The sequence below is a fragment of the Eleutherodactylus coqui genome, chromosome 4 (assembly GCF_035609145.1).
Source record: "Eleutherodactylus coqui strain aEleCoq1 chromosome 4, aEleCoq1.hap1, whole genome shotgun sequence".
Lineage (NCBI taxonomy): Eukaryota > Metazoa > Chordata > Amphibia > Anura > Eleutherodactylidae > Eleutherodactylus > Eleutherodactylus coqui.
In genome coordinates, this window is record NC_089840.1 from 120928101 (window position 1) to 121072279 (window position 144179).

General features: G+C 43.0%; 1 protein-coding gene across 1 annotated transcript; it reads left to right on the plus strand.

The window, feature by feature from the left end:
- Positions 1-11570: 11570 nt before the first annotated feature.
- On the plus strand, positions 11571-109426 carry WNT2B (Wnt family member 2B). Its single transcript, XM_066600041.1, has 5 exons — positions 11571-12395; positions 74421-74641; positions 96312-96589; positions 97426-97690; positions 108319-109426. The coding sequence occupies exons 1-5, from the start codon at positions 12211-12213 to the stop codon at positions 108546-108548; spliced, it is 1179 nt and encodes a 392-aa protein (XP_066456138.1). The 5' UTR covers positions 11571-12210; the 3' UTR covers positions 108549-109426.
- The last annotated feature ends 34753 nt before the right edge of the window (positions 109427-144179 follow it).

Here is a 144179-nt window from a genome sequence, read left to right on the forward strand (position 1 = left end):
AACAGGCAAATGTTTTACAGGATTCTTTGGCGTTGAAAAAAAAAAAGAACTTGGTGAAGAAGTCTAATCGTGTACAGTCACAAGAGAAAGAACGGTTTTTAAGAGGTTCTGACACTGAGAAGGTTGCTTTCAGAACAGACTAATATGTACTTTGCTGTTCCACATCCATCCAAAGTTGGGAGAAGGAGCCAATCTCACAATTGTATTTGGTGACCATGTGCGTATTCAAGTCCAAAACATGTCATACTTGATAACATGCAACAGTAAAAAGTGTTTAGTTACGCAAGCTGGAGCTAAACATTTTCCTGGATACAGGTTAAATGAATTCATTAATCCCACTGCTTCTAAAAAATAAACATTATCTAAAACAATGTTCTGCACTTTCTGTTTTTTTCGACGTCGTGTTTTTCTTGGCAGGACTCTTCTACAAGAAATAGAAGAAGACAGTTAAAAAGGTAAAAAAAAAATCTGTGCTTGTGATACATGCTATAAAAGACGGAATTCCAGCATTATCCACTATTCTTTTTAATGTTAAGAGAATATACAAGTTACGAGGATTTATTTAGGGTTTTATATGATCCCATGTGGGGTATCATAGCTCAGTCAGGATTATCTGCCATTCAATTTATTGGCAGTTAACATCCATATCCTAAATATCACCGAGTTAATAGTCTGGCCCCTAGCTTCTTCATGTAGCTTGGTGCTGTTAGCGTACTAATTAGGCTTCGGACAGTGTTAGGGCATATCCACACTAATGATTTTATGTAGTATGTTTTTTCATAAAAACAACTAATAATAATGGATTAGATCCAATACCAGCCGCAATCTAGAAGTAAAGAACTAGAAATTAGAGATGAGTGAGCATACTCAATAAGGCAAACTACTCGAGTGAGTAGTCCCTTATTCGAGTACCTGCCCGCTCGTCTCTAAAGATTTGGGTGCCGGCAGGGGACGGGGAGCGGTGGGGGAGAGCGGGGAGAAACGGAGGGGAGATCTCTCTCTCACTCTCTTCCCCCCGCTCCCCCCTGCTCACTCCCGCAACTCACCTGTCAGCCACGCCGGCAGCCGAATCTTTAGAGACGAGCGGGGAGATACTCGAATAAGGCACTACTCGCTCGAGTAGTTTGCCTTATCGAGTATGCTCGCTCATCTCTACTAGAAATGCTTATGGACCAATAATGTAGACTACGATATGACATTAATGGTATTTTATAAGTTAGTTTTATCTTATGGTGTGGAAGCTGCAGTCTCCACACATAGATACATTTGAGGCATTTTGTCCATGGACAGGATAGAGATAGGCCGGGCTTACACCAATGTGTTGGATTCCACATGTGGATTTCCCAAATGGAAGACCTGCGATCATTCGTGGAAAGTAATTGCGAATGATCACGGAAAATTGCGGATGTAAGAGTTTTTCCACATGGATGTACGCTATGCACAACGTATTATCCACATAGAAAAATGATCTCTCTCTCCCCTTCGGACAACATTCCGGCTTTTCCTGTGAAGTTGCGAGTGTTTCCTCCATACATACGCAATCTTAATTGCGTATAGGCGTTGAAACACTCGCATCCTTTGACTTCAATGGGGGCCGTTCATGCTGAATCCACACTAAAATAGAGCATGCTGTGATTCTTCCACTTACAGAATACGCAATGTGTACCCGCAAGTGGGAATGAAAAATCAAAAATGCATGCCTGTCAATGCCCGTGTTTTACCGCGGATTTTCGCAGATTCCGCAATTAAAATCCATTCGCGTGACACAAGTTAGTGCGGAACAGCTTACACACACACAATGGCAAAAAGGGTGGAGGGGCTGTAGAGGATTGTCAAATGTGTCTAAAAGCCTATGCATTTCCCAACTTCAGTCCTCAAGGCACCCCAACAGGTCATGTTTTCAGGATTTCCTCAGTATTGCACTGGTGATATAATTATTGTCAGTGCCTCAGACATTACCACAGGTGTTCTTACTATAGGAAATCCTGAAAACATGGCCTGTTGGGGGTCCCTGAGAACTGGAGTTGGGAAACTCTGTCCTACGCTTTTAAATGGGAAGAGTTGATTCGAAAGTACAGTACAACAATTTTCTCTTTATTGGTCCATTCTATATACAAATGTGCCGTATGAGTTGTGGACCTGATTCATATTCTGCTATAGTTATCGCTTTTTATCCTGATGGAGGATAGAATGTTTCCTTACTGCATATCTAATGTGCATTATGTATCTTTCCACATCCGAAAGATGAAGTTGAGATCATGATGGGAATTAGGTTTGAACAGTCACTGAAAAGCACCAGACATTCTACTAACAGCCTCCAGCTTGCAAAAATATACAGTAAAATACAATTACCGACGTCTTTTCTCGCTTTCAGTGCAAATGTTTGGAACTCTATGCATATAATTATTTCTTTTTGAGACTAAATTACTAGAACGAACTGTTGATAGAAGTGAAAAGACGTCAAGCCCTCCATACATCTTAATCAAACTAGCGGACACTGCAATCTCTTCTTCACAATCAAATTCGAATTATTGGCCAAGGAATTGAGAGTACTGCAGTATATTTTTTTATTACCCCTTTTCTATTCAGGGCATTTAGGTTAGTTTTTATTGTAAGCTGTTGCTCTTGTTACCATTTTGGGTATCTGTGGGATAATGAAGATTAACCCTTTCCAATCCAATTTGTATCCTGGTTTTCCTAGAGGGTTTACTCTTTTTCTGCCATTATATAATGGCGCTATCTGTTGGCTAAAGCCAGTACTGCATGAGGTGACACGTTAGATAGGCTGGCAATATACAGTAAGAGAACCCCGACGGACGTCTTCCAACATTGGAGCTGTACAGCCTTAAATCATAATGTCTTCACACGTCAGACAGTGGATTGGAAAGGGTTAAATATTATAGTAATTTTATTGGAAACATACTAACACGTTTCTGTAGATTCAGTTATTCTAAAGCATTTTTCTTATCATGTATAATTAAGAAAGTCAAATATTTCACTAAAGATTTCCAAGGGTTTATCCTGGCTTTAAAAATTGATGGATTATCCTCAAAATTCAATATCTAATTTTAATTGCAGATCTGACAATAAAGATTTGTAGATCTGGCCTCAGAAAGACCAAGTTGGCCGTGTTAGCAGGATAGGAGTACGTAATTTATGGGAAGTGTCAATATTTTCATTGATTGTCCAATAGTAAAATGGTTGATAATAGCTGGTTTAGATGCATCTGAGTGTGTTTGTATTCTGATTTTTTCTTCTTTGTGTTATGCCATTATCACTGCTGCATTTAGCTCCTTATAATATGTTGCATAGAGCATTGAAACAAATAGAAGAAAAAAACATTTTTTTCATCTCCCTGTTGCAAAAGTCATCCAACTTACAATACTGTAGATCGATAGAATTTGCTTTCCGTAGAGCTCAATGAAAGCTGATATTATTGAAACCCATGCTGCTCATATTTTGGCATTGATACCTGCTTCCATCATTTTTGGCTGTTGCCTCAATGATTTGAACATTGCTACTCAGAGGTCTGAGGGAAACCCCCAAGTTCCAGACATACTGACATGTCTTCTCCCTTCTTCATAGCTGTTGTCTGGAGAAAATGGGTCATCATAAAGCACTAAGCCAAAAGGCATTGAAGTAGATTTACTGATTGAATAAAAAGCAAAGAACAAAAGTAGTAAGTTTACACAAATCTATAATTAAAGCACAATATTTATATTTATTTGCTTAGATGTGTATATATCTTACTTGCCAATTTTCGCCTTTCCATGAGCCACACCCCTTTTTTTACATGTCACAATCTGTAAGTATTCGGGGCTCCGGCCCAAGAATCAGCTGTTTTCCTCATACAGAGCACCAGTATAAGAAACTGGATGATCACTGCGGTAGGCAACCGGCATACTTACAATCACCGATTGTGGGCAGGGGCGTAGATTAAAGCTCATGGGTGTGGATGCAGAAGTTCAGTTGACATCCTTCCCCCAGAAAGCAGGACACAGGGGAGCAAGAGTAAGGATGCACACAGAGCCAGTCAGACACTATGTTGTGTGTGACAGTCCAGGTAATTAAAAAAGTAATAACTGCTGGGAAGAACTTCAATGAAAGTAATATTTAACAGATGCAGGTAGAGTCCATTCTGCAGAGATTGTCAGGACTATATATAGTCGCACTCCTCGCCTGGTGGTAGAAACAACATAGTGCTGGGCAGAGGGGAGCACCGCTTTCAGGGAGGCAGAGGTTTTGCAGTATGTAGGAAACTTGCCAACTGTTCTAGAAGTCTGGGAGGTTTCCCCTTTTCCTTGGAATCTCTTGTAAGTTCCAGGGGAGATCGGATAGATAGATAGATAGATAGATAGACATCCCGAGCAGTCATAGCAACCTGCCTTATATCATGTAGGTTCCCCTCATGTGACCAAAGCAGCTCTGACCTCTTGAAGCATGGACTTCAAAAAACCTCAGAACGTGCCCTGTGGTGTCTGGCATTAAGGCATTAGCAGCAGATGCTATAAATTATGATGTTATGGTCTCTTCTTTCAGCATACCCCACAGCAGCTTGTTTTGACTGGACTATCATAGTCAGCATTCATTTTTTCAGAGAATTATGGTATATTAAGTGGGATTAGACCACAGATCTAGCTTTTGCTCCCTAAGTGCATGACTGAGCTTGGCCTTCCAAGACTCTGCCACTGGGTCACTTCCTTGGGCCAATTTAGATAGGCCCTAACTACCTGCCATTTTGAAGATTCTCTGACCCTGACTGTTCAGTGGATAGAGATATTATATTAGAATTAGCCTGCCTTCTATATACTTTCTGTACATGTATATCCAGGTGCTGACTGCAAACAAATCATACATTCCATGCTGCTGCAGTTACGCATTTTATTAAAGTTCTTGTCCCCATTGGACAAAAACTTTAATTTCTAACTAATTTTGTTAGAAGGGAACTGTAAGTTGAACATAGGGCTTCTGGTAACTGGGACCCACCCCGTGACCAAATGCAGTCTACAGGGGAACATGGCAACAAGTGTTTAGTTCCTCTGCAGCAATTCCTGTTGGGGGGAGGATGTATTAGTTTGTGTGTGTCTCTCTCAGCTTTCCTTCACCTGTCAAGGGACTGTGGAAGGTGATGGTAATGGTGAGTCCCACAAAATATGATACTCTACCTTTTCGTGATGTAGCTAGACTTAGCCCCCTGCCCTAGGTATTGGAGTGGAAGACCTGGGCCTTGGGAGAATGGGTGTAGGCTCCAATAACATCTCCAGAGTCTGTCCACGACCATGGATACATGGGGGAGGACAATAGCCCCTAGCCCGGACATCTATTTCCTGCAAGGTAGCACCAGACATACCACTGGTGGACACAGGTTCAATGCTGAAACTGAACTTTTAATGAAACCAAAAGTAGCACGTCTTATCTATGGAAAGTCCAGGGCACAGCATATAAACAAACAGTTATAAGCAGACAGGGTTTTAGATAACTTCTCTGTATCTGAACCATTATACTAGAGTCTCTAGCTGCAATTCACCCTGTAAGCCAAGGGAGCGTGTGGCAATTCAGTTTTACCTCGTGTGCAGCAGAGGGAGAGAAATGGACATTGCCGGCGTCAAAATTGGAAACACGAGTGTTTGGAAGGCCATGGGCCAAATGCTAGTTGCTAGTATTCTGCTTGTAGAATGTCACGCTGGTGGGCAATACATTAGTGCTTAGGCTCTGGTGACTCGTAGATTACCCGGAGCTGCTGCAGCAGAGCCAGGTACCCTTGAGAAGAAAAGGCTGCACATGTCTGTCCTAGATGGCGCACTAACTCGCTCTGAGGTAGATGCATGTCTTGTTTCCTGTTGGCGCTTGTATCTCAAATATTCCTCCTTAAAGTGATCAACACCTTTAATAAACAAAGCACAACTATATAATGTAAAGACATCATAGAAACATACATGGGGTGAATATTTGAGGAGGAAACATTAGAGACACACAACCCCCCCTACACCTACTGACCACCAAATCATGCTGAGATATACAGAAAGATACTTATCCATCATACAATATTATCAGGGAGGCATCTGATTGTTTCTCAATGTATTCTTCAGCAGGCAGGACAACGACCACAAACATGCAGCCAATGTCATTAAGAACTATCTTCAGTGGGATTACATGAAGAGACAGAAGGATTTGAGCAAGCTACATCCCCAGAGGATCTGTGCTTAGTTCTACAAGATGTTTGTAACAACCTCCCTGCTGAATGCCTTCAAAAACTGTGTGCAAGTGTATCAAGAAGAATTGATGCTGTTTTAAATGCAAACGGTGGTAACTAGAGATGAGCAAGCACACTCGTTTAAAGGGGTTGTCCCGCGCCGAAACGGGTTTTTTTTTTTTTCAACCCCCCCCCCGTTCGGCGCGAGACAACCCCGATGCAGGGAGGTAAAGAAAGCTCACCGGAGCGCTTACCTGAATCCCCGCGCTCCGGTGACTTCTCTACTCACCGCTGAAGATGGCCTCTTCCTCCGTGGACCGCAGCTCTTCTGTGCGGTCCATTGCCGATTCCAGCCTCCTGATTGGCTGGAATCGGCACGTGACGGGGCGGAGCTACACGGAGCTACACGGAGCCCCATAGAAGACTGCAGAAGACCCGGACTGCGCAAGCGCGGCTAATTTGGCCATCGGAGGGCGAAAATTAGTCGGCACCATGGAGACGAGGACGCCAGCAACGGAACAGGTAAGTATAAAACTTTTTATAACTTCTGCATGGCTCATAATTAATGCACAATGTACATTACAAAGTGCATTATTATGGCCATGCAGAAGTGTACAGACCCACTTGCTGCCTTGGGACAACCCCTTTAAAGCTGATGCTCGAGCAAGCATCGTTCTTTTCGAGTAACTGATTACTCGTCCGAGTACCATGCGTGGGGGGCAGCTGGGGGGAGGGTGAGAGAGATCTCTCTCCCCCCCCCGGCTCCTCCCCGCTCCCCACCGCCCCCCGCATGGTGCTCCGACGAGTAATCAGTTAATCAGTTACTCGAAAAGACCGATGCTCGCTTGAGCATCAGCCTTAAACAAGCGTGACTTCTATTTTTTAAAGCATTGTTACTTTGCAGCAGTTTTTCCACACCTGCTTAAACAGTTTGCACAGTACTGTATATGTTCTGTTATCATATCTATGCCATAAGGTTGGTTCCTGTACCATAGCTTTTTAGAAAGCTTGGTTCTGGTACTGAATATATGTAGTGAGGTCAGTTCTGTTATCATATATATGTAGTAAACTTGGTCTTGTTACTTTATCTATCTAGTACGTTCAGCTCTGATACCATATCTACATAGTAAGCTGTGTTACTATACCTATGTAGAAAGTTGAGTCCTGTTACTATATTAATGTAGTAAGCACAGTTATGTTATCATATCTGTGTAGTAAGCTTGGTCCTGTCCCTGTATCTATGTACTAAGCTTGGATATGGTGTTGTATACAGACGCCTCAGTCCTGTTAACATATCAATGAAATAAGATCAGTTATGATACCATATCTATGTAATAAACTCGGTTATGTTACCTGATCTAGTGTATGTAGTAATCTTGGTGCTGGTGCCATATCTATGCAGTAAACTTGATTTTGAAACTGTCTGCAAATATTAAGCTTGACTCTCGTATTCTAATTAGGCAGTAAGCTTTGTTCTGGTGCTATACCTATGTAGTAAGCTCAGTCCTGTTACCGTAGCTATGTAGTTATTTAGGTTCTGGTACCATATCTATGTAGCCAGCTAGGTTCTGGTATCATATCTATGTAGTAAGCTCAGTTCTGGTACCATACCTATGTATTGAGCTTGCTTCTGGTATTATATCCATGTAGTAATTTTGGCTCTGCTACTGAGCTTGGCTTTGTTCTGGTACTATATCAATGTAGCTCCGTTCTAGCACCATATCTATGTAGCAGGCTCAGTTCTGGTACAATACCTATGTAATAAGCTTAGTTCTCTAATTGCATCAAAGTAGTAAGTTTGGCTCTGTTACTGAATGTGTTCTGTAAGGTCAGTCCTGTTACCACATCTATGGCATGTAGTAATCTTGATTCTGGTACCATGTCTATGTAGTAATCTCTGTTTTGTTACTGTATCTATTTAGTAAGTTCAGTTCTCATACTATGCAGTAAACTTCGTTCTCTCATTACATTGATATATACTAGAGATGAGCGAACCTACTCGTTTCGAGTAATTACTCGATCGAGCACCGCGATTTTCGAGTACTTCAGTACTCGGGTGAAAGGATTCGGGGGGCGCTGGGGGGTGGGGGGAGGCATGGCGGTGCGGGGGGTAGCAGCGGGGAATAGGGGGGAGCCCTCTCTCTCTCCCTCACCCCCCCCCACTCCCCGCTGCAACCCCCACTCACCCACGGCACCCCCCGAATCTTTTCGCCCAAGTACGTATGTGTATTTATGATAGCCATACAGGGCAAAAATATGCTGATGTGGAGGTCATAACTATCTAATCACACTGCATTAAGCCAAATCACTAAACCACGCCGCCTTTTACCTATTGTGAACTTTGTGGAGGAACCTTGAAACATCTACTCCATTTCCCTGCAGCGCCACCACAGGAGAAATAAAGCATTACATGATACCCATTGAAATTTCTTGGCTGTTCCTGTTAGGCAGGGACAGAATAGACTCCCTTGAGAATGTGATTAATTGAAGGAGATCCTGAATGAGAAACTCTGGTAAAAGGGTTGTATCTTGAAGACAATGCCTAATAATATGCACTATTAGGACAGCCCTGTATAAGTCTGAAGAGAAAGCTGTTCTATTAGAGTGGCTACCGTTCTGGCAAACTCAAGTCATTCTTGTATTACATGGAAGGCCATTGAATGTCTGCCATATAATACTACATGCGTGACTGGCCTTAGCAAAATCAGCGATGGATGTATTCTGTAAGGGGTTGCAGATGATGAGTCTTGCAATTCGGTATGTGACTATTGGTGTACGAAACCAGACAAACCGTTTAAAGCAAACCTAAACCAGAAATACATTGTAAAAAAATGTAAAAAGACAAAAGAGGGTTAATAAAATTTAAGAGGCATTAAACCCCTAGGGCATCTTCAGGGTTCTATGGCCAGATTAAATGATACCAAAACCATAGATACAAGAAATACAAGACACATGGATTGCAGAACATTTCTTCAAAAGTACCCCTGAGAATCAATGAATCTCACTATAAGCCAACAGTAACAGCAATTTGCAAATCAAATAGCAGTTTACAAATTACTTCCAGTAAAACCACAGTTGAATTTGTTTTAATAAAATGACATATCTGTAAAAAAAAATTTTGCATTTGGAATTTAAGTGAATACATATGCAATATAGCAACAGGCGATACTGTACAGTGTAATAACAGCATTACTTATATGTTTTCAGCAGGTTTAGAAGATTTCATGTTTTCTATATATAAGTAGGTATGGGTACTGACTGCAGCAGTGGTCTCCAACCTGCGGCCCTCCAGCTGTTTTGAAACTGCAATTCTCGAAATTACATGCTCAGAGTTGGAGTTTTGCAACAGCTGTTGTGGAGAGTCTCTTGCTGGAGACCACTTGGAACCACTTGACAGGGGTTTCCAGAATATACTCTAATGCGTTAGTGGTCACATTCTATAATCACATGATCACTTCATCTATGGCCTTGGGACGCTACACATTTACGGATGCAGTAAAGTAAACAAATATCCCCCATGCAGCTATTTAAAGTACTATATGGATGCTAAATGTATAAAATATACCAGTATTTGTTTACAAAAAGTACAAGAGATCTGAATAGTATATATTTGCACTTCCAAACTGCACTATATACTAGAGAAAGAGAGAAAATATAATCTAACTAAACTAGTAACATACAAATAGTTGCAGCGTTCATGTATTTTATTGAGAACATCGCGTAAGCATCCACAATGCAGGAGGAAAAAGTAAGTGATCTCTCAAATTTAATAACCTAAAGATCTCCTTTAGCAGCAATCAGCCCCATCAAACAATTTTTGTAGCTATAAATAAGATTTACACAACATTAAAGAGAAATTTTGAACTTTTCGTCCCTGCAAATGTCTTTCCGTTCATCAATATTTCTGGGATGCCTTGAATGCACAACCCTCTTCAGGTCATGCCAGAGCATCTTGATATGGTTATCACAACCTTTCTGTGGTTGATTTACTTCGACTTTTGGGTCATTGGATTGTTGCATTACCCAATGTACTGTCTGCCTGAGGTTATGGGCTGCTGATCTTACATTATGATGTAAAATGTTTTGACATACCTTAGAATTCATTGTTCCCTAAGTAATCATAAGGCGTCCAGGCCCTGACACAACAAAGCAGCCCCAAACCATGATTTCAGTCCACCATGCTTCGCAGTTGGGATGAGGTCTTTGTGTTGATGTGTAGTGTTCTTTTTCTCCAAACATTGTGCATTTGTGCTAAAAAGGTCCCCTTTTCTATAATTTGCTCAAAGAATATCTTCTCAGAAGCATTGGGGAACATCCAGATGGTCTCAGGCCAAATACAGGAAGGGCAACAATATTTTTTATGGACAGTAGCAGATTCTTTCGTGGTGTCCTTCCATGAACACCATTCTTGTTCAATGCTTTGTTAATAGTAGACACCTGAGCAGAAGCTTTTCTGCAGTCTTCTGTAAGTCTTTGGCTGTAATTAGGTTCTTTCTCACCACTTTTAGGATTGCCTGTTGTGCTGTTGGAGTGATCTTAACAGGATGCTCACTCTAAAGAAAAGTAGCAATTTTCTCGGTTTGTCGATAATTTGTTGAAACTGTTGATTAATACACACCCAGATTTTTAGCAATGATTTTGAAACTTGTTCAGCTCCCTGCTTCTTTATAACACATCTACCAAGATCTTATGGAACTTATTTGCATTGAGACAACCAATCCTTGTTAAGAACAACAGACTTGTTAGTAACCAAGCTTTTTATGTCTTTATTTAATAGGGAAAGCACCTGTGAAACCCATACTTCCAATCTCCTTAATTAAAAGATCATTTGTCAATCAGCTTCGGAAGAAATGATTAACACAGAGATTAATTTACTTTTCTCTGTGCACTTTGGAAGTTTAATCAATGCGATCACTAAAAGACATGAACGGTACAACTGTTTGTTATCAGTTTAGTTATATTGTGCCTGTCTATAATTGTGATGTAGATAACAGTAATTATACATTATGCAAAACTCTGGCTTAATCTAGTTTATTCTACAAAACACAGTTTTCTATCATTATAGTTCCTCATCGTAGTCAGTGAGGGTTTACAAATCTAAATCTATTACATAAGAGCAACCTTAGCTATTTTCATTGAGCCAGCTGTCTTCGGAGGAAACAGCACTTTTTGCAGTGATGATGTAGTGTGAATCTGAGAGCACTAAGACCATGTAGACAGTGTCAGCTTCAACCTTGTGCACTGTCTATAACTGAATTCATGTGTCTTCCTCCTACTATCTGTGTGTCTATATCACAGCAGCAGGTGGTGGTATACTGCTGCTGCTACACCCCTTTGCATAGGTAGCTCAGTCTACCCTCACCCAGTGCAGAGGCACTTTCACACTAAGGGGGAGTTTCAGCAAACTCTTGGATCTGCTACCTCTCAAGTGAATCCAGGAATTCATCAAACTTCTCCCTATCCAATGAGACACAGAGCAAGGGAGCAAGTCAGATCATCCCTGCCTGTCCTCTTCATCACACAAGGAAGACCTCACCACCAGCAACATCCAGAACCTATGGGTTTCCCTCCTCCATCTCCAGGGACACAGAGCAGCCAAGTTTTCTTAAGAATTTCTTCAGCATCCACTTCTATATATCTATTTTTTTAACTAGTTGGGGAAACTATGACATTTTTGCAGCACCAATTTCCAATTTATTTTGTGTTTCCATAATACAGAATTACATTTATAGCTTGGGAAAAAAAACTGGCAAAGAAGAGTCAGAACTATATCCTCATTCCTTCTTCAAGAACAATTTCACCATGAGTAGTTTAATAAGATGTCAATTATTTTCACAGAATGAAATATACCGATTTATGGAGGAACTGATATTTGTTAAGATACTAGATTTGCTTCCTTTGACCTCGGATTAAAAACAAGTTATTCTATGCAGTGAAGTACTTACCTGCATGATAGCCTGGATTTCCAGTTGTTCTTCTCTCCTGCCTACGAAGCACTTTTTGGAGATAGTGTGAAGATGCTGGGACTGTCTTATCTGGGAGAGCCATTTAGAAGTCACCCTAGAATGTCGTCAACTCCAGGATTAAGGCATTGCCACAGGACAGTGGCTTCAACAGATAATGTACAAACGAACTGCAGGATGTATGTTGCCTACCTATTAATATTGCTTATTCTGACCCCAAGAGTTGATTCTTCCTGGTGGTAAGTAGCCCTATCCATTAACACCCTGCCACATGGACCTGTCATTTGCTTAATGCATTTAAACAGTTAAAAGGCAAGCAAGAAACTGAGATCCATTCTCTTCTGCTGCTATTCCAAAAACCTTGAGGGGATGAGATTTAAAAGATTACAGTCAATGCTTTTTGTTAACGTATTTTGGGGGGAAAAAACTTTCTTTTTTTTCCATTTGTTGTGATTACTATTAAGCTTTATACCTGCAATCCATCTCTTTTGCGCTAATCCAGCACATGACAACATAGTCTTTGTAGTTTTGGAATGATCCACATCTTTGTATTATCACAGGACTCTTACACTAAGTACAAATACTATAGTGTGCAGAACACTGCTTTCTGTCATTGCCTCCAGCAGATAACTATGTACAGATCCCAGTAATGTGGATATGGGGATATTTAGTGGTGTGAAAGCTTTACAAGTATATTTTGGCTGGAACAATGATGCGGTGTAGATATTTGGTAAGGCAGCTGTTTGTTTTAAAGTTGATCTACCGGCATTCTCCAACAAAGTGTGACTTGTAATAAGCTATTCAAGTCATGCTGTAAAGGAGTTAAACTGATACACTGCAATTTGTATATTGAACTGACTGATCTGCGGGCAAGATAAAAGCTAGACAATAAGGTTGACCCTTCAGGGCTTAACAAATTCCTTAGGTCCAGACATTAAAATATTCATGCTACATTCTGAACATAGCTGATTCCCATAGACCTTTCTGTCACCGTCAGCCTATGTGAAAAGAAGTTGCACAGCAAATATTTTGGTGCAGAAATTAATCTTTTTTACACTTACTAAGATAGATAGATAGATATAAGATAGATAGAGAGAGATATGATAGATATGAGATAGATAGAAATAAGATATATAGAGAGAAATAAGATAGATAGAGAGATATATGATAGATATGAGATAGATAGATAGATAGATAGATAGATAGATAGATAGATAGATAGATAGATAGATAGATAGATAGATAGATAGATAGATAGATAGATAGGATAGATGATAGAAAGAAGATATATAGAGAGAAATAAGATAGATAGAAATAAGATAGAGAGATAAATATGAGATAGATAGATAGATAGATAGATAGATAGATAGATAGATAGATAGATATGAGATAGATAGATAGATAGATATGCGAGAGAGATAGATATAGATATGAGATAGATAGATAGAAAGATAGATATAGATAGATATGAGATAGATAGATAGATAGAAGGAAGATAGATAGATAGATAGATATGAGATAGATAGATAGATAGATATGAGATAGATAATATTAGAGATTCAGACTATTGAAGTTTACTTCCTTTCACATTTTTTACTTTGCTTGATTTCTTTATTTTATGTTATTGTTATCTAGCAAAAAAAATAGCAAAGTCATTTGCCTTTCTTCCTGAAATTCAGGAAATATTTACAAACTCAGCAGTCACAATGAGACTGAACATGAACTGAGTCAGAGCTGGTCATATGTAGGCAGCCACATGTTATATATTCAATCCACTTCTTTACTGCAGATCAGTAATCACACAAGTCAACTATCAGTCGTGAACGTAAAATCATAACTATTGTAAAAAGCCATATATAAGTCAAAGGTCAATGAACAAAAGACAACATTAAACACACAGGTCTAGTCATTCTTACAAGAAATGTCATTATCTTAGACTCTAATGGATGTTCCACTAAAGAGAGATAAAGCCATTTATGAAAAATAACCAGTATACTCGTAATACATTTATAGAATAAACACTGTAAAGGTAATATTCCTGTATATTCACATGTGTTATGTTAACATGAAGTATAGTAAAATCACTCGGTGTACAGTCCCTCTTTTTATTAGACCGTGGAATAATCCACATATTTAATCGTAGTGGTCATAAAACATAATACCAAAATACTGCTTCAGACTGTTAGCCAAGAGCTTATACAAATCCCAGCCTGCCCTGTGCTACACAATCCAAGGTATTAATATTTAGCTCCAATTGTGTATATATAGCTAATAATACTATGTATTAATTGTTAGGTGTGTCCCTAATGTCATACTTACATCACACAGATCGATCAAAGTTGGCACCTTTTTACAATTACTGTTACTATTTCTCTTCAGTTTTGTACTTTTTTATGTGTGTGTTGCCAAAAACACTGATAACTAGTTTATGATTTTTGCTTTTCAAAGACACTACACATACATACCTCTATACCTTATGTAATTTGAGTAAACTAGTCCTAATCATGCTGTGTATTTACTAGGGCATAGGACATACCATATTCTCTTCATATGTGTATGATAGTGTATAAAATAATGAAGGCATTCCCTCATTGAGTTTTAGTACCCCGTAGACACCCTCTCCGAATCTTTTTTTAATTTGAACTGCACTTGACCTATTTATAAAGTGACAGTAATAAAGTTGCCTATCAGTAAATTGTGTCAAACTTGGAATAGTATTGTAGTATTTGCAAAGACATATCCTACAGTACTTTGTGACCACCTATCCGAGCAGCTAGCTCGTTTGTCACATTCCCACATGAAAAAAGTAAATGCATGTCCTAAGTTCAATAAACCTTATGCAGTTAGGGCAAGTATAGTAATCATTAGTTAAAGTATGAAGCCTGGAACAGGGGTTTGGCCCATGTTATAGATGTGGTCAGACATGCATTATTCACCATAAGTAATACTATCCAAGACTGAACAATGTTCTCATAAATTATCCAGGGACTTGAGTGTGATCAGATTATTGACATTGTCCTAGATTGGCCTTCATAAACTCCACACTAAGTCACTATAATGTAGATGTACAGAGGTTTTAGGTCATATATTACTTTTAATAAGGTCAGTCTTCACCATGTGCTACTGACTTTGAAAGCTCATAATGTGTATTGCTTTTGTGCTGCTATTAAGCAGTATTGTCTAAGACAAAGCATCGGCATTTCAGAAAAACAGTTTTTAAACAGCTCACTGAAAAATAGAACTTTCACAGTTATCTACCGAGCTTTAATGTGAACGCAACATGGTGACTGGGACTCCTTCTATCCCAATTTGTACTGATGTGTTTTATTGATCTACTTGAAGCGTCAGCACAAAAAGGAGGCAAATTATGAAATGTACTTATGGAGTCCTTTCTAAAAAATATATTTAATTCCCATTTTAAAGTATATTATAAGACATATTATGCATATGCTCTTTAAAGATCTACACCATATAATAATTGACTTAGGCCACCATTGTTTCCAAGTTTTTTTAACCAAGTACAACTTTTCCCGGAGCCTTTTTTGACAGTTGGCACCCTTCATATCTCAAGGAACAAATCAATTAATCCCTCAGCTTCTTAAAGTGGAAATCCCACCAAAAGGGATCTTCTGACAAGTCATTGAGACACGTGAGAAGACCGCAAAGGGTTCATGAGTTCAGATCGCTCCCTGCTTTGGACATGATGAGCAGCTAAATTTATTTAGCGCTGCTTAAGGTATGTCCATACTGCAAGTCTCTAATGCAACATTCTGAGCAAAATAATCAATGGTACTTTGGACAACCGATTTATAGTAAACGTAATCTCTGAGATCCTTGAGTTCCCATGGATTTCAAGCATTCTATATAGCACAAAAACGTATTTGCTTTAGAAATTTTTGATATTTTCAGACTTCACAGATGTGATTTTCTGGCATGTACTTATGATATGTCAGAGGATCATTTTTGGATGGTTTTCCCCTTTAAGTAATTCTAAGAATACAGAACACCTATTGATTTCGACTGTTATTTTATCCCTTCATCATTCATGTTAGACAAATGCAGCCAATAACGACATTGCTTGAATTGTAGTCATTCTATAAACACAGGGAACTCCAAATCTAATCAATAAACTTGATTTTCTGGTCTAAACTGTAGTATTGAATGCCAGTATCAAGACTATAGGAAACCATGCATCACCTTAGCGGAGTAAGACATTATGACTCGTGACCATCTACACCTCCTTTTTATAATGCAATAGTATTTGGGCTCTCACATAGTACTACAGAGGTCATAGATTCATAAAAATATTTTAAGTGAGCCAACAAAAAATGAATTAAAAACAGCAGATAAACTTAATTTACGAGTGGCAATATATTAATTTATAACAGAAGCAAAAACAATAACACAGTGTAATCAGATTAGATATTATTGTAAAACATTGGGATTAATCCATCTCAAAATTCATTCCAGATACATTTTTGATCTAGACTTTTTCAAACCACTTAGCTAGTATCAAAACACTAAAACTGGATATAATTTGTATGCAGATATAATTTCCTAAAATGTTGTTGATGAACTGATTTATTTCAATGTATCTAATAAAAATCTGATTAATACCACAGCTTGACACTGGTAATGGCATGACTTGGCTGTAGTATAGGGCAAAAGTGTTTTGAGATACCACAGCTAGCTTTAGTGGTATGTCACACAAGGTGCAAGAGCTGTCCATGCCGCTTGCATTGTACGTGAGGCATGTGACTACAATGAATCTTAATAATAAAGGGGTAGTACCAAAACCAACGTTTATCACCTATCCACACTTCTACTCGGCTATCTCAGGCAGCCGAATTGAAGATAAATGGAATGGCTCCATGCATTACTCCAATTGATTTCCTTCTCACAGCAGGAAATGCAGTGAGTCTGCAACGGGGAGGAGAGAGGGACCTGGAACTCCCATTATCAGGTCTAGAGGGGGTTTCAATGGTGACCCTCACTGATCAGACTTTTATCGATTATCCTGTGCATAGGTGATAAAAGTTGAGTTTGGTACAACCCCTTTAATTGTATAGCAGTTTTAATTAGACATTGTACAGTACTGTTTTTATACTATTTTATACAAAGGCATTACTAGCATTGGGCTTCTAGGGCATTTGCCCCAGAATTTTTGCCTATATGAACTGCATTGGCATCCTCAGCCCAATAGTTACCTAACTCACTGCTCACCTTCATAAGCCTTGGACCATTTTAGGCCTGTAGCCTATGAAAGGGAGGATCAAAAGCCATGTGGCATGAGGATATCACCATTACTGCCTGTGCTGAGCTGCAGGCAGCACAGGGTATTGGCCTGAAGAGGCCTGCGGCCTCAACTGCACTGTTGAAGGTGGCATGAAATGGGGTTAGGTAATTATTGACTTCCTTTTGTTCTATCCCTGTGTGGTACACAACACTTACATTTGAAAAGCATTATTACTGAAGAGGGCACTCTGGGGGCACTCTTATTAATAGGAGCACTGCGGGTGGCATTATTACTATGAGGACATTATTACTAATGGAGGTAGCATAGAGTAGAATTATTACTATGGGGGCACTAGGAGGCAGAACTATTACTTTTAAGGGTAGTATGATGAGGCATTATTACGAATGGGCACTATTTGGGAGAATTATTACTTTTGGTGACACTTTTGGGGGTACTATTATTATGGGAGGTCACACTGGCACCAAAACATTTGGAGGGAACCTTGAGGGAACACTATTACTCCAGATGTATTTCTGGTTGGTAAAGTTACTTTTGGGGGCATTGTAGAGGAAAACTATTACTGTTAAGGGCACTATGCTGGACAAAATCACACAAAAAGGCCACACTTAAGGTACTTTTACATGGGCCAACTCTTGGCTGGAAATCACTCAAACAAGCGATTTTGACTGATAGTCGTTCCGTGTAAAAGCGAGACCTGACAGGGTACTGAGCGAGAAATCATTCTTTGGCACTAGTCATTTCATTTCAGTTCACTGAAATGAAGCGACTAATGAGCAATGTCTCACTTAGTGTAAACAGGCGATCCTTTATCTCTGAAAGACTGATGGTTCACTGTGAATGGAGGCGAGTGGTTGAAAGAGATCATGCTTTGCCTTAATTCACTGAAAGACTATTGTTCCTAAATGAATGTCATGTAAAGTATCCTTATCCATGCAAACACTTATTCCCAGCATGCAAAGCTAGAGTGTTATACGGGGAAGAGGCACAGGTACAAAATATTGCTAAATATTCACCCAAACACCTACCATATTCAAAAAGAGGGTGGATGGTTAGTATTACAATTGCAGACAGATAAGGCTTCAATATGGTACTCATCACACAGTAAGGGTGGGTTCACATCTGTGTTTGGGGCTCTGCTTTCCTGCCCCATTTGGTGAGCAGGAAAGGGGAATCCCCATGGCCAAACGACTCTGTCTTATGATGGAACCGAACAGCGCCGGATGGACCCCATTAACCATAATGGGATCCGTTCACTTTCTGCCCAACTGCCCAGCTTTTAGCGGGAAGAAAAAGTGCTGAATATGCAATGGTACCTCCGACCAGAGGTTCCAATGCAGATATGAAAACGGCCTAACAAGTAATGCACCATGTAGGTTCACAGCCTATTATTTACGCTCATTATATTAGATTAATTGTCCCATATTTTCCAAGTGGACTACACAAGAAACTGACACCCCAGGCTCCCCTGACATCTCAAGCAGAGACTGCCTGCTGCAAAAATAATAAAAAGGAGTTATTGTTATTTTGGCCAAAATAGGCAGCCTTACAAGCCACATTCAAGCTCCTCATCATCTTGTGAATCCCAAGACTATAATTATAAACATATCACAGAAAATGAGCTCACTAAAGAATGATCCCTACACCTCTCCTTTACTTATAAGACATCACTGAGAGAGATAAAATACTGAAACATAACTTTAAGGGTGCCTACACACTGGCGAAAAAATCGCGGCATTTTTGCGCGATGCGAGAGTGAATGGAAATGTAGGATTATGAAACCAATGATTTTCAATGGTAGCAATGGGAGGCCTCTGCCGTGGCTGTCACAGCTGCGGCAGGAGAATCCCTTCATTGCCAGTGGGGGAATCCCTTCATCGCCGGCAGGGAAATTGCTTCATCGCCATGGGGAAATCCCTTCATCACTGGCATGGATGAAGGGATTCACCATACTGATGCAAGGCTGTTTTCCCATGAAAATGCCTCGCGTTTCCTTGGGGCTTTCAAATGGTGGAAAGTGGGATATTGGGCCATAAATCATGGCCCAATATCGCCCTCGACAGTTTGAAGGAGTCCTTATTTAGATAAAATTAAGAACTTAGAGCTGATGACAAAACTTATTGAAATACAAAAAATATCAAAAGAACCAGCAATTAAACAATGAAATGACCCCAGTTGATAGTTAACAAAAGGCTGTCATCACATAAGAGTACTCAAAGAAAAAGAGAGAGGAAAAGATGGATAATGTGTATGTGACAATCTTCATTCAGGATCCCCTTCTATAGACACAATACAAAAACCCTTAAATCCTCATCTCAAACTGCACAGGACATATAGAGAGTGTATTAGCTGATTTTTCATACAGAAAAATCCTTGCCTAATCCGGCTACTATACTAAAGACTGTTGAGCTGTCATGCCCGAAAAATCCTGCTCATAAACTATCCCTATGCATTTTGGCAGCCCTGTCCCTAGCTACCTCATCAGGGGCATCAGGATTAAATATAAGAAACAAAGAGGAAAAAGAAAATAATAAAAATACCCAGTGTTGATTGTAGACTGGGGCCCGGATTCAAGCAACTCAAAGTCACGTGGACGCCAGGTTAAATAGCTCAAAGCCCTACCTATTACTCATGACTCGACCTCCCTGTTCAGACTGGATTGAATCATACTCGCCAATGGAACAGCCAAGATCACACACCCTGAGAAGGGCACAAGCACTCGCCCGCCAGTGAAGTTAGGCCAAGACGTTCACACACATCTGCCCTGGGTGCATCTCCTGGCTTCGGGTTTCTTGTTTCCGGGACCCAGTCTACCATCAAGGCTGGATGTTTCTATTATTTTCTTTATCCTCTTTATCTCTTATATTTAATACTGATGCCCCTGATGAGGTAGCTAGGGACAGGGCTGCTGAAACTCATAGGATGAGTTTTTGAGTAGGATTTGTCTAGCATGATAGCTCAACAGCCTTTAGTATAGCAGCTGGATTAGGCAAGGATTTTTCTGTACGGGAAGTGAGCTAATACGCTCTCTATCTGTCCTGTGCAGTTTGAGATGAGGATTTAAGGTTTTTCTCTTTGTGTCTATGGAAGGGGAACAAGATTTATTTTATGAGGGATCCTGATTGTAGCTAGTCACATACACATTATCTATCTTTTCTTCTCTCTTTTTCTTTGAGCACCCTTATGTGATGACAACCTTTTAGTGTCTATGAACCAGGGTCATTCCATTCTATAATTGCTGGTTCTTTTGATATTTTTTGTATTTCAATGAGCATTGTCATGAGCTCTCAGATTTTAATGTTATCTAAATAAAAGTTATCCTTTATTATTGTATCTCTCTTACTGACACCATCACAGAAAATGGTATCAGAACTCTTTAAGAATAAAAAACTAATTTATCATGTGTGGGGCAGTCCACATCTTTGTCTATTCACTTCTATAGAAGTGACAGAAAAACCTGTTTCTGGGGCTTACATAGAAATGGAGACAGTTGTGCACATAAATGGTCACCTTCACATTCATTCTCCAACTAGATGCGACAGCTACCTCAAGAATCAGGCTGGGAAACCCCTCTTCTGGCGATAAGTGCAGTCTCAAATTTGGGACATCCATCTATGAGACAGTTATGTGGACATGCCATAAATGTCTAAGATGGGTATACCCCTTTAAGACCTTGACAACCAGTCTTTACTTTAAGACTCGGTTACTATTGGTCTGTAGAAAACAAGCGGCATGGGGGCTTGGATGGGACAGCTTAATACCAACAGTATATTTAATGACTTTTTGTTAAAGAGTAGGTGAGTTCACATTAGTGTTTAACCTCCGTTCAGGGCTTCCGTTTGTCTGTTACATTTTTAGAGGAGAGAAACAGAAGTAAAACTGAAATAAATGTTTCAGTTGCTTCCCCCATTGATTTAAATGGGGTTTCAAAAACACTGAATGCTTTCAGTTTGCTTCAGTGAGCTCCGACCATAGCCTATTTTGAATGCTAGATTGTATGTTATCTATATACATATATGTCACATTTTATAATAATCCTTCCTGTGATAATGATATGAATACAAAACCGATTTCTCTACAGAACAGGATGTCTCAGCCTATTATGAAACTTTATGGCCAGAGTGAAAACTGCAATATTAGGGATTTTAAAAATTTGATATGGAAAATTTAAAAAAAAAATGTTTTTTTTTTAAATAATGTGTTTAACATTACTTTATTTAAATAATGGGTCACTTTCTGATAACACAATACCTTTAACATCATACTCACAGGACTCACAATGAAGAGATATTTAGCTGTCCATATCCCTACAGAAATGTCATATTGGGGACTAAAATCAATAACATCTGATCAGTGGGGGTCTACTTGCCCAAACCCCCTGTCGATCATCTCATTGAATGGGTCATGGCGCTTGTCCGAGTGCTGCAGCACTCAGAGTATGAATAGGATCATACTCGCATGTAAACATTGAAGTGCCCGCAGCACTCGGATGAGCACAGTGGTCCCTTCAATCAGCTAATCGGCAGAGGCTCCAGACATCGGGGCCCCATAAATCAGGTACTGATGGCCTATCCTGAGGATACGCCTCAATTTTTAAAAGCTGGATAACCCTTAAACTCATGTACCTATCTTTCTTAATCTGTATAGTCAGGGGCCGACTCTTGGACACTTTATGGATCAGCTCTTTCCATGCGGTTTTGCTTTGCACTGCTTCTCTCAGTTCCATCATTTACATGTTGGTGTCGGCTTCGATAGTATTAAGCCAGCACATTCTTTGGTGGCCAGGTCTTCTTTTACTGCTGAGCACATGAAGCCCGATGTTTCTAATGAATTAGCTCACATTTTGTGGGCGAAGTATGAGAGTATCTGTTTCTTAATTTTGCCATCCAATGAAAGCTTTGGTTTGATTCGGTCTAGGACTGTTTTGTTCAGGATCTTTGTGGTCCAAGCAATTTGTGGGAGTTTCATCCAGCACCAAAGTTCATGGCATTAATCTTCCTATAGACCATTTTCGTCAGTGTCCAACTTCCACAGTTGTAAGTTGTGATTGGGAAGATGATTGTGTTGACTATCTGGCATTTCATTGCAATGCTTATGTCTTCATTTTTACCGATCTTATCAATACTTTGCATGATTTGTCATTAGATTTTGGATCCTGATTCTCCATTGTGGTCGATTTTCAATACAAGGAACATGAAGTCTTGAACTGCTTTGATTTCAGCCAGTAACTGCCTGTTGTCATGATCTTAGCTTTCTTGACATCCAAGTATAGGCCTCCTTTTTCACTTCCTTCTTTAAATTTAATTATTCAAGATTAGTGATGAGCGAGTATACTCGCTAAGGCACTTTACTCGAGCGAGTAGTGCCTTAGCTGAGTATCTCCCCGCTCGCCTCTAAAGATTTGGAGGCCGGGGGAGAGCGGAGAGGAACGGAGGGGAGATCTCTCTCTCCCTCTCTCCCCGCCGCAACTCACCTGTCACCCGCGGCGGCCCTCGAATCTTTAGAGACAAGCGGGGAGATACTCGGCTAAGGCACTACTCGCTCGAGTAAAGTGCCTTAGCGAGTATACTCACTCATCTCTATTCAAGATCTTTCTGACTTTCTGTTAGTAAGGTTGTTTCATCTGCATATCTGAAATTGTTGATATTTCTTCTACCGACCTTGACTCTGATGTTGGATTCTCGTTTCTACATACACATTGAACAATGTAGAGGATAAGATGCAGCTTTGGGGTACGCCTTTCCCAATTCTGTGTCACCATTGGAGGTCCTTACCATAGCCTCTTAAGGCCCATTTAGAGGCAATGATAATCGCTCAAAATTTGTTAAAAGTGTCAAAAGTGAGAGATTATTGTTATGTTTAAACGCGCGCTCATCGTGCACTTTTCGTTAGTAATTCATTCCTCATTGTCTTGCAGTCCACTTTAAATCAATCGTTTGGCAGTTCGCTTTTCGTTTGGTTTAAATGAAATTCATTCAGTTGTTTAGCAATTTGAGGGAAGTGGTTCATCGTTTGGTGGGGCCTACAATTTACATACCTAAAGGCAGAGCGATTGGCTGTCGAGAGTACAAAGCTTTGATTTTTACATGTTGGCTTCCTCCTGTGAACTCAAGCTAATCCCACCCACGTTTTACACAGCCAATGCAAAGACGCTCATTTTTTAACCTTCACTGATGCACACGCCTTTCAAACAAACTCTTGAGAGATGATGTCCATCTAATCATTTCATCTTGTTGGTTATTGAATTTGTTGCAGCTTTTAACATCTTCTATTTCCCCTTTCTTTCAGCCATGACCACTGTGAGGAACATGTACCAATACTGTTACTTCACAATCTTAAATCATTTTTGTAACACTCACTTTTATTATTGTTAGGTGTATCTTATTCCAATGATATCCTGGAACTGTCATTAGGGGTCCATGAAAATGCTATTATTGGTCCATTAATGTAGCACACTTTCCAAGCAATAGTCTTTCTTGTATGATTATGCTATTCTATAGGCTGTAATTCATTGATATACATTGCCCAAAAGTATATGTGATATATTAGTAATTGTACGTCAGATGCCGTAACTAAGTCAAACATATTCCAAACTATTTCTTACTCATAAGCCAACAAAAATAAGTATCCTATTCGCCATCAACTGAAAAACTCACACCTTTTGAGTGCCAAAATGCCATAAAAACTAATTCCACTAATCCTCTAATCTGGAGTGAACAGGACTGAATAATAGGAAGATAAAAATTACATTTCTAATGAAAGTTTACATGTTTTTGTTCCATTAGATCATACTTAGCTGAATAAAATGTTTGGCGCTGGGTATGTTCTTAATGAATGTTCATTGCCTAGCAAGAGCATAAGGTAGATTTACAGTTACCCAACATGGTGTTGAAACAATATATCCCTTTGTCGTCTCTATTCAAGTTCAGTGAAAGCTGGGTATGTACATGGAACATCTGTATATAATAGCTTGAGACTTTCCTTGCATCCTGTAGGTGCTCACCTATCACTGAATTCAAATAGAGCTGACGGAAGAATACAGTTTTAACACTGTGCATGCGCAGTACGAGTGCCACAGTGTTGGGGAACTGGAAAGTAGTGTCAACAATGTGCATACTTTGTAACAAGGCATCATTTTAAAGGGTTCAAATGGCAAAAATATTTAAAGTGACCCTCCAATCTCAGGACAAAATTCTATCCCAGGACAGGAGAGGCATGAGAGTATACTACCTGCAGTTGTTCTTCTCTCCCTCTCTCCTAATTTGCCGGCTCCAGGTACTGTTTTTAGCCATCCAAGATGGCTGCAGCAGTTTTTTAACTTGGTATCAATGCACTGTGGGGTTAGGTAGCCTGAAGGTTGTGTCGGATAGCCAAAAAGAGGTCGTAGAACAGGACAATCAGAAGGACGATGCAGAAGAACAAGTGCAGGTGATATCTCCCGCTCTGGTCCTGGGACGGAATTTTGTCTTAAGACCGGATGGTCACTTTAATATAACATTTTCTGCATAAATAAATATAAATTCTATGGTGGCACATCCCCTTTCAAAATCTTTCTCTATATAATTATTATAAAGGAGAGTCCCCTAACTACTAAGGCTTCGGTCACACGGCGTTTTTTCCCGCAATTTGTGCACGCGCATGCGATCTGCGTAGATATAGACCCAATGCTTTGCAATGGGATCGGTCACATGTCCGCTTTTTATGGAGATGTGCGATAAATTATAGGACACAACAATTCGCAGAACGCGCCTATCTGCGTTCTGCGATTCTTTGTGTTCTATATACGCGCTCAATGGGGCCGGCGGCAGCATCGCCGACCCCATTGAGAACATATACTAAAGATCCTTTTCCTCTGCCACAGCTGTAACAGTTGTGGCAGAGAAGAAAGATGTTCGCCTATTGAATTCTATGGAGCCGGCAATATAGCCGGCTCCATTGAAAGCAATGGGCTGCCGGCGAGCGCTGGATGAATTTTCGGGAAGGGCTTAAAAATCTAAGCCCTTCCCTGAAAACCATCCTAAAATGTGTAAAAAAAAAAAAATATATATACTCACCTTTTTCCTGCAGCCAGAGTTCAGCCGCGTCAGTCCAGCAGTTCTCCTGAACTCCTCTGTGTAATATTCAGCAGGAGGGGATTTAAAATTCCCGCCTGCTGAATGGGCTGCCTCTGATTGGTCACAGCCCTCACCAATCAGAGGCAGCTCTCACTCACCCACTCATGAATTCATGAATGGGTGAGTGAGTGCTGCCTCTGATTGGCTGAGCGCAGGGACCAATTAGAGGCAGCTCTCAGCTATTGAATGACCTATTTTTGATTGAAACGTTGCTGTTTTTTTTTCGGTTATGGGAGAATATGGTAAATTGAATTACTACTTTTTGCACCGATTGATGCTGACATGTTGCCTTATTTTAAGAAGGATTGTCATGATAAAACAACCCTTAATAGATTGCAGTCAAAGACTTTACTGAAAGGACCTCGTTCAAAGAAATGTTAAATGTGGCAGCCCAGTGACACGCTGGTTAGCACTGTTGCTTTTCAGCACTAGAGTCTTGGGTTCAAGGACAACATCTTCATGGAGCTTGTATGTTCTCCCCATTGGTGCCAGTCTACACTTCAAAAACATACAGCACTAATAGGTGAACATAGATTGTGAGCTCCTTATGAGGAAAGGGTGCGAAGTAAGTGATAACAATCTGTGTTCAGTGCTGGGGAATATATATGGATTATACATATATGAGAGTGAAATAAATAAATGCATTAACATTAGAATTTACAACCAATTTCTAATAAAATTAGCTCTTTAATGTGGGTCTGGGAGGATAAAGTTTAACCTTGAGGAGAGCATCTAATTGGTGTAGGGAATCTTATATAGGCTATGTAATGCCACATCTAAGGACTGTTGAAAGGTTGAACACTGATTTAGGCCGCCTGCAGACAGCCGGGTTGGATCCTCCTGTGAGAATTCTCGCAATGGGATGCGGTCCTGTGCCCCTCAGAGGCCTGCGGCTTACCCGCTCCCGACGTCTCCTCTCTGCGCTGTGTGCCGGCTGCTGGCCAGCCGGTGCATGCGCAGAGAGGAGACGGCCCGTCACCACTGACATTTCTGTGCGGGCCTCTGCGAGACCTGCACAGAAATAGAACATGCCACGATTTGTTTTCCGCGCATGATTTTGCGCAGACAAATTGTGGCCGTCTGCCTAGGATTACGTTTTCTAATGCAATCCTATGGAAGCGGCCACAGGCAGAAATTTTGTGGGAAATCCTGCTGCGGAATTTCCGCCCGTGTCCAGGGGGCTTTATAGGGATGTCAACTTCCAATAGGTGAGGCTGTGGAGGTACTTTTTCCATCTACTATTTGAATACCTTTTTTCCCAGGAAGCATTGCATGGCTTATATAAAACTTCATACGCCAACTTGGCACTCCCCCCAAGGAAAACCTTTATCCTCGTGCAGACCTACATTAAAGGCCTCTCAGCTAGACAACCTCTACCCTGCTCTGCACTGAAGAGGGGGGACCCTATTCCCAAATAGAGCTGGTTCACATCAGTGTTAGGGGATTCTGTTTTCCTGCTTCCTGAATGCGCAGAAGACCTGTGCGGCGCGAGCACGCCGGAGCGGCCCCTTCAGCGGGACAGAAGAGACAGACTGCGCAAGCACGTCTAATCGAGGCAGAAAAAGGCTTCGGACGGCGCCATGGAGACGGGGACGCCAACACCGGGGGGGGGTAAGTATATAACTTCTGTATGGCCAATATTTAATGCACGATGTATATTACAAAGTGCATTTATATGGCCATACAGAAGGGTTTAACCCCACTTGCTTTCGCGGGACAACCCCTTTAACTTTGGTGTACTACTATAGAAAAGGGGTGAATAGTCAGCTCTTATAAAACCTAGTTTGTCCATTCAAACAATGGTGCAAGCACATAAATTCACATTATACACGTACACAGCACTTTTGCACGAACATTGTATAAGCACACAACACACACAGCTCTGCTACATGCACACATAGCTCTGCAGCATACACAGCTCTGCTATATGCATACACACAGCAGTTCTGCGCACACATGCGCACAGCACACACAGCTCTGCAATATACACACATAGCTCTGCAGCATACACAGCCCTGCTACATGCACACACATGGTACTGTTGCACACACATTGTACATTCACACAGCACACACAGTTCTGCTACATACACACATAGCTCTGCAGCATACACAGCTCTGCGACATACACATATACACATACAGCTCTGCTACATGCACACACACAGAACTGTTGCATACACAAACACACACATCTGCAGTTGGCATGTTAAACACAAATTTTAGTAACACTAAATCCCCACCTACAAGTGTAGTAATACATGACTCCCTCTAGCTGCTCCAAGTCACATAGTTATGACATCATCTAATAATAATAATCTTTATTTCTATAGCGCCAACTTATTCTGCAGTGCTTTTGAGGTTCATAGGGAACAAAAACGATATGAAATTTACAGGAATTATAAGAGTTACATGTGGTATCCAATTACTTGAAGGCAAAGGGGTAGGGGTGATACAGAAGGTACAGGGACATGAGGTAGAGCAATGGGGAATATAGCAATGCGATGATAACATGTGATATACAGTTTTTAGGACACAAACAAGGTGGGGGTAGTACAGGAGGTGCGGGGCATGAAGTGTACATATTAGGCAGGGGCGCATTGTGGGGGTGGGGGACGAGATCAGGAGGTTTGGTATGCTACTTTGAATAGGTGCATTTTTAAGGCGCGTCTGAAGTTCCGTGCATCGGGGAATGTCTGGATGTTTTGGGGTAGAGCATTCCAGAGGATCGGTGCTGCTCTGAAGAAAACCTTGAGTAGAGCATGTGAGGTTCATATTAGAGGGGTGTTTAGTGTGAGTGTGTAAGCAGATTGGATTGTGCGGGCTGGGTGATGTATAGACAGGAGGGAGGCGATGTATGATGGTGCGGCACCATGAAGAGCACTGTGGGTGAGTTTGAATTGAGTTCTTGAGTGGATGGGCAGCCAGTGCAGTGATTGACATAGCGCAGAGGAATCTGAAAAGTGTCTGGATAGGAAGATGAGTTTAGCTGCCGCATTTAGTATGGATTGGAGAGGGGAGAGTCTGGTGTGGAGAAGGCCAATGAGTAGGGCGTTGCAGTAGTTGAGTTGAGAATGGATGAGGACGACAACAAGTGTCTTTAGCATGTCCGTGGTGAGGAATGATTGGATTTTAGCAATATTCCTGAGGTGCAGGTGGCATGTTTGGGCCAGAGACTGGATATGGGGGATAAAGGAGAGGTCAGAGTCCAGTGTGACCCCAAGGCAGCAAGCGTGCTGTGTGGAGTTATGATGGTGCCAGATACTGATATAGATATGTTGAGGGAAGGTCGTTTGGTTGAGGGGGGGAACAAAAAGGTCAGTTTTTGAGAGGTCAAGTTTGAGAAAAAGGCAGGACATTTTGTTAGAGACAGGACACATCTGCAATTTTGCTGCTCCTGCAAGACCTTCAATCTTTACTATTGTGTCTTCATGTGTGCACAGGGAACCACCTGCACCCCAGGGAGATATGTGAGTGATCTCTGGGGTTAATCTGCTGCAGGAAGAGGAAGGACTATGCAGTCGCGGTATGTATAACTGCAGAGTACTCCGAATGATCAGTGCACTGCCGGATCATTAAGGCAGCGGTCAGGGGTCTCTGGATCTATCAGACCCCCCCTACCTCTGGATGATAAGGTGCTGACGCTTTTCAGCAAGATTTTTTTCTCATTGAATACTGTGTCTTATAGTCAGAAAAATACGGTAATTCCAGTCATGGTGCCAAGTCTCAATAATGCTATTACATCATTGCTGTAATAGGTGAATAATAATCTGCACCTGCCAAATGTTATGGAAGCCACACTCTGGGCGCCTCAAAGAACAAATGTGTCACCTGATCCTCTAGTTAGGGAACACTTGTATGCAGCATCTGCTTGAACTGGCAGATATTTTATAATAAAACATTCTGGATAATTGGACAGGTGCAAAAACTGATTAAGCAAAATTATTACAGATCTTTTAGTATAAATGCTTGATTAAAGTAACAGTTTCAGGACAAAAATTTCTCCCGGGACTGGAGAGGGGGTTGGGGGGTATATCACCTGCAGTCGTTATTTGCTGTCGTCCCTCCAATCTACTGGTTCAGAGTTCTGTTCTCAAACATTCAAGATGGTCGTCATAGTCTTTAGACTACCTAATCACACATAGTGCACTAAAAGTGTTAGACTATTAATGTACAATACCTAATCTAATGAGTCAGAGCTACTCATATGATCAGCACTGGCCAATTAGAGAGCAGTGTGCATCTTGGAGGGCTGAAAACTGACGGATCAGAGGGGTAGCAAAGAAGAACAACTGCACGTGATATACCCCCTCCCTCTCCAATCCCAGGACAGAACTTTATCCCGAAACTAGATGGTCGCTTTGAAGTATCTCAGCGGATCAAAATGGATAATTGTAGACTTTTTTGTGCTTGTGATCCACATCCTTAAAGGGGTTGTCCCGCGCCGAAACGGGTATTTTTTTTTTTTCAATCCCCCCCCCCCCCCCCCCCCCGTTCGGCGCGAGACAACCCCCGATGCAGGGGTTAAAAAAGAACACCGCACAGCGCTTACCTGAATCCCCGCGCTCCGGTGACTTCTTACTTACCTGCTGAAGATGGCCGCCGGGATCTTCTCCCTCGGTGGACCGCAGGGCTTCTGTGCGGTCCATTGCCGATTCCAGCCTCCTGATTGGCTGGAATCGGCACGTGACGGGGCAGAGCTACACGGAGCCGGCATCCTGCACGAGCGGCCCCATTGAGAAAAGAAGAAGACCCGGACTGCGCAAGCGCGTCTAATTTGACCATTAGACGCCGAAAATTAGACGGGCTCCATGGAAACGAGGACGCTAGCAACGGAGCAGGTAAGTGAAAAACTTCTTATAACTTCTGTATGGCTCATAATTAATGCACAATGTACATTACAAAGTGCATTAATATGGCCATACAGAAGTGTATAGACCCACTTGCTGCCGCGGGACAACCCCTTTAATGTTAGAATATACACTCCTTGTCAGCACCAAACCCCTCCCCTAGAAGTGGTCGAATGAAAAGAAACTTTCTCTGTGTGATTATAACATTGATATGAGTAAGTGATTACAATATCAGAGCAAAAGGATAAATTGTTGCAGAAACGTGAACCCTCGAAGGGACGCTGTAGTACACTGTTGTACATGCTCTAGTTTTGATACAAGATGTTATACTAGGGGCATGGAGGCTCTAGTACCCTATTGTACCCGCTCTAGCTTGGATACAAGATGAGATACAGGGGGCATGGAGGCTCTAGTACCCTGTTGTACTAGCTCTAGCTTGTATACAAGATGTGATATAGGCAGACTTGGAGGATCTAGTACCCTGTTTTACCGCCTCTAGCTTGGATACAAGATGTGATACAGGTGTGTATGGAGGTTCTAGTACTGTGTTGTGCCACCTCTAGCTTGAGTACAAGATGTGATATGGATGGGCATGGAGGCTCTACTACCCTGTTCTACCGCTTCTAGCTTGGATACAAAATGTGATATGGGCAGGCATGGAGGCTCCAGTATCCTGTAGTTCCGCCTCTAGCTTGGAAGCAAGATATGATAAAGGCAGGCATGGAGGTTCTAGTGCCCTGTTGGGCCACATCTAGCTTGGATGCAAGATGTGATACGGGCAGGCATGGAGGCTCTAGTACCCTGTTGTACCGCCTTTAGTTTGGATACAAGATGTGATACAGGCAGGCATGGAGTTTCTAGTGCCCTGTTGGGCCACATCTAGCTTGGATGCAAGATGTGATACAGGCAGACATGAAGGGATACGAATTCCATATGGTATTCGGCGGCATATTGGTCCACATTTGCTGTAACTGAGTCTCTAGATCGTGCAAACTCATAGGCTGTTGAAGTTGGCATCCCAGATGGTCCCATATATGTTGTATTGGCGATCAATCTGGTGACCAAGCAGGCCACAGAAGTGTGTCAATATTGTACACACATTCCTGTGATACCCTTGCTGTGTGCGACTGAGCATTATCCTGCTGGAAAGTGCCTCTTACAAGCCCTGCCATGAGAAGCAACACGTGGCTGCACATATGTCCTGAACATATTGCTGAGCTGTCATTGTCCCATTAATCGCTACTAGGAGTGACCAATTGTCATATGCGATGGTGCTCCATCCCATCACACCAGCAGTTCGGGCAGTGTGCCGCTGCAATGCAAATGCAGGATCGAGACGCGCACCACCAGGTCTCTAAACACGAACACGGTCATCATCAGTGCCCAAAGTAAACCTTGATTTGTTGCTAAAGACAAACTGTTTCCACTCTGTAGCAGTCCAGTTTCATTGTTCACAAAACCAATGTAAGGTCGTTGTGGACCAAATGTCCTGCAGCCAAGCTCCTTGAAAAGGATCCAACAGACACAGAGGCCTGTAACAATGGTGTCACCTGTCTCTGGATGGTGGACAATGAAAGAGTTGTAGCTGCTTGTAGGATGATCAAACAATCCTCTCTACTGGTGGTCTGTTGACGGTGCACAACATAACGCCTCCATTGGTCCCAACACCTCCTAACAGTCTGGTCAGAACGGCCCAGGTGGTGGGCTATTCGTCAATGCAAACATCCAGCTTCTCACATTCCAAGAATGCTCCCCCTCTCAAACGCTCTTAACTGGGAAAAATCACTTTGATTGTGTCATAGAGGCGTTTAGTGTTCGACATGTTCTACACAAACGGAAAAAGAGGTCACTACACACATGTAGCCTCTGAGAGCCTTTTTATAGTCCAAGGGTGTAATCCCTTTTAGAGTCTCTGGTGACAAGACCGTTCATCTAATCTTGCCACAACTCTCATAATTTACATATCTGCCTGAGATGGAACTACATACTGAGTTTTGCAGCAAAACGACAACTCCTTCAAGAAGCTCGTTTTTTTTTTTTTTTACAAACAGTGTATTTTCTGTTGATTTGGCTCACGATCATTTGTCTGTTACAGATACTTGGCCCCTTCCAATAGTCAAAACTTTCGTGCTGATCTGGAACCTGTGTTACATGCCGTATATCTATCTATGTATATTTTCTAGCCAGGTGGCCTCAACATGGAAGAGCTGATCTTCACATCAATTAATAATAATTTAAGTACAGCTTTGTTTCCTCCTGTGTCCTTTTAAAGTCAAAATACTCAATTTAGTAACTTGAAGAATCTTCTTTGGTGACTCAATAGTGGATGATATATAGAAAATTCTGCTATGGAATTCAAATAGGGAAACTATCATTAGATAATGAGTCACTGGGAAGAATTCATCAGGCAAACAAGACTTCCAGACTCTGTATACATCCTCATTTTTCATATACTTTAGTTTCCTATCTAATTGGCCCATATGTCTCTCCTCCCCCGCTTTGCTCCAGGATGTCTCTTTCACACTACTTTTGTGTAATGCTATCACATGCCTGTCTCTAGTGCTGCATAAGGAATTGCTTTACAGGTCAATATCTTTAAGAAATGAAGTAAAATGTTTTTGTGAAAATGTCTTTAACAGTTTGAGTCCTTGAAGGACCAACCTATACATAATTCCATATGTTTGTTCAACCTAATAGAGATCTAGATTTTGTCTAGGCAGAATAACAGCTAACCAAATTTGTTAAGAGGAAGAACGAAGGACTAAGTACGTTTAGAGATCTATAGATCCAGTCAGCATTACTTGATTAACGGAGCAATAGCTAAGTCTAAGAAAAATAAATATTGACTGCTAGAGTATGTGGCTGCGGCCATCGTCTTATCTCTCCTCGTGGCCACGGCACACATATACTTCCCTTTCACAGATGCCTAGCTCCAGTGTCTGCTATAGTGCTGAATGTGGCCCAGAGGGCACATTTGACCATTTTCTTAAACATATTTTCCCCCTACCTATCAGTTGTTACCCCTACATATCAGGCATTCTCCGCCTATGGGAGATGCCTGAGCATTTTGGTCATTTTGGTCTCATGGAAGGTGCTATGATGTTTGTTCTGACTCTCCTAACATTGGCTATCCCTGTGTTACCATCTCTGCTCCTGAGCTCGGCTTGTTATACTGACTACACTACTGGCTTCGAGTCTGATTTACTGTGCTGAACCTGTTCTCCAGGACCCAACCCTGGCTTGTTCCTTGTGCTGTAGTGTGACCAGGCTCAAACTGACTATTCTCCTATTCTCACCCTCAGGTATCATGCCAAGGCCTAAAGTAGCATTATTTCCTGAGTAATGGCTTGGGGACTCTGTATTGAAGCCCACATCCCTACAAATGGGGCTAAAGGGAGAGGACTGGGGTACCTCAGGTGTCACCTAAGGATATGGCCAAAAGCCAAAGCAGTCTGTGGTTCTATGTATGCTGATCCTGACATCGACAAGCAGGAACAAACTTCAGTTAATGTTTTTTCAAGTCAATAAGGACCACTTTATATGCCCAACGATCATTAGTACAATTGTTCAGGCATATACAGTTCCATGTAATAGCACCTTTTTGTTTATACACAGCAATGTGCTCCTGACAACAGATAGTTTTTGATGTTCCATAAAAGCAGTGATTGGTGGCACTTTAACATGGCAGATGACTGGATGGATGAAGGTTCATTCGAGAACATCTGCCCATATAAAGGCCCTTAGGGAGGAATGGTGATTTTCTTTTTGAAATAGTGCAGCATGTTCAAGCTGACAGACTACTCCCTTTAGGCTTGCCAACCTGAATTTTTTTTATTTTTCTGGATAACTGTCCAAAAATTACAGTCAACACTTTCTACGGACACATCAGAAAATCATACTGTTGTTACAGTGCTATTCCGTCCTGTAAGATGCTGGATGGTCAGACGGAAACCAAACGGACTTCGCTATAGTTGATTATGTCATTTGGTACCATTCAGTTCTGTCATAAGAGTGGCAGTGAGTGCCATTTTACTGTTCTCATAACGGAGAAGCAAACAAACGGAACCCCTTCATGCAGATGTGAATGAGCACTAAGTTAGTCCTTTTTTAAAGTCCCTTTACACAGGACAATTGTCAGGCACATAAGCATCGGACAGCCGTCAAGCAACTAATGCTCCTGTGCTTTTACACAGCAGCGATAGCCATTCTGTGAGATCTCTTCTACCCGCTTACCTCCATTCATAGTAAACAAGCAGTTGCTCAAAGATTGAGCAACTCCTGTTTAGATGGTTCAACAGTCGCTTGGTTTTTAGGTGAGCTTAAAACCAAGCAATTCTGACAGTTGAGCGAATTGTGGTTTATTGCCCTGTTGGCGTCAGCTTCTACATGGGATAATTACCACCCAAATTTGCTGTTTCCAGCAAAAATTTGAGTAATAATCACGCTGAGTACAGTTACCATTAGGTATTAGGAAGAGCTAAAGTTTGTTTACTCGCCCTTAATGGTACAGTCTGTGAAAAAAGGTGCTATAATGAAAATTAATTCCACTAGTACTTCACCATTATTTTGTGCGTGCATTCTGCAAGCGCAAAAAAAGCAGCATGCTGCATTTTTGTGCACATTTGTGCACAAAAAAGGGTTCTCATGGGAGTCTATAGGGGGGTGGGGCGCAAATGCGCGCAATAAGCAAGCAGAAGCGCAATTCTACAGGAAAAAAACACATCTGGAACTCACTAGGCTAAATAGCCATTTAAAATGGGGCATGGTTGTGTCCCGCGTGCAAAAAACATGCCATGTGCGGTGAAAATTACAATAAAATATGCAAACACATGTGTAAAAGAGACTCATTTACAGCGCAAATATATTGTGCTGAAGAGTGCACAATTGCGCATACACACATGTGCAGCCACCGCTAGGCTTTCAGTTCTCTGTACCAGTGAATGAGAAAGACTGAATAATTCATGTTCAAACTAAACGATTAGCGAATGAGCCAACAATGATTTTCATACCTGCATGAAATGAATGATGAACTTGAAGCTCCTGGGCCCCAATGCAAAACCTTTAACAGGGCCCCCAACTATAATGCTTTATTTATAGTACTGAGCTGTCTATATGGAGAGAGGCCTTATGGGCCCCCTAAGGCTCCTGGGCCCGGGTGCAACCGCATCCCCCGCATACCCTATAGTTACACCCCTAATGAATGATAAGGAAACAAATTATTGTTCACCGTTCAATTGTTGGCCAAGTTTACACTGAACAATTATTGTTCAAGTTCGAACAATCCAGACTTTTTATTTTTGAACAATAACATATAAAATGTAGAATTTAATATGCTAACAATAGTAAAATACAGAAAGCTATTAACTAGAGATGAGCGAACGTACTCGTCCGAACTTGATGCTCGTTCAAGTATTAGCATGTTCGAGATGCTCGTTACTAGAGGCGAGCACCACGCGATGTTCGAGTTACTTTCACTTTCATCTCTGAGACGTTAGCGCGCTTTTCTGGCCAATAGAAAGACAGGGAAGGCATTACAACTTCCCCCTGCGACGTTCAAGCCCTATACCACCTTCCTGCAGTGAGTGGCTGGCGAGATCGGGTGTCACCCGAGTATATAAATCGGCCCCTCCCGCGGCTCGCCACAGATGCGTTCTGACATAGCTCAGGGAAAGTGCTGCTGGTGCCGGAGCTGCTATAGGGAGAGCGATAGGAGTTATTTTAGGCTTCAAGAACCCCAACGGTCCTTCTTAGGGCCACATCTGACCGTGTGCAGTACTGTTGAGGCTGCTTTTTGCAGTGTTGCACCTTTTTTTTTTTTTTTGTATATCGGCCGTGCAGAGCATTGCGTCCTCAGTCTGCAGTAATTTTATATAGTATAGGGCCAGTAGTGCTGAGGCAGGGACAGTGAAAAACGTGAAAGACATATACTGTCTATATAGGCAGTGGGCTTTTCCAAAAAAATTTGGGACAAAAAAATATATTTGGGCTGCCTGTGACCGTCCTGACTGTACTGCGTCTCTGCTGGGGGTAGTAGTCCTAATTAATGCGCAGCCAGCAAAGTGTTACAGGGGGCTTGCGCAAAATTCTTTCCTGGCTCTGCGTTGCCCGTTACATCATTGCTGTCATCCTGTCCAGAGGGAAACAGTCTGCAGTAATTTTACATAGTATAGGGCCAGTAGTGCTGAGGCAGGGACAGTGAAAAACGTGAAAGACATATACTGTCTATATAGGCAGTGGGCTTTTCCAAAAAAATTTGGGACAAAAAAATATATTTGGGCTGCCTGTGACCATCCTGACTGTACTGCGTCTCTGCTGGGGGTAGTAGTCCTAATTAATACGCAGCCAGCTAAGTGTTACAGCGGGCTTGCGCAAAATTATTTCCTGGCTCTGCTGTGCGTTCCGTAAGCGAAGTCAGCCTCCAACCACAGGCCAATAAGCGGCACATTTAATTACAGCGTTCTGTTTCTGCACTACTGGTAATACACCATGCTGAGAGGTAGGGGCAGGCCTAGAGGACGTGGACGCGGGTGAGGACGCGGAGGCCCAAGTCAGGGTGTGGGCACAGGCCGAGCTCCTGATCCAGGTGTATCGCAGCCGACTGCAGCGGGATTAGGAGAAAGGTACGTTTCTGGCGTCCCCACATTCATCTCACAATTAATGGGTCCATGCGGTAGACCTTTATTAGAAAATGAGCAGCGTGAGCAGGTCCTGTCGTGGATGGCAGAAAGTGCATCCAGCAATCTATCGAACACCCAGAGTTCTGCGCCGTCCACTGCTGCAACTCTGAATCCTCTGGCTGCTGCTCCTCCTTCCTCCCAGCCTCCTCACTCCATTACAATTACACATTCTGAGGAACAGGCAGACTCCCAGGAACTGTTCTCGGGCCCCTGCCCAGAATGGGCAGCAATGGTTCCTCTCCCACCGGAGGAGTTTGTCGTGACCGATGCCCAACCTTTGGAAAGTTCCCGGGGTCCGGGGGATGAGGCTGGGGACTTCCGGCAACTGTCTCAAGAGCTTTCAGTGGGTGATCCACCAACTGTTTCCCAAAGCGCCCCCTCGCGCCATGCCACCCTGCAGAGGCCGAGGTGCTCAAAGATCTGGCAGTTTTTCACTGAGAGTGCAGACGACCGACGAACAGTGGTGTGCAACCTTTCTCGTGCCAAGATCAGCCGGGGAGCCACCACCACCAGCCTCACCACCACCAACATGCGCAGACATATGATGGCCAAGCACCCCACAAGGTGGGACGAAGGCCGTTCACTGCCTCTGGTTTGCACCACTGCCTCTCCCCCTGTGCCCCAACCTGCCACTGAGATCCAACCCCCCTCTCAGGACACAGGCACTACCGTCTCCTGGCCTGCACCCACACCCTTACCTGCGCTGTCCTCGGCCCCATTCAGCAATGTCTCTCAGCGCACCGTCCAGCCGTCGCTAGCGCAAGTGTTTGAGCGCAAGCGCAAGTACGCCGCCACGCACCCACACGCTGAAGCGTTAAACGTGCACATAGCCAAATTGATCAGCCTGTAGATGCTGCCATATAGACTTGTGGAAACGGAGGCTTTCAAAAGCATGATGGCGGCGGCGGCCCCGCGCTACTCGGTTCCCAGTCGCCACTACTTTTCCCGATGTGCCGTCCCAGCCCTGCACGACCACGTCTCCCGCAACATTGTACGCGCCCTCACCAACGCGGTTACTGCCAAGGTCCACTTAACAACGGACACGTGGACAAGCACAGGCGGGCAGGGCCACTATAACTCCCTGACGGCACATTGGGTGAATTTAGTGGAGGCTGGGACAGAGTCAGAGCCTGGGACCGCTCACGTCCTACCCACCCCCAGAATTGCGGGCCCCAGCTCGGTGGTGGTATCTGCGGCGGTGTATGCTTCCTCCACTAAATCACCCTCCTCCTCCTCCTACGCAACCTCTGTCTCGCTATCAAGATGTGTCAGCAGCAGCACGTCGCCAGCAGTCGGTGTCGCGCGGCATGGCAGCACAGCGGTGGGCCAGCGTCAGCAGGCCGTGCTGAAACTACTCAGCTTAGGAGAGAAGAGGCACACGGCCCACGAACTGCTGCAGGGTCTGACAGAGTAGACCGACCGCTGGCTTGCATCGCTAAGCCTCCAACCGGGCATGGTCGTGTGTGACAACGGCCGTAACCTGGTGGCGGCTCTGCAGCTCGGCAGCCTCACGCACGTGCCATGCCTGGACCACGTCTTTAATTTGGTGGTTCAGCGCTTTCTGAAAAGCTACCCACGCTTGTCAGACCTGCTCGGAAAGGTGCGCCAGCTCTGCGCACATTTCCGCAAGTCCCACACGGACGCTGCCACCCTGCGCACCCTGCAACATCAGTTTAATCTGCCAGTGCACCAACTGTTGTGCGACGTGCCCACACGGTGGAACTCTACGCTCCACATGTTGGCCAGGCTCTATGAGCAGCGTAGAGCTATAGTGGAATACCAACTCCAACATGGGCGGCGCAGTGGGAGTCAGCCTCCTCAATTCTTTACAGAAGAGTGGGCCTGGTTGGCAGACATCTGCCAGGTCCTTGGAAACTTTGAAGAGTCTACCCAGATGGTGAGCGGCGATGCTGCAAACATTAGCGTCACCATTCCTCTGCTATGCTTCTTGAGAAGTTCCCTGCAAAGCATAAAGGCAGACACTTTGCGCTCGGAAACGGAGGCGGGGGAAGACAGTATGTCGCTGGATAGTCAGAGCACCCTCCTGTCTATATCTCAGCGCGGTGAGGAGGAGGAGGAAGAGGTGGAGGAGCATGATAAGGAGGGGGAAGAGACAGCTTGGCCCACTGCAGAGGGTACCCATGCTGCTTGCCTGTCATCCTTTCAGCGTGTATGGCCTGAGGAGGACGAGGAGCAGGAGGAGGATCCTGAAAGTGATCTTCCTAGTGAGGACAGCCATGTGTTGCGTACAGGTACCCTGGCACACATGGCTGACTTCATGTTAGGATGCCTTTCTCATGACCCTCGCATTACACGCATTCTGGCCACTACGGATTACTGGGTGTACACACTGCTCGACCCACGGCATAAGGAGAACCTTTCCACTCTCATACCCAAAGAGGAAAGGGGTTCGAGAGTGATGCTATACCACAGGACCCTGGCAGACAAGCTGATGGTAAAATTCCCATCCGACAGCGCTAGTGGCAGAAGGCGCAGTTCCGAGGGCCAGGTAGCAGGGGAGGTGCGGAGAGCAGGCAGCATGTACAGCATAGGCAGGGGAACACTCTCTAAGGCCTTTGACAGCTTTCTGGCTCCCCAGCAAGACTGTGTCACCGCTCCCCAGTCAAGGCTGAGTCGGCGGGAGCACTGTAAAAGGATGGTGAGGGAGTACATAGCCGATCGCACGACAGTCCTCCATGACGCCTCTGCCCCCTACAACTACTGGGTGTCGAAGCTGGACACATGGCCTGAACTCGCGCTCTATGCCCTGGAGGTGCTTGCTTGTCCTGCAGCTAGCGTCTTGTCAGAGAGGGTGTTTAGTGCGGCTGGGGGAATCATCACGGATAAGCGTACCCGCCTGTCAACCGACAGTGCCGACAGGCTTACACTCATAAAGATGAACAAAGCCTGGATTTCCCCAGACTTTTCTTCTCTACCAGCGGACAGCACCGATACCTAAACAATACATAGGCTGCACCCACGGATGGAAGCATCGTTCTCTATCACCATCAAAAATGGGGACCTTTTAGCTTCATCAATCTTTGTATTATATTCATCCTCCTCCTCCTGCTCCTCCTCCCAAAACCTCATGTAATCACGCCGAACTGGCAATTTTTCTTAGGCCCACAAGGCTCAGTCATATCATTTTTGTAAACAATTTTTATACGTTTCAATGCTCATTAAAGCGTTGAAACTTGCACCTGAACCAATTTTTATTTTAACTGGGCTGCCTCCAGGCCTAGTTACAAATTAAGCCACATTAACCAAAGCGATTAATGGGTTTCACCTGCCCTCTTGGTTGGGCATGGGCAATTTTTCTGACGTACATTAGTACTGTTGGTACACCAATTTTTTGGGGCCCTCGCCTACAGTGTAATCCAATTAATTTTTTGCCCACCTGCATTAAAGCTGACTTTACATCAGCTGTGCTGGGCACTGCAATGGGATATATTTATGTACCGCCGGTGAGTTCCAGGGAGCCACCCATGCTGTGGGTCCACAGGGAGTTGTAACTGCATGTGTCTACTTCTAAAGAACCCAGTCTGACTGGGGCATGCAGTGTGGGCCGAAGCCCACCTGCATTTAACATGACATTACCTCAGCTGTGATGGGCAATGCAATGGGATATATTTATGTACCGCCGGTGGCTTCCTGGCAACCACCCATGCTGTCGGTCCACACGGAGTTGTAACTGCATGTGTCCACTTCTAAAGAACCCCAGTCTGACTGGGGCATGCAGTGTGGGCCGAAGCCCACCTGCATTTAACATGAAATTACCTAACCTGTGATGGGCAATGCAATGGGATATATTTATGTACTGCCGGTGGCTTCCTGGCACCCACCCATGCTGTCGCTCCACACGGAGTTGTAACTGCATGTGTCCACTTCTAAAGAACCCCAGTCTGACTGGGGCATGCAGTGTGGGCCGAAGCCCACCTGCATTTAACATGACATTACCTCAGCTGTGATGGGCACTGCAATGGGATACATTTATGTACAGCCGGTGGGTTCCAGGGAGCCACCCATGCTGTGGGTGCACACGGAATTCCCATTGCGGAGTTGTACGTGCCTGTGACTATTTATAAAAAAACGCGGTCTGACTGGGGCATGCAGACACCTTGACAGAATGAATAGTGTGTGGCACATAGGTTCCCCATTGCTATGCCCACGTCTGCAGCTCCAGATGGAGGTGGCACAGGATTGGATTTCTCATTGCTTCTGTACAGCATTGTGGGCTATCGCCCCACCACTTTTAAAGAGGGTCGCTGCCTAGCCGTGCCAACCCTCTGCAGTGTGTGCCTGCGGTTCCTCCTCATGGCAGACGCACTTATAAGCAGACATGAGGGCATGTGTGGCATGAGGGCAGCTGAAGGCTGCGCAGGGACACTTTGGTGTGCGCTGTGGACACTGGGTCGTGCGGGGGGGGGGGGGGGGTTGGGCAGCATGTAACCCAGGAGAAGTGGCAGCGGAGTGTCATGCAGGCAGTGATTGTGCTTTGTTGGAGGTAGTGTGGTGCTTAGCTAAGGTATGCATTGCTAATGAGGGCTTTTCAGAAGTAAAAATTGTTGGGAGGGTGTGGGCCCACTCTTGCCGCTATTGTGGCTTAATATTGGGACCTTGGAACTTGAGATGCAGCCCAACATGTAGCCTCTCGCCTGCCCTATCCGTTTCTGTGTCGTTCCCATCACTTTCTTGAATTGCCCAGATTTTCACAAATGGAAACCTTAGCGAGCATCGGCAATATACTAAAATGCTCGAGTCGCCTATTGACTACAATGGGGTTCGTTGTTCGAAACGAACCCTCGAGCATCGCGAAAATTTCGTCCCGAGTAACGAGCACCCGAGCATTTTGGTGCTCGCTCATCTCTACTATTAACATCTCAGATGTGGCATGCCGAATTATAGCCCAACTCTTTGTTTCACATTCACACTGTCTTCTGGACCAGATCCCCCCAAAAAACGGACAGAGAATACACAGGAATTGGGTGGTATGAGGGAGTTTTTCACTAACTACAGATAAAGCTGCTACGTTGATCTATTTGTATAGCAGTAATAACAGCTTAGATAACAATTCAACTAAAATTAAACAATGAAATAGACTAAATAAATGATAGCGTAGTTTGCTGTGGTGTCGAAAATGAAAGTCGGAATCATCTTTGTCAACCTCCTGTACTTGAGCTGATAATTGGCATTGGACATTGTTATGCATTAAGAAACATTTTGTGACTCTATATGTGGAAGGATCATATTGTAAAAGTATAATTTAAAGAGTAACCCAGGAGCAACAACACAAAATCTTTCCGACCTAACAGCTAAGTATGTCATTACGCAATGTTTGAGATATAAGAACACTGTTGTTACATTCATGCAAGACACAAGTATGGCACCCTTCATGGATGCCATCTACATGTCAAACCCACACATAATAAATGTCCACAATAGACAAATATTGTATCACCAAAACATGAGGAAGACAAGATAAGGCAAATAACGGTAAACAGAAATACAGGGATGAGAATGCTCTACCTAACCAACTGTGGTGTGGCAGACCCTGTCTAGAAGCAGGGTGATCACCTCATTAAGGGCAGCCACATGTCAAGAACCTAGTCTGTCTTTAGATGGAGGATAGGGAAGATGTTAAATGTAGGTGGATAGAGCAATGTATATAACACAATATTTGGTAGAAGTGAATAAGCCCCGCACAGTATAAATAGTCACAGATACTTAGCTGACAAGAGTCCACTGCTTCACTAAACAGCTCAGGTAGGACAGTAACTGCTGCCCATGTAGTGGCGGGCGAAGAGTAAGTATACTTCCATTATGGCTGATTGGCCGGCTAGGGGAAACACCTCTCTGTTGGTCAATCAATCCATACACTACATGAGATGTTGTAGCAAGTTTCAGAAGAAGGGTAAATTATATATTAAGCTCATTGAAGGACTTCTGAGGCTGCATGCACTGGATACGGGATAACATGCATCAAGCGTGATGTGTGATATCACCTCAATCCTGTTCCTTTGCCGGTGCACCAAAAAGTGTATACTGTATGTATGTGTAAAAGCTTTGTCGAAAAACCCATTGGATAAATAGTCCTGGTCCATCTACAACTCTATGGCTACATCTTTATATTATAGAGAGGTTTAAGGCCCCCTGTCCACGGGCGTTGCAGTGTCCCACGGTGGATCTCCACCGCGGGAGCCTCCGCCCTGGAGCTGGAGCTGGCAGCTGCGAATTGCCGGCTGCGAGCGGAGAATCGCAATGATTCTCTGCTCGTGGACACAGGGCCGGCGCTTTCCATAGCAATGCTTCAAACGGTGTGATTGGTTGGCGATTTACCACCAGCGAAATCACACCCGTGGACAGGGGGCCTAAACCATAGCCTAGTGTCCCTTACATGAAATGTACAGTGTCTACAGGTGAATATTGACATATTCTAAATAGAACTTGCATCGACAGTCCTAACTAATTGCTTCTAAGTTGCAAAGCAATAACTATTAATGATACTATGAACATTACTATTTTCTAGTGTGACTCTGAGACCTCTACAATTGAATTTGGAATGACTTAGGAAGGGGCTGAAATGTAAATCGGTTCTTGGAACATGTTTTACAGCAGAGCTGGCTTGGAATAGATAATATTTATATCACAGTAGAAGGGAAGTAAAAACAGCGGGCAGATGGAGTCCATCATGTCAGATCCAACGGTGTCACTGCCAAGTTCATCGTAACTCAGGTTGCGTGATAGGATTCTTCCCAACTTTGCTGCCAAGACGGAGGGTAGAATCAACAATGATGATTTTATTATTACCTTGTTACACAAAAGATTAAAAATGATCTGCCATCTTAAGCCTAAAAAAAGACATCTATGCTATGTGTAAATATTTTCAGGCTGCATGATTTAGATTTATGGTGGTTGCAGTGATTCTGGGATACTTTTCTTCATTTTTGCCACGGCCAGAACAAAAATAGCATAGTAATACAAATGTAGAAATACTTTGTCTAGTAGTCAACTTGAATTGTTGGCCTTTAACAAAAGCTGTATGACCTAACCATGCTGGCATACTTGCCAGTGTAGTAATACTTTCCATTGATGCTTTCCTGTTTTACCAGTGACTGTTCAGGAACATTACTTGGAATCTATGCAGAAGGTCTTAGAGGATTGGGGCCACAATTACTTTTTTTTTTAACTTGTTTTATTGAGAAATAAAAGAACATATTATATTGTATTACTCAGTGACAAACCAGAGTATAACATGGTTCAAGTATACAAATCGGTTACAATTACTTAAGACAGTTTACACTGTATAATATAACATATATGATGAGGTATCTTGTTGAGTTCAGGATTTAATCACCATACCCATAAAAAAAAACTATATGGTACCTGGAATGGCCAAAGACCTCATACAATTAATACATTTAAATAATTAATTGCCCATTATTTTAAATATGGTAATTGTAACTTAATCTTTCTTGTACATTATAAAGTAAACAATTTCATCCGTTAAAGACATAACCAATTTTTGCTTTCACCCATTCCCACAAATGGATGTACTATTGCACCCTAATAGAACATCCATGTGACTGTGCTGACAGAAAATCCATGCTTGTGCGTTTGCTGTAGAAGCCAGGAGAAATCCTAATGTTTAATATGTCATGGTGCTGCGACACGGAAGCAGGTCAGGCTGACACTGTTGTGTCAGCCCGGCCCATGTGACTGTGGCATTAGCACATGCGCCCTATTATTCGGCACTAGGCGCCAACATGTAAACATTTATCTACTATGTGGTTTAATTGGTCTGCGGAGAGCTGGTGTTCCCATCCGACCAATCAACCTTAATCTATATATATAAAATTGAATGTATGTCTGTCTGCGTGCGTGCGTGCGTGTCTGCGTGCGTGCGTGTCTGTTTGTCCTTTATGCGCTACTACACCATTCATCCGATCGCCATGAAACTTTGGGAAGTTGTTAAGTACACTCCTGGGAAGATTATAGGCATAGTACAAATATCCTACGATAAATGGCGCGCGAGCGTCGTCGAAAGTTACGCCCCCCCCCCCACGTAGATCGAGTAAGTAAGCCACCTGCTATTGTGATGTCATCACTGATGTCATCAACATCGGACGCCCTTGAACATGCCCCAACATGTTCTATAAAGCTGCATTGTGATGTCATTAAGGCTGTATTATGACACGTACAGCTTGGAACCACTAGAGCACGCCAGCCAATTACCATTGGAGTTGGAAGTGGGTAAACAAGTACTAGGATATCTTCCTAAGAAGCCACAGCAGCCGGATAAATTGTATGTTCCACCCAACGGCTATTTTATTCAGCCCGCAAGGGGGAAGCAGCGGCCTACAAAATCTCATTCAGGTAGGTAGGTTCAGTTCTTGGAGGTAGGGGAATGCTTATGGGCAAGGCCTTATGTCTCATCCCAACTTAATTCTCTCACTTCCCAATGTCATAGAAACTTAAAATTTGGCACGAGCATTGATTATGTCATAAATAGGAAAAGTTAATGGGTCCCAACTCGATTATTCAATTCAAAGCGCCAAAGAATTAGCGTTCAAATTTTACGTACGGAATCTAATTCTCTCATTTCCTGATGTCATAGATAGATAGATAGATAGATAGATAGATAGATAGATAGACTGTATGCAATAACCCTGATAGATAGATAGATAGATAGATAGATAGATAGATAGATAGACTGTATGCAATAACCCTGATAGATAGATAGATAGATAGATAGACTGTATGCAATAACCCTGATAGATAGATAGATAGATAGATAGATAGATAGATAGATAGATAGATAGACTGTATGCAATGACAAGTACAGCTTGAAACCATAAATACTAGAGCACGCCAGCCATTTACAGTCAGTCTCCATTGGAGTTGGAAGTGGGCAAACATGTACTAGGATATCTTCCCAAGAAGCCACAGCAGCCGGATAAATTGGATGTTCCACACAACGGCTATTTTATTCAGCCTGCAAGGGGGAAGCAGCGGCCTACAAAACCTCAGTGGTCGCTGCTGCCATCATCTAGATATATAAAAACGAATGTATGTATGTATGTCTGTCTTCGCAGCAACGCGCGACGGGTACGCTAGTTGTAGTATATAAATTCTGGTCCCTGCTTCTCAGAGGGCACCACTCCACTGTAGATGAAAGTTCTGGTCTGGCCCACGTCCTTCTCATGTCATCTCTGCCATGAGCTTGTTACTTATGTCTTGGTTTTATTACATCTGCTTCCTAGTGCTGCTGTGACTACTTTTATTTATATCTGTCAATTGTCACCCATTTTTTACTATCTAGGGACAGACTAGGTAGCCCCAGGTACTGGATAGGGGCCATACTTGTCGGGGCGATTACCTGGTTTTTAGGCAGGGTTTTCCATATTAGTATGATAGAGTGAGATTTCCTTATTCCCATTGTTTTGTTTTGTTATTAATAGTTTTATTCTACTAGTTTTGTAGTGGGTCAAGAGGGTTTCTCATCTCTCCTTAAGGAGAGCACCCAAAAAGTGTGTGGAGACACCTATGGGGTGAGTAGGTTGGGGGATGGTATTGTCTCTCCCCAAGGAGAGCAGACAGAAGGGGTATGAGAAGACACCTGAAAAGTGAGTGAGGAGACTTATAAGGCTATTCCTATTCCTAATCACTGTTTTACAGACTTGTTAAAAAGTCAGACATTGATTTGAAGGAATGCTGCCATCCAATAGGTGGTGCTGCAGAGGCATTGTTCTATCTTCTTTATTTGCACGAGTTTTGTAACAATGTGTATATCCATCATTTTGGGCAACTATTACAACCAATCCGGATGAGTTACTTTTGGCTTCCGGCTTGTACATAAGATAATACCTTAGATGTTGTTAACAAGATGTCAGCCCATTGGCATCCCTGTGACGCAACTGTGGGGGGCTGTAGCCAGAGTGGGGGGAAGATGAGGGTCTTTCAAAAGCCACAGGCATGGACTAATAGGTTGCCCATTCATGATACACTGGCAAGAAAAATGTTTTGGATAAGTCAATATTTCAAGACAATATGAATGCTACTGCAGCTTCAAGCCCCCTAGTGAGGCAAAAAAAAGGTTAAAAGAGTATAATAAACTTTGAATTACACATGGTGATTACAGGCTAACCCGCTGCTGTTCAGCCATGAAAACCAATCAATGAAGCTCCTACCAAACTAAGTGAAAGTTGTTTTCATATACTTTTGGCTATGTAGTCTTTGATCTTTCAAACAACTGGGTAGAAGAGCATGTAGAACCCTGAAAGCGATGAATGATGAATTGATTCTACAGTATATCTATAATGTATTCTAAAAGAATAGAACCGCTAGTTAATATTCATGAGCAGTCATTTTAAATAAGAAACAGCAATCAAATTCAAGTGGATCACTGTGTTCTTCATATGAAGGCAATAACTTTCTCAAAGTGCAGAATACATAATATCAAGATTTATGTAAAACAGTAGCATTTGGACAGATAGTTCTCCTTCAAGGAGTACTGAACTATGAATTCCAAACCTCCACACTATAGCATGCCTTCTGCGTTATTTTTCCCATTTTTTTAGGTCATCTGGATTTTTGTACAGTCAAGTAGCCAGCTAGCGGAATTTTTCATGTATGCAAAATAGGACCTTCTCTCATATGCAGTTAATGTTGTTAGCAGAACAACTTGGACAAATAGTTATAAATCCTCATATAAATGTTCCTCTGAGCATGCTCCAAGTAATAACAACAGTCAGAGGGTTACGAATATAATTATCCACACACTGTCTAGGGTTATGATGTCTATAATCTAATGGCAGGACGCCAATGGGAAATCCTCCTAACCACGGCTCTTGTAGCCTTGGCCAAGATGTTCATGATTCCATGTAATGAGCATAATGAATGCAGCCCAGTGGAGTGGTGTTAGTTTTTCATTTAAGCTACTGGCTTAAATGCCAAGGGCTCCTATTTTTAATTGAGCTTCACAAAAGGATGAATCATTTGATCATTGCTTCATGCCTCCAGGGACAGAAGCAAAGGACAGCAAAGATCAGCCACCCACATAGTAAAATGAGATCTATCTCTGCATATTCCTGCAATACACATACTAAAATAGTTTATCCATTTAACCTTATTGTTGCAGAATTCATTACTCAACTATAAATTCATATATAAATATATAAGTTCAAAGAAATTAATAAACCATTGATATACATTGGATAGCCACTTTATCAGCGACCCCTGCTCTTTCACAATTAAAGCCTTCCTGTATGGAAATTATAAACACGTGACCCCCAAAGGGAAGCATAAAATCTAGTGAGCAAGTCTAAGTGGTGCATAGTCAAGACAATTACAGATGAGTATAATGGTGGTGCTCCAACTAACATATGCGAACACCCAACTTGATATTGCTTAGCATTGGATGGACCCTAACAGCAGATGATTACTTTTTTAAAAGAAACAAAGGCAAGACTACTATAGAGAAAAGATGCAAAAATTGCATCACTGAGCAGTAAAAAAACATTTCCTGGTTTCTGTTACATCATGCTGGCAGGAGGCTCAGAATTTGGTGTCATAAATCAATGTTATGTCTGAGCTGGATGCAGAATCACCCCATCCGGATCAGATATAATAGTTGCCCCAAAGAACAGATATACACACAGTAAAAACTCGGAGAACCAAGCTATAAATAACATAACCAAAAATAGGGAAAGGGAAACCTCAACCCATATACTAACACAGGAAAACCCTGCCAAAACGCAGGACAATTGCCCTGTCAAGGGTAACTCCATGTCCAGAACCTAGGGGCTACCTAGACTGTCTCTAGGAGGTATAAAGTGGTGACAAATGTCAGAATATAAATGGCAATAAACACAGTGGAACTAGGCAGCAGATGTATTACACTGGTACACAATATAAAGATCAGGAATTTATTTTAATAGAGGGAAACCCCAAGAGGACGCAGACCGGACTAGTACCCACCTTGCTGAGGAATAAACAGCGCCCTCTAAAAGGAGAAATTGGAATATAAATATCACAATATTGTCTGATTGGCCGGCTGGGAAAATGACCTCCCGCCAACCAAATAAGACCCACAACAGCAGAGATATCTTTACACATCGGCACTGAGCGCTTAATTACAGGACACATGCACCAATGCTGCAATCATACAGTCACATGGGCTGGGTTGAATCTGTGACGTCAGCACGGACCCGCTTCCATATCACAGCCATCACGTTGAGGCAATGTTGCGGTCAACATGCCACAACAATCACCGTAAGTTGTCAACAGTTTGGGCTGCTGTGGAGGACCACTGGTGTGGGTAATGTTTTCTTGTCACATCCTGAGTCTTCTGATACCTCTTGAAGGCTATTTGAAGAGAAGGGCTTAACTAAGCATCGTAGCCATCAAAGTTCATCTCTTTTTTTCCACTTTTAACAAAAGGTGCAGCATGCCACAGGAGTTGTATTTAGTTATGGATTAGTTACAGGAACATGACAATGAATTTTTCTTGCTTCCCTGGCTTTCACGGACCCTAGATATTAATCCATAGAGCATCTCTAAAACAATGTAGAATGGGCTGTTTGGAGCATGTCAGTGCCTCCATCTCATTTGTAGCAACTGCAAGAAGCTATCCTGTCCTCATGGGCCAATATTCAAAGACTAGTGGAATCTATGTCAAAATGCTAGGACTCTGAAGGCCAAAGGAGATCCAACACATTGATAGATAGATGTCTCTAATACTGCGTACATTCAATGTATAAGTCACATTTCTGCCAAAGCCACGGGCAAGATAAGCTGGCATCTGTAGTTACAAGATCAGCAAATGTTGCTTTTACAGAATCTCCATAATTAATCTCCATTGCGAGCGATGATTGGTAATCATGAAGATAAAACTGATGAAAAAGTCAAACATGGGAGTATTTGTAGCAACATATCTCCATATATTTATTAGTAAGACACCTTCTCACACAGCGATGGAATATTCCTCTCTGGAAATAAATAGACTGAATAAAAATGTCATTTATTAACAGTATCAATGGATTCAATTGGAAACTACAGAACCCATTAGTATTGCAAGGACATCGAGCTGAGGCTATTTTGTGCAGGTCCAAGCTCCACAAGGACATGATCGAAGACCTGGGTTTATTAATAGGAGCTTGCATCCAAAATGCAATAAAGATATAAGATTTAATTGGTTAGCAGATTAAGCAGGGCCATGCTATAGGTGCCACAAGGGTAATAGTCACACCAGGGCTTTGGATCCTTCTGCCACATAGCTGGTGCGTCATGAGTTGGGGCCATGTTGCAAGTTTTGCATTGCATTCAAGTAGTTACAAGTCATACCTCTGAGATTTATGCTGGCTTCGCATGGACAATATACAGAGAATAGAACCCATTGATGTTAATGGATCCGTTCACACTTCTGTATTTTGGTGCGACCATTTTGGTCTCACAAAAAAGATAGAATAGGTTCTATTTGTGCACTAAGGATCCACATAGAAGTCATTGAGGAGGGCGCAAATGCATGCACAATATGCAAAGAGATGCATGGAATAATGAGTAATTCTGATGGAAAAAGAACACATCTGCAACTCATTAGACAAATTAGGTTAATGCCAATTTCTTGATTGTGCCCAAAAGTAGATTCGGGCCTCAGCAAAATGATGATTAATCAAATGAATTGAATTAGTGCCAAGCTTTATTTTGAAACTTTGAATACAAGTTTTCGACACAGAACTTTCATCTTCTCAAGTCAAGACTTAGGCCTCATTCACACAAGCATTTGTGTTTTCACGCTGGCTGCATGCACCGTAAAATCGCAATAATAAAGAATAGCCGTTATTAGGCTCTGAGCTTAGTTAGTATTTTCTTGTCCATCACATGGGCGTATCGCGTGAAAAATACGCTGCAGCGCGGAATTCTGTCGGTCATCAGAATGACTTCTATTACCTTAAATAGCGTCAGCTGTCTTCTTTTCCAATCCGCGAACACAGGTAAACTCCCTCACCCTCACATTTTTTAGCTCCCATAGGAGCTTCCAGTGTTTTTTATCAAAAGATAGGTCAACACCAATGAGAAAAACACACAGTGAGAAAAATCAATGACCGAAAACAGTCCCGATTTGAGGTTTTGATGGAGCGTTTTTTTCACGTGCCCGAAAATCACTCATGTGAATGAATGCATTGGAACGCATTCACATGGTAGCGATTTTTGGCTAACGTTTTATCGCAGTTAAATAGCTGCATAAAAGCGCTCGAGTGAATGAGGCCTTATACTACTATTGTAATAAATTAGGCAAAAATACACCAGCAAATAGTTCTTGGGAAATGCAGCAAATTAAATTCTTGGCTGCTTCTAGCATAATAGATATGAAATAGAATATTTGCTTTCACAAAACCCTAGAAGATTTATTCCTTTGCCAAAGATGTCACAGTACTTTCCACTTCAGGAGTAAACATTTTAGCTCAAAAGTCTCCACTATGTGCAAGCCAAGCATTTTTTTCAGATACAACGCTCAAGTGATTGGTAATTGAGATTCAAGATGGTTAATAGTGCAATAGGAATATAGTACTATTGTGTTAAAATAGTCAATAAGGTCTTATTCTTTCTTTGACATTGAAAGGGTTAAACTCGTGCCCTCTATACATTAGGCATTTACCAATTGCTGATTCTGTTTTTAGGCAAGACATGAAAAAATCTGATTTAAATGGAGGTTGCATTAACAAGTGATTGGTAATATACAAGTTATTACAGATGATCTTCCCGATGTGAACCTCCTATAAATCACCTTTAGGGCTCCCACCCACTAGCGGTTTTTTACTGCGAAATTCACAGCGTTTTTTTTTTTCTGCAGGGGTCTTTGGGCTATGGGAGTTGTAAAGCTAAAATCGCGATTGCGCAAAATCGCGATTTCGCGGTAAATCGCGATTTTAGCTTTACAAGTCCCATAGACCCCCTGTAGAAAAAAAAAACGTGCGAATTTCGCAGTGAAAAAAAACGCTAGTGGGTGGGAGCCCTTAGGATGCATTCACACGAACGTATATCGGCTCGGTTTTCACGCCGAGCCGATATACGTCGTCGTCGTGTGCAGGGGGAGGGAGGATGGAAGAGCCAGGAGCAGGAACTGAGCTCCCGCCCCCTTTCTGCCTCCTCTCCGCCCCTCTGCACTATTTGCAATGGGGAGAGGTGGGATGGGGGGCGGGGCTAATCTCCCCACTTAGCCCCGCCCCACCCAACCTCCTCTCATTGCAAATAGTGCAGAGGGGGGGAGAGGAGGCAGAGAGGGGGCGGGAGCTCAGTTCCTGCTTCTGGCTCTTCCATCCTCCCCCCTCCTGCAGAGAGAGACAACGTATATCGGCTCGGCGTGAAAACCGAGCCGATACGTTCGTGTGAATGCACCCTTGGTGACACTCAGATACATATATTTAATATCAATGGAAAAAGAAACTCAAAAACTTTCATTTAGCAAAACCATCTAACAGTAAGACAGTCCTTGTTGCCCAGAGCAGCCAATCACAATGCAGCTTTTATTTCTCAAGCTGCGGAGATAAAATAAGCAATAAGGACATCTTACTGTTAGACAGTTTTACTAAATGAGGCCGAAAAAGTTTTATTCTGCCGTAGTCATCGCTAGGGGGATATGAGATAAAATGGCAGCAGCGAGGACAGAAGAGCTTTTTGTGTCCTTGATTTTCACGTCTACCAGTCTGTTATTAGTGTGCAACGTTATTTTCAAACAAAGTTTGAGGAAATTCCCCCCTAGTGGGCGCACAATTCGTTAGTGGCCCTCCAATGTTAAGGAAATAGGTTGCATCTGTAAGTGAAAATCATCCATTCATCCACCAGTAAGTGTGGAGACAGCGGAGCGCGTCCATGCAAGTTTCACACAAAGTCCTTAGAAATCTACCATCAGAGCAAGCTGACAATTGGACGTCCGGCGGCCGACTGTGTAACAGATTTTGCCCAAATGTTTTCAATATTAATTCTTTTCAATTGCAATAGTTACTGACCCTGAAACCAGACGACAAAGTGCAGCGACGTTCTCTGTCAGAGTGTACAAACTCTAATGCAAAGTGATGGTTTCACGTAATCTTTAGTGTTAGTTATGAAGCCGCTTTCCACCTTTCGGGCACAGTTATGGAACATAATGTCAGAATCTGGAGGATGAAAAACCACATGCCTATGTGCAGCGTATGTGTGGCAACCTGTAGGGAAATGTACGGCCCCTTGTTTTTCCGTAAGATAACAATCATGGGGATTTCGAACCTGGACGCTACAGATATTGCTTCTTCCACAGTTTTAGCAGGAAACCCCTGGTTTCATCTTCCAACAGGATAGCACAGGACAAGGCACCCCCTCATTTTCACAATGAAGTCAGAAGTGAGCTCAGTAGGCCACTACCAAACAGATGGATTGGCCGAGCAGGTCGTGATGATAATAAACTTCTTGCTTGGCCTCCATGTTCCTCGGACTTTACATCATGCATGATCTGCAAGTAAGTATCACATAAGCCATTGCATCAATTGTGATACATTACAATGAGTTTGGTAGCACAACTTGAGTATAGGCTCCATGTGTGTCTAGTGACCAAGAGATTTGTGCATTGCGAGACGCTCAAATCTTGCACAAATATGAACCCCATTCTTTTGAATGGGCTCATTCACATTAGTGATGTTTTCCTGTATGGCACCATGATGCAGTGTTATGCAGGAAAAAAAATCGCAGCATGTCCTAACTTTCTACAAGATTGCCCATTGTTCTCAACATGGCACGCAGCAGCAGCTCAGGACCCATTGAAAGCAATGGAAGAACTCCCCGATTTGCTTCATCAACGCAGTGAAGCAAGGCTGTTTTCACATGAAAATGCCTCGCATACACGGGGCTTTCACATGGTGGCAAGTGCGATATTGGAGCGTTATTCACAGTCTGATACCACCCTCGCCAGTGTGAAGGAGCCTTTAGGGTTTCTATTTTCTCTTAAGGGAGTTTTCACAGATTCCTGAGAGACCTTCTAAACCTTTAAAATACATTATAAATTATACTTTAAAAATTCTGGACTATTCCCACGCTGTGACTAGTTCCAAGTTACTTGTTAATAGTCTAGTGATTATAGATGAGCTCGCTCAAGCAATTGCCTTTAGCGAGTATACTCGCTCATCTCTACTAGTGATGTGACTTCCACTGGGGCACAAAGTTACTATGACACTTCGTGACTAGACACCATGATCAAGTGATATATCATTAATATGAACGTTGTGACAATCCAAATAAATCCAAAAAGAGAATTGTCGAAGGGAAAAAGAAATGAAATATCAGGGAATAGTACAGTATTATAATAGTATAGCATGTTGTTGTTAGCCGTTTAGTCGTTCACGACCCTCGGCGACCCTAAAGATGAGCTCCCTCCATGTTTTTCCGTTGTGCACCGCTTCTGTCAGTTATGTGATATCCATGCCAGTATCAGCTTTGACAGTATCGGCCATCGTGTCCTTTGGCGACCAGTTCTTCTTTTGCCACTGATCTGTCCAAGTATTAAAGATTTTTCTAGCGACTCTGCTCGCATTACATGGCCAAAATACGTCAGTGTGAGTTCGGTCATCTTGTCCTCCAGTAATATATTGGGTCTTATATGATTCAGGACTTCCCTATTTGTTATGTAGTGGCCCAGAGTTAACGGGGCCCCTCCATAAGTATGAATGTGTTTGCCTTGTGCAATTGTATTATCTGTGTCTTCTATGTGTATGAATTTGATGTGTATTGCACCTCTGCAGCACTAGATGTGGTTAACGTCTGGGTTATGTCTGAAAAATGTATCTTGTTGTGTGTCACGTGATCATGTTCTATATATGTGTTTGCTAGGTGTATGCCAGTGAATCTTCAGGGAGTTAGCAGGAGGCAGTCTAGAGAGAAGCCAGCAAGTTGGTTGGATTCTGGGAAAGTGAGAGCATTTCAGTGAGTGGGAGAAACTGTGCCTCATTTTGCAAGGTTCCCCAGGATGGAAGAGGCTAAGCGATGGCCTGATGTGTACCCTGGGCCCTATTCACCCAGGCTTTCTTGCTATTAATGTGGAGGACTGAGAGAGTGAGAGGAGCCGCCATGCAGTGTTGAGTGCTACTTCCAAATGTGAGTGTTGACCGGTAGAGAGCTGGAGAGAGAAAGAGAGTGGCCGGGAGCAAAACCCCACAGATAACTGGGACTGTGGACTCGTCTATCATCCTGTGAATCCTCCCTGTCACACACTATTGGACTGCTCCAGTGTCTTGCTGGCTTTGTAAAGTTTCGGACTGTACCCATTTGTTGAAGTAAACGAGCTTCACTAACCGTTCCTAGTTTTGCTCAGAAAGTTATACCTGTGTGTGGACTACTTATTTTCCAACTTCTGGATTCACTGCAGGGAATGGAAAGGTGGCATCATGAGTGACAAGGACTTAAGGTAAACCGCAGACTAGGTTTCCTCCATGAAACTCCCCAAGCAGTAACTTGGTTGGGTCCTGTGCTACCCCCAGGGGAGAAGATGGTAGAACTCTGTGACATCTACCCCGCTATCTCCTCAGCTGTGGGCTCGCTCCAAGGATGCTGTAGTTACTCTCGCCATCCAGGGCATACGCAGCAGCTTTCATCAGCACCACAGCTTAAACACATCAATCCTCTTTCCATCAGCTTTTTTTCACAGTCCAGCTTTCACATCCATACATGGCTATGGGCAAAACAATGGTTTGCACTATCCTGCATTCAGTTACTATGCAGATATCCCTATCTTTCCAGATTTCTCAGCCTAGTCAATTTTTGAGCTAAGGAAGATGTTTATGCTTGAGAAAGGATCGAGTGGCTGAAACGTGTTGCATGTAATTTTAATAAACCTGGATTTGGATATTTATATCGGGTGACCATAATCTCTTTTAAAGAGCGCGGAGGACTTTTTTCCTTTTATATTTATTGAGTACACGCATTCTATGACCTCATTACTAATTTTGATTTGAATTTGGCCATTTTTTGCACTTGTCATAATTTTAGTGTTCTTTAAATTCAGGTATAGGCCCATTTTTTCACTTTCAGTTTTAATCTCAGATACATATTGCTTCAGACTGGCTTCTATTTCTTCAAGCAGAATTGTTTCATCCGCACAGCGGAGATTGCCGATACCAAACCAATCTGTGTCCCTATACTGTGTTCTCACAGTCGCTTCTTGATTTGTATAAAGTGATTTTATTATCTTGACTATATGTGCCGATACGCCGATAGTATAGTGTAGTAGTAATAATTATAGGGGTTGTCCAGTTGTAAACTATTTATGGCCTATCCTTGGAATAGGCCATCAATAGTAGTTCTTCAAGGGTATACCACCCGGGGCCTCCTCTGAGCAGCTGTTCTGTGAGCTGGTATGCTCCTGCACTGAGCTGATTTCTGCAGGAAGCAGACAGCTCTGTTCCAACTGCAGTGGCCAGGCTTGGTATTACAGGCTAAGTTCCCACTGAAGCGAATGGCATGCAATACCGAGCCTGATCACTGCAGTGAGAACTGAGCTGTCTGCTTCTTGCAGAAAGCAGCTCAGTGCATGAGTGCTCCTAACTGGCGAACAGATGATCAGCAAGGGTCCTGGGCAGTGGATATTTGTGGTCTATCTTGAGGACAGGCCATTAATAAAGTAGTTTACAACTGGTCAACCCCATTAAGAATAATTCTGCTCATGCTCACTGTTGTCTACTATAGGGCCAATGTTAACTGCTCCAAATAAATTGAAGGGGTGGTCAAAGATTGCATTCATCCAAATATAGTGCCACACCTATTCACAGGCTGTATGCAGCATTGCTATTTCAGCTCCAATGGAGCTTCACTTCAGTGGAACTGAGCTGCAACACTAGGCACAACCCATAGACAGGTTTGACACTATTTCTTGAAGAAACAGCCATGCTTTTCTAACCCTCGATGACCCCATTTGGAGCTGATCTTGAATAAGTTGGCGCTATACAAATAAAGATTATTATTATTATTATTAAGATCTCTTATTTAGTCAATCCCTTCTAATACGGCAAGTCCTCTTCCAAGTCAATTCCAAGATAAAGTCAAACTGCTGGTCAGTCTGTAATTACTACAATTCTATGAGATTATCTGCCGCCCTACAGTGCTGAAATCGATAGGGTTCTTGATTTAGGCAAACCATACACATTAGATTTTGTTTATCCGAAACTGTGAATTTGGGCAAGTAGGGGCAATCATCTAATATGTGTGGTGGTCTCCCGACATCCCTCCACCAACATTTGTCAGGGGAAAAAAAGGATCAGGTATAAGGATTACAACTAGCAGATTCTTTTGTTCTAGAGGAAGTAAGCTGGTCTGGCAGTAGCTCTCTCTACATTCAGAATACATGTATGTGTGCATGTGTATGGGGATGTCAGACAAGATACTTGTTGGCCAAACAAGTTTTCGGCTGACAGCTGCGGGTTCTTATATGTATGAATAGCTATTAGGGAGTACTCCTAGCTCTTAGGTATATAAATGCTATAGATGGAATGTACCTGCTCCTGGTTTTCACCCATCAGCCTGAGCAGAGAGAATGGAGAGGTATTTTTAGGAGCGTTATGAAAACATGGTAGCAACTTCCAAGGGTATCAGCTCATCACCTGGGGGACCTACCATACATATCCTAAAGCGACATTTCAATAGAGCTACTGCAAAAGTAGACAGTCCACTTACTGATAATATAAAATGAAGAGAACAAAAATACACATTCACAGGGAAAACTTCTAAACTGCCCGCATAGGCAATTTTTTTCTACATGCTTGATTTTTCATAGTATATAGAAATAACACTGACGTAATTTCCTGTCATTTCTGTAGTCTGGGTAAAAGTTGAACAAAGCCTGATGAGTAAAGGTTTTTCTATCATTCCTTGTTACACAAAAGTCACATGTTCTGACAGTGCTGAATCTGTGTACAAGTCAAATGCCTGAGCTTGAATATAAAAAATACAACAAAAACATCTCAATCTTACATATTTTTCGCTATGGTGTCTTCCAAGATTCATCTTAATTTCCACCACCATGCAAGTTTCTGAATGGAGGATGAAAACCAGGATGGAACCAGCATTGAAAACTAAAAGCATAATGAAAAAGAAGCCTTAGGTCATAGGCTATAATGGTATCTATTTAACATGATGCACCATAAAAAGCTCATGATAGATGCCATACTGTGGCATCAGTCGCCCATAGTCTATTATTGTATCCATTTAACAGACACGTTTTCTATAGGTTGCGTCTGGATGGAATTAAATAGTCTGCTGCACTATTCCATGAAAAGAAAACGCATCTCTAGTGGACACCTGCGAAATAGAGGCCAAAATAGATCCATTTAACATATGCGTTGGGGACCTTCTTGACATATACATCCAACAGATTACACATACTCAGTGTGATAGAGTAGCCTTAGCAATAACCTTATACAAGGAAAGTGCTTGCCATATATTAGGTAATTTGCACAATTTCTTATTAAAGCTGAATCTGCTGGGGTCCCCATGTAACCCCAATACTTTATATATTGGGGACATTAGGGCATCAGTCAAAACCACAAGTGTTCTTTCTATGGAAAACTCTTAAATATTACTTTTTTGGGGACCTTGAGGACTGGAGTTGAGAAGCACTAAACTGCAAGTTGCATTTATTTCTATCCAGTAATTGGCCCTTTAAATTTCAAGCATGAAGAATAATACATGAACCTGACTCTCAACTCATCCTGTTTCTTTGAAGTCAGGACTGCAAGTCATTGCTACATGACCTCTATCAGTTATGCTGATTTGCTGCGATGGCTTCCGAAATGGAGATACATGTTAAACAGAAATTTTCTTCCAGCATTTGGCTTAACAGAATTGGAGTTTTTTTAGTGTTTTTAGTGGTCACCCACTAAAACATGTTAAGTTGGTCTTAGGATCATAATATGTGATTGATATCTAAATTAAATGCCACTTTTAATGACTTCTAGTCTCAGAATTATTCAACCCCTTCATGACAAGCATTTTTAATACTTAGGCCTCTCTCACACAGGCATTTGCAGACTGTTTTTCAATGCAGAGTTTACTGCGGTTTCATCAGCGTTGTAATGCATTTTTGTAATGTTTTGGCTATGTTTTTTTTAACACAGCTTAAAACACAGCCAAAGATGCTGAAAAAAGAAAAAATTCAATACTCACCTAGCTGTCGCTGTCCCGGTCCCTGCTGCTGTTTTCCAGAGCTCCCAGCACTTGTCATCGACTACAGAGGATCTTTTGCTAGTGACGGGGTTTGAAGACCCCGCCTCCAGCAAGAGATTGCTCTGACTGGCTGAGCCTGCTGACACTCAGCCAATCAAAGCCAGCGCTGGATGCACCAATCACAGTCATTCAATGAATGGCTGTGATTGGTGCATCAAACAGTGGCTCTGATTAGCGGAGTCAGTGTTCCTCAAAGCAATCTTTCGCTGAGAGACGGGGATGTCAATCCCTGACACTAGAAATAGATGCTTTGTCGGCTTGACAAGTACCCAACAGCCTGGCAGGAGCCCGATGGTGCCAGCAAGGTGAGTATTCCCTTTTCTTTTTTTAGGTAGGGCAGCTAGCGCTTGCGTTTAGTGCTGCCAGAAACATGGTACCAAGTTGTGCCACGTTTTTTTAGCAGTGCTGAAACCGCTGCCTATTCATTTCAATGGGCGACGCAGGGCTAAAAACGTCCAAAGATAGAACATGCATCACTGTCAAAGTACAGCATTAAAGATGCTGCATTTTGATGCATGTGTGAGCAGCCCCATTGAACGGAATGGGAGCGTTGTACAGCGTTTAGCACAGCCCTGAAAAGGCAGCACTAAACGCTGTACAAAAACGTCTGTGTGAGGGAAGCCTAGTGTAACACTCTTTTGTTATTATGACTTGCTACAAATGCGATGCATAGTCAGACACCAGCTTCTGTTAGCATTTCTGAGGAATCTTAGCCATTCCCCATGGACAAGGGCCTTCAGTTCATTAATATTCCTGGGTTTGTGTGCTGAAACCGCCTTCTTCAAATCCCACCAAATATTTTCTATGGGGTTCAAGTCGGGCGACTGTAACAGCCACTCCAGAATCTCCCGAATTCTTGTAAAACTAAATCTTAGTGGACTTTGAGGTATGATTGGGAGTGTTGTCCTGATGGAAGGTCCAATGACACCTAAGCTTCAGTTCCTCACAAAGGCATGGTGTTTTCTCCTAGGAGTTCTTGATATTTCGTTGAATTCATCTTGTCATTCACATGCTGTAGGCTGCCAGTGCCAAAGAAAGCAAAGCAGTCCCAGAGTATCACCGAGCTAATGCCATGTTTCACTGTAGGCTTTTTTCAGCCCATGCTTCATTCTTCCTCCTCTAGATATGCTGCTGATCCTTAGGCCCAATAAGTTCCAGGTTTGTTTCATTGCTCCAAAGAACCGAAACCCACAACTTCTGTGGCTTATTTATATGGTTTTGAGCAAGTTTAGCCAACTTTTCTTATGCTTTTGGGTCAGTAGAAGTGTATGTCTTAGAGTTCGGTCATTGAGATCTTCAGCAGTTAATATGCATCTTACTGTGCAAGCAGAAACCTCAGTGCCTGCTTCCACCAAATCTTGCTGTAGGTCTTTTGTAGCCATTTATCTGCTCAGGAATCTAGTGGCAGCCAGTGATAGCTTCCTTCTTCTACCATGTCCGGTAATGTAGCCAATGTTCCATTAACTTTGAATTTGTGAACTTTGCTTCCAACTATATCTCTAGGAACATTCAACACCTATAATTTTGTATTCCTCTCCTTGTTTGTACAAAGCAGTGACCTCTTCTCCTAACTTTTGGTCCACTCTGACTTTGGTGCACAAAGCCCTAGCTAGTTCAGGTATTTAATGTGTTTTATCTCAAACATACCTGATGCAACTAATGAAGTCTTTGATAAGTTGCATCAGGTGTGCTTCAAACAATGCCTGATTGCAAATGTATGCTCTTATGAGGGGGTTGAATAATTCTGAGACGGCAGTAGTCATTAAAAGTGGCATTCTGTGTTAAATTTGGAGAAATTACTTGTTACATTAGTTGTGTTGAGCTATTCAAATTGTTCTTCTTTGATTAATCTTTGCAAACAACTTAATGATTGCAAATTTGGCAAATAAACCTAATTAACATGGAAGGGTTCCAATGAGAATTAAAATGTGCTCAAAAGCCATCTTTTGAGTGATAATCGTTGTGTGTAAATGTGTGATCATCGTGCACTTACCATGCACTTTTCGTCCATTGCTGACTTCAGGTCCGCATGAAATCCTCGTCCCTCAGGACGATAAGATTTCTGATGACTGCCTTTCACTGAAGGGGTCTCTCCTAAGTGTAGCATCATTTTTGGTGTTAAGCATCCCAGTAATAAAGAAATATCAGAGGGACGAGTCTATATCTGGGCTCCCCTCACATCAATTTTGTATCTTTATTTGGCACTTACTGCCAAATTGCTCTGGTTTTAATCTAAGTCAATAACGGATATTTTTAATCCTATTCTGTGAAGTAATTTACTTTGGGGGGTAAATAATTTTGATTGCAACTGTATATGATGACAGTCTCATATGCAACATATATAAAAAATTACTTAATACGTTAGACCAGTGCACCTGCACTAGAATCATAGAATCGTAGAGTTGGAAGGGACCTCCAGGGTCATCTGGTCCATTCATTCCGATATCTTATCAGCCAAGCTTGGTGGCACCAACTCAAGATATGAAACCGTAAAAACATGGACAAGAGGTTCACTTGTTCTCATGAACATCAGAAGAAATGCAATATTAAACATGTAATGATTGTTAGTGTACAAGTAACTTGATTATAGTATCTCGAAAGCTTCTAATCCTGCCCAGTTGCATAATGATGTTAGACGATTATGCTTTTATGCTTTTTCCTAAAGATGACATGCAAAATAATTAGTGGAGACCAGGAATTCATGGAAAGCAACCAATTAACATTTGTGAGCTAATTATCAGAGGAAGCAAGATAAAGACAAATACCTTGATATTACCAATAGTGTTAATTACAGAGTTAACAATAGTAGTGTGAACAGACTGCACTTAACACAGTCCACATAGTAAGCTGTCCAGTAATACACACTTTCCATCCTCATCTGACCTTGTCATACTGCCAGCATTCCTAAAACAGATAGGATCGTTGATGGGCTGTGTGAGAAACGTAACATACTTTCTATTACTTTTTCTGTGTAATTCTCTGTAAAATCTTAAGCACATCAAATACATTAGATAAACCATGGTGGTCTCAATACCCCTTTACACAAAGGTATTTGCGTTTGCAAAATTTGCATGCGCAATACACAGAGAATAGAACCCATTGATTTCAATGGGTTCGTTCTCATCACTCTTTTTTAGACGAGCATTCTGCGCGCACACAAAAAAAACACAGAATGCTCTATTTTTGGTCATATTTGCGCACCACAAGTCCCCATAGAAGACAATGGGAGGTGTGCAAATTCCATGAAAAATGAACAAAAATGCACCTCATTAGGCTAATTAGACTTTTAAATCACAATGTGGGTGGGGGGTCCTATGTGAACTGGCCCGGCAAGTGCAAAAGGTAAAGTAGTATGCGCCAATACGCATGCAAAGGAGTATCGTTTACGGGGCATATCCTCACGTGATGATGGGGCCCTCAGTCTAATATGTGACTGGGTATGTCTTCATAGTTGTGTTATTGAGTACGGTACACTTAGGATCTTTGTGACACACAAACACTTAAAATTCACTAGTAGGTAAATTCAGAGAAAGATAGTAGCTCAACTAAGAAATTTATACTGGGAATGAAGTGTCGGTAATAGTAGCTTTTCCAGCACTCCTACACTCTGCATATGTAAGGAACACTGAAGCTGCTGGCTCCATCATATTCATGACACGTGGAGCTCGCAGAGAATAGTTATTTCTTCCTAGATAAGTAAGAAACCTGGCCAGGGGTTGAGGACAGATATGGAAAATCCCATTTCGGTTCCAATTTCTTAGGAAAATCATATGGAGTGTGCCTCATAAATATTCATTCATATCTGTGTTTTGTTACAGTTTGTGTTAGTCATTAGTAAAAAATGTAATTACTAATTAAGAAAAGGATAAGAATCGAAAATTAAAACCTTCAGGTTTTTCCTTATTGCAAGCTTTGTGTTATCAATTGACTTTCTCAACTCCATTGACTTTAAGGCTGGGGTGACACGAGTCATATTCTCGGAGGAAATCTCACAGTTTTGCCACAGAGAAAAACTGTAAGATTTCCACCGTGAAAGAGCAGCTTCAAAACCCGCGGCACTTAGCCAAGGGTTTTGGAGCGGCTTTGACGCATGCTGTTCTCTGGCGGACGGCTCCCCCATAAAGGAGAGTGCGGCCGCAGCAGAAAACCAAAAGAATGGACATGCTGCATCCTGGGTAGCGCTGGTTTCTGCGGGCTTCGCGGCCCTGTGTGGACGACATTTTTGACAAATCTTGTCCACATGGCTGGTGAATCCCGGAATCAGCGGGCGCAGGCGGATCTGCCGCAGCAAAATTCCGCGGTAAATCCGTGCAGTGTGACCCCAGGCTACTGTCCTCTATTTGTTTTTTAATATAAATCTGGAAATGATACACAGAAAGGATTGTGGGTCCCGAATAAACATTTATGAGACTGCAGCCTGTCAGTTTACTAGTATGTGAGGAGCAGAGGGAAAGCTTTGGTTCTTTGTACTGTAAATTGTGCAATGCTGAAAGGAAAAAGTTAATGGGCCACTTCGGCAAAAATACTTTTTTCCATCTTTGCACTCCTCACCTAGTTGCCTGTCACACTATGGAGGTCTCCTCTGTATATTGCAGTCCTTTCAATACAGTGGAGCCTCCGGTCTGATGCTTATCAGGCAACATCTTGATGGTGAGATTTTTGCTTTCACTTTCACATCTATTCCATGATAGACGATGTATCCCATGATTAATGATAGCATGAGCTAGAGGCTGTACCATTTATCCCTGCTGGGTAGACAGTTTAATGTGTATTACCTTCTATATTCACCTAAGTAAGCTATACACCATAAGTATACAACCAGGAGAATGAACTGTGATCTCCTCTATTATAACTGTGTGACAAGATCCGTGTGATGATTATATCAGTAATGCTGCGTCTACATTCAGAAAATCGTTAAAATGGGTGAAACTAAATGATAATCGTTCAGTTTAGAAGACAGCCAGCAGCTAAACAATGAATAAGAATCGTGTGCTTCTCTTTCGTCATTCAGTTTAAGCCTGCATAAAAATCAGCGCCGGCTCAGGCACTTATCATGCAGTTTAAAGACTGATCGTTCAGCGTTTTACGTAGGAATGTGAAACACTGAACAATTAGTGAACGAGAACTACACAATTCTGACCGACAATCACGCAGTCTAAACACACTTGTTGAGCGCGAATGAGCTGTAATGACGTCATCAGCCCGTTCGCTCGGACATATGAGAAACAGGAGATTCTCGTCCCATGTAGAAGGGACATAACTGTGATAGGAGTGTCTGTGTCCCCCCTCTAAGCAGTTTCTTTGGTACATGCCCTGTAATAGCATCTCAAGACCGTGAAACTGACTAGAAACTGAACACATAAACTAAGTAAATCTGAGCTGGTCGGAATTGAGATCATATGACCACCTGAGGAGAAAGAGGCAGGAGGTTCAGAGAGACAGGACTGACTAACCAAGGTAATAATAGCTAATATATATATATATGGGGATAGCTACATAATGAATTTAATTATGGAGTTACCCTTTAAAAATCTCAATATAGCTACTTACGAATATTTGTGAGCAATTCCATCCCTGTCCAGTCCTCTTATGATTCACAACTTAGATTCCTCTATATGGTCACAGCTGGACAATCATGTCATCTCAAATACTGTACACTGTTGAGTAATAGTAAAGCCTTGACTTGATCATACCTAATTAAAATGTATAAGCAAATAGTGAAAGAAGACACAAAATATCATCACAAGTAATAATATCAACCAAAACACACCTCCACCAAAAACCTAGAAATTAAAGGGGTTACCAAGGCCTGCATTTTTTGAGAAAGCTTCTCACTTGTGTAAAACCATAAAAGAAGACACCCTCACGTCCCTGGCTCCGTTTCGATGGAGGCTGGTCCCCTGCTGCTCTGCATATGCTGCTGCTCGACAAAGGCACTTGTAACCACTGCAGTTGATCAGTGGCCAAAGTGAGCTGATGGTTGGCTGCAGTGGTCTCACATGCGTGGTGTCAGTCACGTCATCACTGAAGCAGGAAGTAGCAGGCAACAGGAAACCAGACACCGTTGTAATGGGAGCAGCAGGAGATAGGGTGAGGCAAGTATTTCTTATTTTATGTTTTTTTCATCACAATGAGCACCTTTCAAAAAGAAAAAATTGACTGGATAACCACTTTAAGTTTTCCTGCAGCTATGCACAATGTCCTACTTCTGCACAAATACCTTCATCACCTCCACAGCCTAGAAATTTGGATCTGATTCAGTTCTCACTGTGCTTTCCTGTAGGTAGTCACCAAACATTTTTTATAAAGCCAACCCATACACCTGTAATAAGGTAACATAGTAATATAGTATGTTGAGCTGAAAGTATACAATGTCCATCTAGTACAGCCTGTTTCCACTCCCCCTTGTTGATCCAGAGGAAGGCAAAAAAATCCAATGAGGCAGAAGCCAATTAACCTCTTTGGAGTAAAAAATTCCTTCTCGACTCCATAACAGCAGTCAGAATAATCCTTGGATCAAGGTTTGAAAATTCCTACCCGACTGCAAGAGACGGATCAGCAAACCCGCTGGTTATTTAATGTCTATGCCCTGTAATATCAAAGCACTCTAGAAACACATCTAGTCCCCTTTTAAACTCCTCTATGGATTTTGCTATCACCACGTTCTCGGGCAGAGAGTTCCATTGTCTTACTGCTCTTACAGTAAAGAACCTCCTTCTATGTTGGTGATGAAACCTGCTTTCTTCTACACCTAGAGGATGCCCTCTTGTTACGATTACAGTCCTGGGTATAAACAGATCATGGGAGAGATCCTTGTATTGTCCCCTAATGTATTTATACATAGTTATTTGGTCGTGCCTTAACCATCTTTTTTTTCTAGGGCGAATAATCCCAATTTTGATAGCCTCTCTGGGTATTCCAGTCCTCCCATTCCGTTTATTAATTTAGTTGCCCTTCTTTGTACCCCCTCAAGCACTGCAATGTCTTTCCTAAGCACCAGTGTCCAGAACTGTACACAGTATTCTATGTGGGGCCTGACAAGTGCTTTATATAGTGGAAGAATAATGTTCTCGTCCCTCGCCCCTATACCTATTTAAATGCACCACAAGACTTTATTTGCTTTTCTAGCAGTTGACTGGCATTGATGGCCCCAGTTAAGTCTACAATCCACTAGTACCCCCAGGTCTTTTTCTATATCACTTTTCCCTAGCAGTACCCAATTGAGTGTATATTGATGACATCCGTTTCTCCTGCCCATGTGCATAACCTTACATTTATCAATATTGAACTTCATTTACCATTTTTCTACACAATCCCCCAGCTTATCTAGGTCCATTTGTAGCCATACATTGTCCTCCGTTGTATTAATTACCTCGCATAATTTCATATAGACTGAAAATATCGATATTTTACTGTGCAGTCCCTCTATCAGGTCATTGATAAATATATTGAACAGAATGGGCCCAATACTGAACCCTGTGGCCCTGGTGGCCCAATCAGAGTATGATCCATTTATTACCACCCTCTGCTTTCTATTTCCTGAACAGTTCTTTACTAAAGATGAGCGAACACCAAAATGTTCGGGTTCACGTTATTCGAAACGAACTTCCCGCGATGTTCGGGTGTTCGTTTCGAATAACGAACCCCATTGAAGTCAATGGGCGACCGGAACATTTTTGTATTTCGCCGATGCTCGCTAAGGTTTTCATGTGTGAAAATCTTGGCAATTCAAGAAAATGATGGGAACGACACAGCAAGTTCTCCTCTGCCACAGCTGTAACAGCTGTGGCAGAGAAGAACGATGTTAGCCCATTGAATTCAATGGAGCCGTCAATACAGCCGACTCCACTGAATGCAATGGGCTGCCGGCGATCGCGGGATGAATTGTCGGAAAGGGGTTAAATATATAAGCCCTTTCCTGCAATTCATCCAGAAATGTGTAAAAATAAAAAATATATATATACTCACCTGGTGCCGACAGACGGAGTTCAGCGCGGCAGGCTGCAGTTCTCCTGATTTGCTCTGAACAGCTGTGAGTAGTATTCAGCAGCCGGGATTTAAAATCCCCGCCTGCTGAATAAGATGCCTCTGAATGGTCACAGCCTGACCAATCAGAGGCCAGCCCTCACTCACACCCATTCATGAATGGGTGTGAGTGAGGGCTGGCCTCTGATTGGTCAGGCTGTGACCATTCAGAGGCATCTTATTCAGCAGGCGGGGATTTTAAATCCCCGGCTGCTGAATACTACTCACAGCTGTTCAGAGCAGTTCAGGAGAACTGCAGCCTGCCGCGCTGAACTCCGTCTGTCGGCACCAGGTGAGTATATATATATTTTTTATTTTTACACATTTCTGGATGAATTGCAGGAAAGGGCTTATATATTTAACCCCTTTCCGACAATTCATCCCGCGATCGCCGGCAGCCCATTGCATTCAGTGGAGTCGGCTGTATTGCCGGTTCCATTGAATTCAATGGGCAAACATCGTTCTTCTCTGTCACAGCTGTTACAGCTGTGGCAGAGAAGAAGGATTTGTCTTCTATATGTTCTCAATGGGGTTGGCGCTGCTGCCGCCGGCCCCATTGAGCGCATATAGAAAAGATTTCTCAGGGAAGAAAGTTAAAGTAACCCGAACATCCGAACATCGTGTGGTGTTCGTTACGAATAACGAACATCCCGAACACCCTAATATTCGCCCGAGCATCAAGCTCGGACGAGTACGTTCGCTCATCTCTATTCTTTACCCAACTACACACGTTTTCGCCCAGACCGAGATGTCTCATTTTATATATCAGCCTTATATGTGGCACAGTGTCAAATGCTTTAGAAAAATTCAGATACAAGAGATCAATAGACTCTCCCAGGTCCAGCGTACAGCTTATTTCATCATAGAAGCTGATCAAATTGGTCTGACATGATCAACGCCTCATGAACCATTGCTTATGTCGTTGTTTTCCTTGAGGTATTCTAGGATGTCACCTCTCAGAAACCCCTCAAATATTTTACCAATTATTGAAGTGAGACTTACCGGCCTGTAGTTACCAGGCTCCCTTCTTGACCCCTTTTTGTATATTGGAACCACATTGGCAAAACGCCAATCCAGTGGTACAACCCTGGTCTCAACAGTGTCCTTGAATATAAGAAATAGCGGTCTATCTATCACGTCACTTAGTTCCCTAAGAACCCTTGGGTGTATTCCATCTGGGCCCGGCGATTTGTCGATTTTAATCTTTTTTAACCGGCTCTGCACTTCCTCCTGCATTAGGCAGGTGATATTTTGTGTGGGGTTCATTTTATTCCCCTGCATCTTGTGTGACATTTCTTTTTCTTCGTGAATACACTTGAGAAAAAACAATTTAATAGCCCCCATCATCTTCTATGATTTCTCCTGCATTATTTGTTAAAGGGCCAGTGCTCTCATTGCAAATCCTTTCCGTTTATATAATTGAAAAATAGTTAGAGGCTATTTTTACTCTCTTTGGCAATCAATCTTTCTGTCTCCTCCTTTGCAGTTTTTATCTTTTCCTTACATAATTAGTTTTTCTCCCTGTATGTTTTTAGCGCTTCTTCACTGCCTTCTTGTTTTAATAATTTAAACACTTTCTTTTTTCGCTTATTGCGCTCCCCTTACAGTCTTGTCGAGCCACATTGGTTTCCTTCTGCTTGTAGTTCTTTTATATTTAAAGGGTATGAACTACTCACATGAGGTAATTAGAATGTTTTTGAACTTCTCCCAATTGTCGCCCGCCTGTACTATTATTTTTGAGGACGCTATCCCAATTAATGTTGCCGAGAGTAGTTCTGAGCTGATCAAACTTTGCTTTACTAAAGTTTAGTTTTTTTCGTAGCTCCATGATAAGGCTTCCTATTGAATGACAGTTGGAAATTAATTATATTGTGCTCACTATTTCCCAAGTGTCTCTCCACATGCACCCCTGTGATTTTGTCCGTTTTTTTTGTTAATAATAAGTCCAAGATGGCCCCCCCTTCAGTTGGCTCCCACAAAAGTTAGGTAAGGTACTTATCTTTAATTGTTCTCAAGAACTTATCACCCTTGTAAGATTCGCAGTTTTCGTCTTCCCATATTGTATCTTGATAATTAAAGTCCCCCATAATAATTACTTTATTGTGGTTTGACACCTCTTCTATCTGCCTTATGAACAAGTTTTCAGTTTCTTCTGTTATTTTTGGTGGCCTATAGAAAACCGCTATCAGGATTTTGTTATTTTTCCCTCCCTGTATTTCTCCCCACAGAGATTCCACGTGTTCATCTCCGACACCTATATACCTCCTGTAGCTTCGGCATAAAATAGGATTTAACGTATAGACATACCCCACCCCCTTTCTGGTTCACAAGGTCTCTTTGTAACTCTGCAAATTCACTGCCCAATCATACTTATCATCAAGCCATGGTTTAGTTATTTCTACTACGTCGTAATTTTCTTCAGACATTCTTGATTCAAGCTCACCGACTTTACTGATCAGACTTCTTGCATTCGTTGCCATAGAATTTATACGGTTGTTGTTATTCTTTGTATTCAATATGCTACTTATGGTCCTATAAGCTGTTTTATCAGTTCTAACTGTACTAACCCCTTCCCCCCACTCAACCCCATTCCCAATACTTGGTCCCAGGTCACTGTTCACACTGTCTTCCCCCATTACTCTTTTTGCCCTCCTCTAGTCCCTTGTTTAAACACTCCTCCAACCTTCTAGCCATCTTCTCCCCAAGCACAGCTGCACCCTCCCCGTTAAGATGCAGCCTGTCCCTTCTGTAGAGCCTGTAGCCAACAGCAAAGTTAGTCCAGTTCTCCAGGAACCCAAAGCCTTCTTTCTAACACCAACTGGAACCACTTTTTTACCTCCCTAATCTCCCGCTGCCTTTTTGGTGGGGCTTGTTGTACAGGTAGTATGTCCAAGAAAACTACCTTGGAGGTCCTCGCCCTAAGCTTAGATCCTAGGTCCCTAAAATCGTCTAGCCTGCCCTGTGCCTCCCCTTCTTACAGGAGCAGTCATCTCCCTGGCGTTCAAAGGGTATGTCGTGCTGCAGCTGTGCTGGCTCTGTAATGGCATTCCCCTCATCTGCCAGCTTTGCAAACTTATTGGGGTGTGCCAGTTCAGAACTAGCCTCCCTAGTTCTCTTCCCTTTACCCCTTCTAACTGTCACCCAGCTATCTGCCTGCTTGTCCTGATCTTCCAAACTACCGTCCTCCCCCGCATCTACTCCAGCAAGTGCCTGCTCCTTTCCATATTGTCAATGGATCTCAGTGTTAAAGGGGTTGTCCCGCGAAACAAAGTTGGGGTATACACTTCTGTATGGCCATATTAATGCACTTTGTAATGTACATCGTGCATTAATTATGAGCCATACAGAAGTTATTCACTTACCTGTTCCGCTGCTAGCGTCCTCGTCTCCATGGTGCCGTCTAATTTTCAGCGTCTAATCGCCGGATTAGACGCGCTTGCGCAGTCCGGTCTTCTTCTTTTCTGAATGGGGCCGCTCGTGCCGGAGAGCGGCTCCTCGTAGCTCCGCTCCGTCACGTGCCGATTCCAGCCAATCAGGAGGCTGGAATCGGCAATGGACCGCACAGAAGCCCTGTGGTCCACCGAGGGTGAAGATCCCGGCGGCCATCTTCACCAGGTAAGTAAGAAGTCACCGGAGCACGGGGATTCGGGTAAGTACTGTGTGGTTTTTTTTTTAAGTCCCTGCATCGGGTTTGTCTCGCGCTGAACGAGGGGCTATTGAAAAAAAAAAAAACCCGTTTCGGCGCGGGACAACCCCTTTAATGAAAAACATCTGAAGGGTCAGTTTTTTTCATAAGTCACATGACAGTGTATAAAAAGAACATGTTAGAGAGGCAGAGTCTCTCAGAAGCAAAGAGCTTCACCAATCTGTAAAAAACTGCATCTAAAAATTGTGAAACAATTTCAGAAAAGTGTTCCTCAATGTAATAATGTGAACACTTTGGATATCCCACTATCTATAGTGCATACTATCATCAGAAGATTCAGAGAATATGGAGAAATTCATGTGCAGAAGGAACAAGGCTGACGGTCAATATTGGATGTTTAAGATCTTCAGACCCTCAGGTGTCACTGCATTAAAAACATCGAAAGCAATGACTGCTGGCAACACCTGCAGTGACTTTCGGGGAAGGGCTTTAAATATAAGCCCTTCCCTGAAAATCATCCCTAGCATGTGTAAAAAAAAGTATATACTCACCTCTCCGCCGCTGTCAGGGCTCAGGCGCATCTAGCCGCTTGTCTCCCTACACTGCTCTGAAGCTCTTTCAGTACGTGGGGATTTTCAAAATCCCCGCCTGCTGAAAGGGCTGTGTCTGATTGGCTGTGCGCTCAGCCAATCATAGGCAGCATTCAGCCATTCATTGAATGACAGCTGAGCGCCATCTGTGATTGGTCACAGTGCTCAGCCAATCACAAGCAGCACTCAGCCATTCATTCAATTTATTCAATTTTAAATCCCTGCCTGCTGAAAGAGCTTCAAAGCAGTGCAGGGGGACGGAGCGGCTAGACGTGCACGCATGTCCTATCTTTTGCAGGTGCACGCATTTTCAAACCTGTACAACACGGACATGTGAACACATCATAGGAAAGCAATGGTTCTAATAGACACATGGTTATGTGCGCACGATTATACGCACATAAACATGCTTGTCTGAATGAGCCTTAAAGCTGTGTCATGCAAAAAAGAAGCAATATATCAACACAATCCAGAAGCACTAGAGCAAAGCTCACTCAAAACAGACTGAGGCAAAATGGAAAACTGTTCTGTGGTCAGATTCATCAAAATTTGAAATTCTTTTTGAGGGCTCAGTCAGACAGCAAATGTTTCACACATGTATAGGTGTATGAAAAAAAAATGCAGAACGCATGTATGAAAACACATGACCGAAGCTTCAGATGCGTTTTTAATTCGCACTTGTTGTCCAGTCACATGATGGTAAAATTTACACATATAGTGCGGCCCCATTGAAAGCAATGGGAGAGGATCTCTATCCCTTGCTGCAGCAGAGGATTCCTTCGATGTGAAACCCCTGGATGCTGTCACATCCAGGGGTTTTACCTTCTTGTCAATCAGGATGGCGGCAGCAGCAATGGCCCCACTGAAAACATAGGGAGAAAATCGCGTTCCTCTGCCACAGCAACAGTGCTGACCCCATTGAAAGCAATGGTATAATATCGCTGACTTCTGCCACAGCTGTGACAGCTGTGGCAGAGGATTCCTTCATCCCAGTGGTCCTGCAGGGATAAAGGAAACCCCTGCCACAGCTGTGACAGCTGTGGCAGAAGTCAGCGATATACTCCCTATGTGCCGCTGGCACCGTTGAAAACACTGTGCGATATCACAGATTTCTTCTCTGCGATGCAAAGCTGGAGTGAAGAATCGCAAATGAGTATGAAAACATTGAAAATCATTGGTTTCATAATCATTGCTGTCACATCGCAGGAAAAAATATCGCTAGTGGGTAAAAGCCCTAAGACTGATGAATAAAAATGGATTTTTATGATGACCCAACATACACTAACCACACTCATTGATTTCTTGATTTATATCAGGATGACTTAAGCTAGTGGTACCATGAGTTTTTCAATTAGGCTTCTGAAAATGGCACTGAGATGGAACCCCCAAATGGAAACCCTCATTGTCATTGTTCAAATGGACACCACTTTCATGTCCTTTTGACAAGGACTCCATGGCATCCGTTTGACTAATGACAGTAAATGGTTCCATTGCCATTTTTTTATTATTTGTGACAGAAACCTGAGAAGGAATCCCACAGCGTAATGGGCAGATAGGCTCACCACCGAGATTCGTCTGCCGGCTCCTGCTCCAGGGGGGCCGTTCCCGCAGCGGAGATCCGCCACAGGATTTCGCAACGCCCATGAACAGGCAGCCTAACACTATGAGGCAGAGACTACACTGATATACACTCATATTGTAGTCCAGCAGTACAGAAGTCACAGTCCAGAGAAACTTTCACAAACACAACTTTTGCAACAAAATATCAAGACTTCTGGTAAAAAAAAACCACAAAATGTGTTTTTTTATATTACCAGAAGTGCACAAGTCACATAACTGCATCTGCTACAGTTTCTAGGGCAGTTTGGAACCACCGGTGATCAGCTGTATTTCTAATCTGTAATACTACTGAAGTGCCACCACAGCAAAAAGTGAAGTGTTCCAAAGTTCTCACTGAAATCAAAGGACTGTCCGTGTAATATATAGATGTGCTGGGTGTCATAGAGCGCTGTTTGTAGCCACTCTCTCATCGGGCTAATAGATGAGAGTCCTCAACAAGGGAATCTCCTCTGTTAACTTAGAATTTACTAATAGGGTTTACATTAATGAATTTTTACACCGGGGACCAGTGATTCATTTGCAAGAAAGAAAGCACTAACAATTAATTATAATAGAGCAATAAATCTAAATGTCCTAATAACAACCAGTTTCTAAATGGATATTGTGTATATTCTGCAAGACATTTACTAACACTGTCTAATGATTACACATAGATTACACAGTCTTAAAATGCCTCCGTTTATCACAGTTACTGGATGATACATCTGGCACATCTATAGATTATCTAGTCTAACTTTATTCCACCTATTAGTTGGCAACGTTTCAAGCCAGATTTTGCGTCAGATTATCCCCCCTTTCTAAAACACTAGGAACATTTCAGATGTGGCACAAAAAAGTGTCTAAAACACACCAGAAATGCAGTGTAAAGCATGTGAGAGAGGTTTTTGGCGCAATCTGCGCTTGAATACTGGTGCATTCTTAATAGTAAATGACCCCATTGTGCTTGCAATATGTAGTGTTTTCTGTACATGTTATACTGATACATGTGATGGATTGCTCTTAAGAAAAAGTACCATATGTAGAAATGTCAGTGTGTATATTAGCAACATTTCGAGTCTAAACCCCGTTTTTAATATATCAGTTGAAAAGAATGGAAAAAGCAGCAGATAAATAATAACCTTAACAATCACAAATTTATTAAAAATACATTATGAGGATTCCTCAAGCGAGATTTTAACTAAGCTTCAAGTAGATGTTAATTGCACTTGCTCATAATGTGATTCATATGAATACTGTTTTGTCTCTTGCAGGTACATTGGAGCACTTGGAGAAAGAGTGATATGTAATAATATCCCAGGACTTGTCCCCAGGCAGAGGCACCTTTGTCAGAAGCATCCTGATATTATGCAAGCCATTGGTGAGGGAGCAAAGGAGTGGATCAGAGAGTGCCAGCATCAGTTCAGGCACCATCGCTGGAACTGCAGCACCCTGGACAGAGATCACACAGTCTTTGGTAGAGTCATGCTAAGAAGTATGTTGTCATGCCTAAAACTAAATCTACAAGCACTGTGGGAATATATTATGAAATGACGATATTCTTACATATTCTTGTGTGATATAACCTAGCATGATACAATTAAGATTACTATTTTGGATTATTGTATCACGCAATAGAGACAAACATAATGAATAACCACTTTATTAGAGACACCTAATCTTTCGTGATTGGACCTTCCCTGTATGGAATTTAGACATGTGAAGTGCAGAATAAAATTATGTGAGCAAGTTTTTGTGCATCAGTTTCAGTGGGGCTCCACAATAGAATGGGAAAATCAAGCAATCTGAACAGCTTCGAAAGAGGTGCAAGACTAGGGGTTGGTAATCAAAAAACTGACAATTCCTTAGGGTTTTCTTATGTAACTGTGTTGAGAGTACACCAAGAATGGGGTTATCAAGGGAAAACAGAGTGAAGGAGGATTCTGTGGACAAGTAATTGATGAAAATGTTCAGAGCAGGATTTCAAGAATTGTTCTGATGAACAGGAGGTGCGCAGCCAAATTAACGTCAGCTCAATACAACACTAATGCTCCAGCTAATGTGTCCAAGTGAACAACTCAAGCCCAAAGGAGGTCCAATGTGCTACTAGATGGGTGTCTCTAATGAAGTTGGCATTCAGAGTATATTCTAGACGTATAAATAGTATAGGCTTTCACCATTATAGTTAGGACATTAGATTCTAATTCCCATGTTAAATTATAATATATTACCTAATACACCTAAATTATGCCGGTTTCACATCTGCATAGGAAGCTCCAGCCAGGGGTTCCATCACAGATCAAACTCAAAATACCATGTCCAAAAGCCAGTCAGCTTGACGGAAAGCAGACGGATCCCATTATAGTCAATGGGGTCCATCCGGCGTTGTTCGGTTCCTTCCAGAGATGGAGCCGTTCAGCCGCAGGGATTCCGCTTTTGGGGAGAATCTCCAAAACAAATGTGAAACCACCACTACATAAAGTCATTGTCACATGTTTTATTATTACTAGAGTGTTTTATGCAAGGTTTTTGATTTTATTATCCTATTACATAAATATTTGGGAGGTTGAGTAAAATTAAGCAACATTTTCTTTGGAATGTAGACACTAATCATTTTTCAGTAACCATTATCATTGCTTAAAGGGTTGTCTGAGATTAGGGAAAAAAAGTTTGCTGTGCTTCTTGGAACTCCACCACTTCTCGTTACGACTATGTCTAGTCTTGAAAACAAGCATAGAGGTTGAGTTGCAATGCTGGACCCAGCCCACTGACAAGAGTGGTGCTGCAGACTTGCTATTTGTAATCTCAGACAACCCATTTAAGGTATACTTTACAAGATGAAAACTTTACAAGCATGATCTATGTGCAGTACTTCACTTAGTGTATGAGCGGCTTGTAGTATATAGACTTCTTGTGGCTTCAGTTTCACATACAGTAAGGAATTGACAGCTACCACTGACAGTCAAATTAGGTTTCATGAGACTGGATTTTTGTTCACCTGAAAAAGTCCCCCTTTCTTATCCGGCCATACTGGTAGTCAATTACTGTGAGAGAACCTCACCCTCCTATCCCTCTTATTGTACAGAGGCCTTTTTTTATCGTTTTATGAAAATTAAGAATTCTGGGAAATTTAGTGGAAAAAAAAGAATGCTAACTAAGCTACCCTAATATTTGGTTTTCAATAGAAAGCAAATTATCTTGTTCAACTCTGTAGATATAAATATTAAATGGGGTGCCCACTTTGGACAGTCCATTATGGGTAAAAGGATTGCCAGTTGATAAACTAGCACCACCACAGGGGAAGCATTATGCAATACATATTTAAATTACTTAACTGTGTAAAGGTCTTTTTACACCAGCAGATTCTCTGCCAGGATCAAGTGCGGATCAACATTTTTGCAATCTGCACTCCTTCAGGTCCATTTAAATGGAGCAATTAGCAGTACTGTATGCCCCCAAACAACAGTTGGCACAATCACTTAGACACATGCAGGTCCACCGTTGTTGGCAGCACATCTCATTTATACAGAGCAATGTGCTGCCGACAACAGATGCTTTTTGATGCCTCATAAAAGATGCAATTGACTATCTGTTTGTGGGCTGTTACCTTCAAACAAGCAGATGATTGGATGAATGAACGATCAGATGAACATTCAATATCAATCATTTGCTTGTGTAAGAGGCACTTAAAATATGGACAGCTGGTGATTGATGCTCTTTGTAGGTATATTGGATTCCGATTCATATATGAGGATGGAGGTTCCCCTAACTCAGAATTCTCTAAAATGGGTAATTTAAACTAGACAACCATCTTCGCTGATCTTCTTCAGTCCCCCAGGTCAGCTCACTGGATGCTGTCCGGATCCTCTTCTCCTTGTTATGAAGCCTGCTTTCCTCACATCCTTCTTCTTGCAGATCAGTGAAGGTCACGTCCCTGTGACGTAGTGTTCACTGGCTAAAAGCAATGCTGATCTATTGCAGAGACAGCAAGCATGAGCAGTCTCTGCGATAGCTCAGTACTCCCTGCTAGGCTGTGAACTGGGACGCAATGTACATTGCCAAGCAGGAAGGAGACTGCCTATGAATGTACATTACCTCACAGGAAGCAGAGGAATCAGCCAGTTGGAGGTGAGGTGACCCCCCGGGACTGCAGGAGACAGGAGAAGATTGAGGAGAAGAAGATGAGGTAAGTAGACTGACGGGGAAGAAATAGGTGAGCATAGATTTTTTTTTATTTAATGACAGAACCCCTTTAACCCCTTAATGACATGGCCTATTTTTGGCTTAAGAACGCAACGATTTTTGGCGGATTTTAATCTTCACTTTTCAAAAGCCATAACTTTTTTATTTTTCTGTCAACACGGCCGTATAAGGACTTGTTTTTTGCGTGGCGAACTGTAGTTTTTATTGGTCCCATTTTTGGTTACACAGACTACATTGTAAAACGTTTATCATTTTTTTATGAACGCAGGGAGAGAAAATGCATCAATTCTGCCATAGATTTTTTTTTAAGCGTTAATCATGCAGCATAAATAACACACTACAGTTTTTCTGCAGGTCGGTACGATTACTACGATACCAAAATTCTTATACGCTGCATTCAAAGTCCTATAACTTTTTTATTTTTTCATAGGTGGAGCTCTGTGAGGGCTTATTTTTTGTGAGATGAGCTGTAGTTTTTATTGGTACCATTTTGGGGACATCTTGGGACTTACACCATAGCACCGATGATCGCTCTGATAAGGCAAGAGTAGTGTAAATATATTCCTTGTCATTGTATTGATAAAACCAACACATTTCGCTATCGGACTTGAAAAAACTTGATAAAGACATCAGTCCATTTTATCAATAAAATTACGAGGAATGCATTTCCCCTGCTGTTCATGCATTAGCTCCATCTGGCCCATATCTCCTAGAAGATGAGTCCATGCCAGGGGTTGCACAACTCTTCTAAGTAAGCAAAAAGTTTACCATATTTCACTTTTGCCTTCTCCTGGTCAAAGAGTATTACGCGATTGGTGCAATCTATATTCTTTTCCTTCAGATGATCTATGTCTACCTGAATTATTATCCAAAGAGAGGGCACTGAGATGTACTGCCTATATGTGCCTGTGGACCCCATGTTCAGTGATTTTCAAGACATGACATTTTTAGATAGTTTTTTGTACTGATGTGTATTGAGGCTTGGAACTCTAAGAAAAGTCAAATACTAGCTGTAAATTAATTTTATTGAACTGCTTATAGGTAAGAAATCTTAGCATACAGCATGATGGCGCCTATGTAACATCGCTAAACTAACTTAAGTTTTCAAACTGACTTTTGTATTTAACTTTTTAAAACCATGAGAAATTCCAGCATACTCAAGCAAGTGCAGAGCAGCCTTCTTAAAGAAACAACAGCACCTTCCTCAAACAGAAATCCATGTGATGCAAAACAGAAATCTATTCGGACATGGTTGAGCTGTATGTATGTTAATTAACACATTCTTTGGTGGAAGGGTGTGTAAATCATTGCTCTTCACAGGCACACCCATTAAGTGAATGGGCTGATATGTCAGTTCACAGTGACCTCATTGCTCAAAAATTATAGCGAATAATACTAAAACAATCTATTTAGAACACATGAATTTAGTTCTAGATCATCTTAAAAGTTTTAAGTTGCCCATCATTGGCCAAGCAGCTTTTTAACTCATTGAAGAAAATGGGAACGAGCGAAGATCATGTCCTTTTAGGACATACCCCTAGGACATAAATGTCATTTGACACAAATGTATATGTCTCCTGCCAATATAAGCGTTATGTTAACATAATCATACTGCATAATCCTAAAAAGGAAACTGCTCTGCAATATGCAGAAGCAGGGTGTTAAATGCGTCTTTGCCAAACCGATCCCTCCGCATGAATTCTGCAAGAGATGTTGGAAGTAGATCATGAAGAACACCCCTTTTCATCTTGATACAAGCCTTACAAATATTCCAGTAAGAATCTACAGGTTGTGTTGTACCAGTTGAAGATACTAATCAAAATTTTGGATTATTGTGTTTGACACATTCATGACTGAAATTCAGTGTGAATGCCGTTGTAGGCAGCCCAGAAATGACTGTGCATGGCCTAACCTGAATGCAACACATGTCAAACACTTGGAAGAAGGGTTTCAGCATTTCTGGCAGGGACAACTTCCATACACCCAACAGCTGACTTCCTGTGTCCACAATCCCAAGTAGCCATATTTCACAATCTGGGGCAAAACCACGATGTTACTTTATGCTTTGATAAGAAGACTTGTCTACTTGGACATAATGACCAAGGCCACCAAGCAAAATGGAGTTAGTATGGAAGTAGACACTACATACTTCACTATAAAAGTCAACAATGGCGAGTTTGTTATTCCAGTCAGTTGTGCAGAGAGCTTTTCAGAGGTTTCCTAACACTGGAGGTTGGCAATGTGGAGCCACTTTTTGAGAGAGATGTGCGACTTTTCAGAGCAAGATCCTTTCTGATGACTCCCACGATGACGCACAGTTCTTAATACACTTCCAAAAATATCCATCAGACGACTGGCGATGAGTGAGACAAGGCAGAGGTTGATGCCAGTTTTCACAGCCCAGATTGTTTACAAGTAAATAGCGCTGTTTCATGAACTCAATGACATCCTTATTCGTAGTAGCTATAATTAGTTGGAGTGTCTTCTCAAAGAAAGGTTGATCCATTTTAAAATCAGGTAATAGTTAGAATGTCCTTTGTTGCTTATAGTAACCAATCAGAGCTCAGCTTTAATTTTACCAGAGCTCATAAATATATGAAAGCTGAGCTCTGATTGGTTGTTATGGGCAGCAAAGGACATTTTTATTATAAGACAGCTTTATAGATCTCCCCCAATGTCATTGAGGAAGCAAGGGGACATATTCTCTAGTTGTTCAATCAAGGAAAGATGAGTGTCAGCGTGGAAGCATATGTACCAGGAAGAATAGCGCGGTCTCCAGTTCACTAATGAAAGTCTATGGTTCCTTTCAGCGTTCTGTCTGCATGCTGGTTTCTGTGATTTAAATGGAATCCCATGAAGGACAGGCTGAGCGCATATAGAAACACTGTGTAAACTCAGCCCGACTTACCTGGGCTGCCATGGTGGTTTCTTTTTAACAACAATAGATCTATGGAGCTGGCTAATGTTAATATTTGAACAGTATGAGGGCAAATATATGGTATTCTATTGTTAAAGGGCACCTGTACTTTCTGCCGTCCTCACTGAAGGCAGCATAAAGTAGTGACAGTCATGCTGATTTCAGCGGTCTGTCACTTATGGGTAATATTTATTGGTTCTTAAGAACTTACAGGTTGCTCCTGCAGCTCCCAGTAAAGGGAGGAGTTCTGTTTATTTATGAGGTTCTGCTAGCCCCGCTCATCTCCTGAGTGACAGTTTTCTAGCTATTATACTGCATACTGAGAAAGTTACCAATCATGGAGAGCAGGGGGTGGCGGGGGGGTAAACAGCACCTCATGGATAAACTGCACTCATCTCTTGCTCGGAACTGCAGGAACAAGCTAAAAGTGCTTAAAAACCTCTGCACTTAACCCCATAAGTGACAGATTGCTGAAATCATCATGTCTGTTACTACTTTATGTTGCCCTCAGTGAGTACAGCATCAAATAAAGGGAAATTAAGCGAAATGACAGGTTCCCTTTAAAGTCATTGGTTAGGTTATGTGAAGCACTGTAGCATTTATGTTAGTGTGCTTTCACACGGCGAGAAACTCGGACCAATATTGCATTTGCAAACTTGAGATTTTCGATGTGAGCACGATGCATTTTTTTGCATTGTTTCACATCTATGTACTTGTAATTTTCACACAGGTTTTTTCACGTGCGCGAAAAAAATCGCAAGTACTTCCAATAATGTTCAAAGGTAAAAAACTGTATCCCACTCACATGCAAATCACACGGCATGCAAGTTGGATGCGATTTTCTTTTTTAAAGATCACAATGCACAATTGCTTATGAGAATGCGCCCAAAAATAGGACATGCAGCGATTTTTCAATCGGCCATATGAATGAATACATTAAAATCAAGGGCTTATTCACATGATCAAGATTATCTCGCGAGTTTTGTGTGATGCGATGTGTGATGGATGAAATCCATTCTTTTATTTTTAAAAATCATAGCATGTTCTATAGTTGGGTGTTCCCTCGAATGCCTTGTTCATTGTTTTCAATGGGACTTTGAAAGACATCACGTGGCACTTGCATGCCATGCGATATGTACATGAGCACAATGCAATTTTGCCCATTTTGATCCTCTCATGCGCATTCGCAATTTCACAGAAGCAATGCGAATTTTAAAAAACTGCTTCGCATCGCCGTGAAAAGTGTGATTATGGGCTTTCGGCCCAATATCGCATTTGTCTGTGTGAATGTAGCCTTACACACGCAAATTCCGTCCATATCACTATCAGATGAAACTCGAGTGTGAAACTTGCCCGGTATTAAAACACCCTTAACCATCTATATACTGGACATGGTGGGCATACAGACCATATTGACAAACCTCAAGTAGGACCTATCTAAAATAAAAATTAGCAGCGTGTTGACACATTTCTGGTGAAAAAGAAAAAATTAAAAGTTTCTGAATTACCAGATTATGACCACGATGTTGATCCAACTTTTTGTAAAAGCCTAATATTTTACAAACATCACGTTCTAGCTGGAGATCGGTGCATTTCAAGTGTTTTTTTGCTTGTATATTGCCTATTACACTGCAGACTAGCAGTTGATTGGTTGTAAATGGCCATATTCATTAGATTCAAAAATATTTTATTGGCTGCTGCTTTTGAACTGAATTTCCATCTGATATGTTGAGAAGAAGCGCTCCGTTTCCTGTAAACACGTCCGCCTGTTGTGGCCTGTCTCTCTGTTATCCTTCCTCCTCCACTGTTAGGAGTTCAATTGTTACATAAATGAGACAAAGGGTCATCTCTGCTTACTGCGGCTCCAAAGGCCATGCAAGTTAAGGATGTCTCACAACAACAGCAACATATCTAAACAGTAATCAGATATGTAAATATTTGGGTAAGGTTTCAGGAGCGGTGTAAGGTTATGGCTCAGGAAATGTCTTCAAGAAAATATTTTTGAATCCGGGCCCTGGCTAAGACAATCTGTTTCTCCGAGGTCCCGTTCTGTATTTAAGATTATAACTTCACGAAATAGTTTATGGTTTTTAAAGACAATAAACAATTTTTTTTCAATTTCAGTCTGTTTTGTATATTTAGAAAACTATGGAACTTTGTACATCGTAGTAGGAGACGTTGGTTATGTTCTTTAACAGTGTGATAGAAAGATAAAGCTATTATGAAAATATCTCTTAGACCAGTGCCACACTGGCATATTTGCGCATGTAAATTTTATGCAAGAGAATAGAACTCAATAATATCTATGAGTTTGTTGACATCTACATATTTTGTGTGTGCATTTCAGTCGCACAAAAAAAAGCAGCATGTTGTACTTTTCTGCGCATTTGCGCACCACAGGACCCCATAGAAGTCAATGGGAGGTGAAGATCTGCACGTAATATGCAAGGAAATGCGTAATACATTCTGTAATTCCACTGGAAAAAGAACACATCTGGAAATCATTACACAAATTAGCCATTTCAATCGTCTTTGTTTGCTGTGCGCAAATTTATACTTCCTGCGGGCGGACAAGGTACAGTAAAATTCGCCGATACGCGTGCAAAAAAATCTCATTCAGTGCGCACAAATGTGCATACAATCGTGTGACGCTGGCCTTAAATCCACATTTTACTGTCTGTTTACATAGAATATTGAGTAACCATTGAAAGGGCACAATGGCCTAAAATATGGGTATACTCACCTAATTGAAGAGGTATTCCCGGACTTTTTAAAAACTTTTCTATTCATAACCGACAGGTCATCAATAGATAAGTGGAGAACTGCCATTGGATCCCCACGATCAGCTGATTCCCAGCACCACTGTCACTGGAGTCAGTGTGAGAAGCAGAATGTACTGACCATAGCACAGCATCCCAGGTTGGTATTGCAGGCACAGCTTCCATTACATTCAACTGGAAATGCGCTGCAGTACCAACCCAGGCTGAGGCACTATGGTCAGTACTTTCTGCTAACTGTAATGACAGCAGCCCCAAGAATCAGCTGATCATTGGGGATCTGAGCGGCAAGTCCCTGTCGGTCATCAATAGAAAAAATAAAAAACTCCCAAAATGCCTCTTTAACCTGTTAACACAGTGTTTCCCAACTCCAGTCCTCAGGGAACAATTCAGTTCAACATATCCAATAGGATTCTAAGGACCCCTATTGTAAATTCTAACATAGAGGTCGCCCATTATCATCTTGATATGTTTAGCTGGTGCTGGAGCCAAATGGGCACATACCATAGAGGCAGACCATGTAGTAAATGTATCTTTAACAAACAATGGAAAAGGGAAATGGCCCAAGCCGCATGGAAATTCCATTTAAGAGGAAACATATTCTTGTCCTATGTGGCAAAACTCTACACCATAGAACCGCCCTCTCTTATGCATGCCAATGGCTGGAACCTCATGAAGGGAACTTGAAGGAGTTAGGGGGTTAGCCAAGAAAAAGATTAACTATATTAAGAAATAAAATATAAGCAGAAGTGCAAAACCAACTGTTGATGCATAACTTTATTATAATATGCATAAATAATCCAATGATTCAGCATACTGTGACTTTTATCACTACCACTAAGATTTCTAACCAATTTGGGGAGTTCTTTATGGTTGTACTCAGTACAACCTCCAAGTTGCATGAGGAGGTAATACAATGTCTACAGTAGTTTACGTGTTCCTACTTTATCTATGTATGCCTCTAATTTCATATGGAAAGTTTTTTTTACCATGTTCCCTCGGATGCTGTAGGTGATAAAATAACTCAGTAATATAGCCCAATGCAGAGATATCACATGGTTGCAATTGAAGTGTAGTTCAGAACCTCATGAAGTTCATAGGGCCTCCATACATACAGTTCTTTCATGTGCTTGAGTAATTTAGTCAATTTGGGCCCAAACTGGCCATAAGTAGTTCCATATATACAGTCATGAGAAAAACTAAGTACACCATCTTTAAATTCTATGGTTTTATGTATCAGGACATAATAAGATATATCTGGTCCTTAGAAGGTCTTAAAAGTAAGTAAAGACAATCTCCGACAAATAACATTAATTGATCATCAGCAAGTGTGACCACTTCTGTGACAGCATAAATTTTGGCAGTTTGCTGACCTGGAGTATTCAGATGTGTGTAAACCCAATGCCAAAGAGGAAAGACATCAGCAATTATCTTTAGACAAGCAATTGTTGCTGCCCATTAATCTGGGGAGATTTTCTGAAGATCTTAAATCTTTGGTAACATGCAAACCTGTTGGAAAAAATTAAGAATAAGTTGGACCTTTGAGAGGATCAACTTTATCCTGAAAAAAGTTTAAAAAGCTTTCCACTCTCTCAAGTAGATGTCTGAAGTGACCATTTTCTAGCTCACAAGCATCATAGTAATGACAATATCAGATAAGTCCCTTTGTTTTAATAGCACCCTTTCAGAATCCAGGCTATCAAGTAAAGGCTCGGGACCCTGGGATGAAGAACTGGGTCCTGAAACAGCAGATCTTCATGAGTCAGTAAGTTCCAAGGCTGGTCTATGGACATAGTTCTTAGGTAGGTGAACCAGGATCTCTTGGATCAAGAGGGAGCTATTAGAATCACTGTTCTCTGATTTTATTTAGGGATTAGGCAAATAGAAGTGAATGCATAACACTTTTCTCTCTTGCAAGACTGCAGGAGAGCATCCAGACTTGTGGAATGATCTGATGGTTGTAGGGAGAAAAATCTCAAATCTTGAAAAATCTCAAATCTTGTCATTCTTCCTGGTTGCAAAAAGATCTATCAATGGACTTTCCCACTTTACCCCTATCAGTATTAAAATCCCTAGATTTAGTGACCATTTCAAATAGTCAAGTCTGAACCTGCTCAGAAAGCTCACTGTCTGATTCTCCTTCCCCTTCAGATGTATTGCTGCCAGGTATGTGGGATGGGACCCTGCTATTAAAAATATTCAGCTGGTTAAATTCATCAGTGTGCTTAATCTCGTTTCTCACTGATTGTTGATGTAAGACACCATAGTTGTGTTACTCAAAAAATCTTCACATTTCGGTTTCAAATCTGTGGAAGAAATTACTTTAGAGCCCAATTGACTGCCGAAAGCTCTTTGAAATTTGATAAAGAAAGGGGAAGAGGAGTTCCCCACTGACCCTGATGAAAACTTGTCAGTCCATGGGCTTCCCATCCCCAAGGACTAGCATCTGTAGTTGTGCACACTGGCTCAGCCAGAAGTTCATTCCAAAGAGGAACAAGAGGAGCAGTACCCCAGACTTGCACCAGACTTAAGGATAGCTCCCCCAGGAGACTTATGCCCTCACAAACCATCCCAAAAGGTCAGGTAAACCAGGGGGCCCTACTGCTCAAGGTGTATTCCAATAATATGGACGGTACTTCCCAGAGACTAAACGGCTGGACAGGAAACCTGAACTGAGGTAGGGAGAGGTGTGTCCTGCTTTTATCTCTTCAGGTTTCCTTTCCAGCGGTGGGAGGTCCTCTGCAGAGGTCCTATCATGGGTGAGAGAGTAAACAAAAATTGTAATTGATATACCTCAAGAAGTGCTAAATCATCCTTCAAAATTCAGCAGGTATCTTCATCTACTGGCTGACTGCTTACATCCTGCCACTACTTAAAACGGCCATACACAGTAGACAAACGTCAGCCAAATCTGCCAATTTTGGTGAGTTTGACTAACCATCTAATGTGTGTGTGAGTAACTAGACTTGCCCTGACAACAGATGTCAGGGAAAACATACCTGATGCCTTGTTTTGAAGGGAGATATACCCCAAAAAGATGTCTGGCAGTGGCTTATTCCCCTCCGCATTTCCCCTCAGCTAAGCTGCATGTATCTTGGGGGCATCAGAAGGGATAGTTGACAGCTGAATGCGCATTAGGCTGACTGCTATCTAAGGTATATGGCCACCTTTACTTGCTGACTTCCCAGTTTATCATCGCTCCGGTCCAGTTCATATTTCTGTGATATGCATCATAATGTGCAATGTATGCTGGTTCCTCTTCTTTTCTGCCTATAAAACAAACATTGGTTCATGTTTATTAAAAATATGCAAATACAATAAAACCTCTTGCAGATGACCGCTTAAATTTCCAGTGAAAAGAGTCTTTTAGAAGGACGGTGCTCTCAAAGAACAAGCCCAACATACATAAGATATAAGAAAATTGGAAATCTGTCACAGAAAAATCCTGTCTAGCTAGAGTTGGTCTTCTCTATTGGAGAGGTTTCACTGTACCTTGATTCTAAATCTAATAGTACATTCTAAAGAAAAGTACTAAATTTACTTTTCTGTATAATTTAGATTATTTTTTACTGATTCAACATAGTCCAGTAATAATTTGTATCTAGCACAAGACAGGAAGAGATAATGTACAATATAAGCATAGTTGTGGAGAAATGAAAAATACTACATATGATTAGCAAAAAAATATTACATCTTTATTAGAGCATCTAAACTAAAGTGATTAAGACACTAAAAACGAAAGATACAATCATCAGAAAATGCAACTAAATATGTGTATATTCATCCTCCACCCACCCCCCCCCCCCCCCCCCACACACACACACACACACTAATAAGCTCAGGACTTCATACGTAAATGCACGTATAAGAGTCTACAAGTACAACCAGTTACACATAGAAATATATCTAATAAGATGCCAATTTACTTAGAATCATACTCCTGCAATAAGATTGAATACCTCTACGTATATTGCTTCCCTTCTGTCCATACATCACCCATCCCCATGCTCCGCTCTGCTAACACACTCAGACTAAACACCCCTCTAATACGAACCTCACATGCTCGCCGCCAAAAGTTCTCTAGAGCAGCACTGATCCTCTGAAATGCTCTACCCCAAAATATCTGGAGAATCCCTGACACGCAGAACTTTAGACGCACCCCTTCATAGAAGCATACCAAACCTCCTGATCTAATCCCCCACTTCCACAATATGCCCCCTGACCCTCCCTATGGCTTTCCACTTTTGCCTCTTATGTTCACTTCCTGCCCCATACTTCCTGTACTACCCCCAACCCGTTTGTTTCCTAACAACTGTATATCACGTTATCGTCGCATTGCTGTGTTCCCCCTTGCTCCACCGTCTGCCCCTGTACCTTCTGTATCACCGCTACCCCTTTTGTTTTCCAATAATTGAATGCCACATGTAACGTTTGTAATTTTCATATTATTTGTGTTCCCTATGTGGTTCGAAAGCGCTGCGGAATAAGTTGATACTATAAAAAAAAGATTCTTATTATTACCTCTAGACAAGGGGGCATCCTCTGTGTCTAGAGGAAAGAAAGTTTCTATATCAGCATAGCAGCGGGTTCTTTACTGTAAGAGCAGTGAGACTATGGAACTCTCTGCTTGAGGATGTGGTGATGGTGAATTCGATAAAAGAGTTCAAGAGGGGCCTGGCCACCTTTCTTAAGAGTTACAATATTATATGTTAGAATCCTTCAGAATTTCAAAAAGGTCGTTGTTGATCCAGAGATTATTCCGATTGCCAGATTGGAGTCAGGGAGGATTTTTTTCCCCTGAAATAGGGAAAATTGGCTTCTGCCTCATTGTTGTTTTTTTTTTTGCATTCCTCTGAATCAACATTGGGGGGTAATAGGCTAAACTGGATGGTCATGTGTCTTTTTTGATCTTATATACTGTGTTACTACTTAATAATGCCTCGAGCAGTTTCATGTCCACATAAGAGGAATACCAAAAACTATGTAGTAAGACCAGAGGTAGAGAGTAAGTAAGGACTAGAGATGAGCGAACGTGTTCTTCCGAGCTTGATATTCGTGCGAATATTAGGGTGTTCGGGATGTTCGTTATTCGCAACGAACACCATGCGGTGTTCTGGTTACTTTCACTTCCTTCCCTGAGACGTTAGCGCGCTTTTCTGGCCAATTGAAAGACAGGGAAGGCATTACAACTTCCCCCTGTGACATTCAAGCCCTATACCACCCCCCTGCTGTGAGTGGCTGGGAAGATCAGGTGTCACCCGAACATAAAAGTCGGCCCCTCCCGCGGTTCGCCTCAGATGCCGTGTGAGTTAGATGAGGGACAGTGCTGTTTGTACCGGAGCTGCTGTAGGGAAAGAATTGGTAGTTAGTGTAGGCTTCAAGACCCCCCAAAGGTCCTTATTAGGGCCACTGATAGCTGTGTGTTGGCTGCTGTTAGCAGTGGCAATTTTTTTTTTTCTCAAAATCGTCTCTGCAGAGCGTTGCACCTGGCATTAGGGACAGAAGTGCTGCATAGGCAGGGAGAGTGTTAGGAGTGAGTGTAGCCTTCAAGAACCTCAACGGTCCTTTCTAGGGCCATATTTAACCGTGTGCAGTACTGTCCAGGCTGCTGTTAGCTGTGCTGCATTTTTTTTTGCTTCTCAAAATCGCCTCTGCAGACCATTGCACCCTCCATTGATACTGCAGGGAAAGAATTGTATAGGCAGGGCCACAACACAGTTATTATTCATAGAATATACGCAGTGCTGCCTTTTGCTTGTAAAACAAGTGAAAATAATTCTATTTGTCCTGCCTCTGTCCGTCCTAAGGGCGGTGGACACGTGTCGGCTGCGTGTGCAACCTGTAAAAATCAGACGCACCCAGCTACGTTTTACTCCTGGCTTCGCCATTTGCTTTCCTTAATTGGGAAAAAAAATACCTGCTCTGCCACAGTTAATAACTCTGCTACCCTCACGTTCTGTGACACATTAGCAGGAAAACAGCACAGTTATTAAACTTCTCATGTTCATAGAATATACGCAGTGCTGCCTTTTGGTGCAAAAAAACGGAAAATAATTCTATTTGTCCTGCCTCTGTCCGTCCTAAGGGCGGTGGACACGTGTCGGCTGCGTGTGCAACCTGTAAAAATCAGACGCACCCAGCTACGTTTTACTCCTGGCTTCGCCATTTGCTTTCCTTAATTGGGAAAAAAAATACCTGCTCTGCCACAGTTAATAACTCTGCTACCCTCACGTTCTGTGACACATTAGCAGGAAAACAGCACAGTTATTAAACTTCTCATGTTCATAGAATATACGCAGTGCTGCCTTTTGGTGCAAAAAAACGGAAAATAATTCTATTTGTCCTGCCTCTGTCCGTCCTAAGGGCGGTGGACACGTGTCGGCTGCGTGTGCAACCTGTAAAAATCAGACGCACCCAGCTACGTTTTACTCCTGGCTTCGCCATTTGCTTTCCTTAATTGGGAAAAAAAATACCTGCTCTGCCACAGTTAATAACTCTGCTACCCTCACGTTCTGTGACACATTAGCAGGAAAACAGCACAGTTATTAAACTTCTCATGTTCATAGAATATACGCAGTGCTGCCTTTTGGTGCAAAAAAACGGAAAATAATTCTATTTGTCCTGCCTCTGTCCGTCCTAAGGGCGGTGGACACGTGTCGGCTGCGTGTGCAACCTGTAAAAATCAGACGCACCCAGCTACATTTTACTCCTGGCTTCGCCATTTGCTTTCCTTAATTGGGAAAAAAAATACCTGCTCTGCCACAGTTAATAACTCTGCTACCCTCACGTTCTGTGACACATTAGCAGGAAAACAGCACAGTTATTAAACTTCTCATGTTCATAGAATATACGCAGTGCTGCCTTTTGGTGCAAAAAAACGGAAAATAATTCTATTTGTCCTGCCTCTGTCCGTCCTAAGGGCGGTGGACACGTGTCGGCTGCATGTGCAACCTGTAAAAATCAGACGCACCCAGCTACGTTTTACTCCTGGCTTCGCCATTTGCTTTCCTTAATTGGGAAAAAAAATACCTGCTCTGCCACAGTTAATAACTCTGCTACCCTCACGTTCTGTGACACATTAGCAGGAAAACAGCACAGTTATTAAACTTAGATTATTCATTCACTAGAGGCAGTGGGGCCTTTCGTTTTCAAAAAAGGGAAAAAATTATATTTGGCCTGCAGTCTTGCGCCAATTTATTAGCTGCCTGTGAAATCAAATCACTGGTAATACAGCATGCTGAGGGGTAGGGGTAGGCCTAGAGGACGTGGACGCGGCCGAGGACGCGGAGGGCCAAGTCAGGGTGTGGGCACAGGCCAAGCTCCTGATCCAGGTGTGTCGCAGCCGACTGCTGCGCGATTAGGAGAGAGGCACGTTTCTGGTGTCCCCACATTCATCGTCCAATTAATGGGTCCACGCGGGAGACGGTTATTAGAAAATGAGCAGTGTGAGCAGGTCCTGTCCTGGATGGCAGAAAGTGCTTCGAGCAACCTATCGTCTACCCGCAGTTCTGCGCCGTCCACTGCTGCCAATCCGAATCCTCTGTCTGCTGCTCCTCCTTCCTCCCAGCCTCCTCACTCCACTACAATAACACCTGCTCAGGAGCGGGAACACTCCCAGGAACTGTTCTCGGGCCCCTGCTTAGATTGGGCAGCAGCGGTTCCTCTCCCACCAGAGGAGTTTATCGTCACTGATGCCCAACCATTCGAAAGTTCCCGGGGTCCGGGGGAAGAGGCTGGGGACTTCCGCCAACTGTCTCAACAACTTTCTGTGGGTGAGGAGGACGATGACGATCAGACACAGTTGTCTTGCAGTGAGGTAGTAGTAAGGGCAGTAAGTCCGAGGGAGCAGCGCACAGAGGATTCGGAGGAAGAGCAGCAGGACGATGAGGTGACTGACCCCACCTGGTGTGCAACGCTTACTCAGGAGGACAGGTCTTCAGAGGGGGAGTCAAGGGCATCAGCAGGGCAGGTTGCAAGAGGCAGTGCGGTGGCCAGGGGTAGAGGCAGGGCCAGACCGAATAATCCACCAAGTGTTTCCCAAAGCGCCCCCTCGCGCCATGCCACCCTGCAGAGGCCGAGGTGCTCTAAGGTCTGGCAGTTTTTCACAGAGACGCCTGACGACCGACGAACAGTGGTGTGCAACCTTTGTCGCGCAAAGCTCAGCCGGGGAGCCAACACCAACAGCCTCACCACCACCACCATGCGCAGACATATGATGGCCAAGCACCCCGCAAGGTGGGACGAAGGCCGTTCAGCGCCTCCGGTTTGCACCCCTGCCTCTCCCCCTGTGCCCCAACCTGCCACTGAGATGCAACCCCCCTCTCAGGACACAGGCACTACCGTCTCCTGGCCTGCACCCACACCCTCACCTCCGCTGTCCTCGGCCCCATCCAGCAGTGTAGTTCAGCGCACCGTCCAGCCGTCGCTTGCGCAACTGTTGGAGCGCAAGCGCAAGTACGCCGCCACGCACCCGCACGCTCAAACGTTAACCGTCCGCATAGCAAAATTCATCAGCCTTGAGATGCTGCCGTATAGGGTTGTGGAAACGGAGTCCTTCAAAAGTATCATGGAGGCGGCGGCCCCGCGCTACTCAGTTCCCAGTCGCCACTACTTTTCCCGATGTGCCGTCCCAGCCCTGCACGACCACGTCTCCTGCAACATTGTACGCGCCCTCACCAACGCGGTTACTGCCACGGTCCACTTAACTACGGACACGTGGACAAGCACAGGCGGGCAGGGCCACTACATCTCCCTGACGGCACATTGGGTGAATTTAGTGGAGGCTGGGACAGAGTCAGAGCCTGGGACCGCTCATGTCCTACCCACCCCCAGAATTGCGGGCCCTAGCTCGGTGGTGGTATCTGCGGATGTGTATGCTTCCTCCACTAAAGCACCCTCCTCCTCCTCCTCCTCCTCTGTCTCGCAATCAAGATGTGTTAGCAGCAGCATGTCGCCAGCAGTCGGTGTCGCGCGGTGTGGCAGCACAGCGGTGGGCAAGCGTCAGCAGGCCGTGCTGAAACTACTCAGCTTAGGCGATAAGAGGCACACGGCCCACGAACTGCTGCAGGGTCTGACACAGCAGACCGACCGCTGGCTTGCGCCGCTGAGCCTCCAACCGCGCATGGTCGTGTGTGACAACGGCCGTAACCTGGTGGCGGCTCTGCAGCTCGGCAGCCTCACGCACGTGCCATGCCTGGCCCACGTCTTTAATTTGGTGGTTCAGCGCTTTCTGAAAAGCTACCCACGCTTGTCAGACCTGCTCGTAAAGGCGCGCCGGCTCTGCGCACATTTTCGCAAGTCCCACACGGACGCTGCCACCCTGCGCACCCTGCAACATCACTTTAAGCTGCCAGTGCACCGACTGCTGTGCGACGTGCCCACACGGTGGAACTCTACGCTCCACATGTTGGCCAGGCTCTATGAACAACGTAGAGCTATAGTCGAATACCAACTCCAACATGGGCGGCGCAGTGGGAGTCAGCCTCCTCAATTCCTTTCAGAAGAGTGGGCCTGGTTGGCAGACATCTGCCATGTCCTTGGTAATTTTGAGGAGTCTACCCAGGTGGTGAGCGGCGATGCTACAATCATTAGCGTCACCATTCCTCTGCTATGCATCTTGAGAAATTCCCTGCAAACCATAAAGGCAGCTGCTTTGCGCTCGGAAACGGGGGCGGGGGAAGACAGTATGCCGCTGGATAGTCAGGGCACCCTCCTGTCTATTTCTCAGCGCGTACAGGAGGAGGAGGAGGAGCATGAGGAGGAGGGGGAAGAGACAGCTTGGGCCGCTGCTGACGGTACACCGGCTGATTGCCTGTCATCCTTTCAGCGTGTATGGCCTGAGGAGGAGGAGGAGGAGGAGGAGGAGGATCCTGAAAGTGATCTTCCTAGTGAAGACAGCCATGTGTTGCGTACAGGTACCCTGGCACACATGGCTGACTTCATGTTAGGATGCCTTTCTCGTGACCCTCGCGTTGCACGCATTCTGGCCACGACGGATTACTGGGTGTACACACTGCTCGATCCACGGTATAAGGAGAACCTGCCCACTCTGATTCCCGAAGAGGAAAGGGGTTCGAGAGTGTTGCTATACCACAGGACCCTTGCGGACAAGCTGATGGTAAAATTCCCAGCCGACAGCGCTAGTGGCAGAAGGCGCAGTACCGAGGGCAAGGTAGCAGGGGATGTGCGTAGATCGAGCAGCATGTACATCCCAGGCAGTGCAACAGTCTTTAAGGGCCTGGCCAGCTTTATGGCTCCCCACCAAGACTGTGTCACCGCTCCCCAGTCACGGCTGAGTCGGCGGGAGCACTGTAAAAGGATGGTGAGGGAGTACGTAGCGGATCGCACGACCATACTTGGGGACGCCTCTGCCCCCTACAACTACTAGGTGTCGAAGCTGGACACGTGGCCTGAACTAGCGCTGTATGCCCTGGAGGTGCTTGCTTGTCCTGCGGCTAGCGTCTTGTCGGAGAGGGTGTTTAGTGCAGCTGGGGGAATCATCACAGATAAGCGTAGCCGCTTGTCAACCGACAGTGCCGACAGGCTAACACTCATCAAGATGAACAAAGGCTGGATTTCGCCAGACTTCTGTTCTCCACCAGCGGACAGCAGCGATACGTAAGCAATACGTAGGCTGCACCCGCGGATGGAAGCTACGTTCTCTCTCACCATCCAAAACGGGGACATTTCTGCTTCATCAATCTGTGTCTAATATTCCTCCTCCTCCTGCTCCTCCTCCTGAAACCTCACGTAATCACTCTGAACGGGCAATTTTTCTTAGGGCCACAAGGCTCACTCAAATAATTTTTCTGAACAATTTTTATAAGTTTCAATGCGCTTAAAAGCGTTGGAACTTTAACTTGAACCAATTTTTCGTTACACTGGGCTGCCTCCAGGCCTAGTTACCACTTAAGCCACATTAACCAAAGCGATTAATGGGTTTCACCTGCCCTCTTGGCTGGCCATGGCCAATTTTTGGGATGTACATTAGTACTGTTGATACAGCAATTTTTGTGGGCCCTCGCCTACAGTGTAATCAAATTAATTTTTAGCCCACCTGCATTACAGCTGACGTTACCTCAGCTGTGTTGGGCAATGCAATGGGATATTTTTATGTACCGCCGGTGGGTTCCAGGGAGCCACCCATGCTGTAGGTGCACACGGAGTTTTTAATACATGTGTCCACTTCTAAAGAACCCCAGTCTGACTGGGGCATGCAGTGTGGGCCGAAGCCCACCTGTATTATGCACGACATTACTACCTCAGCTGTGTTGGGCAATGCAATGGGATATTTCTATGTACCGCCGGTGGCTTCCTGGCACCCACCCAGGCAGTGGGTCCACAGGGAGTTTAACCTACATGTGTCCACTTGTAAAGAACCCCAGTCTGACTGGGGCATGCAGTGTGGGCCGAAGCCCACCTGTATTACGCACGACATTACTACCTCAGCTGTGTTGGGCAATGCAATGGGATATTTCTATGTACCGCCGGTGGCTTCCTGGCACCCACCCAGGCAGTGGGTCCACAGGGAGTTTAACCTACATGTGTCCACTTCTAAAGAACCCCAGTCTGACTGGGGCATGCAGTGTGGGCCGAAGCCCACCTGCATTAAGCACGACATTACTACCTCAGCTGTGTTGGGCAATGCAATGGGATATTTTTATGTACCGCCGGTGGGTTCCAGGGAGCCACCCATGCTGTAGGTGCACACGGAGTTTTTAATACATCTGTACACTTCTAAAGAACCCCGGTCAGACTGGGGCATGCAGTGTGGGCCGAAGCCCACCTGTATTACGCACGACATTACTACCTCAGCTGTGTTGGGCAATGCAATGGGATATTTCTATGTACCGCCGGTGGCTTCCTGGCACCCACCCATGCTGTAGGTGCACACGGAGTTTTTACTACATCTGTACACTTATAAAGAACCCCAGTCAGACAGGGGCATGCAGTGTGGGCCGAAGCCCACCTGCATTAAGCACGACATTACTACCTCAGCTGTGTTGGGCAATGCAATGGGATATTTCTGTGTACCACCGGTGGGTTCCAGGGAGCCACCCATGCTGTGGGTCGACAGGGACTTCACAATAGGGAGTTGTACCTGCCTGTGTCTATAAATTAAAAAGCCCGGTCTGACTGGGGCATGCAGACACCTTGACAGAATGAATGGTGTGTGGCACATAGGTTCCCCATTGCTATGCCCACGTGTGCAGCTCCTGATGGCGGTGGCACAGGATTCTATTTCTCATTGCTTCTGTACAGCATTGTGGGCTATCGCTCCGCCACTTTTAAAGAGGGTCGCTGCCTAGCCGTGCCAACCTCTGCAGTGTGTGCCTGCGGTCCCTCGTCATGGCAGACGCAATTCTAAATAGACATGAGCGTGGTGTGGCATGAGGGCAGCTGAAGGCTGCCCAGGGACACTTTGGTGTGCGCTGTGGGGGGGAGGGGGGGCGGTTGGGCAGCATGTAACCCAGGAGAAGTGTCAGTGGAGTGTCATGCAGGCAGTGATTGTGCTTTGTTGGAGGTAGTGTGGTGCTTAGCAAAGGTATGCCATGCTAATGAGGGCTTTTCAGAAGTAAAAGTTGTTGGGAGGGGGGGGGGCCCACTCTTGCCGGTATTGTGGCTTAATAGTGGGACCTGTGAACTTGAGATGCAGCCCAACATGTAGCCCCTCGCCTGCCCTATCCGTTGCTGTGTCGTTCCAATCACTTTCTTGAATTGCCCAGATTTTCACACATGAAAACCTTAGCGAGCATCGGCGAAATACAAAAATGCTCTGGTCGCCCATTGACTTCAATGGGGTTCGTTGTTCGAAACGAACCCTCGAACATCGCGGGAAGTTCGTTCCGAATAACGAACACCCGAACATTTTGGTGTTCGCTCATCTCTAGTAAGGACCCAACACATATCGCTATCTGACATGACTTCCTCAATGTAGTTAGAACAGAGCTCTGGTGGCAATAGAATCAGCTTACTTTTTAGTATCCTTTATTAGTATCAAAACAAAGCACAATATGTTTCAAACCTGTACTAGATTTATATTCAGGCGGCTTACTCATTGGATATAAGGAAATCGAAAATCCATCACAGAAAAATCTTGTCTAGATGGGCGCGATCTTTATTTCACTGTACACTAATTCTAATAATAAGTTCTAAAAAAATTCAAAATGTACTTTTCTTACTTTACTGTATAGTTTGGAGTGTTTTTCACTTCATAGTCCAATGATAATATGTACATAGCAGTCATTTTGTTTTTTAATCTCTTACAGGTAGCCGAGAAGCAGCTTTTGTCTATGCAATTTCCTATGCTGGAGTGGTATATGCAATTACCCGTGCTTGCAGTCAAGGTGAACTAAAATCATGTACCTGTGACCCAAAAAAGAAAGGGCGCTGGAGGGACGAAAAGGGAGAGTTCGACTGGGGAGGCTGCAGTGACAACATTGACTTTGGAATTAAATTTGCTAAGGATTTTGTGGATGCCAAAGAAAAAAGAGTTAGGGATGCCCGGGCATTGATGAACTTGCACAATAACCGCGTTGGAAGAATGGTGAGTTGCTCTGAGTCTTATAGAGACATACATGACAATTCTGAAAAGAATGCTTTACAGAGATGATAAGTCTTCCTCTTGGATCATAGCAACAATTCACCTGTTTAGCTGAATTAGTTAAGTGTAAAACCAAAAAGTCCATTAAGCAGAAGAAGACACCCCCCCCCCCCCGCACCTAATTTTTCCAGATGTCTCCAGATCTAGGCAAAATGTCTACACTTTTTCAGCTATTAATGTTATTAAGCCCACTAGAGGTTAAGGCAGGAATATTTTGTGCAATAAATATATTTCCATTCTGGGAAATTTATGGTCCTCCATAAATAGTTATAATTTAAAGGTGAGTCTTAAGACAACATCGAAAGAGAAGGGGGTTTATGGGAAACAATCTGCCAGATTTCCAAAGCCAATAATCTGCATCATCTGCAAATTGGATATTTCAGATTTTTTTCTCTCCTGAACAGTTTAATTGCTTTGTCAACCCTTATGTCACAAATTATTTTTGGATAAAAATAAGCCTATTTTACAAACAGGGTCATATATGAGGTTTACATAGATTATTAAGCTTAGATTAGGCAGTTTATAACATTGTTGTAAACATTACTATGAGCAGCACTTCATTTAATAAGCATACCCCTCACAAAAAGAGATCCCTATTTCTAGGAGAACTTACGAAAATAAAACCCCTGATTGACTCAATAATGTCGGTTAGAGCTGGCTAGGTGCCGTGAATCATTATGCCATTGTGATGGTAAAAGCTTGTCTCAGATGTACTGAGTGTCTAGAAACCTTTATCTTTATGTGATATTTCAATCTGATTCCTGTCTTCCGTCTAACAGGCAGTAAAACGTTTCATGAAGCATGAATGTAAGTGTCACGGGGTCAGTGGGTCATGTACATTAAGGACTTGTTGGAAGACCATGTCGGATTTTCGAAAAACAGGGGACCTTCTCAGAAAGAAATACAATGGAGCAATCCAGGTCACCATGAATCAAGATGGGACTAGCTTCACTGTGGCCAATCAGAATTTTGAAAAACCCACTAAAAAGGATCTTGTGTACTTTGAGAATTCTCCTGATTATTGTGTGCTGGACAAGTCTGCAGGTAAGACTCATTTGTCTTGAATTTCTAAAGAAACATTCCATTAAAGTGCTGTAAATGCCCTCAGGCTCTCTGCAGTCCCATTCCTGCAAAATTCATGACTTTATTTCATCTTCTGGCATCCAAAACATGACTAATCAGAAGTTTACTCTTGGTTAAAAGTTGACCGCGAAAAGCAGATTTGACATATCAGATCTCTATTGTTTTATTCCACATTATCATTTTGTAGTTAAGAGGAACTTGCCATATCCCTTCTGCGACTCCCACTGAGGTCTGTCGCTTATAGGGTAAAGTGCAGTGTTTTCTGAGAGCCTATGGCTTCTTTGTGCAGCTCCCAGCAAAAGATGAGTTACACGTATTCATGAGAGGCTCATAGCCCATCCCACCCACCCCGATTGATTATTTTCTCAGTATGCACTGTAATAGCTAAACAAATTATGAATCATGGTGAGTGGGTGTGGCTAGAGGTACCTCACGAATAAGTGAGACTCATCCCTTGTTGGTCAGGGCAGCATGAAGGAAATGACACGTGCCCTTTAAGTTAAAGCTTCCCTAACTTTTCAGATGAGTTTTCAGAATAAGCTGCCATGTGCGTACAAAAGGAATAACTATATGTCTTACCATTATATGATTTGTATCCTGTATTTTCCCTTTTGCAGGCTATATCTCCAATTTTCAGTTCTCTTTGAGCTAGTGCAGCCTGCTGTCATGATTTCTTCTATATACTGTGTACAGAGAAAACTGCATATTCTGCTCTCTAAGTGTCTGTAACACATAGAGAAAAATCCCTGGAGATGTGAATAACAGTAAATAACTCATCATTAGTTCTAATAGCACCTCAGTGTGAGTCTCTGCTTCTCTACCTCCTTCTCCCCTTCTATAGATTCTATGAGTGTCACCCCCCCCCCCCTTCACTTCCTATTTTCTATTTTGCTAGCTCAGTTATTAGAGATGGGCATCACTTGACAACAGGCAGTGGACAGCAAATTAGAATTAATGGCCAGAAATATAGAGTGATTTTTCAGCACAAAACATCATTTTAAGTAAACAAAGTAAATGATATGTTTGCTAGTTATCATATTGGCTATCACATAAGCACAAGTTGTTTGAAAAGTTAGTGACCATTTAACTTAGTTTTCCTTAAACAACTTAGGTGTCACAAAACAAGCTTTCTTTGGTGGTTGAAACATAACATCACAAGCTATTAAAGCACAAAACTGCATAGTTTAGGTGGAAAAACGTTCTGGGTGAAGAATTGTTAAAAATATAAAAATGGCTTATTGGTCACTTTAGGCAACCAGCGGACGCCCAGCAAGTATTGTGCGCAGTTGCTCTTCTGAAACCTACGCACAATACTCACTGAGTGATAAATAGTTCCCTCAGCAACTTTCTTGTCCAGCATGCAATTCTGTCTCTCCACACCGGTGTCAGATCAGAAGGTACAATATGCCTGCTGAACCTCTTTAAATAGCTATGAATGCCAAAAAGCAGCCAACTGATCAATTATTTAACTGACATCTATTTTCCAAACTCCCCCATTAATATTCCAATATGGCTCATCCAATGTTCACTCAATGGAATCACTGTGTAACTTTAGAGTAGACCGAGGTGTAGTGATGGTTCACTGGTCATCTTTAAATACCCCTCATGTAACAAAAGGATGCATAGCCCTTAAGTAACAGGTCCGATCCTTCCAAAAACTGTACGGAGATAATCTTTCAGCTGTTTCCAACACTGAAGCTCCTATTGGCTAGCACTTGCTACTAAATGCCAGAGCTCCCTCTACTGGCTGGCATGTGGCACTACCTACAATTTTGAGCACCTTGCTCTGAGCACCAACACGTGCCAAGGTATTATGTTGCATCCTCACTCCGAAACTCTTGTATTTGCCCTGCACACTGTCTATTTGTGCATCTAACCTTGGCTTGTGAATTTGCTTCTGTACCATTGCTTGTGACCCGGACCTTAGCTTTATTTGACTGTTATCTTGGATTGTGATTTGGCATAGCTTCTTCAAATCATCACCTGTGTATCTTTAATTAGCCATGTTAAAGGGGTAGGTAGAGGCCTGGGACCTGCGCTTCCACAGCAACTAAGTCCATAATCCTTTGTGGTGGGCCTGGTGAAGACCAGGGGGCCTATTTAGATGCTGCACTACGACACTGCCATTGCTTATCCTAAACTGGTGAAAAGGAACCCTATATGTCCTACTAGGTTTGTGACACCTTTGTGGGATATGGGTATGGACTTTCACAACGGAAATCCTTAGGTCACATCCCTGGAGTAGTCTTAAAAACCAACAGATGGCTATTAGTGAATAGAGGTTTCTGAAGTGTGATACATATAGTTATGTAGCGCATGAGGGTTCCAGTATATTATACAGTGTGGGTAACTTGATTTATTTTTTTGGGCAAATAACTTTCAGATATCAGTCACATAAGTACATTTTCCAACATAAAAATGGAATGTTTTGGACCCCCAGTGGCAATTGGCTGGTGGGTAGATGTTTTACTGATTTCTTTGGTCAGTGGCCAGTATTAATTAAAAAATTGCACTGCTCCACAGATATCAAATTAGATCAGCATATTCTTCTGCAGTAAAGAAACACGTTGTGCATAGCGTATAGTTTGCATTTTTCTATAATCCAAGGGTGCTGTACCATGTTAGCCAGTGATAAAAAGCCATTGGTACATTAAATACTCGCCCACTGAAAGGGCTGTATCTGATTAGCTGAGCACAGTCAATCACAGGAAGTGCTCAGACATTCATTGAATGACAGCTGAGTGCTGCCTGTGATTGGTCAGAGCGCTCAGCTCATCACTGCAGGGGTTGCTGGCATCCTATTGCATTCAACGGGGCCACCGGCAGCAGCTGCGGTCCCATTGAAAGCAAAGCTGCACAGACCTGCATTCACACGTGTTTGTGCACATACGTGGGTGCACGGTTTTGTGTGCACCTATACACGCACATGCTCGTGTGAATGCACTCTTAAGGCTCATTTACACGAAAAGACAATCTTTCAAACAATTGAAAGATTGACAGTTCTAGCGATCATTTTGTATAAAGCACTAATGGGCACTAAGACCCATTAGCACTTTATCAGCTTCAGTTGCATTTAAATGAGCCTTCAGCAGCTGGCGATGACCCTGTAGATTTCAATGATCTATTGTTTAATGCAAACTCCGCTAATGGCAAAAATCCCAACCAATCCCCTGATTCTCTGAGACATAACACCACAATTATTGTTCCAGATTCTGTTTACATCTCTTAGTCTCTGGATGATATGACACATGAATGACACATCTTGCTAAAACTATCAACCACCACCAAAATGATAGTGTTATCCTCAGAAAGTGGCAAATCCGTAATAAAGACCATAATTAAATGAGTCCAAGGTTTCACAGTTAAAGGCATCAACCTCACAGCAGAAGAATTACGAGGCGATTTTGTCTAGGCACAAACCTCATAAGAAAAGACAAAACTGTATACATCTTGTCATAAAGAAGACCATCAAAAATTCTAGTGAGTAATTTTCAGGTATTATTAATCCCCGGGTACCCAACTAACATGGAACTATGAACGTCCAACAGCATCTGCCGTCTCAAATGGATAGGGACAAAAAGCTTTCCCGCCGCCTTGACGGGCTAAATCCTGCGCTTTACCGACCTACTTCTTCAAATCCAGTGAAACTGCTGACACCACAACCCCCTCAGAAAGAATGGGTACAGGAGGTTCGTCCAAAGCCCCCGGGACAAAATTCCTGGAAAGGATAAGTAACAACAAAGTCAAAATGCCAGGAAAATAGTGACCACAGCGCCTGTCTCAGATTAAGTCTTTTAGCTGACTCTAAGTAGATCAGGTTTTTGTGGTCCGTATAAATTGTCACCTTATTCCGAGCCCCATCTAGGAGATTATGACACTCCTCAAAAGCCCATTTAACTGCCAACAGCTCTCTGTCACCAATATCGTAATTCTGCTTAGTAGAAGAAAATGTACGTGAAAAAAACGCACATGGACTTGGATTTTGCAATGTACCAGTTCCCTGAGAAAGTACTGCTCCAACCGCAACCTCTGAAACATCAACCTCCACCACAAAAGCTCTGGATCAGTCTGGTTGCACTAGAACTGGAGCTGTTGCAAAACATCTCTTCAAAGCATGAAAAAATTGTAATGCCCTTGGGGACTATTTAGGAGATAAATAGAGATGAGCGAGCACCAAAATGCTCAGGTGCTCGTTACTCGAGTCGAACTTTCAGTGATGCTCGAGAGTTCGTTTCGAGTAACGAACCCCATTGAAGTCAATGGGCGACTCGAGCATTTTTGTATATCGCCGATGCTCGCTAAGGTTTTCATTTGTGAAAACCTGGGAAATTCAAGAAAGTGAGGGGAACGACACAGAAACGGATAGGGCAGGCGAGGGGCTATATAATGTTGGGCTGCATCTCAAGTTCCCAGGTCCCACTAGTAAGCCACAATAGTGGCAAGAGTGAGACCCCCCCCCCCCCCCCGCACTGTCAGCATAAAGATCGTTCTCCTCTGCCACAGCTGTAACAGCTGTGGCAGAGAAGAACGATGTTAGCCCATTGAATTCAATGGAGCCGGCAATACAGCAGGTTCCACTGAAAGCAATGGGCTGCCGGCGATTGCGGGATGAATTGTCGGGAAGGGCTTAAATATATAAGCCCTTCCCTGCAATTCATCCAGAAATGTGTAAAAAAAAAAATATATATACTCACCTTGTCCCGGCAGAACGATGTTAGCCCATTGAATTCAATGGAGCCGGCAATACAGCAGGTTCCACTGAAAGCAATGGGCTGCCGGCGATTGCGGGATGAATTGTCGGGAAGGGCTTAAATATATAAGCCCTTCCCTGCAATTCATCCAGAAATGTGTAAAAAAAAATATATATATACTCACCTTGTCCCGGCAGAACGATGTTAGCCCATTGAATTCAATGGAGCCGGCAATACAGCCGGCTCCATTGAAAGCAATGGGCTGCTGGCGATCACGGGATGAATTGTCGGGAAGGGGTTAAATATATAAGCCCTTCCCTGCAATTCATCCAGAAATGTGTAAAAATAAAAAAATATATATATACTCACCTTGTCCCGGCAGACGGAGTTCAGCGCGGCCAGCGGCAGTCCTCCTGAACTGCTCTGAACAGCTGTGAGTAGTATTCAGCAGCCGGGGATTTAAAATCCCCGCCTGCTGAATGAGCTGCCTCTAATTGGTCACAGCCTGACCAATCAGAGGCAGATCTCACTCACACACCCATTCATGAATTTATGAATGGGTGAGTGACTGCTGCCTCTCATTGGCTCAGCGGGACCAATCAGATGAGAGGCAGCAGTCACTCACCCATTCTGCTGAATACTACTCACAGCTGTTCAGAGCAGTTCAGGAGGACTGCCGCTGGCCGCGCTGAACTCTGTCTGCCGGGACCAGGTGAGTATATATATTTTTTTTATTTTTACACATTTCTGGATGAATTGCAGGGAAGGGCTTATATATTTAACCCCTTCCCGACAATTCATCCCGCGATCGCCGGCAGCCCATTGCTTTCAATGGAGCTGGCTGTATTGCCGGCTCCATTGAATTCAATGGGCTAACATCGTTCTGCCGGGACAAGGGGAGTATATATTTTTTTATTTTTACACATTTCTGGATGAATTGCAGGGAAGGGCTTATATATTTAAGCCCTTCCCGACAATTCATCCCGCGATCTCCGGCAGCCCATTGCTTTCAATGGAGCCGGCTGTATTGCCAGCTCCATTGAATTCAATGGTCAGTGGTCATTTAATCGAAACGAGTACCGCGTGGTGCTCGTCTCGAGTAACGAGCATCTTGAGCACCCTAATACTCGAACGAGCATCAAGCTCGGACGAGTATGCTCGCTCATCTCTAGAGATAAACAACCCTTCTTTGTCATAACCATCAGAGGTTCAACCACCACTGAAAATCCCATAATAAATTTTCGATAATAATTGGCGAACAGCAGAAACCTTTGCAGAGCTTTCACATTCTCCAGTAGCACCTAGTCTCGCATTGCCCGGACCTTCTCTAGATCCATCTTGAAATCTTTCGGGGTAATAATATGTCCCAGAATAGTGATTACTTGCACGGAAAAAATACATTTTTCCTATTTCGCAAACAAATTATTAACCCGCAATGCTTGGAGAACCTGACGATCATGAGAAATGTTTGAATCCAAATCTGGTGAAAAATAAGAATATTGTCAAGGTATACCAGAACAAAATGGCCGATAAATTTATAGAGGACCTCATTAATAAAGGACTGGAAAACCGCTGGAGTGTTAGTTAAGCCAAAAGGCATCATCAAGTTCTCAAAATGCCCTTCAGGGGTGTTAAAGGCGGTTTTCCACTTGTTCCTCTCCTTAATCCGAATCAAATTATATGCCCCTCGTAAATCCAACTTCGAAAACCAGTTGAGACCATTCAACTGAGAAAACAGGTCTGGAATGAGTGGCAATGGTTAAAGATTATGCTTGGTGATTTTGTTTAACTCTCTGAAATCAAGACAGGGACACAAATCCCCATCCTTTTTCTTGACAAAAAAGAACCCAGCGGCCAGTGGAGAATTTGAGTGGCTTATCTTTCTCAAACTGTCCTGGATATACTCTTTTAGAGACTGCCTCTCAGGAGCAGTTAGGCTATACATACGGCTTTTTGGCAGTTTACAGTCTGGGATAAGATCAATAGAGCAATCCCTTTCTCTGTGAGGTGGTAACTAGTCTGCCCCCTCCTGAAAAAAAGATCAGCGAAATCAGCTATAAATTCAGGCAATTCATCGACTTGAATGGAAGACACCATTACTGATATACAGCAACTCTTACAGTATGGGCTCCATTTAGAAATGTCTCCCTCCTTCCAAACCACCACAGGATTATGCAAGCACAACCATGGCAAACCTAGAACTACTTGCATTGGGAGGGATTTCATGATATAAAGTGATAGTCTCAGAATGGAATTATCTGATCTTTAGACAAAGTTCCGGAAAACAGAACTATAAACACTTCTATGCCAATAGAAAGACGTCGATGGTGAACACAGGAATTGGTGAATCCAGAGGTTTAATCTCTAACGCTCAGCTTTTGACCATCTCTGGATGGATCCAGTTAACACCAGCTTGAAGACATCCAGTGAAGAAAAACTAACCACCTCCCGTGGCAACCTGTTTCACTTATTAATCACCCTCACTGTCAGAAAGTCTTTTCTAATATCCAATTTGTGAAGAATGGGATGAAGTTGTTGACAGGGAAAGGTTTAACAACAATAGTGAAGCTCCACATTAGAGAATTCTCCTAAGCTCTGAAGTTAATTTTGCTAAAGAGAACATGATTTTTCACGTAACCCTACAAGTAGCACATGCCCTCAGGGAATATTACTAACAAGTTTCAATGGAAGTCTCATCCTTTCATTCTTCTAGTTGCTGGAGGGAGATGAAGAAGGCCACACAGAAAAAAAGATGAAAAGGAGTTTATTACCAAAAGAATGCAATATCAATTAGAGATGTCAAACAAGACCCGGAGATGTCAAAACAATACTTGGAGATATCAGAGTGACAGGGCTATAGTGTTGCAGCTTCCTGGAACTAAGAAGTCATCCCTAGTATCAGAGGATGTGTGTGGAAAAATATAGGGGATGAAATAATAAAAAACAGAAAAAATGATCATGTTCTTTATCAGGTTATGTTTCATTGATGAGCATTAGACATCATAAATGTAGTAGGCCATAAAATGGATGGACCTCCTGCTGCTGTAATGGTTGGTGTAAAATATTAATACCGGTAGGTTTAATATTTCTGTTGAGATGATTGTGTTATACAAGGGTTTTCCACTACGGTTTACTAGAATAAACTGTACAATATGATGAATCATTCATATCATATGCTGAATTATTTGAGAACATGCAACCTCAGGAAAACTAAAAATGCACAACAGTCTTGCATGGACATGTAGCCATATAGCACCCAACTCAAGCAATATTTGCCTAATCTCAGACAGGGACAAATCACAAGGACAAAGGTGTAACTGGTTGCTATAACTTTGTATTTATTCAGCATTCTAAAATGTTTCACCATAATGTATCTTTGCTATTGCTGCTGGTCATGGCTGACAGTGTCTCTTACCTCCTTCTGTCATCTGACATGTCCAGCCCCATGACCTTCATGGCACCTGCAGCAGACGCCATGTCCTTCCTCCTTAAACTGGTGCTGGAGGTTGCATGTGTACACTCTGCCTATGTCGTAAAAGGCCAGTGCGCACCCAGCTTTCTAGTTTTCCCTGGCCAATCTGGAGAGGCTCCAGTCTATTTAAGGCCCACTACCCCACTAGAGGGTGCCTGAGTGTCTCCTAATGTGCAAAGGTGCTGAGGTGTTTCTCGCTGATGCCCTGGTTATTGATCCGTGCCTGCCCTTTCCTTCTCCTGTCCTGGTCTCACCTTGCTTATTGTCTACAATTTCAATGCTTGCTGTCTGCTCTCACTCTCGGCCTGTTCCTTATCTATGCAACAATTTCGCCTATCCTGACCTCGCCTCTGTTGTTTGACTATATCTCTATCTACACCCTCTGGTACCACGCTATGGTAAATCTGACCAAGTTTTAATTGAGACTATCTCTGGGGTAGCTGTCTGGGATTCCCCACAGTGAAAAGCAGGTGCTAATTGGTGGAGTTGAAGGGTAAAAACCAAGGATTCCCACATGCAGCCCTCAGATCTAGCCCCAAGTCAAATGGTTTAGTAGCACGCTGAATTCATATCCGCCTTTATGACAACCATATTTACATAAGATGAGTAAAATGAAAGAGTCTTGTAGTGAGTGTAGACGTCTAAGCCCAAAAGTGCAAGAAAGTCACCATATCCTACCATTAAAATTTCTAAAGAGGGCTGAGAAAGTCTTTTCTATATAGATTAACTCGCACACTTGTGTCTCCACCTTTGCAAGTTTGTGTGTAAGAGCTGCTTAGAGGACTAGGTTCTGTGATTTCATAGGGAATTGTTCAAGCACAGCCATTTTTCTGCTATTGTATAGTTACTTGCAAAAGGTCTCTGTCCAGTCTCCAGGTAGGACTATGCACTGTAGTAGATATATAATAGACAATTTAAAATACTTTGTGGTACTTCACATGATGAGACTATGTGGAACATCTTGATCCAGAGCCATATGACAATTAGCTATTGGTACCTCATATGCAGTATTAGCTAGGGGGCAGGAACAACAGCGGAACTAATGTTGGAAATACACAAAAAACGAAAAAGATTAAAAACTAAAGTTCAGTAAAAGCAGAAGTACACTTGAAACAACTGTGAACATTTCCACACATTTTTCATGTCTTTCAATATTTAAAGAGGCTTTGAATTTTATTCCACGGTCAAGTTGCTAGATTTTTCTTTTTGGCCTCTAGGTTCTATCCGCAAGCCAACCGTATTTCGTCCATAATATGTAATATGGTGAATTCTGATTTCTTAAACTAAATACCAGTTTGACTTCATACTTGGAACTGATACAATTGTCATAATTTTGAAAAATATATAACATGCATTTCAAGGTATAAACACTAACTGGGCCGAGAGTTAACAGTAATGCCTTAAGCTGCTTTTACATCTGCGTCGGGGGTTCCGCTTTCGAGAGTAAAAAAGTGGAATCTGCATAGCCGAACAGATTCATCTTATGACGGAACCAAACCTCACTGAAGGACCCCATTGACTATAATTGGGTCCCTTCGGTTTCCGCTCAGCTTCCAGGATTTTACCAGAAGAAAAATCTCTGCATGCAGGAATATTTCTTCCGGTATTTTGTGCCAGATATGCAACGGAACCTCCTTCTAGTGCAGATGTAAACCCAGCCTTAGGTCAGGCTAACATGGATCGGCTGTGAGCCCGGCCAGTAACCCTGCGTACAGCACTTACCTGTATTGAGGATGACCACAGAGGCTCACAGGCGGTCATGCGCAGTAAATGTATTTTGTAGTTTTTTTGCATATCCCGTGCCGTAGCTTAGCGATGATGCGAGTACCCGCAGCCCATATGCAATGTTAATTGCATATGGACTGCAGGTTGGATGCCTCCATTGACATCAGTGGTAAAGTAGAGCATGCTGTGATTTTTCTTCCACTCACGGAATACACAATTCGTATCCGCGAGTGCAAAGGAAAAATCGAAAATACATGCCTTTCAATGCCTGTGTTTTACTATAGATTGTCGACGCGGATGCCGATCACTGAATCTGCATTTCAAATCCAGACCTGTGAGACCAGCCTTACCATGTGTATAAAATGTATGCAAATTCAGAAGAGTATATGTTCACATGTGGTGTATACGCTGCTTATTCTCCACATGAAGATTTGTCAGCAGAGCATTATTGTACAGGCCAACTAGAGATTTTAAGAACTCTCATTCCCATGCTGTGGAGAAGATCCACAGAGTACCTTGAACTGTATGGGATGATTAGACGTCTATGCATTGGGAGTACTAGTATTTTGTGACTTACACACTGAACATGGAGCTCGAATGTAGTGTGTCTATGTAAATTTAAACGCCCCTTCATTTAATCTATTTTGTAAGTGTAATTTGTTGAGGTAGCCAAATCTTACAACTTGCTGCTCTCTTTCTAGGCTCCTTGGGTACTGCCGGAAGAGTATGCAACAAAACCTCCCGTGGGACAGATGGCTGTGAAGTTATGTGTTGTGGAAGGGGCTATGACACCACCCGAGTTACCAGGACAACCAAATGCGAATGCAAATTTCATTGGTGTTGTGCCGTGCGGTGTAAAGAATGTGAGGAGACAGTGGATGTGCATACATGTAAAGCACCCAAAAGGGCGGAATGGCTTGACCAGACATGAATTCAAGCAAGGACTGCTCGTCGGACAAGAAGTCCCGGGCCCCGTGGGATTCTGGGTATAAGTGTAGTATGGCTGCATGGCTTCTTATTTAAGTAATTCTGCAAGGCACTAAAGACAAGACTTTACTTCCCAGGATGCACTGTGGACCTTCTAACAAAGGCCAAGTAAGAACCAATCCTTTTGTATGAAAAGTTTGCAATAAAATAAAATGGTTCTCAAATTGTGATTCCTGGTCTACAAGCGGTACTCACCAAACTGCTGCTTTACAGCTTTCTCCTGCTGTGTGGCTTTATCATTAATGGAGTTTGGTCCTTATATGCAAGTGCTTTTGATCAATGTGCTACAAATATACATACATATTTTGATGAGAAAAGCAAAATTAAAAGTAACATACTGCAGAAGTCTCTAAATATTGAGTATTTGGGAACCCCTTCGGTGAAGGGATCAGCAACAGTTCTCCACTTTCAGAATCATGGATAAAGTTCACTGGAAGGATGTATGTAGCTGCACTTATGCACACATTGACATTTTTATGGTTAGAGACATCCTCGTGCTTGGATTACAGCATATCAGTTTAGAGGAATATGTTCGAACTGGCAAAGTCACCAACCTTTGCGAAGCTGCTTGGAAAGCCATAGGGATTTTTCAAAAACTTTTCTTTAATGAACATGTACAAAATGAGGATCCACTGTGCCAACTTCTAAAGTCAAATAAGTATAAAATGGAGACTGATTCTGGTTTTTAATGACTACGGATGTGACTATCACACCCTCATTTTGTAAACTTGCTTGTATGATGTGTATACTGCTTTAATATTTTTTTAAGAAAATTCTATATAAACTTATATTGCAACCATTTTTCTTGTGTTCTTTTGCCCACCAAGGACATTTTGTAGAACATTTATTTATTCGTATACATTATAAAGAGGAACAGAATAAAATATTAGTGATACATTTGCATCGGACAATCTTCATTAGGTATCTACAGTGGTAAAAGTGTGGGCAAATGAGGGCACTTGGTCTTCATTTAATGTAATAGCTGGCAAAGTGCAGATCATTTAATGGATGATGGTCTTTAATGGGTTCTCCAGTTTCCACTTGTTATTTTCAAACAGGTCATGAGCGAGCATAGCTAGTGATAAGTGATACAATCACATCCCAGCAATGGTGTTCGGGAGTTCTTTAACGCTGTATATCAATGGCATTTCTGAAGTATGGCTGTCTTGGAGATTCTTGACCACCATCAAGAATCTGGCTCTGAAAATGAAGATTATATGACAGATAAAATTAGTTGCAAGAGGAGTAGAAATTTTAGAAGTAGATCACTAGAGAAGAAGCTCTAAATGAAAAGCTTGTATCACTGTCACCAGCTATAAGAGGCTCTACCTCTTCTATAGCTGGTGACAGTGATACAAGCTCTCCTTCTTCTATAGCTAGTACAAGTGATACAGGCTCTACCTCTTCTATAGCTGGTGACAGTGATACAAGCTTTACTTCTTCAATAGCTGGTACAAGTGATACAGGCTCTACCTCTTCTATAGATGGTGACAGTAACACAAGCTCTACCTCTTCTATAGCCGATAAGAGTGATACAGGCTCTACCTCTTCTATAGCCGGTGACAGTGGTACAGGCTCTCTCCACTTCTATAGCTGGTGACAGTGGTACAGACTCTACCTCTGCTATAGCTGGTGACAGTGATACAGTCTTTCTCCTCTTCTAAAGCTGGTGACAGTGGTATGGGCTATACCTCTACAGCTGGTGAAAGTGATACAGGCTCTCTCTTCTTCTATAGCTGATGACTGTGGTACAGACTCTACCTCTTCTATAGCTGGTAACAATGATACAGGCTCTACCTCCCCTTTAGCTGGTGGCAGTGATACATGCTCTCTCCTCTTCTATAGCTGGTGACAGTGGTATGGTTTCTACCTCTTCTACAGCTGGTGACAGTGATACAGGCTCTACCTCTTCTTTAGCTGATGACAGTGATACAGGCTCTACCTCTTCTATAGCTGATGACAGTGATACAGGCTCTACCTCTTCTATAGCTGGTGACAGTGGTACAGATTCTACCTCTTCTATAGCTGGTGACAGTGATAGAGGTTCTACCTCTTCTATAGCTGGTAACAATGATACAGGCTCTACCTCCCCTTTAGCTGGTGACAATGATACAGGCTCTCTCCTCTTCTATAGCTGGTGACAGTGGTATGGGCTCTACCTCTTCTACAGCTAATGACAGTGATACAGGCTCTACCTTTTCTATAGCTGGTGGCAGTGATACAGGCTCCACCTCCTGTTCAGCTTTGTGAAATAATGAGAGCATCTAAATGATCATCATTGGTTTAGTGGTGGGATTTAACATTCAGGAAGACTGTGAGCAGGAAGTGCGGATGTCAACAACGAGAAAGCACAGCGGACGTTGCAGAATGAAGAGGTAAGCAGAAAAAAAAGTAACTGATGGATTTACTGTAGCACTATAAGATGATTTATGACTATTTTGGAATTTGACTTTGGTCTCAGAATACCCCTTTTATATTTTATCTTACTTTATAACAGACCTGCAGTGGAGTAATGGAATAAACCTGAACAAAGAATCCTATTTTCATCATTCTCCACTTCAAATTCATGCTCAGAACCTATAACCTCGCCCTCCACCATGCCAAAGAAGTCTACTTCACCTCTCTAGTCTCCTCATTATCCCACAACCCTGAATGACTCTTTGACACTTTTTACTCCCCTCTCAGCCCTAAACTGCAACCCCCAGTGACGGATCTCAGTGCCAAAGAGGGGGCTCTTATTTCAAAAAGAAAATCGACGACATCCGGCAGGAAATAATCTTCCAATCCCAGACTAGCCCTGACTCTAGTCTCATCAGTACTGCGTCTAGCTCCTGCTCGCTCTCTGTACTCAAACCAACAACAGAGGAAGAAGTCTCCAGATTGCTTTCCTCTGCTCGCCTCACCACCTGCACTAGCGACCCTCATATTCCCACTGCTAAAGAGATCAACTCTTGTCTTGACTGATGCTGCCAACTACCATCCCATCTCCAAACTATTAGAACCTCTGGTTTACTATTGCCTTATAAGTTGTTCATCAGAACACTCTCTTCTTGAACCCCTAGATTCCGGATTCTGCCCTCTACACTCGACAGAAACTGTCCTGCCTAAAGTGTCAAATGACCTCCTGATGGCCAAATCAAGGGGTGACTACTCCATACTGACCCTCATCAATCTCTCCACAGCATTTGACACTGTCGACAGCAAACTCCTCCTCAGTATTCTTCACTCCATTAGACTAAAGGACAGTGTTTTCTCCTGGTTCTCCTCCTACCTTTCTGACTGCTCATTCAGTGTATCCTTTGTTGGCTCTACCTCTCCTCCTGCCCCCCTTGCTGTTGGGGTCCCCCAGGGCTTGGTCCTTGGCCGCCTCCTCTTCTCCATCTACACAAACCCTATTGGACAAACCATCGGGAGATTTGGCTTTCAGTACCATCTCTATACTGACAACACCCAGTTATACACCTCCTCCCATGACATCACAGCAACATTCCTCCAGAATGCCACTGACTGTCTGTTCACTGTTTCTAACACTATGTCCTCTCTCTTCCTAAAACTGAACCTCTCAAAAACTGACTTACTGGTGTTTCCGCCCTCTACTATCTGACCCTTATTCTGACATCCTATCTCAGTGTGTGGCACCCCCATAGCTCCCAGACAGCACGCCCGCTCTCTTGAGATTAGTTTCAACTTTGTCCTTTATCCAATCTCTTGCCCAAACATATCACATGCACCTCAAGAACATTGCAAGAATCTGCCCCTTTCTCACTGTGGATACGCTAAAAGCACTCACTGTTGCCCTCATCCACTCCCGGCTTGATTATTGCAACTCGTTGCTGATCAGCCTCCACTGCACCAGACTCTCTCCTCTCCAATCCATCCTGAATGCGTCAGTCAGGCTTATCTTCCTGTCCAGCTGCTACTCAGACACCTCTGCCCTGTGCCAGTGACTGCACTGGCTGCCTGTCAAATATAGAATACAATTCAAACTCACTACCTTCATCCATAAAGTTCCCCATAGCACTGTGCCATCCTACATTGCCTGCCTCATCTCAATCCACCACCAAGTCCGCACCCTCCGCTCAGCTAATGAAATTAGATCAAGTGCCCTTTTAATTTGAACCTCTCATTCTCGCCCCCAAGACTTCTCCAGAGTAGCACCAGTCCTCTGGAACGCGCTACCCCAAACTATCCAGGCAATCCCTGACACACTAAACTTCAGCCATACTCTAAAAACGCACCTCTTCAGGGAGGCATACCATATCCCCTAAACCAAACTCCTCTGTACTCCACCTGATAACATGCTCCCTGCCTCTCTAACTGCAGTCCTTGCTAGCCGTAATCAACCACCCCTGCAGTCATATCCATTCAACCACCACACTGCTTATGTCTGACCCTTGTCTATGTGTATAGCGTTCTTCACTCTCCACCTCGCCATACCTCGCACATTTCCAGTCCTTTACCTTCTGTATTACCCCATTATCTGTATTATGTAATCTCGGTAGAGCAGGACCCTCACCCTTCTTGTTTCCATCAATTGATTACTTCATGTACCAGTGTTTTTTGTATTTTTATTTCTTGTATTTGTTTTCCCCTGTTTTGTAAGCACTGCAGAATATGTTGGCGCTATATAAATAAAGATTATTATTATTATAAGTTGTGCATACATTTAGACTGAATGATAACCGTTCAGATTCTTGCTGATCATGGCAATCTGAACAATTTCTTGGCCTGTATAAAAGGGCCCTTAGCGGTTAACAGAAAGAGGAAGCTCCCTCTGTAATGTTATCAGCCCTCTGCCAACCAATCACAGAGGACCAATGTGTTACCATGGCAATAAAATGGCCTCCAGATGTGCCATGGCTCATAGTATGAAAGATAAGATGTAATACACTGCAGTACAGACATCCTGCAATGTATTATCTGAGAGATTATAGGATCGCAGGTGTATTCATTTTACTTCCCAAAAGAAGCAATGAAAATGATCTAAAAAGCCATATGAATCATACCAATAAGAAGTACAGCTTTTCACACAAAAAAGTGTTCACACAGCTCCCTCAATAGGAAAATAAAAAAGTTATGGGACTTTGAATGCCGCCATGCAAAACAAATATACATATATTTTCCAAATAAGTTTTTTTCATTGTGGAAAAACCTAAAAAATGTAATATTTTAGCACTGTCATAATCCTACTGACCCATAGAAACAAGTTCTGTCATTTATATCACATGGTGAAAAAGAAAAATGGCAGAATTGGTGTTCTTTTACCCTGTCACCCCAAAATGGTATCAATTAAAACTAAAGCTCACCACGCAATGATGAAACTTTCATATGCTAATGTTAATGGAAAAATAAGAAAGTTATGGCTTCTGAAAAAAAAAATTTTTCCACTTTCGTTTTTTCCTCCCCCCCTTAAAAAAAACATAACTCCTTTATTTATCCATCGACGTCACTGTATGAGGGCTTGTTTTTCACAGGACAAGTTGTAGTTTTTAATGGTGCCATTTAATGTACCATATAATGTACTGAAAAACTTTAAAAAAATTCTAAATGGAGTAAAATTAAAAAAAACCCCGACATTCCGCCATCTTTCAGTGCGTCTTGTTTCTACGGCGCACATACTGCAACAAAAAAGACATGATAACTTTATTCTATGGGTCAGTACGATTACTATGATACCAAACTTGGATATTTTTTTTTTGCTATACTACTCTTTTTTTTTCAAAGACATTTAATTTTTTCAATTATTTTCTGCAGTCATCTTGTGCGCGCAATAACTTTTTTATTATCCATCAATGTAGTTCAGCAATGGCTTTTTTTTTTGCGGGATGTCATGTAGTTTCTGTTAGTACTAATTTGAATACGTACGACTTTTTGATCACTTTTTATTGCGTTTTTTCTAGAAGACAGGGTGACTGAAAAAGCGCATTTCTGGCGTTCTTTTTTTTTTTTTTCAGACAACGTTCACCGTGCAGGGTAAATAATGCACTACTTTGATAGATCGGACTTTTACGGACACGGCGATACCAAATATGTATTTTTATTTTATTATTTAGACTTTTTAATTATAGATATGGCAAAAGGGGGTGATTTAAACTTTTATAACTTTTATTTCTTTTACAATTAAAAAAACTTTATTGCTCTTTTTTCACTTAACTTTTAAGTCCCTCTGGGGGACTACAATATGCGATACTTTGATCGCTCCTGCAGTATGATGTAATGCTATAGCATTACCTCATACTGCATTCTGACAGGCAGCCTATCAAGCCACACCACAGGAATGGCTTGATAGGCAGTCTCTCAAGGCAGCCCTTGGGCCTTTCAGAAGGCCTCCGGCGGCCATGACACCTGCACAGCTCCCCCGATCTCACCGCGGGGGGCTGTACGGGACCCCTGAACAGAATTGACAGCGGCATTTAAAGGGTCAATAGCCTGCATACATACCCCGACGCTCCAGGACGTAAATGTACGTCCTGAAGCGGGAAGGGATTAAAATGCAGAAATATCATCTTATCTTTGGGCCGCCTTCATACGGGCAAAAAAATCACATGCACCAATCTCACAAATATGAACCCCATTCTTTTGAATGGGTTCATACACATGAGCAATGTTTTCCAGCATAGCACTGTGATGCGATTCTATGCGAGAAAGGAATCACAGCACGCTCTGTCTTGATCTCACCTCGCAGCCCCATTGTTTTCAATGCCGGCCCCATTGAAAGCAATGGGTGAACTCTGCGATCCTCTGATCTCGTATATCAAGATTGGTGTGATATAGGGAAAACATCCATAGAAAGGGGATCCTGTGGACATAAGCAATTTGTTGAAAAGAGTCAGAGGAGAACAACTAATGTGTCTGAGCGCACAACTCGTCGTTCCTTAACACAGATAGACTTAACAGCAATCAGTTCCAGCCCTATTGCTGTCTATGAGAATTAGAAAAGCAAGACTCTAGTGGGCAAAAAAGCACAAAAATTGGATCACCGAGCAGTGGAAAACATCACCTGGTCAGTTGAATCCAGCTTTCTGATGCACCATGCTGATGTAAAGTGGGAATTTGGCACAAGCAGCATGAATTAATGGACCCTTCCATCCTGATATTAACTGTTCCTCTAAATAAAGCAGTCGCCAGATGATGTAGTCAGATAAAAGTTCTACACAGTGATAGTGATTAACTGCGTGCCGGGTTTTGTAGCAAAACGACAACTCCTTATAGGTGCTTGATTCTTTTGCTCCAACAGTACTGACGCGACCTCACAGGAGCCATTCTTTTGCTCCAGCAGTACTGACGTGACCTCACAGGAGCCACTGAAGACCCATTGATGTAAGCTCCTCTCACTGCGTGTCACTTCTCTGCATTTAGCAGCTCTCTTTCAGCTTCTGAGGCTGCCTCGTTCTGTCTGCGGGGTTGGCTTCGAGGGTCTATGATCACTCTCTTCACACCTGCATCACAAGTCCTGCTGAGCACACTCTCTAAGCAGGTGACTCAAATACACCAATCAGTAAATTACTCAGGGGAAAGCAATCCAGAGGTGTTGGGCACTAGATACTACTGTAATATCAAGTTCTACATTAACCTTTATGGGCTTGCCAGCTACAGCCATTTGTACACTTTCAGACGTTTCAGCAGGGTAGCCCCCTACATACCTCTAAATAATGCAGTAACTAATTAATAGTCAGATACCAGTTCTACACAGTAATAATGATTAAAGTATAGTTATCTCCAGTGATCGCAGGTGACGTCTTCTATGAATGGAGTCGTCCATAGCTGTTTTTCATCTCTATCTGGACCTAGACCACATGAAAGCATTTTCAGCCATGACTAGTCTCTGAACAGTTTCTACATCTTGCTGCTACCTCTACCCCTCTCAATGTTCTGTACACACTAGAAGTGCCCCCTTTTGTGTCCTATAAAGTAATAGTACCCCCACACAATAATAATTGTAATAATTTCCCTGCTGAGTCCACCCAAAATCTAAATGTCTGCTTTGTGACCCCATAAAGTAAAAATTGCCCCTTAATGCAGCCACAGAGTAATAGTGCCACCAACAAGGTAAGAATGCCTGTTTTGTTCCACATAGTAATAGTGCCCTCTTATTGCCCCAATAGGATAATAGTGTCCCCTTTGTGGTCCCATAAGAAAATTGAGCCCCTTTGTACCCCCATAATACAATAGTACCCCTTTTTGTCACATAATATTGCTGCTTTTGTGGCCCAAAAAATGTAATAGCGCCCTTTGGTGCCCAAATCCCTCCTAACTGCCACTCTAGTGAAGCGGTTTGTAGTATGAACTTTCACAATCTTGTTACTGCCTCAGTGCAGCATCTGAATTCTCCTCACTTTGGATCTGTCTCTTCTGCTCTGATGTTCTGAGATGCTTTAATTGAGGAGGCAGAGCCAGGGAAAAAAGATTCATCAAGCAACACAAGACGCTGTTGTATGGCACACAGAGGCAGGGACAAGATTGTGAAAGCTAAAACTGCACTCAGTTTTAATAGTGTGGTGATAGGGCAAATTTCAGTCCAGCTGGACAGATCTAGGGGGGAGCGATTGCCACCACTACCTACTCATAAATCCACAAATAAAAATTTCTCTGATTGGACTCTTCTGTTGCCAATTTTTTTTTCTATCTGGGCTCAAACCACTATGAAGATTTCTTTCAGTCACAACTCGTTTCTGCATATTGTCCTTATCTTGTCACTAATTCCAATGCCCCTCTCACTACTTCCCTATAGTACTTGTGCCCCCTTTGTAATGCCACAATGTAATAATGTGCCTTCCATGCTCCTCAAATTTATAGTGCCCCTCTGTGATCCCAGTTATATTGCCCCAACAAAGTTAAAGTGCCCCCTCTGTGCCTCCACAAAGTGAAAGTGCTCCTCTGTGACCCCGCAAAGTATATTGCGCCCACAAAATTAAAGTACCCCTCCTGTGCCCCCACAAAGTGAAAGTGCCCTCTATATGCACCCTGCAGTCCACAACTTCCCTGAAACTCTGGCCAGCAGCATGACAATCTTAATAACTCACACTACTATGGTACCATGACATTGAACATGTCTGCATGAACCTGGACACATGCATGAGGCTTCTTAGTGTGTAACATATCCATAGAAATGAAAGACAATCAGACATACACGTAGAGACCTGTATTGCATTACATTATACCGCAATCTAACAGGTAATCTATTAAGCCACACCACAGCCTCTGACTGCCATGGCAACTGAAAGGCACCCCATAATCTCTTCGCGGGGGGGGGGGGGGGGGGCAATCAGATAATTTAAATTTCATTGGCAGAATTTACAGCGACATTTAAAGGGTTAACAGCTGCAAACAGCGGCAGTGCTGATTGGAACTGTTGGGAATGGGTCGCGGCTTTAAGAAACAATCAGAACCCGCATTTTATGGAGCAGAATCAACTCCCGAACCCCCCCCCATGTAAACCCCCGAACCTCCATGACATAAATATACGTCCTGGAGCTTTAATGGGTTAAATTAGAGATGTTTATATATTTTACCATCCTTAGTTTTCTACATGAGGCTACAATATGCTTCTTTCTCTATTTTCAGAGATAGAAAACTACAGGTCCATTTGCCTCTTGTGAGCAGATTTATTGACTTGTTTGAACTAATATTTGTGTAACCTGTGGGAGACCTTAGTGCGGGAGGATATTTTAGATGAGAACTACAAGTCTATTAATTCTAAACATGAGGGAAACATAGGTCTCTAGCCAAAGGCTGTTAACTACTTGACTGCTAGTCCAACATGATGTAAGATTTCCTGGGGTAGTGAACCATATCTGAAATACTCTGAAAACTAACGTGGAACTGAGAGGAGATCAGGATCAAATTAAATTATCTGCGTGCATCAGATTTCTTGTACGTGAAAACTCATATTGGGTGACATAAATGATTTCAAAATTCTCCAGTCAAGAAAATTGATCACACCAAAATTCAGACGCCATGAATGAAGTAAAACCACCTGTGTATAAAAGCCTTACGGCGTATTCACTTCTACGTGGTTTTCAGGCCATTCTCATGCATAAACATGAGAAGGCAGCGCCCAACCATGAAATCCAATAGTCATGTAGAGAATAGGATGTAGCAAGTCACAAGCACATCTGAAATGATGAAATTAAAAGTTCTGTAGCTCTAGAAAACTAACACATACAGGTTTTTCATAATTTTTCACTGTCAATGTATATACAGTTGCAAGATAAAGTAGGTGAACCCTTTGGAATTAATTGGATTTCTGCACTAATTACTCATAAAATGTGATTATCATCTAAGGGCTTGTTCCCAAAAGCATTGGAAGTTCCATTAGGAGACTCCATCTCAGATTCCGTCCAAAATACTGGAAAAAATACTGCAGCATGTCGCACAATTTTTATAGTAATATGCTGCACAGTTTTGTTTGCACTAACATTATGATGGAAACCCTTCTGTAATCAATGGAGTACATCTAGCGACACTGGTGTCTGGTGTTATTTTCCTTATTCTGCTCCTAAAGCAGAGCAGAATAACACAAAGTTAAAACAGTGATGTTAACATAGTCGAAGGGTCCTGTTAACCGGAAATACTGCTCAGCTCCTCCTGCTCTATAACATGACACCTGCAGCTTAAACACCATTTTTGAGCTGACAGACTCCATTTAATGACTTTGCCAAGAGCTAATTCGCAAAAGATGTTTTAATTTCAATAAAGGAGTTTGAGAGTGTGTGTTTTACTAATGCTTTGCTCATTAAATAAGGGTACACAAAGCCTGGTTACTGACACATCAGAGGAACGGCTAAACATATCAAGAACAGGTAATAATTCTCTTCCACCCTCCAGTCCCAGGACAGAATTTTTTACCGAAATCAGAGGGTTACTTTAAGTCTTGAAGGCAGTGGATGTTCGAACTCCCAGATCACAATCTATCTTTTATGAGATATTTGATCAAAATAAAGGTCTGTTGCCGGGAATACCCCTACATATAATGTGTTTTTATTTTTTTTTTCAAAAGTATTTCACGTTTTAGTTGTGTATTATATATAATCTATCATTGTGTGAAAAACGTCTCTACAGAATACCCCTGCACTTACCGGCATGAAGAGAGGAGGAAGAAGGCGAGGAGACCCGCCGCCTGCCAGCGGCACTCTGCTGAGCCGCTATCTGATGGGCGTGGGCACCACGGCTCCCCTGGCAAGGCGTCGGATCTTCATGTGGAAAGGGCGCCCTCCTGTACAGGGGATCCCACGCCATTGTCCCAACGCACGGTCAGACGTGCAACCGGGGAGGCAGAACTGCCGGCAGCATTGGGCTTTTTGCGGAGCTGACACACAGGAGAGGTAGGGACTGCCGACATCCCGCACTGCCTCTCCAACATGGCGCCGGAAAGCCATGTGCAGCGGGTGCTCCCCTGCACAGACATCTCAGGATCCCTGCAACAATGCCCAGACAGACACCTAGTAAGTGAGGGGGATCTGCCATCAGCTTCCAGCCCACAGAAGAGCAGTCCACTGGGTGATCTGGGTGCCACTGACACCTCATGCTTCTCATCTCACATGGTGCCAGACCAACATGGAGATCAGGGACCCCCCTTTACTGAAACCCGACGTCAACTCCGTGGCAGCCAACATTTGAACATGGTCAGTGAGGGAGACAGGAACCTACAGCTGGGGACACACCAGAACTGCCATGCTCCACAAGGGCCCCCCTAGGCACTCTGCACCTTTAAGGCTGCTGGAAAGATATGCAAACCCCCAGTAAGCACCAGCTAAAATAATCAGGGAGCAGCCCAATGCCACTTACAAGATAACAAGTTAAGCCCGTACGGGACAGAGAGTGGTGGGACTGCTATGCCCACTCTCATCACCACAACACCCCTGTTGGGGGGCTCAAGCTTCAGTCTACATACCCCCGGCACCCATGCGCTAATAACAACTAATACTGCACTTGCAGACATGTCTGCCCCGCCAACTGATGACTCCCAGATGTTACAGGCACTCTGGGTGATAATCAGCGCCTTGCCCACCAAAACGGATCTTGAACTTCAATTCAGGCGCACTGAAGAAAAACACGCGTCAGCCATTAATAAGGTTACCCACTCAGTGCAGGACCTGACGGAACGGGCCTTAGAGCAGACCGTGGCGACTCCGGACATGGACTTTCAAAAAATGGCGCTCACAATTGAAAAACAACAGATGCAACTCAGGGAATTGACGTTCCACTTAGATGATATTGAAAATAGAGGTCAGCGCAACAACCTTAAACTAAGGGGCCTCACTGAAGATATCCCGCCGGAAGACCTTTACGACCATGTGTCCACCATCTTTAACAAGCTACTGCAGCGTCCTGACAACAGGGCGATCGAGTTAGACAGAGTCCACCGTTTACAAGGCGGAAGAATCCATAACTGCAACCTCCCAAGAGATGTCATCTGTCAGGTGCACTTCTACAGACAGAAAGAAGAAATACAGCGCATGGCTTGGGAACAAGGCCCGATCAAATACAATGGCGCTGAGATAACTATTCTCCCTGACGTGTCCAGACTGACTCTCAATAGTAGAAGGCTGATCCGTCCCCTGCTGGATGCAACGCGTAGAGCCGATGCGACTTATAGATGGGGACACCCTTTCCATCTGATACTCTGAAAACGCGGCCGCCTCTTCACGGTGCACTCCCCGGCAGACCTAGATGGAGCATTCAACTTCTTGGGAGTTCCAGCGACACCGATTCCGGATTGGACCCTACTTCCAGAGACAGCTCCTCCGAACATATGAGAACTGGACTCTCCAAGACCCGTCGAATACCCCTTAGCATACAACCCACCCTACAGTCTTGGATCGTCGCCAAAAAGGAAGTCCTGGTTTCATTCTGGTTCCCAAAACTCAGGCCGTTACCCAGCTGTCTTTGCTCATGGTCCGCCTTACAATTTCAGGACTATCGCCCGACCCCTCCCCTGGCTCTCAAAGCATTTTCTCTCCCCCAAGGAGTGGAGAACAAAACAACAGTTCGCATTTTGTTTCTTTCTCCCCAATATGTGCTTTCTCCCGTATCCTCTCTTGCTTCCCATCCCTCCTTCCCTCTTTAGCCACAACAATTTCTCCACTAAAGAATCAGGACATACAAGCTGTGGCGAGACGGACCAACGGCGCCTCGCTAGATCAGATTCTATAGACTCGAAATTTCTGCTCTTCCATTTCCCTCGGCTCTGATCTGTAGGGCATTAGAGACCCTAGTTCCTCCCACCCCCTTCCCGATGGGGGTACGGGCCCTCTGATTGATTGAGTTTGAAGCATCACAAAGCTCATTCTGTGTTTTGTCTATCCCCCTGTAAGTACACCCCTTTTGTCTCCGTGTCTCCCCCATCTTCCTCATCCACCCCTGACCCTCTCCAACTCTTCCGAACTCAATCTTTGCCTTTACAACCTCTAGACATGAAGTCTAAGAATAGTAATAATGCCATCAGACCCCTCAAACCTCACTGTTGTTTCTCTTAATGCACAGGGCCTAAACATCCCCGAGAAAAGGTCCTCCATCCTCCGTCTCCTCTGGAAGAAAACGGCGCAAGTGGCCTTCATACAGGAGACCCATTTCTGTGCAAGAACGATTCCTAGATTCTCGGACGCCAGGTTTCCTCACGCCTACCACAGCACAAACCCTGATTCCAAGTCGAAGGGAGAATCGATCCTGGTCACTAGCTCAATCCCATGGGAGCACTCGACAACGAGAAGTGACTCTGAGGGAAGATGCCTCTTCGTCAAAGTGCTCGCAAGCAATCCAGTCACCCTCGCCACTATGTACCTCTCCAACTCTAACCATTGACCTTTCTAAAAAAGGACTCTGGAGGACTTGGAGGAATTTAAAGAGGGTACCCTGATACTAGGAGGAGATTTCAACATACCCCTCGACCCGCACGCGGACACCTCTAGGGGTAGTAGCTGTCTCACACTAGCTGCACAACGAAGGATCAGGAAGACACTCCACAAACACCAGCTGATAGATGTCTGGAGGGTTTTACACTCCGACACTAGAGATTATACATACTTCTCTTCTCTGTATAACTCATACTCTAGGGTAGACTACTTCGTGCTGCATCACCAGACCCTCCCCACGTTGGTTTCCGCGAAAATAGACAGCATCACTATCTCTGACCATGTACTTATTACACTATCTCTATCTCTCCCTACAATCCATGATAGAATTTGACAATGGCGTCTCAATGAGTTCCTCATCTACGGACTCGAGACATCAGGGGAGATCCAGAGGGCTCTGGATGAATACTTTGAGAACAATCACACCCTAGACATTGACCCACTGGCAGTTTGGGAGGCCCACAAATGTGTAATCTGAGGCTTTATTCCATAGGATTGGGATCCCGCATCAAAAAAGCACGAGGGGCACTCCTCCGGGGGCTACTGGACAAGATCCAGGCACTCGAACTTCTACACAAAGCGAACCAGGATAACACCAGCAGGGCGAAACTGGTACAACTGAGGGAACGCGTACGCTCACTCTGTTTGACCCAGGCGAAAGGATCTCTAGCAAAATGCAAGCGTCACTTCTATGAGTTCGGCGACAAACTCAGCTGCACACTAGCCCAGGCTCTCCGCGCGACTAGAGCCAGAAACTATGTCCCTCACATCTCCTCTGCTTCCGGCCAAACCATGCACCTACCCCAACAGATATCAGAGGCTTTCCGTGATTACTACCAAGCCCTTTATAATTTATTACCTCCACTAACGGAACACGATAGGGCCACACAGAAACTTAAAGGGGTTGTCCCGCGAAAGCAAGTGGGGGTATACACTTCTGTATGGCCATATTAATGTACTTTGTAATATACATCGTGCATTAAATATGAGCCAAACAGAAGTTATTCACTTACCTGCTCCGTTGCTAGCGTCCTCGTCTCCATGGTGCCGTCTAATTTTCAGCGTCTAATCGCCGGATTAGACGCGCTTGCGCAGTCCGGTCTTCTTCTTTTCTGAATGGGGCCGCTCGTACCGGAGAGCGGCTCCTCGTAGCTCCGCCACGTCACGTGCCGATTCCAGCCAATCAGGAGGCTGGAATCGGCAATGGACCGCACAGAAGCCCTGCGGTCCACTGAGGGTGAAGATCCCGGCGGCCATCTTCACCAGGTAAGTAAGAAGTTACCGGAGCGCGGGGATTCAGGTAAGCACTATCCGGTTTTCTTTTTTAACCCCTGCATCGGGTTTGTCTCGCGCCGAACGGGGGGGGCTATTGAAAAAAAAAAAACCCGTTTCGGCGCGGGACAACCACTTTAAATTACAGGACTAGCTACGACAATTGAATCTCCCCAGGATCTCTCAGGAGGCGATAGAGGTATTGGACGCCCCGATCACACAGTCTGAATTGGTTGCAGCCATTACAGAAACCCACACTGGAAAATCCCCCAGATCTGACGGTCTTACCCTCTCCTATTACAAAAAATACATAGAGACCTTGACACCGCAGCATTTATATATACGAGCCTTTAACTCTCTCACCACTGGGAAAGAAATGCCCAGAGACACCCTAGCGGCCCACATCACGGTAATCCCAAAAGAAGGGAAGGACCCCTCACAATGTCAGAGCTACCGCCACATCTCCTTACTGAATGTAGACCTGAAGCTATTTGCAAAAATACTGGCGAACAGGATTTCCCCTCTCCTGCAACACACAATCCACGGGGACCAAGTTGGATTTGTTCAACTCAGGGAAGCGAGAGATAACACAACGAAAGCTATAAACCTGATACACCTGGCCAAAAAATCAACCCTCCCCATTTGTCTATTATCTACAGACACAGACAAAGCGTTTGACAGAGTGGACTGGGACTTCCTGTTCGCCACTATGTCGCACCTGGGAATGGGCCCTAACATGCTGCAATGGTTCTCTGGCCTTTACTCATCCCCTACGGTGTCGGTTAGAGTCAATGGCCAGATCTCATCCCCCTTCACTATCTCGAACGGTGCAAGACAAGGGTGCCCTCTATCACCTTTAATCTTTATCCTATGTCTAGAACCATTCCTGAGTCATATCCGTTCTAACCCAAATGTGACTGGAATCAAACTAGCCGACACTGAATATAAGATTGCCGCATATGCAGATGACCTTTTGTTCTTCATAACCAACCCGCGAATCTCGCTGCCAAACCTGTTATCCGAAATCAAACAATACTCCGATCTTTCAAACTTTAAAATTAACTACCATAAATCCGCAGCCCTTAACATATCCCTCCCCCAAACCTTAGTCAACGAAATAAAGAGCTCATTCCCTTTCACCTGGGCAGGAGGCCACATCCAATACTTAGGCATTAACCTCACTCCGGAAACTGGGGATTTGTACTCAGCTAACTTTCCAATGCTCTTGAGTAAAATCAGGGTAGACCTGAACTCATGGACGAAAGGCCTCTTCTCCTGGTTCGGGAGATGCGCGATATTCAAAATGAATATGCTCCCTATAGTGCTTTAAACGCTCCAGGCCCTCCCTTTCCACGTAGCCAAACAATTTTCCATCATCTCCTCTCTCTCATGATCAAATTTGTTTCGGCGGATAAACCAACCTGCATAGCCCGAAATACTCTGACAAGACGCAAAGCGGAGGGGGGTATGGGTCTCCCAAATTTTCCACATTACCACCAAGCGGCTCATCTGGCACGCATAGTTGACTGGCACAGACACAAGGCCCTCAAACAATGGGTCACTATCGAACAAACAGCTACACCCATACCCTTGTGGGTCCTCCCCTGGATACGGGAACAGACCCCCCCGGAGTTGGCCCAACACCCCATGATCGGCCCCACCCTGGCGACAGTTGCTAGAGTGTTCGCAAGACCAGATATCGCCCCTAAACCCTCTCCAATGTTCCCAATTCTGGGCAACCCAGCATTCCCCCCGGGGAACAAGAGCAAGGTCTTCTGCCTCTGGCTCCAGCGAGGCAGATTCCGAGCTGTCCACTTCCTACATGACGATCAATGGCTCACGATGGACTCCCTTATGGGGATGTTGGACTCATCCCCTATTCCGTTCTGGGAAACAATACAATTGAGACATTTCCTTAGCTCTCTTCCTCAGCACTTACACCCGCCCAAAAACTCAATTCGAGTCAATATGCAGTACAGAGGGCCCCTCAAGACATACACTGTCACGGGTATACGACATACTCAACTCCCAACCTGAATCACATCCCCCAGCCTTTGTCCGGAGTTGGGAGGAGGACCTGGGCATTACTCTAACTCCAATGGAAAGGGAGAAAATCTATACACTCACGCATTCTGCGTCTATATCCAGTAGAATTCAGGAATCTGGCTACAAAGTGCTCTCACGCTGGTATGGGGTGCCCTCCCGCTTACACAAGATATATCCGTCAGTCTGCCCTTTGTGCTGGAGATGTGGTGTGGAACAAGGGACTCTCCTACAAATTTTTTGGGACTGTCCAGTGCTGGCGGGCTTCTGGTCAGAGATCTGGCAAATCACTTCCAAATTTACACAATACTCTATTCCTAAATCACCTGCCTTCTTCCTTTTACATCACAACGAGATCCCTCTATCGACCTACAAGAAATCAGTGGTGCGCCACCTGGTTGGCGCGGCGAGGTCCTGCATACCAAAACTCTGGCGACAGACCACCCCACCCTCGATGGCACTGTGGCTCAACACGATCTGGGGGATCATGGAGATGGAGGACCTTACGGCATCAGTCAGAGGCACGCAGGAAAAGTTCACGAAGACTTGGTATCACTGGTTTGAATTCCAGAACTCGACGGAATATCTGATGCTCCTAAACACCAACAATCAAAGGTCGTAGAGTCTCTCCCCAACCCTCCCTCCCCTGTTTTCCTCCTTTGTATTATCTCCTCATATTCTCCAATGTGTTTGGCGTTACGTTACCTAATATATTTGCTTTCAAGATTCACGAGATAGTTCCAGTTGTATTCCGTATTTGAAAAATATAAGAATCAGCCACGTGGCTTTAAGTTCAGTTTAATTGCTACAATTTACACTTGTTCCAATTGAAATACCCGACGGCTTTAGGTACGGAGGTAACTCATACAAGTAGACAAGACCTAAACAAAGCCTTGAGTCAGGAAGGTTAAAGTTTTCTTTATTCTTGTTCATAACAACGGCTGAGAATATGGACATTCATATACCCTGCAACAATGCATAAACATCTTTTGTGACGTGATTAAAGTTAATAGTATGTATTCTAAAAATGAGAAATAAAGAATTTAAAAAAAAAAAGAATCTCATTGTATGAATAATACTGCAAAAACTGGTATGAATTTTCAATATATTAATTATAGGAAAGGACATTTTCATTGCTGCATGATTATTTTGTCAATAGTTTGTTACTGATCAAGAGTTTTAAAAGAATTTTCAGTACAGTATTTAAATTCTTCAAAAAATGTCCCTTTTTGCCATTCTTTCAAAAACATAAAAAAATACTATATGCTTCTAGCACTAATTGTATTATTTTATTATAGATAGTGTAGATTATTAAACTATTAATGAATTCTATGCTTCTAGCATTAACTGTATTGATAGTTTAGTCATCTTTCTGTTAAGTACTTCAATATTACCTATTCAGAAGGAATCATGCTCATGTCAGTAAGTATACAGGATTTTACTTGACCTCCACTATAGAGACCATTCATTATAGTTTAGGAATTTGATGATATTTGGAAACCTTTAACATTGGTTCTGGTAATCCTGGTTGCTTTGAGGTATTAAAGTGACCTCCAGGGTGTTAGTTTTGAAATTTACCACTACTTAGAGCTTTTGTCATTTTCTAGCTTGGAGCAAACACAGAAACAGCAATATTCCTATATGGGAGCATTTGCTCAGTGGGAAGCTAAGATTTTACATCATGTTGTGACACAAGGATCAATATAACAATGGTTCCCCTAATCCCTCTATCCTAAAACCCTCCTCAAATCAACTTCTCAGCGGGAATTCCAATGCCATGCTTAGATCTGAGGTATTATGAGCTAAGCTCTACGATACCATAAATATAATAAATATGCTAGTTATGTCTGTAGCTAAGATTATACACTAACCACTAGTTTTACAGAGACATTGATTAAATGTGAACCCAGTTTATACTTATTTAGCTAAATACAAGCTAGAAATATGATTATTCAAAAATGTTATGAAGATTTGTATATTAAACGTTATATTTTACTACCTAATAATAAGATCTAATGTTACCTTTCAAGTTGCTGCAATGTATCCCAATTTTCCTGTGACCACAAAACCCTGAGCTTCCGCAGTTTTACTGAAGTGAGCTCCATTCACCATAGAGTTCTATGGTGATCTAACTTTGGTTCGGTGGCATTCAGGTGTTGCAGCAGTAATTACGGATGCTATAATGCAGTTGCATTATGGCTTTCTGACACAGAGCTCCCACTGAAATGTGCATGCACAACCTCAGGTCCATTCATGCAAGGACCTCCATAGACCATGAACTTACCTCCTATCCTGAGGATAGGGATAACTTTAGAACTTGGCACAACCTCTATAGCCCCTCCACGCCCCAGGGTGTACAGTTATGTTCTGAGCATCTAAGGTTTCTATGCAGTGAGATCGGGAGCCAATCCCACTCCATACACAAAGGGCAATGGTGGTATTTGACAGCTAACACCCACCCGCAGCAGTTGCGATGAGTGTTCATACTGATTGCACCTGTTAACTCTTTAAATGCTGATGCCAATTCTGACAGCAGCATTTAAATGTCGTAATTGATGTTCAGAGGTCCTTAACTGTGCCCTTGCGATAAGATTAGGAGGTGGCGTCATCATTGTTGGCGAAGTTCAGTCATTGCATTAAAAACCTTTCCTGGCGCCGATTGCGGCACTAATCATGACCTCCTTGCAGCTAACTAAGATCAAGATTAAATTCTGTAGCATTAAGAAAGGTGCTCCATTGAGAAGATTTGACACCTCTAAAATCCCCCAATCATACACTATTGAGCTAGCAAACAGATTCTAACTGTTTAACACATCAGAAATGCATCCAGAGGAAATATGGAATAATACGCAGTCCACAGCTATGGAAATAGCCAGTAAGCATCTCACCTATAAGAAGCACGAAAACAACGCTATTCATTGTCTGAGCAAACCCTCAGAATAACCGATAAAAGAAGAGCAGCAAAGGCGGCCGGCAACAAAGACGAAGTTTGGCAACTAAATGCCGATTTTCAGTAAGCAGCAAGGAAAGACAAGGAGATGGACTGGAATGAGTGTTGCAAACAACTCGAAGAAGAAGCTATGAAAGGCCATATCCGAGGCCTATTCTCACAAGTCAAGATGGCCCAAAAACCTTTTGTGACACACAATGGTACACTCAAAGGCAAAAATGGACAGGAACTGAATGACCAACGGAGTATTAAGGATAGGTGGAGGGATTACACAGAGGAGCTATATACCTGTAACCACATACCTGGACCATTGTGTGAGGTGGAGCCTGTGGACTTTGGAGTCCTCCATTATGGAGTCAGAAGTGGTTATGGCAGTGAAACAACTAGCCAAAAATAAAGCGTCAAGCATAGATAACATACCAGCAGAGCTATTGCTGCCTGTACCAGTGAAAACCATCATGGCACTGTGCCAGGCAGTATGGGTATCCACACAATGGCCACAGGACTGGAAAAGATCTGTCTTCATCCCTCTACCTCTAAGAAAGGCGACTCCCAGAAATGCTCCAGGTACCGAACAATAGCCCTCACTCCGCAAGCAAGCAAGATCCTTCTCAAAATTATACAGGAAAGACTGAGATCAGTAGTCGAAACAGCACTCCTTGATGCGCAGGCAGGATTCTGGGGAGCATGCGGCACCCGCGACCATAATGCAAACCTGTGATGGACCATGGAAAAAGCTAGAGAATATCAAAAGAATATCTACATGTGCTTCATCGACTAAATCAAGTTCTTTGATTGTGTTGACCATGACAAGCTGTGGCAGGCCCTACAAGAGCTGGGTGTATCGGCACATCTAGTCAGGCTTATAAAATCACTTTATACCAATCAAGAAGCCACTGTGAGAACACAGTATGGGGACACAGATTGGTTTGGGATCATCTGATAGGGCTGCATCCTCTCACCATTCTTGTTTAACCTATATGCAGAAGTGTTCATGCAGAAATTGGACCTAGATGAACTGGAAACCGGGGAGAGAATAGGTGGCAGAAACATCAACAATCTCCATTATGCGGATGACACAACTCTGCTTGCAGAAACAGAAGCAGGTCTGAAACAGCTGATATGTAAGATTAAAGCTGAAAGTGAAAAAATGGTCCTCTAACGGAATTTAAAGTAGACTAACATTATGACAACTGCAAAAAATGGCCAAATTCAAAGCAAAATCGACAATGAGTTCATAGAACGCGTGCAAGACTTCATCTTCCTTGCTTCAAAAATTGACCAGGCTGGAGAATTTATGCCAAAGATAAAACGTAAAATAGCATTGGGACGAAGCAAGATGCTAAACATGGACAAAATTTGTAAAAGTAGGGATATCGGCATAGCAACTGCATGCAGGATAGTGCAAACCGCCGTTTTCCCCATAGCCATGTATGGATGTGAAAGCTGGTGCTGTGCAGGGGTATTTTTTGCGGGACAAGTTAAACTTTTTAATGGTACCATTTGTTGATTCATAAAATGTTTTGATTGCTTTCTATTTCATTTTTTGTAAGGCAAGATAGGCAAAATTAGCTATTTTTACCATGATTTTGTATTTGTTTTTACCTTGGTATTTAAAGGGCTAAACAGAGGGGATCAAAGGCTCCTCCAGTCCCTGCTGCATGAACAAGTGCCAGGCTGTCATCCAACAGCCAATCAACTGCTCTGACTGGCACGGGAGACCCGTGTCAAACGTCTGATGCTGTGCGGTAAAAAGGTAATTGCATTAGAACAAAGCCCCTTAACGTCAGTCATCAAAATGTGTATGGGCAGACGTTAAGGGGTTAATAATATCGCATACTGTATATAAAAGGTGCAAACTTAGCACTATCCACATTATGTGGATACTAACATTAAACCAAAATCACTACAGCAAGACTAATATTATACGCATCTCTTCCCACCCCCTCCACCCTATTGCTATACTCCTACTTCACTTTCACGTAATCGTGTTACCTGGAAGTGAGGGAGCAACTGAGTGGTGGGGGCATTAAAATTGTCATTTTTATATTTTACAGCCTTTCTACACTTAGTAACCCCATTTTCAAGGAGGGGCCAACAGTCTTGGTCCCCCCTGAGACACGGGCTGTAGCGGCTGCTACAGTGGTAGTTACACCTCAGAGTGCCGGTTATGCTTTAATGTCTATATTGTTGGTTCTTACAATTTGATTATGGAGTAGTGATTTGTGTCTGTGTAGCACATACAGTAGAAGGAGGGGGTTCAAGGCCATATATGTAAAAGAAACCAAGTAATCTTGTAGCTATGATACCTTTTAATGGCTAACAAAAATACATGATGTTACAGCGAGCTTTTGGATCCTCTCACGATCCTTCCTCAGGCATACAGAGGCCAACTACAACTTGCTATGCGGTCCCTAGAAAAAGGGGACCCAAACTTGGTTGGCCAACATGATGTGTATGGTTTATGTACTTTAAGTTGTTATGCTGTAAGTGATGGTGTAGCGACAGAGATTCAGGATACGATGCCGCAGGAGGAGTACCAAACATGCAATATTTAAGAACAGAAAACTGCAAGTAAGTAAAAGTACAATAGCAAGTAAATCATCAACCTTTACCTCAGATTACTAGCTACGACTAAAGGCCCATTTACACTGGACGAATGTCGGGCAAATGATGCTCAAAACTCATCCCCACGTTGTTACACAGGAGCGAATATGGCTGGCTCTCTGACAGAGTGGCGAGCAGGGGGCCGAGGCGGCTGGAGGGGATTTCTATCCTCGCTCTCCCCCACTCCTTGCTATTCACTTAACACAGTTCAGTACTGAAGGGCTGCTGTTTACACTGAATGATCATCGTTCAGCATTTTATGCAGCTTAAGATTAGTCCCGTAAAACAGAAATATAAATCACACAACGTCACATACAGTTCATCTGTAAAGGAATAACATTTCACTTCCCACAAAACAGCAAATCAGGAACATAATTGATATAAACCCCTGGTCACCTGGACATTGGTAGATGGGTGATAAGGGCCAAGAGGGGCTGTAAAGAAATTAATATATGTCGCTAATCAAAAATGAGAATATATGCTTATCAATCCATTTTAGCAAAATGTATGTATTGCAATATATTGTATGTGTAGCAGAAGTCATGAGGGTTTTAAGGAAGTACGTCTGACCTATTGGAATCAGGAAGTTCTAAGGCCAGATGTCTCGGAAGACATAGCCTAACCGCAAAGAAGTTGCTAGCTCTTACATGTGAAATCAGCTATTTCTTAATGTCATATACCACGAGTTTTTGATGAATGATTATGTCATAAGTTTATTGTCAGATATGTATGGAAATCATGAGGTTATTCCCTGTATTACCAGAGGTCGCGTCCCTGCGTGGGCGATCTTCTATAAAGACTGAGACTATGCCAATAAACACTCAGAGTTCATTACTTCACCATATACCGTGTGTAATGGTCAGTACTTTGACTCTCAAAGGAGCGCTCCTCCTGCTTAGGTCAATTTGGAACCGACAACATAACTGACCAGTCTGTTTGAACAAATTAACCCTCGACATGGGCCAATATGATTTGATCAAATCATATACCAAGAACCTTGCATTATGTAATGTGGTTAGAGTATTGATTATTATAGGTATGTATACTTTACTTATAGTAAATGTATTTTGCGTGCTGTGGCCACTCTTTGGTTTCTGCTTCTGCTTATTGATATTAACCAGTATCAAGAACTCTGAGATCGCAGACTCAACTCTTTTCAATACAACAATTTTTAATTCACTCCCAAATCCAGTCCAGAAATTTAAATGGCCATTCGAATGCTCTCTAATATCTCTGTTTGCAGCAGGCCTGCTGGCTAAATACACTCATTGTCAAAATAATCCATCCCTTGGGAGTTGTCGGATTCAAATGACTTTTCATATCTGTGATTAAAACATTGATATAAATGTATGTTTACAATATCGGAGCAAAAGGATAATTTATATTTCGGATACCTGAACACTTGAAGGGAGGCTCTAGTACCCTGTTGTACTGCCTCTAGCGTGGGTACAAGATATGATACAAGTGGGCATGGAAGCTCTAGTACCCTGTTGTACTGCCTCTAGCTTGGGTACAAGATGTGATACGGGGGGCATGGAGGCTCTAGTACCCTGTTGTACTGCCTCTAGCGTGGGTACAAGATATGATACAAGTGGGCATGGAGGCTCTAGTACCCTGTTTTACTGCCTCTAGCTTGGGTACAAGATGTTATGCAGGTGGGCATGGAGGCTGTAGTACCCTGTTGTACTGCCTCTAGCATGGGTACAAGATGTGATACGGGCAGGCATGGAGGCTCTAGTACCCTGTTGCCCCACCTCTAGCTTGGATACAAGATGTGATATAGATGGGCATGGAAGCTCTAGTAACCTGTTGTACCACCTCTAGCTTGGATACAAGATGTGCTACGAATGGGCATGAAGGCTCTAGTACCCTGCTGTACTGCCTCTAGCTTGGATAGAAGATGTGAAACGGGCAAACTTGGAGAAGGCTCTAGTACCCTGTTAGACTGCCTCACTGTCATGGCAACATTTTAACCCTTCAGAGTAGCCCCTTATAGTTAATGGGTACATTACATTAATGTCATATTCTCTATAGAGTATTTAATGTAAAGTTTTCTTTTCTTTGAGCGGATTCATTTTTATTATATTTTGGAAACAATTTAAGAAAACTTGATTGTAATTTTCTTTCAAGATTTAACCAATATTGTTTTGATCTGTTGTTGCGAAGCCCATAGGCCAGTGCCTACTCTGCCTATTTGGTAATCCGGTACTGGCATTGTGAGAACAGTCGAAAGTCTTAGGAAGTTCAGTTGTGTGTTAACTTTAAAAGCGGTAATGTGAGTATCTTGGTGGGATTCAAATTAATGGAAAAGAGACGTCAAAATGGGTGAATGTCCCTAAGAAAAAATCTAAAATAATAATGTGAAAGGTTTGTGACTCAGGGGTAATGAAGATGGTCCAGAGATGAGCTGGTTTATGTCCTACAAACCAAGTTTTACATATAGAAAACATTAACTGGAATTGTTTAGAATTCCAAATTTCAGGCTGCCATGAATGGTGGTGATTGATTTGAATAACTATCCTTCAGCTGTTCATACAGAACTAGGACTGTAGGACACAAGATTCCTAATGATGAGTACAAAGATCAGCCCGTTGTCTGTCTTTCCAGAGACCCTGGAATTTACATTCTGCTAACCAGGTATGAAGCTACATTCCAGCTAAATTCACAATATCAGGGAGGCCCCACCAGCCAGACCCACACAGATCTCTCAAACAGAAATACCAGGTTTCAGTCAGCGAAGTGGCAACATATTTTCATAGGAAGCCAACTGACCTGCCAGTATACCAGATCATGCTTGTCACTCGACTTGTAAAATATGACAGTGCCATATAAAGAATGGAAATATACGTACTGGAGCCAATGACGCTAAATACTAGTGCTGTCAACTAAGAGTCCAAATAGCTTTTTAACTTAATGTTTTAGTGCTATCCAGACCATACAAATATACAGCTATTTCCAAAAAGAAAATATATCCACTCTAGACCCATCATAGCTTTGAGAGTTGTGCCTAGAAATTACATTCCTTTAACGACCGCCCTATTTTAATGACTGCCGTTTGTAGTGCTTGTTATGATCCAATTCCTTTTTACAATGGCTGCTTAGAAGAAGCTGCGCGCGCCAATCTTCCTCCTGGGCCGAAGCCCAGACTAACTATCATCGTACAAAACTTAGGCAAAATTACAAAACTTAAACAAAAGCTGTCTGTCCGTAGTTTCTTAAGTATGAATTTTATCAAAAAAAGATTTTGAAAAATAGCCCCTCGTGATTTACTACAGAATGGACAATACCTAAGGGTTATGTGGTACATAAGGATTAGTAGAACGTGAGATCCAAAAAATGAGCTAAAGGGAGGAGTTGACTAAATTTTATTATTGAGAGGTAGGGAGTTTCCTGTCTATGTAGACAAAATTTTTGATGTTTTGTTCACTGAGCCAATTAGTTATCACGTTTGCCTTGTGACATAGTGCTTCATCATGCTGGGAAATGCATTGTTCATCACCAAATTACACCTGGATGGTTGGGAGAAATTGCTCTTGGACGATGTTTAGATACCATTCTTATTCATTGCAGTGTACTCAGGCAAAATTGTAAGTGGTCCCACTCCCTTGGATGAAAAGCAACCCCACACATGAATGGCCACAGGATGCTTTACTGTTGGCATGACATAGGACTCATGGTAGCATTCACCTTTTCTTCTCTGGCCAATTCTTCTAGATGTCCTAAAGAATTTGAAAGGGACTTTAGCAGAGAAAATAACTTTTCCCCTAGTGCTCTGCAGTCCAATCCCTGTACTTCCTGCAGAATTCCAACCTACCCTTGCTTTTTTTGGAGAGAACCGACCTCTTTGCTGCCCTACTTGACACCAGGCCGGCCTCCAAAAGCCTTTGCATTACTGTGCGTGTAGATGCACTGACACCTGCCTGCTGCCATCCCTGAGCCAGCTCTGCACTGGTGGAAATAGCGTTTTTGTGAGTAAGTTTATTTTCATGACAAGTAATGACTGCAATTTATTGCAATTCATCGGACCACTCTTCATAACAATCTAGAACTAATGCAAACTGCCACTATAAAAACTGAAGCAGAAAACTTGTTGAAAAAAAAAATTGTGTCAGTCTCCAAACTTTTGGCCATGGCTTATATATAAGGGGTTGTTAGCTCATCAGATTGACATTTTTCTCCACCAGATGGATGGTTGCACGCCAGTAAACTACGTCCTGTATTATGGTCAGCCAACAGAAATCATAACACGGTCTTCACACTGTCTTATATGTCAAAGTGTAAAGTCCCTGGCCGTCTGGCTGCTAAGTAACATTAATGTTTGCACCTAACTACCCAACAGGCCTAATGACTTAGCATGCTTTAATCCATCACCTCATACCAGAGGCGTAACTTAAAGCTTCTGGGCCCCAATGCAAAATCTGTAACAGGGCTCCCAACTATAAAGCTTTATTCATACTATAGGCTTACTATATGGAGAAGCTAGGCCTTAGGGGCCCCCTAAGGCTTCTGGGCCCGGGTGCATCTGCATCCCCTGCATCCTCTATAGTTACGCCCATGCCTCATACCCATCCAGAGTGCCAGACTAAAGGCTGTGCACCTTTGTTAGACTCCTGGTTTTCCCAGGAAGCAGCAGGAGTTCCAGACCAGACCAATGCTTGGTCTCCAATAGACCAGAATGGACCGAGAAACCAGCAACAGAGAGGAATTTTTGTTCTGCAGCTTCAGGCAATACTACATTTATGGTTTGTTTGTTTTGTTTTACTACTTTGTATAATACAAAAGACTTTTTGCATAGCCATATTCAGCCATACCTTTTTTACTTTTCTGTTGAAAGAGCTCTGTGAAGGCTTATTTTTTTGCAGGATGAGTCAAAATTTTTGTTGGTACCATTTTGAGGTGCAAATTAATTTATCGCTTTTTGTGTTGTGTTTTAGGTGGCAAGATGAACAAAAACAGCAATTCTGACTTTTTTTTACGGCATTCACTATAATGAGTAAATTACATGATGATTTTAACTTTCACTGTGAGGATTCTTCTATACTCATAAAACTTAACTTTTAATAAATTATTCGTCTAAAAGACTTCATGCAAAGCCAAACAACGCACAAACATAAAATACCAAAAAGGTATATAATTGCCATGCACCTTAATGACCAGGAAGCATAGAGCCAAGGGGGGAGAACATATAACCCCTAGTACATACAAAGGAGGGAGAATCCAATCTCTTATATAGAGGCAAATAAGTAGTATAGAGGATAAAATTAAATCTCGATAACTCTTTTCAAAGATAATTGCCTCTACCCTCCACTAATAGTTCCCGTGATCCTATCTTGTTGTAAGGATCAGTTACAAGTAGTACCGGATCTATCCTATATGGATGATATATCCATAAGAAAAAAACTGCTCTGATAGTCTGAATTTATTCGGGTTTAGGAATATCCACGAATGGATTCCGAGCACCGAATATGGGGTTCAACGTGTTTCCACCGTAAGTGCACAGTTTTGTCAGGAACCACTAAGTAGCAGCGTAGTTAGAGGGTTACTCTAGTTTAGCCCTTTATGATCTTAAGGACCAACTCTCAATAGGATAGAGAAATGAGGAGTACAAATCAATTAGAGCTGGAACTAGTTAAGCCAGCGTACAAACCCCCCGCCTCTATCTAAACAGGAACCAAAATAACAAACAGGTAGAAGCACCAGCCCATATGGTAGGCTGGCGGTGCTGCTACCTGTTTGTTATTTTGGTTCCTGTTCCAGTACTACTTGTAATTGATCCTTACAACAAGATAGGATCACAGGAACTATTGAGAATCTTTTGAGACGAGTGGGCAGGTACTCGCATAAGGCACTACTCGCTTGAGTAGTTTGCCTTAGTGAGTACGCTCGCTCATCTCTAGTCACATGCAGTACATGCTAACATCAGCACTGAGGCCAATGATTTCAGCAGCAGCTATGTCACTGCTTTAAGAAGTAAATGAATACTGGTCCGGACCACCAAAGCATCCTCACTGGAACAGAAGTAGATTTAGCAGATGAGTGATCTTTTTTTTTTTCCGAGTTTATAACCTTTCCGGCAGCTAGTTTACTTTCTTAAACTCTTAGAAAATCCCTTTAAGATTATGGTGAAATCCCGAATATAGTGTTCTTTATGATTGTTATGAGCTACCAAAGACTTACACAAACAAGGAAAGTGACGGACTGTCAGGTAAATCTTGATAACAGGGCATACGAATATGCTTGATGTATGCCCAACTCTAGTAGCTGATTCCACATCCTGACACATGTATACAATATGCATATATTAGCATACAGTCATTTAATATTCTGACCCTTCCTCTTGATATTAAAAACTTTAAATGTCTTCTACATAAGTGCGTAATTATCCGACCTATCATAGCTCCTCTAAACGTTCTGTTCTAGGATAAACATTTGCATACAATATTTTTTACTTAATGAAGACCTACATAAACAGAGAAACCACAACGTGTCACTTGCATTGTGCACATGAAATATGTGTGGTCTCCTACTGTGTCCTCATATAACATTACCAGAGGAGAGGCATTGTAGAGATGTAAGGTACACATTTCGTGTGCGGTGAGATGATCTTTACATTTTCATATTCGGCAGTTCTAGAAACGTATTTGTACTTTTACGTCATCCTATAACAGATCCCTATGACATTATTAATCTTAATAGCATACACATCATAAAACTTCACACATATATTTTCCATGTGGCTTCTTAGAGGACTACTTATATTGGGTTTTAATAACATTCTACATTTATATTGTTACAATATTACATATTATAGCCACTGATTACTTCAGAAGGGTCGGTGATCCGGAAATTATTCTGATTGCCACATTGGAGTCAGGAAATAATTTTCCCCCTTAAATGTGGAAAATTGACTTCTACCTCATTAGGGGGTTCTGCCTTCTTCTGGATTTACATTGGGGGTGTAATAGGCTGAACTGGATGGACATATGTCTTTTTTCAGCCTTACATACTACCGTGTTTATCCAAAAATAAGACCCTGTCTTATATAAAATGTTGCACTAGGTGTTATTTTCGGGGAGTTCTTATTATACTTACCTAGCAGGGTCAGTCTGGGTCCCTTCCCACTGCTCTCCAGAGCTCTGGCACGGGTTACGCAGTCCTTGGCTGCTCATACAACATCACTTCCTAGTTACAGGATTCATAAATCCGCTTCCAGGAAGCAATGGCTGCAACTGGTTCTTTGATCGCTGCTGAATCAATCACAGTCATCGCATTGGTTCATCATTGATTGGGTCTTTAACCGCTGCTCAGCCAATCAACAGCCATCACGTTATGGAGGTGGGATTTATGAATTGGCTGGCCGCAGCTCAGTCAATTCATGAATCCCGCCTCCTCGAAGCGTTAGCTGTGATTGGTTCTTCACGCACGCTCAGCCAATCACAAACATGGGATTTATGAACTGACGAAGGTGCGACTCAGCCGATTCATAAATCCCACCTCCACGATGCGTTGGCTGTTATTGGTTCTTCGTGCGCGCTCAGCCATTCACAGCCATCACTTCATGGAGGTGGGATTTATGAACTGACAAAGCGGCAATTCAGCCAATTCATAAAAACCGCCTCCATAAAGCAATAGTTGTGATCGGTTCTTTAAGCTCGCTCAGCCAATCACAGCCATCGCTTCGTGGCGGTGAAATTTATGAACTGACGAAGTGGCGACTCAGCCAATTCATAAATCCCACCTCCATGAAGCGATGGCTGTGATTAGTTCTTCGCACGCTCAGCCAATCACAACTATTGCTCCCTGGAGGCGTGATTTATGAATCTTGGTACCAGGAAGTGATTTTGTGTGGGCAGCCGAGGACTGTGGGAACTATGCTGAAGCTCTGGAGAGCAGAGGGATGGACCTGGACCGAGCCTGCTAGGTAATGTATTCGTATATTTTTTTTATGTACTCTATCTAGGGCTCATTTTCAGGGTAGGGCTTATATTTCAAGCCTCCCAAAAATCCAGAAAAATCAGGCTAGGGCTTATTTTTAAGAAAACACAGTATGTTACGGTACTATGATAGCAATATATCTGTAAATTCAAGTCTCATACTTGCCATATGTTGTGTATTTTAGTCATGACCAACTGTTTAGACTGTATGGTACATGTATAAGTGGACATTTGTGTACATTGGCTACATATATCATTACTTTCTCTAATGTAATTATAAGCATACTTATTATTGTGACTGATGCAATGAAAGACAGCAGATTTATATAATGGACCGACTATTTGTAATAAATTTTAAGCAGCGCATCTATAGAAGGTTCAGTGACCACTTGGAACATCTAGTTAAAAATGTTAGTTTCAAACTGGTATATTATATCACAAACACAACGTACAACTTTTGTCACTTGCACTTGCTAAAAATAAGCCATAGGACTGCATGTAAAGGCCCTCATTCATCACATATCTGCATTGAATTTATAGAGGCCATGCTTTCTTCCTTGTAATACTATGTAAGGTCTGGGAACGCTGTGCTTACAAGATTTCTTTACTAAACACGTACTGTAGGTGATTCAGGTTTGGATAACACAATTGCAGAGATACAGATCTGGAGCTCTGTACTACCGTGTTTCCCCCAAAATAGGACCCTGTCTTATACAAAATTTTGCCTCAAAAGAGTCACTAGGTCTTATTATACCTACCTAGCAGGCTTGGTCCAGGTCCCCCCCCCCCCCCCCCCACTGCTCTCCACTTCTCCAATGTGCTTCCCACAGTCCTTAGTCATTTATACAACATCACTACCTGGTAACGGGATTCATAAATCCCACCTCCAGGAAGCCATGGCTGCGATTGGTTCTTCGACCGCTGCTCAACAAATCAGTGCAGCACTGGATGAACCAATATGATGGCTGTGATAAGTTTATCCAGCACTGCCTTGATTGGCTGAACAGTGGTGGAAGAACCAATCAACAGCCATCACACTGTAGAGGTGGGATTTATGAATTGGCTGGGCTGCGGCCAATCACAGCCATCACATTGGTTCATCCAGCGCTGCATTGACTGACTGAGCAGCGGTCGAATAACCAATCGCAGCCATTGCTCCCTGAGGTGGGATTTATGAATCCCATAACCAGGAAGTGATGTATGAACTGCTGAGGACTGCAGAAACTGCGCCAAACCTCTAGAGAGCAGTGAGGGGGACCTTGTCCGAGCCTGCTAGGTAATGTATTTTTTTTTCAGTGTAGTGTAACTGGGGCTTATTTTTGGGGTAGGGCTTATATTTCAAGCCTCCCCAAAATTAGGCTAGGGCTTATATTTGGGGTAGGTCTTATTTTGGGGAAAACGGGGTAGTATTGAGAAGAATGGACCTACACATTTGCTACTGGCAGCTAAACTTGCCAAATGGTTTTTAATTGAAGTCTAGGGATATAAGACTCATCAGTATTTATGTTGGAATACTGGGAAAGTCCTCACTAATACTTATAATTTTGTGGAAAGAGCATTAAATGGTCACTAACTTATCAAATAACTTGTGCTGATATGCCAGCCAGTGTGATAACCAACCAAAGTACAATTTACTTCATTTACCTAAAATGATGCTCTTTGTGCTAAAAAATCACCGTTAGGCTAGTTTCACACGGCCGAGTGTGATATTGGGTCGTGAATCTCAGCTCGATTTTGCGCTTGTGAACTGTGGATGAGAGGTTTTCTTGTGTCAAAAACACCCCCCATCACTGCAGTACAGTTGCGATTCTCTGGCACGGCTTTCAGTTACGTTGGAGGATCAGCAAGGGTTTCCCATTGTTTTTAATCAGAAACCATGCATCGCACTCACGTGCACCTCGTACAACATGTAATGTGTTTTCTGGCCCCATTGAAAACAATGTGCGAGGCGTTCTGTGGGAACACACAAAGAAAGGGCATGCCGTGATTTTTTTGCCGCACCACGATAAAATGTAGGGGGGGGGGGGGGGGGGAAATCGCTCATGTATATAACCCCCTTTAAAAGAATGGGGTTCATATTTGTGCAAGATTAATACATCTTACTACGCACAAATCTCACATGATTTTCACAGTCGCATGCAAATGTGTGGCAAAGGAGTGCAATACGTCTCTTCCCATGCACCTATAAGAAATAATGGGTGATTGCTCAGAATTAGGACATGCTGCAATATATCGATCTTGAACTATCATCTTGCAATGTACAAGAACTGCATGTGAAACTCGCCTGTGTAAGTACAGCCTAGGGCAGTGATGGCGAACCTTTTAGAGACCGAGTGCTCAAACTGCAACTCAAAACCCACTTATTTATCGCAAAGTGCCAACATATCAGGGGGCGGGGCTTATCACGATGTATGATTTTTACCCCCTTCGTTCTTAAAAGGACAAGGCTGTTTCAAAATAGACGGGGGCAGATTTTGACTGCTTTTGGATGCGGAAATGCTGTGGAATTTGCCACGGAAATTTCCGCTGAGGACATTCTGCAGCATTTCCACCTCGTGTAAGCATATTGCAGCAGTTATAGTGACCCCCCCAGAGTGGCCCCAGCAGTAATATTGACCCTCCAGAGTGGTCCCAGCGGTAAGGGTGACCCCCCAGAGAAGCCCTAGCAGTAATAGTGACCCCTCCAGAGTAGCTTTAATGGTTATAGTGACCCCCCACAGCGGCCCCAGTGGTAATAGTGACACCGCACAGTGGCCCCAGTGATAATAGTGACATCCCACAGTGGCCCCCCAGTAGTAATAGTGACACAGCATAGTGGTCCCAGTGGTAATAGTGACACCCCACAGCATTCCCAGTAGTAATAGTGACACCCCACAGCATCCCCAGTAGTAATAGTGACATCCCACAGTGGCCCCCAGTAGTAATAGTGATACCCCACAGTGGCCCCAGTAGTAATAGTGATACCCCACAGTGGCCCCAGTAGTAAGAGCGCCCCCCCCCCTCCCAAAACATATATTCCTCCCCCACACACACTCCTCTGCTCGGCACTGCTGCCGTCACTGATCCCAGAAGCACACTGTGACATGCTGCCGATCGCCTCCTCCCCTCCCCTGCTCTCGTGGAACCAAGTAGGAGACATCAGGGAAATGTTGAGGAGGATCCCGGCTGCACACTGACGCCACATTGTGCGCCGGGGTCAGTGCCTCTAGCAATGCTGCTGAGCGAATATTGGCAAGGGAGCTGCGGCACCCCTGGGGGTATTCACTAATGTGGTGAGCAGCCGACGGTGGCGGGTGCCAGCAGGGAAGGCTCTGAGTGGCGCCTCTGACACACGTGCCATAGGTTCGCCACCACTGGCCTAGGGTCTCTTTTCATCCTAACTTGCTGTACACTGTCTGCTGTCAACTGTGATACAGGACAGAGCCCAAGGGCAGAACAGGAAGTGAAGGAGTTGAATGAGTCATGCTGCTCATGGAAGTCCCTGAGAGCAGAGAGGAGGAAGAGGAGGGAGAGACTCACACAAAGGTGCTGTTAGAGCTAGTGATGAGTTCTTTACAGCTGTTTATTCACACCTACACTGCTCAGTATGGCTGTACTATATGATGTTATGTTTCTCTTTGTGTGTGTCAAGTACATAATCTGCATTTCTATGTACCAATGTAGTGTATAGAAGACAGTATAACAACAGATTCCTCCCACCAGTCCTGAGAGAATTGAGATCCAGATAAACACCAAGCAGAAGAGGAGAATGGTCATGAATACATAAAACAAATCATATAAATGATAAATGTACACATAGTGGCATATTTTGGAAAGTCAACTGAACAGTTGGGTAAGCTTCAAGGCTGAGGCTACTGTATGACCATTTGTATATGACTCTCCAAATGTAATAACTGAACTATAACTGCAGTTCACATGAATACATTTTTGCATGTAGCTAGGTGCACTGCAGCAGTCACTTGGTCAATGTATGAAATAAACGCCTGGGTCCGTCTGACTGCCATCTGTACCCCAATGTCAAAAAACATCTAAAGGTTGGCAGTAGAGATGAGTGAGCATACTCGCTAAGGGCAACTACTCGAGCGAGCATTGCCCTTAGCGAGTACCTGCCCGCTCGGAAGAAAAGATTCGGCTGCTGGCGCGGGGGAGCGGTGAGTTGCGGGAGCGAGCAGGAGGGAGCGGGAGGGAAAGAGGGAGAGAGAGATCTCCCCATCATTCTTCCCCGCTCTCCTCCGCTGCTCCCCGCCCCCTGCCGGCACCCGAATCTTTTCTTCTGAGCGGGCAGGTACTCGCTAAGGGCAATGCTCGCTCGAGTAATTGCCCTTAGCGAGTATGCTCGCTCATCTCTAGTTGGCAGTTCTTGAAATTAGTCCTTGGCTGCTGTAACACCAATGACCCAGCGTCATTCAAAATTGCTCGATTTTCCAATTTAATGTGCATTCAAACCCAACCTGTTCAACGGAAAACTTGCCCACTTGATTTTATGCTACACTTCAAGGCCACGTGTCAAATTTCCTTACAGCAAGCTTCATCATAAAAGGAAAAGAGCCTCTAAAAGAGTGGCCATTTAATGATATGGAAGCAATTGACAAATGAGACATCCCTTTGTGGTCACACTACAAGGAACCAGGCAATATTTCATTTTTTACTAAAGGTAAACAGGTTTAGACTTGTCCAATGGAAGGTTACCGTAGACGGAAATTGGGTTAATACAATATGTTCATTTGTGTGCCACTATGTAGAACCTTACACAACATACAACAAATAATTTAATAACAGTTTAACTTGAAGACGACTTCTCAGAATCCATTTAGACAACTGAAACAAGCCAGTGTCGGCCTTAAGCATGTGAGGGAGCTCTTGCATTTATAACCCCACGCGATCACTGGAAGGCATTCAACTTTAAAAAGCATTAC

Coding starts and splice junctions, on each gene's coding strand:
- WNT2B (XM_066600041.1), top strand. CDS start 12,211: ATGCTGGGACTGTCTTATCTGGGAGAGCCATTTAGAAGTCACCCTAGA. Junction 12,396..74,420: donor AGAGTTGATTCTTCCTGGTG/GTAAGTAGCCCT, acceptor TGTCTCTTGCAG/GTACATTGGAGCACTTGGAG. Junction 74,642..96,311: donor TGGTAGAGTCATGCTAAGAA/GTATGTTGTCAT, acceptor AATCTCTTACAG/GTAGCCGAGAAGCAGCTTTT.